At 43.3% G+C, this 144,179-nt stretch overlaps 1 protein-coding gene across 6 annotated transcripts; it reads left to right on the top strand.

Annotated features, from left to right (window-relative positions):
- The first annotated feature begins 24,043 nt into the window (after positions 1-24,043).
- WAPL (WAPL cohesin release factor) lies at positions 24,044-143,383 on the top strand. Of its 6 annotated transcripts, XM_056530797.1 has the most exons (23): positions 24,044-24,179; positions 24,286-24,402; positions 32,886-32,975; positions 54,063-54,589; positions 58,919-59,047; positions 61,235-62,281; positions 69,330-69,436; positions 77,141-77,236; positions 79,848-79,997; positions 80,655-80,791; positions 81,986-82,097; positions 82,370-82,594; positions 84,640-84,751; positions 94,404-94,501; positions 111,365-111,441; positions 111,566-111,741; positions 113,505-113,620; positions 114,793-114,951; positions 118,234-118,441; positions 129,372-129,460; positions 132,363-132,458; positions 136,369-136,434; positions 143,250-143,383. In XM_056530797.1, exons 4-22 carry the CDS (start codon positions 54,085-54,087, stop codon positions 136,432-136,434), a joined length of 3,705 nt encoding a protein of 1,234 aa, XP_056386772.1. In that variant the 5' UTR covers positions 24,044-24,179; positions 24,286-24,402; positions 32,886-32,975; positions 54,063-54,084; the 3' UTR covers positions 143,250-143,383. The 6 variants fall into 6 exon arrangements, with proteins under 6 accessions (XP_056386772.1, XP_056386768.1, XP_056386773.1 ...); XM_056530793.1 differs by lacking the exon at positions 32,886-32,975; XM_056530794.1 differs by lacking the exon at positions 24,044-24,179 and having other exon boundaries at positions 24,186-24,400.
- Positions 143,384-144,179: the final 796 nt, after the last annotated feature.

Here is a 144,179-nt window from a genome sequence, read left to right as displayed (position 1 = left end):
TGAGTATTACCTAAATTCACCCACATCTCTATCCTGTGTGATGAATATATGTAGAATCCATTTCTATCAGTAAAATCATTACAGGCTTTAATATCTAGAACAACAGAAAATTAAAATAAAATAAAAATAAGAGTGAGTTTGGCACTATCTCAGAAATACCGTATAGCCTTAAATTAGATCTCAGATAGTATTAGTCATTTTGGCGTTTCTATCACTCCTATAAGTGATATAGTTTTATACATGGCCCTTCTGTTTCATACTAATTGTATTTAATATTTGGGATTATCAAATTAGTTAGGCTTACAGCCATATCGGTATAAATTTAGGATAAAATTCGCACACAGGAGTAATGGCCAAATAGGATGGTGTGAATTAGCTCGTAGAGAGCCACCTCAGGTTTTCCTAAATAAGGTGTGATCCATGTATTATCCAGGTATCCAGTTTTTCCATGCAATTTTAATGTGATGATGCGGTAGGTCATGTGACCGGACCGCTCAGTATTTTAATCGTGTTTGTTATAAGATGTATTAGTCTACGATTAAGCCCTGCAAAGGGCGAAACGCGTCAGCCATCTTTATCTGTATGTATCCTGCAGTGGAATAAATAAAGACAAGCCTTTTTTACCTCATACCTTGGTGCCGGACGGAGTTCTTTCTAGATTTGTAAATTACTTCTATTTAAAATCTTTTAATCCTTTTAGTACTTATCAGCTGCTGTATACTACAGAGGAAGTTGAGTTGTTCTTTTCTGTCTTACCACATTGCTCTCTGCTGACACCTCTGTTCATATCAGGAACTGTCCAGAGCAGGAGAAAATCCCAATAGCAAACCTCTCCTGTTCTGTACAGTTCCTGGCATGGACAAAGGTGTCAGCAGAAAGCATTGTGGTCAGACAGAAAAGAACATCTCAACTTCCTCTGGAGCATACAGCAGCTGATAAGTACTGGAAGGATTAAGATTTTTTTATTAAAAGGAATTTACAAATCAGTTTAACTTTCTGGCACCAGTTAAAAAAATGTTTTCCACTGGAGTACCCCTTTAACCTGTTGGGGACCAAGGGCGTACAGGTACGCAGTTGTTCCCTGGTACTTAAGGAACAAGGGCGTACCTGTACGCCCTTGGTGTTTCCGATCACCGCCGCGCATGGACAATGATCAGAACGGGATGACTGCTGATAGCTGATAGCCCGCAGCGCTAGGACTGGCTTGGGCTGCTCCTGTAGCTTCACTGCAAAAAAAAAAAAAAGAAATTGTCCAGCGCAGGTGGATGTAGAACGGAGCTGTTTATTGCGGAATCAACTTCGGTACATGGACAAAGTAGGCAAAGGTGGCGCGTTACGGTCCTGCAGTCGGGCCTTAGTCATACCCAACTACTATAACTAGTGCGGAAACACTGAATTGGTCTGTTACCTAACTTAGCGTTTCCCAGCCAATGTGCCTCCAGCTGTTGCAAAACTACAACCCCCAGCATGCACTGAAAGCCGAAGGACATGTCGGGAGTTGTAGTTATGTAACAGCTGGAGGTTTGCGCAGGGTACGGGGTACATTCACACGGTCGGGTTTACAACAAGTTTACTCAAACTCCCAACGGAAAATACACTGCGAACCCCCGCCCGTGTGAATGTACCCTAAAACAGTACACTACACTAACACAAAATAAAGGTTAAAACCCTACATAAACACACACCCCTACACAGTCCCCCCCCCCCAAATAAATTTAAAATGGATTGTATGATACTGTTTCCAAAGCTGAGACTCCAGCTGTTGCAAAACAACAACTCTAAGTATTGCTGGACAGCCATTGACTGTAACAGCTGGAGGCACCCTGTTTAGGATACAATGCAGTAAGATATCTTTGGTGGAGGAGACAAGTGCCATGTTTGCATCCGGGACTGTCCCTATGCAAATCCCTAATTTAGGCCTCAAGTGCGCATGGCGCTCTCTCACACCAGAGCCCAGTCGTATTTCAAGGCAACAGTTTAGGGCCACATATGGGATATTTCCGTACTCAAGAGAAAGCTTTGGGGGCTTTTTCTCATTTTACCCCTTATGAAAAGGAGAAGTTGGGGGCTACAGGATGTTGGTGTAAAAAAAATTTAATTTTTAATTTATCATGCTGGTGTTGCCCCATACTTTTCATTTTCACAAGATGTAAAAGGAGAAAAAGACCCGAAAATTTGTAACACAATTTCTCCTGAGTACAGAAATACCCCACATGTGTCTCAGGAGTAAGAGCACACATGTATATTTGGGCCTAAATTGGGAATTTGCGCAGGGGTGGTTGATAGTTACAGCGGATCTGTAAATCTGTAGACTACACCCCTCACGGAACATAACAAGGGGTATAGGGAGCCTTAACACCCCACAGGTGTTCCACAATATATTGTTAAATTTGGACATCAAAATGAAAAATTTAATTTTTTTTTCACTAAAATGCTGGTGTTACACCAAATTTTTCATTTTCACAAAGGGTAATGGAAGCAAAATTTCCTCTAAAATGTGTAACAGTATTTCTTCTGAGGATGGAAATACCCCATATGTGGATGTAAAGTGCTCTGCGGGCACACTACAGGGCTCAGAAGATAAGGAGCTACATTTTTTTTTCCGAGAGAGAAATTGGCTGGAATTGAAGGCCATGTGCATTTACAAAGACCCCAGGGTGCCAGAACAGTGGACCCCCCCACATGTGACCCCATTTCGGAAACGAAACCTCTAGTCAAATTAAACAAATTTGTAAATGACTTCTATTAAAAAATCTTAATCCTTCCAATAATTATCAGTTGCTGAAGTTGAGTTGTTTTAATGTATGACAACAGTGCTCTCTGATGACAACACTGCTTGTCTCGGGAACTGCACATAGTAGAAGAGGTTTGCTATGGGGAATTGCTTCTACTCTGGACAGTTCCCGAGACACGTGTCATCAGAGAGCACTTAGACAGAATAGAACAATTCAACTTCAGCAGCTCATAAGTACTGAAAAGATTAAGATTTTTTAATAGAAGTAATTTAAAAATCTTATATAAGGAAAAAAAGGGGGGGTACCAAGTGCCTCTAGACTAATACCATAAAATGGTACATGATGATGGAATTACAGAAAAAATAAATAAATCGGACTGTGCTTCACTTTAAATGATGTACAAATTTAATATAAAAAATATTACAAATAAGACATAAAATAAATAATGCAAATCTAATGCATAAATGCCTCCTACCACAGGGCCCTTGTGGGGAGGTATGATATTTGAATACAAAGCATATATTAAAAATTTTTTAAATATAGCATGTGAATTACGTTCTACCGCTATCCCAATATATTGTAAACCGACATAGTGTACTTTTGTGCGGTACACTCCGTTCTCATGTGATTTAGAACAGTTCACAAAGTGATATAGTTACCAACTCCTAGGGGTAGTTTTGGCTGGACGTCCGAGAGATGGATATGTGAGGGCTGTGTCCAGCGCTAGCGTGCGCATACGGTGACGGGCCCGGATGCCACAGGCCAAAAAAGGTCACCGGTCACGGAGTAATTGCAGGCTCAATGGCAGATGTAGTGGAGGCTGTGTCCAGCGCTGGCATGCGCTTGCGGTGACGGGCCCGGTTGCCGCAGGCCGAAGAGAAGTCACCGGTCACGGAGTGGCTCCGGAGGTGGAGATGTACTCGGAGATAGATGGATCTTGCTCCGGAAACAAGGAAAGGAAAGCCTCGTGGAAGATCTCTCGGCGTCTGGTGGAATGGCGGATGAATTTCAGCCAGGTGTAAAATCAGCAGATGATGGAGTTGTGTCGGAGGTAAGTGATGGCGGTTTGTGGATTGCGGTGGTCATGCGGTAAATATTTATTTCTCTAGACGCGTTTCAGGGTACTTTATATATGACCCTTTCCTCAGTAGAGATATCTTTAACAGTGAAGCTCAAAGTCCTTTTATACATGTTACCTGTCTAATTGTTACAGGTGTGTTTCTGTTTAGATCTTCCGCAAATAGCGGAATGGAACGGGAAACATGGGGTTGTTTCATCTTGATAAAGCAGTGTTCACATTTAGAATCAGTATGTATGCGTTCTTATTTAAATATAGTATTATATATATTGTAAACATTGGAATGGTACATATAGCATACAGTAAGATGTACAGATAGAGTGTATAATACTGAGATAGAGATATTGACAAAAATAAAAATAAATAAAAATAATAATAATAATAAATATAAAAATAAAAAATAAATAAATAAATAAAAATATATATAGAAGAATAATAAATGTAAAAATAAGGATGATAATAATATAAAAAAATAAAATATAGAAGTAGAAATAAATGAAAATAAAAATAAGATTAGAAATAAAATAGAAAAATACAAAAAATGGGGTAATAAATAAAAGGATGTAAAATAAATATAAAATAGGTGCATAAGTAAAATAAAATGCTATAGATTTACATGAAAATAATTAGTGTACAGGAAGGTTGAAGGATGGCCAGTCACGCAGAACAAAGATAGAGTGGGTCCGACCCCTCCATGGGGGCCCCCAAGTAGAAAAGGGGGCCTCCATGGGGAGAGCGGGACACACTCCACAGAAATCCAAAAAGTTCAAAATTCGAGTTCAGGCCATTCGGCTCTAGAGAATTAAATTCATAGATCTTCATAGATCTTCATAGACCTTCTAGATCAGCCACATCAGAGAAAGTAACCACTTACAATATCAATACTCAGAACAGATATGCCCCTTTGACAGATAAAGAACATTTTTTGGGGGAAGAACACCCTCAGACCAATCTCAATTACACACAAAACCCATCTCCATACACCAGAAAGAAATATCCTCCTTATACCAACCATCACCAATCTCACTACACTTATCAAACACAACACTACTCCCCCAAGTGGAGAAAATACCCACAATCTCCATACAGACACAATCAGTACCAAACACACCGACCACAACCAACAGGACCAACACAGAGAACACAGACAGTAACAGTGGAGATGCATCCCATACCTGGGAAAAACCACATAGAACCAATTGCAACACCGAACCCCCCCCCCCAAAAAAGAGGACACGAAGAAAATTTAGAACTAGAAAATCTATCACAACCACCTCAGAAAATAGGAAAGACACATCCACACCAATAGACAATGTCATTATTAATTTAAGTAATCATACTCTAACACCTGCCCAGACTAAATTGTTGAATAAGGGCTTAAAATTTGCTCCATCTTATCCTTTAAAAAAATTCGACACATATGTCGGTCTTGAAAAATTTATTAGAACTATTTGTTTAAAAAAATACTTCATTAAACACCCTTTTCAATATGAATCCAAACCTACGGAATTTGTACACACGAATCTTAAACCACAATCTTGGTTCTATCCAAAAAATATGATGGGTCCAGATATTGTGACTTTTAAAAATCTAGTAGAAAAAGATATTAGACAACTAAAATACAGCCACAACAAAAATCTAATATCAATTTTGCAGAAAAGAAAGCAATTCAAGAACTACAGGCCAATAATGAAATCACAATACGTCCCGCCGACAAGGGGGGAGGTATTGTGATTTTAAATACAAAAGACTATATAAACGAATGTCAAAGACAGTTGAATGATGGTACGACATATAAAAAATTAACAAAGGATCCCACTGCAGAATACAGTGCCCAATTATTAAATATCTGTAAAAAAGCTTTAGAGGAAGATATCCTCAATGATAACGAATATAAATTTATCTTGAGCACTCATGAGAGACTTCCTGTTTTTTACTGTCTACCCAAGACACATAAGAGCTTAATTAGCCCTCCGGGTAGACCTATCATATCTGGGATTGGGTCTATGACTTCAAACCTGTCCCAATATGTAGACAAATTTTTACAAGATATAGTACAAAGTACCAAATCTTATATTAAACCACCCAAATTGTCAAAATTATTGAATCATTTAACTGGTCTGATAATCATATTTTAGCCACTCTGGATGTATCATCTCTCTATACAAACATACGTCACAATTTAGGTCTGGCAGCAACTCAGAAATTTTTACTCAAACACAATCACAAACCCCCACAGATTGAATTTATTCTCACAGCTATTAATTTCATTCTTACTCACAATTATTTCTACTTTAATGGTGATTATTTTTTACAGTTAATCGGTACCGCGATGGGCACCAGATTTGCGCCAAGTTATGCTAATTTGTTTATGGCATCTTGGGAAGAGGATACCATCACCCCCCACTTTGGCGCAAATCTGGTGCTCTGGAGACGTTATATCGATGATATTATTTTAATTTGGGATGGGTCCATCACAGATTTAGAATTATTTATTAATAATTTAAACACTAATAGTCACTTTCTCAACTTTACCTCACACATTAGCACACAATCTATCACCTTTCTTGACTTAGAGATCAAAGTGAGTCCGGATAAAACTAGATTAAATTGCAATACTTATAAGAAACCTACTACGAAAAACAGTTATATCGACTATACAAGTTGCCACCTGTCTAGTTGGCTTACAAATATCCCTAAAGGACAGTTTCGCCGTTTAAAACGTAACTGTACATCGAACAATACTTTTTTGGAAGAAGCAGAAGATATGACTTCTCTTTTCAAAGACAAACATTATCCGGACACACTTTTAACCCAGTCCCTTAATCATGTTAAACTTCTAGATAGAACCACATTTTTTACACCAAAAGATAATGACACTATATCCACTGAACATTCAATTAAATTAATTTTACCTTATAATTATGAATATAAAAAAATTGAACAAATCATCAATAAGCACTGGTATATGGTTAAACAAGATAAGGATATAGGAGGATTGCTGCCAGACCGAGCCCCCATTGTATATAAAAAGGCCCCCAATTTGGGGATAACGATTGCACCAAGTATAAAACCACCCATAAAAATTCATAATATGTCTGAGACGTGGCTAAACACAAAAGGCTTTTTTAGATGTGGAATATGCCCCAACTGTATGAAAGTGAAGGGCCCTAAAAAAACGACAGAAATTTCATCATGTACTACTGACTTTAAATGGATCATTAAAGAACACATTTCGTGCCACACAAGTGGAGTACTATATTTGATACAGTGTGGATGTATGAAACAATACATTGGGAGAACAAAAAGACCACTAAAGACTAGAATTGCTGAACACCTAACAAACATAAAAAATGGAAACCTAAAACACCCTTTATCAGCCCACTTTGCAAAATTTCATAATAAAGAAATTACTACCTTCTTCTACACAGGCTTACGAACTATTAAGAAAGATTGGAGAGGAGGCAGCTTCATTGTTAAAATGTCTAAGGCTGAAAGTCAGAAGATTTATGAATTTAATTCTCTAGAGCCGAATGGCCTGAACTCGAATTTTGAACTTTTTGGATTTCTGTAAAGTGTGTCCCGCTCTCCCCATGGAGGCCCCCTTTTCTACTTGGGGGCCCCCATGGAGAGGTCGGACCCACTCTATCTTTGTTCTGCGTGACTGGCCATCCTTCAACCTTCCTGTACACTAATTATTTTCATGTAAATCTATAACATTTTATTTTACTTATGCACCTATTTTATATTTATTTTACATCCTTTTATTTATTACCCCATTTTTTGTATTTTTCTATTTTATTTCTAATCTTATTTTTATTTTCATTTATCTCTACTTCTATATTTTATTTATTTTATATTATTATCATCCTTATTTTTACATTTATTATTCTTCTATATATATTTTTATTTATTTATTTATTTTTTATTTTTATATTTATTATTATTATTATTTTGATTTATTTTTATTTTTGTCAATATCTCTATCTCAGTATTATACACTCTATCTGTACATCTTACTGTATGCTATATGTACCATTCCAATGTTTACAATATATATAATACTATATTTAAATAAGAATGCATACATACTGATTCTAAATGTGAACACTGCTTTATCAAGATGAAACAACCCCATGTTTCCCGTTCCATTCCGCTATTTGCGGAAGATCTAAACAGAAACACACCTGTAACAATTAGACAGGTAACATGTATAAAAGGACTTTGAGCTTCACTGTTAAAGATATCTCTACTGAGGAAAGGGTCATATATAAAGTACCCTGAAACGCGTCTAGAGAAATAAATATTTACCGCATGACCACCGCAATCCACAAACCGCCATCACTTACCTCCGACACAACTCCATCATCTGCTGATTTTACACCTGGCTGTAATTCATCCGCCATTCCACCAGACGCCGAGAGATCTTCCACGAGGCTTTCCTTTCCTTGTTTCCGGAGCAAGATCCATCTATCTCCGAGTACATCTCCACCTCCGGAGCCACTCCGTGACCGGTGACTTCTCTTCGGCCTGCGGCAACCGGGCCCGTCACCGCAAGCGCATGCCAGCGCTGGACACAGCCTCCACTACATCTGCCATCGAGCCTGCAATTACTCCGTGACCGGTGACCTTTTTTGGCCTGTGGCATCCGGGCCCGTCACCGTATGCGCACGCTAGCGCTGGACACAGCCCTCACATATCCATCTCTCGGACGTCCAGCCAAAACTACCCCTAGGAGTTGGTAACTATATCACTTTGTGAACTGTTCTAAATCACATGAGAACGGAGTGTACCGCACAAAAGTACACTATGTCGGTTTACAATATATTGGGATAGCGGTAGAACGTAATTCACATGCTATATTTTAAAAATTTTTAATATATGCTTTGTATTCAAATATCATACCTCCCCACAAGGGCCCTGTGGTAGGAGGCATTTATGCATTAGATTTGCATTATTTATTTTATGTCTTATTTGTAATATTTTTTATATTAAATTTGTACATCATTTAAAGTGAAGCACAGTCCGATTTATTTATTTTTTCTGTAATTCCATCATCATGTACCATTTTATGGTATTAGTTTAGAGGCACTTGGTACCCCCCCCTTTTTTTCCTTATATATTATTTTGTACTAGTATTTTTTTGGTGTAAATACTTTCCATTTAGCCTCGATTAATTTATATTGTGAGCTGCACATACCCCAATTTTTTTTAATTTAAAAATCTGTTTAACTTTGTGGAGCCAGTTGATATATAAATAAAACATTTTTCCAGGATAACCCCTTTAATTTTACATTTGCACAGCCCACTGTTCAAAGATCTGTCAAATACCAGTGGGGTTTAAATGCTCACTGAAACCCTTATTACATTCTGGGAGGGGTGTAGTTTCCGATATTGGGTCACGTGCAGTTTCCGATATAGGGTCCACTGTTCTGGTAGTACGGGGGCTTTGTGAACGCACATGGCCCTCAACTTCCATTCCAAACAAATTCTCTCAGCAAAAGCAAAATGGTGCTCCTCTTTTGAGCCCTGTGGTGCGCCCGCGGAGCACTTTACATCCATATATGGGGTATTTCCATACAGAAGAAATGGTGTTACAATTTTTTTTCTCCTATTGCCCCTTGTAAAAAATTAAAAATTTGAGGTAACACCAGCATTTCAGTGAAAAAAATCTAATTTTTCATTTTCACGTCCCACTTCAACAAATGTTTGTATATCACTTGGAGAGTGTTAAGGCTCACTATACTCCTTGTTACGTTACTTGAGGGGTGTAGTTTCCCAAATAGTGTGCCATGTGTTTTTTTTCTGCTGTCAAGGCACCATGGGGGCTCCCTAAATGTGACATGCCCCCCAAGAACCATTTCAGCAAAATTTGCTTTCCAAAATCCCATTGTCGCTTCTTCCATTCTGAGCCCTATAGTGCACCCACAGAGCACTTTACCTCCACATATGAGGTATTTTCTTACTCAAGAAAAATGGAGTTACACATTTTGTTGGCTTTTTATCCTTTACCTCTTGTAAAAATACAAGAACATATTGTGTAAAAAATTAAGATTTAGAATTTTCTCCTCCACTTTGCTGCTATTCCTGTGAAACACCTAAAGGGTTAACAAACTTTCTGAATAACATTTTAAATACTTTGAGTGGTGCAGTTTTCATAATGGGGTCCATTATGGGGTATGTCTATCATAAACACCCTCAAATTCACTTCAAAACTGAACTGGTCCCTAAAACATTCTGATTTTGAAATTTTTGTGAAAAATTGGAAAATTGATGCTTAACTTTTAAGCCCTCTGATGTCTTCAAAAAGTTAAAACATGTCAACTTTATGATGCAGACATAAAGTAGACTCATAGTATATGTGAATCAATATATAATTTATATGGCATGTCCATTTTTTGTTACACGCAGAGAGCTTCAAAGCTAGAAAAATGCTACATTTTCAAATTTTTCATGACATTTTAGAATTTTTCACCAAGTAATGACGAAAGTATCAATAAAAATGTACCACTAACATAAAGTAGAATATGTCACGGGAAAACTGTCTCGGAATCAAATTAATAAGTTAAAGCATTCCAGCCCCCCCCCCTCCCCGGTCATGCCCGCTCCGCTGACTGACATTACCTTGTTCCTCTGCTGCAAGGTCCCGGTCTTCATTTCTTCTGCGACCCGCGCGGGACGCTGACGGTGACGTCACTCACAGCTGCCACCAGGGAGAAGGAGCAAGGCATGGGCCGGGAGGGTAAGTCTATGTGTATATGTATGTGTGTGTATGGGGGGGGGGGGGGGAGTCCTATACTTATGTGGGAGCCTCCAGCTGTTGCAATACTACAACTGCCATCATGCCCGGAGAGCCTTTGGCTGTCTGGGCATGCTGGGAGTTGTAGTTTTGCAACAGCTGGAGGCACCTGGGTTGGCAAGCACTGCCCTAGGAATGAAAAGTGAAAGCATCCCAGAGTTATTAAAGGGGTATTCCAGGGAAAAACTTTATATATATATATATATATATATATATATATATATATATCAACTGGCTCCGGAAAGTTAAACAGATTTGTAAATTACTTCTATTAAGAAATCTTAATCCTTCCAATAGTTATTAGCTTCTGAAGTTGAGTTGCTGTTTTCTGTCTAACTGCTTTCTGATGACTCACATCCCGGGAGCTGTCCAGCTCCTATGGGGATATTCTCCCATCATGCACAGCTCCCGTGAAGTGACATCATCATTGAGCACCAAAAAAGAGAAAAACCAACCTACTGTAAAAATTAAGTGGAAGTGCACTAGCTAAATAGGAACGCCGAAAACGTGTACCAAACAGTGCACACAAAAACATGAAATCATTATTAATCCATATACTTTATTAAATTCACAAAGTTTAAAACATACATAGAAAAGTGCAGAATGCATAAAAAAGGCACTGAATCACTATGGAAAGGCAGGTATAAGTCTATGTGAAATGTAATATAGCAGAGATATTGCATAAATAGATGGCAATAGGGGTTGTAAATGCAAGGGAACCTCAGTATAAGACTATGACGAACATAAGTCAATTGAAAGAAAACAAAGCCCAATGCCCAACCAGATGATCAAGAATGCCAGACCATACCTACCAACCCCAACGATCGTTTCGCTTCTAAAGTGCTTCCTCAGGGGGTGTGGCTATCCTATAAAACAGCCTACCTTATATCTAGCCAAACATCCACTCACATGCATCCATCCAAATTGACACGCTGTCCGACCAATGGCGATACCACAAAATAATATTCAAATAACGCCCACCAGATGGTTATGGCGCCAGTCTAAAAATGGGCTGGCCAGGAAGACCGAATGACCAACTTCCGGGACGCTAACTGCGTATTTCCGGACAGTTGGGTATCACATGATCGATTCCGATCATGTGATACTGTGCGACATAGCTGGTGCATGCGCGCTGCCAATCGGGGGACATTAAGGTGCGGGTCACGTGTGGGCCAAACTCGTGACCCAGACCGGTGTCGGCAGAGCGCAGGCGCAGCAGTGGTCTCAGCGCATAGTGGGACGCGGATTATAGAGACCAGACACGAGTCGAGTGGTGATGCGGTCACATGAACTGCGCGTCAGTGAGACGCGCGTCATGGAACGCAAACTCCGATCATGTGATACCATGGTCACATGATCGGAGGGAAGAAGAGCCTGCTATATTACATTTCACATAGACTTATACCTGCCTTTCCATAGTGATTCAGTGCCTTTTTTATGCATTCTGCACTTTTCTATGTATGTTTTAAACTTTGTGAATTTAATAAAGTATATGGATTAATAATGATTTCATGTTTTTGTGTGCATCATCATTGAGCAGTTAGACAGAAAACTTCAGAAGCTAATAACTATTGGAAGGATTAAGATTTTTTAATAGAAGTAATTTACAAATCTGCTTAACTTTCCGGAGCCAGTTGATATATAAAAAAGTTTTTGCCTGGAATACCCCTTTAATGCTTAAAGTGACAGTGGTCAACTGTGCATAAAATGGCCGGGTCCTACAGTGAAAGTTGGCTGGATCCTTAAGGGGTTAAGGACCAAGCTCATTTTCACCTTAAAGGGGTACTCCGGCGCTTAGACATCTCACGCCCCCTCCCATAGGTTTGCATTGAAGGCCGGAGCCGTGATGTCACACGGGGGCAGAGCCGTGACGTCACAACGCTCCTTCCCCGTGATCGACAGTAATCAGACCCCGAGCGAACACGCTTCGGGGACTGATTTTAATGGGGTGCGGCGTGCAAGATCACGGGGGTCCCCAGCGGCGGGACCCCCGCGATCAGGCATCTTATCTCCTATCCTTTGGATAGGGGATAAGATGTCTAAGTGCCGGAGTAGCCCTTTAAGGACCCGGGCATTTTTTGCACATCTGACCACTGTCACTTTAAGCGTTAATAACTCTGGGATGCTTATATTTTTCATTCTGATTCTGAGATTTGTGACATATTCTACTTTATGTTAGTGGTAAATTTTTGTCGATACTTGCATCATTTTTTGATAAAAAATTCAAAAATTTGATGAAAAATTTTAAAATGATGCATTTTTTTACTTTGAAGCTCTCTGCTTATAAGGAAAACAGACATCCCAAATATACAACATGTCTACTTTATGTTGGCATCATAAAGTTGACATGTTTTTACTTTTGGAAGACATCAGAGGGCTTCAAAGTTCAGCAGCAATTTTCCAAAATGTAAAAAATTTTGAAGTGGATTTTAAGGGCCTTCATATTAGAAATACCCAATAGATGACACCATTATAAAAACTGCACCCTGCAAAGTATTCAAAATGACATTCAGTAAGTGTGTTTACCCTTTACCCTCACAGGAATAGGAGCGAAATGAAGGAGAAAATTCACATTTGGCTTTTGGAAAGCAAATTTTTCTGAAATGGTTTTTGGGGAGCCGGTCCTGTTTAGGAACCCCCTACGGTGCCAGAACAGCAAAAAAAAAAAAACACATGACATACTATTTTGGAAACTACACCCCTCAAGGAAGGTAACAAGGGGTACAGTGAGCCTTAACACCCCACAGGTGTTTGATAACTTTTGTTAAAGTTGGATGTATAAATGAAAAAAAAAAAAATTTTCACTAAAACGCAGGTTTTTCCCCAAATTTTACATTTTTACAATAGGAGAAAATGCCCCCCAAAATGTGCTCTGCTGGTGCACTACAATACTCAGAAGAGAACGAGCGCCATTGAACTTTTGTAGAGAGAATTTGGTTGGAATACAAGCCGGGGGCCTTGCGCGTTTACAAAGCTCCCATGGTGCCAGAATAGTGGACCCCCCCACATGTGACCCCATTTTGGAAACTACAAAAAGGGGTGTGGTGAGCATTTACACCCCATTCGCATTTGGCAGATATTTGGAAGAGTGAACTGAGCAAATTAAACATTCCATTTTTCATTTTCTCTGACCATTGGCCACAAAATCTGTCAGAACCCTGTGGGGTGTAAATGCTCACTGTACCCCTTATTACATTACATGAGGGGTGTAGTTTCCAAAATGGGGTCATATGTGGGGGGGGTAGTCATTGTTCTGATACTATGGGGGCTTTGTAAATGCACATGGCCTTCAATTCCAGACACATTCTCTCTCCAAAAGCCCAATGACGCTCCCTCTCTTCTGAGCTTTGTAGTTCGCACGCAGAGCACTTTACATCCACATATGGGGTGTATACTTACTCAGAAGAAATAGGGTTACAAATTTTGGGGGGCTTTTTTTCCTATTTTCCCTTATGGAAATGAAAAATTTTGGATAACACCAGCATTTTTTTATTTTTTATTTACCCATCCAAATTTAATGAAAATTCGTCAAACACCTGTGGGGTGTTTAGGCTCACTATACCCCTTGTTACATTCCCTGAGAGGTGTAGTTTCCAAAATGGGGTCACATGTGGGTATATATTTTTTTGCGTTTATGTCAGAACCGCTGTAAATTAGCCAACTCAGTGAAAATCCCCACTTTAGGCCTCAAATATAAATATTGCGCTCTCACATTTGAGCGTTGTTGTGCACCCGCAGAGCATTTTACGCCCACATATGGGGTATTTCTGTACTCAGGAGAAATTGTGTTACAAATTTTTTTTTTTTTTTTTTTCCTTTTACCTCTTGTGAAAATAAAATATGGGGCAACACCAAATTTTTATATATTTTTTTACTAACAGGCTGGTGTAGACCCCCAACTTTTCCTTTTCATAAGGGGTAAAAGGAGAAAAAGACCCCCAAAATTTGTAACGCAATTGCTCCCGAGTACGGAAATACCCCATAAGTGGCCCTTAACTGTTTCCTTGAAATACGACAGGTCTCTGAATTGAGAGAGTGCCATGCGCATTTGAGGACTAAATTAGGGATTGCATAGGGGTGGACATAGGGGTATTCTATGCCAGTGATTCCCAAACAGGGTGCCTCCAGCTGTTGCTAAACTCCCAGCATGCCTGGACAGTCAGTGGCTGTCCGGAAATGCTGGGAGTTGTTGGAGGCTCCATTTTGTAAACACTGCTGTATGATACGTTTTTCATTTTCATTGGGGGGGGGGACAGTGTAAGGGGTGTATATGTAATGTTTTACCCTTTATTTTGTGTTAGTGTAGTGTAGTGTTTTTAGGGTACATTCACACTGGCGGATGTTTACGGTGAGTTTCCCGCTAGGAGTTTGCGCTGCGGCAGAAAATTTGCCGCAGCTCAAACTTGAAGCAGGAAACTCACTGTAAACCCGCCTGTGTGAATGTGCCCTGTACATTCACATAAGGGGACAAACCTCCAGCTGTTGCAAAACTACAACTCCCAGCATGCACTGACAGACCATGCATGCTGGGAGTTGACTTTTGCAACAGCTGGAGGCAGACTGGTTGGAAAACCTTCAGTTAGGTTCTGTTATCTAACTCAGTATTTTCCAGCCAGTGTGCCTCCAGCTGTTGCAAAACTAAAACTCCCAGTATGTACTGATCGCCGAAGGGCATGCTGGGAGATGTAGTTACACAACAGTTGGAGGTACGCAATACAACTCCTAGCATGGTGAGACAGCCGTTTGCTGTGTGGGCATGCTGGTATTTGTAGTTTTGCAAGATCTAGAGGACCACGGTTTAGAAACCACCTGACAGTGATTTCCAAGCTGCAGCCCTCCAGCTGTTGCAAAACTACAAATCCCAGCATGCCCAAATGGCAAACAGCTGTCTGGGCATGCTGGGAGTAGTAGTTTTGCAACATCTGGAGGGCTTCAGTTTAGAGACCACTGTATAGTGGTCTTCAAACTGTAGCCCTCCCGATGTTGCTTGGCAACAACTCAACGGCGTCCATAGTCGCAGGATTGCCGCATCGGGGAGAGGATTGCAGACCTCCACCGCCACTCCGGTCACAGGACAGTTCCCCCGTTCTTCCTGGAATACCTTGGGTGGGCAGAACTGGGTAAACGAACATAACCCCCTCCCCCGATCTGCTATTGGTTGGTCGCCCGTCAATCAAGCAGAGGGGGCGTCGCTGCCGGACGAAGAACCGGAGTAGGTGAGAGGAGCTCCCCGCCCAGGGGACTGCTTATGGCCACGGCGGTGACTAGTTTATAAGTTCATATCCTCATCCTCCCCGTAGGCAGGAGCGTCCCCAGGGATGGTGAGGATAAAGATTTTAGCCTATATAACGCTTTGCCAAGCATTATATAGGGAAGTATCTGATGATTGGTTCCCTTTAATGTTTTTCTCAGTGTGAACATACCTTTAGCAGGTAATAACCACTGCACACTGGAAACAGCCAACAAGACTTGCCATTTTGGTGATGCTCTGGCCCAGTCCTCTAGCTATCACAATTTGGTAATAACTAAATTCACTAACCTAAATGCAAATAAAAACCTTTAGTTTTTAAACTGGTAAGAATGTTGGTTAAAGGAATAGGGTGCAAAGATCTGTCATACTGGTGTTTGAGAGCTGAGTATGGAGCCATCTATTTCCCCCATAATGAATAATGCTTATTTACAGTAACATCAAAGGCGAATGACCAGGGAGTCAGGAGTTTGTCTGGCGCAGAGAGGAACCATCAGACAGCCAAGTAAAATCAATGGATTTATTAGATGCAACGCGTTTCGCTGCGCATGCGCAGCTTCATCAGGCATGACAAGGGGAGGCTGGTAACAGGTATATATACCTCCAGGAATTAACCATTAGAGTGCTTTTTGAAAAGAGTTGTTACATAGAATTACATATCCATATGACAATGTATGAAAAAAATATATATAAATAAATATAAACAGAAATCACAAAAATAGTAATAAGACAGCAATATGAAAGCACAATGCAATCCTATAAACATATGTATATAAATATATATAATATAATTTAATTATAATTATCGCATGTGATGTGAATGTAACACCACAAGCGACTCAAGAAGTCGCACCGCTAAATCGCCGGTGCGGCATTCAACAACACAAGTTGGATATTATTTCAAAAAATATATATGATATAAAGAGTTATGTCAATTGATTCAAGAGATAGAAAAATTATTATTTAATTGTATATCGCTACCTTATTAAAAAATAAAATAGAAAAAAATAAATGACAGTGCGATAAACCAAACCGCAACTGATCAAAAAGGAAATGTATGAACACTACTTAGAAAATAAGATGAACTCAATTAACTAATGCGGTATTGAATACAGCAACCGGCGAAAACGCAGGGTGTGAATATTCGTACAAGAATCCAGAAATGAAAAAATGTAAAATACAAAAAAGTTAATATGTAGAAAAGAAAGAAAAATAAACTAAACTTAAATAATAAAGGAATAAATAAATACACCGTGGGGCGCTCCAGGGTGAACAGTACAGAAGGAACGAAGAAAAAATCAAGGTACAATATTTTCGAAATTAATCCATATGGAAAGATGGGAAATTTTTAAATCCCAAATTATCAAATTATTTAACTGTATCGATACATTCATTAAAGCCTTGAGGGTGCAAAGTATGTAGTTTGTGAATCCAAAAGGATTCGTGATTGTTCAGTCTTTGTATTCTATTGGGTAGATGAATGGGGATAGTTTCTAAAATAATTAATTTTAAAGTTTCAGTGTTTTTTTGATGATAAAGAGTGAAGTGACGGGAAAAACTATGCAACAAAAAAACATGTTTTATGTTCCATCTGTGTTTGTTCATCCTGGAGCGCACCGTTTGTGTGGTACGGCCAACGTATTGGCGATCGCAACCACAGGTTAATAAATAAATAGCAAAAGTGGTGTCACAATTTAGTGAATCCTTAATTTTAAATGTTTGTTGTGTAAAAAAGGAAGAAAAAGTATCAGTTTGGATAATCCATTCACAACAGAGGCAGCAACTTTTTTTACAAGGAAAACAATATGGTTTAATAGAACAGGAATTCTGTGGTGTACGATATTCGGAAAATCTGCTGGGGGCTAATAAATTGCTGAGATTTTTGGAACGTCTGTAGGTGACATTAGGGACTGGGGGAATTAATTGGTTTAGAATTTTATCATTTTGAATAATGGGCCAATTTTTAGATAATATTTTTCTAATATTAGATGCCTCAATATTGAAATTCGTAACAAAATTGTATCTAAAGGGGTTATGAAGCTGATTAGAACTGGATTTTTTAGAAATAGATGTAACCAAATCAGATTGTTTTTTTATCTTTCACCTTCATATATGCCTTAGTAAGAAGCGATTTAGGATAGCCCTTTTGTATAAAGCGTTGTTTTAAAACCTCAGCTTGAGAGATAAAATCTGAATCAGAGGTGCAATTTCTACGAATTCGTAAATATTGGCCGAATGGCACCCCTCTTAGCCAGCTTGGATAATGTGCACTATCGAACTGTAAAAAACTGTTAATATCGACAGATTTGAAAAAAGTATTCGTAGAAATAGTGCCATCGACTGTTTTATGGATGTCAAGGTCTAAAAATTGGATGGAATTTTCTGCATAATGCATGGTAAATTTTATACCCCATGTGTTAGTGTTCAACTCATGTACAAAGAGGTCAGCTTCATGTTTGGTACCTACCCAGATCAAAAAAAGGTCGTCTATATAACGACGGAAGAAAAAAACGGACTTAACATACGGGGACTGTGCCATGACAAGGGACTCGAATCGCCCCATGAACAAATTAGCGTAACTAGGGGCGAATCGAGTCCCCATGGCACAGCCTCTGTTCTGACGATAAATAGTATGATTGAATTCAAAAACATTATTGAGAAGAATAAATCTAATAGACTCCAGTAAAAATTCTGACTGACTGGGGTTAAGTGAGGGGTCCTCTTGTAAAAAGTGTTTAATTGCAGGAACACCTAAATCAGTGGAGATGTTAGAATAAAGGGAGCACACATCCAGGGTAAGAAAACTATAATAAGGGGGTAGGGATAGAGCATGTAATTCAGAAATAAGTTGGGCTGAATCTCTCAGATAAGATGGTAATTGTAAAACAAGGGGTTGAAGAAATAAATCTATAAAGTGGGAAAGGTTTGCAGTAATCGAACCAATACCTGAAATAATGGGTCTACCAGGGGGATTGGTTAAACATTTATGTAATTTGGGTAGATAATAAAAAATAGGTAAATTATAATTTTTAATATTGAGAAATGTGTGCTCCCTTTTATCCAACAATTGTTTTTCTGTAGCTCCACCTATAAGCAAACAATACTGTGAAAAAATATGAGGGGAAGGGTCATAAGAAAGCGGAGTATAATATTCAAGGTCTGATAAAATTCTAAGGGCTTCATTTTTATAATCAGCCCTATTCAAAACAGCAACCCCCCCACCTTTATCTGCAGGGCGAACAATAATAGATTTGTTGTTCTGTATGGATTTAATTGCAATTCTCTCAGCAGAAGTTAGATTATCATTTTCCTTAAAAATAACCGATTTATCACATAAATTCTGCATGACCGTATGATAAAAAGTCTCAAGATGGCTGCCACGATTGTGTAGAGGGTAAAACGAAGATTTGGGTTTTACTGGTACATGACGAGCTGGGGTCATGTCAACTAGTGTGGTAACAGGAGTTGAAGTGTTATCAATATTAGAATTACAAACTCCCAAATTCGAAATTTGGGGGGTATTAGTAGTTTGATGGTCCGATCTGTTCTGGATAAAGAAGTGACGGCTCAATGTTAATCTACGAATAAAATCGTTTAGATCTAAAAATAACTGAAAATCGTTCGGACGTGCAGCAGGACAAAAAGACAGCCCTTTCGCAAGTAAATTAGTTTCATTTTCGGAAAGTATATAGCTAGATAAATTGAAAATGTTTATAATTTCTTTTTTTGTTATTAATTTTTCTGTCTTTGAGATAATTGTAGAGGTGGGTTGGCGTTTTCTCTGACCTCCTCTGCAACCTCTGGGTTTTCCTTTCTTTTTATAGATTGTGTTCGATTTGATGTCTTTATGAGGGGGTAATACTGGGTGATCGTGCTTAAGCGTACATCCAAATTGGCATTGCACGCTAGAGTGGCATCTGTAGTGAGAGGGCAATTGTAAAAAGAAGATGAGGAGGTGGAAGCAGGAGTAGAACTCCCTGGAGTGTCAAGCGTGTCATATTGTGAGCTATCAATAAGTGTGGAACTCATGTCAGACATAGAAACCTCGTGCACCGTGAGAAGGGAGGGATCAATGGAGCAGTCGAGAGAATTACAAGGCTGCCCAACATAGAGACCCCCCACTGCCCCGGAACCCGGGTCCAACCCATGACAAGGATCCAAAAAAAGTGAGAGGAGGAAGCAAAGGACAGACCATGTTAGGTGCTGGTCTGTCTAATGATGAGAGAGTATTAGTGGTAGTGTTGTTAAGCACATTAGTGTTAGAATTAGCAGGGGTAATACATGTACTGGTAATGATTTTTTGGTTACAACTTGCATTGGTATTAGCAGTAGGCATAAAAGATTTATTCGCTGATGATTTGGTTTCAGAAGTAATATGATTTTTCTTGTTATTAGAATTTTTTGAATTAAAGTGTTGGGAATTATTACGAGCTGAATTTACTATAGTTCTGCTGTGTTCAAATTTTCTGTCAGTCCCCAAGGGAGTGACAGACGATGTTTTAAGAACAGAATTAATTGGGTTTTCCTGTTTTTTAGAGGATAAAGTGTTATTAGACATTTGTTTCTGAGGATTATATCTTGGCCATTTATGTATTTGGCCACACATGTAATCCTGTTTGTCACGATTAAACTTATGTACTTTTTTATTTATGGTTTCTATCTCCAATTTTTGCAGTCTATTAGATAGAAGTCCTTCAAGTTTATGATATTCAGAATAACCCGAAAAGGTTGCCAGAGTATTTTTAATGGACCTAGCTTTGTCCCGATAATAGAGGACTAATGTATATCTTTTGTCCAGGAGACGAGTGACAAGTCCCCTTGAACAATTTTCCGTAAATTCATCCCACTCTTTAGTAAAAAGAGGATCCTCAGGAAAGGAGGATTCAAAGGGTAATCTCAGACCCCTCGGGGTGAAACTATCATTAAGATATCTTTGTAAAAATAAAACATCTAAATTATGCTGCAATTCAGACTTACAACAACTTTCATAATCATTAAAAAGAGCCGTCAATTTACTAAGATCGTCCTCTGTGAGGGCTCCCGGAACAAAGCCACCAGGTGGTGCAGGGTTAATTTTTACCGCACCTAAGAGTTGGCTGATCAGGGAGTTCCTAACATGGTCACGATCAGGTAAATACTCCATGTCCGAGCAAGGAGAGCAATAGAAAAAAATATAAAAAATAATAAATAAAAAATAAAAATATAATATAAATATTGCGCTCTCACACTTGAGTGTTGTTGTGCGCCCGCAGAGCATTTTACGCCCACATATGGGGTATTTCTGTACTCAGGAGAAATTGTGTTACAAATTTATTTATTTATTTTTTCCTTTTACCTCTTGTGAAAATAAAATATGGGGCAACACCAAATTTTTATATATTTTTTTACTAACAGGCTGGTGTAGACCCCAACTTTTCCTTTTCATAAGGGGTAAAAGGAGAAAAAGACCCCCAAAATTTGTAACGCAATTGCTCCCGAGTACGGAAATACCCCATAAGTGGCCCTTAACTGTTTCCTTGAAATACGACAGGTCTCTGAATTGAGAGAGTGCCATGCGCATTTGAGGACTAAATTAGGGATTGCATAGGGGTGGACATAGGGGTATTCTATGCCAGTGATTCCCAAACAGGGTGCCTCCAGCTGTTGCTAAACTCCCAGCATGCCTGGACAGTCAGTGGCTGTCCGGAAATGCTGGGAGTTGTTGGAGGCTCCATTTTGTAAACACTGCTGTATGATACGTTTTTCATTTTCATTGGGGGGGGGACAGTGTAAGGGGTGTATATGTAATGTTTTACCCTTTATTTTGTGTTAGTGTAGTGTAGTGTTTTTAGGGTACATTCACACTGGCGGATGTTTACGGTGAGTTTCCCGCTAGGAGTTTGCGCTGCGGCAGAAAATTTGCCGCAGCTCAAACTTGAAGCAGGAAACTCACTGTAAACCCGCCTGTGTGAATGTGCCCTGTACATTCACATAAGGGGACAAACCTCCAGCTGTTGCAAAACTACAACTCCCAGCATGCACTGACAGACCATGCATGCTGGGAGTTGACTTTTGCAACAGCTGGAGGCAGACTGGTTGGAAAACCTTCAGTTAGGTTCTGTTATCTAACTCAGTATTTTCCAGCCAGTGTGCCTCCAGCTGTTGCAAAACTAAAACTCCCAGTATGTACTGATCGCCGAAGGGCATGCTGAGAGATGTAGTTACACAACAGTTGGAGGTACGCAATACAACTCCTAGCATGGTGAGACAGCCGTTTGCTGTGTGGGCATGCTGGTATTTGTAGTTTTGCAAGATCTAGAGGACCACGGTTTAGAAACCACCTGACAGTGATTTCCAAGCTGCAGCCCTCCAGCTGTTGCAAAACTACAAATCCCAGCATGCCCAAATGGCAAACAGCTGTCTGGGCATGCTGGGAGTAGTAGTTTTGCAACATCTGGAGGGCTTCAGTTTAGAGACCACTGTATAGTGGTCTTCAAACTGTAGCCCTCCCGATGTTGCTTGGCAACAACTCAACGGCGTCCATAGTCGCAGGATTGCCGCATCGGGGAGAGGATTGCAGACCTCCACCGCCACTCCGGTCACAGGACAGTTCCCCCGTTCTTCCTGGAATACCTTGGGTGGGCAGAACTGGGTAAACGAACATAACCCCCTCCCCCGATCTGCTATTGGTTGGTCGCCCGTCAATCAAGCAGAGGGGGCGTCGCTGCCGGACGAAGAACCGGAGTAGGTGAGAGGAGCTCCCCGCCCAGGGGACTGCTTATGGCCACGGCGGTGACTAGTTTATAAGTTCATATCCTCATCCTCCCCGTAGGCAGGAGCGTCCCCAGGGATGGTGAGGATAAAGATTTTAGCCTATATAACGCTTTGCCAAGCATTATATAGGGAAGTATCTGATGATTGGTTCCCTTTAATGTTTTTCTCAGTGTGAACATACCTTTAGCAGGTAATAACCACTGCACACTGGAAACAGCCAACAAGACTTGCCATTTTGGTGATGCTCTGGCCCAGTCCTCTAGCTATCACAATTTGGTAATAACTAAATTCACTAACCTAAATGCAAATAAAAACCTTTAGTTTTTAAACTGGTAAGAATGTTGGTTAAAGGAATAGGGTGCAAAGATCTGTCATACTGGTGTTTGAGAGCTGAGTATGGAGCCATCTATTTCCCCCATAATGAATAATGCTTATTTACAGTAACAGGAATCCTCCGTTCTAATTTCTAGCTGTAGGATAGTGTTTACAAGCCGCGGCTCTACAGCTGTTGCAAAACTACAACTTCCATCATGCTCTGACAGATAATGGCATGCTTCTAGAACAGTTTTTTTTCCCCCAACCATTGTGCCTCAAGTTGTTGCAAAACAACAACTCCTGGCTTCCCTTTGGCTGTCCAGAATGCTGGGAGTTGTAGTTTTGCAACAGCTGGAGGCACACTGGTTTGGAAATACTGTTCTAGGTTGTCCAGGCATGCTAGGAGTTGTAGTTTTGCAATAGCTTGAGGCACACTGATTGTTAACACTTTTCTAGGCTGTCCGGGCTTGCTGGGAGTTGTAATTTTGTAACAGCTGGAGGCACACTGGCTGTTAACACTTTTCTAGGCTGTCCGGGCTTGCTGGGAGTTGTAATTTTGTAACAGCTGGAGGCACACTGGCTGTTAACACTTTTCTAGGCTGTCTGGGCATGCTGTGAGTTTTAGTTTTGCAACAACTGGTGGCACTCTGTTTGGGAAACACTTTTCTAAGACTGTCCAGGCATGCTGGGAGTTGTAGGTTTGCAAGACCTGGAGGCTCACTGGCTGCTAATAGTTTTCTAGGCTGTCCAGGCATGCTGGGAGTTGTAGTTTTGCAAAAGCTGGTGGCACACTGATTGAGAAACACTTTTCTAGGCTGTCCAGGCATGCTGGGAGTTGTAGTTTTGCAAAAGCTGGTGGCACACTGGTTGGGAAACACTGTTCTACAACTTTACAACTGTAGACAACCTGTGGATTGGACACTATAACAGAGGGGCACATCTTTCTACAACATAATAGACAATATACACACTATGGTCCCGTTCTCGTTAAAAAAAAATACAAACTAAAACAACTGAATAGACAAAAACAAGGATAAACAAACACAACAGGATAATCAGCAGAAAACAAAACTTGTTAGAAAACTACTAGTTCCAGAATGCCGTGCAACTTCCGCATCTGAGATCACCCTATTGGTTTCGTCTACGGTTATGCGTCACCAGCCTGTCCCCGCCCTTGCAGGCGCATGCGCAGTGCGTCCTGCTGGTTAATGGCTGAGTAAGGCGCTCGCTGATTGGTCGGCCGGGCGCTGGGTGAGCGTAGTGACGGAAGGGGGGCAAATGGCGGAGGGATGTTCCCGGGCCCTGTTTAAATAATAACAGTCGGTTATTTCCTCTCGGTTTTACCTCTCTTCTCTAGGCCGGGCCGGGCCTCGCCTGACTGTCGGGGAGCAGAGGAGGAGGCGTCGCCGAGGAGACCGGGCCGCTGCTGGAGTGTGAGACCGAGCTCTGAGTGGAGCCCAGGGGATTAGATCGTGTGAGTTTTCCTGGGGAGGGTTTGATGTGGGGAGGGGGAGCGCATGGATGAGGCCCGGGGCACACGGCTCCCCCGCCGCCCTGTCACTCTCGCCGGGTATGCGGCCTGGCGCCCGGGGCCTGTGTGTGGCCGAGTTTTGGGGAAGTTTCCTGTGACCTGCAGAGGGGAGCAGGAAACTTTCCGGCGGCCTTGGGATCAACTTCAGGGGCCTTGGGGAGTGTGGAGCCCCCGGGTGGACGGGCCCGGCTCCCTTACACTGCGGGCTGCTGTGCTATGGACGCCCGGATCACTTGACACATCTCTTCGGGCCGCGTTGTTTTTGCGGTTTGCAGGCCGGAGATAGGAAGTGCTGCTGTTCACACTAGGCTGGTTGTTCCTGCGATTGTTTATCGGCCGGAGATGGCATGTGTGATTGATGTCTACTGTAATATCTGGGCAGATCGCTGTCAGTAAATGTTTAGCCTCTCATGTGGACTGCTGTGACACTGACAGCTTCATGGTTGCGGTTATCCATAGATTACAATGTATTGGCTAGCCACAGTGAGTATCTGCAGGGACCCCCGATCATAAGTACAGGGGTCTTCTGACCAAGTGAAAGGTGCTGCAGTGTCAGGATGGGCAGTCACTGTACTTGTCTATATGACCCAGTCCCATAGCAAGTGAATAGTGGTCAGGTTTAATCTTGGCATAATCTTTTATAGTGTCAAATGTTTTGTCTTGTCCAGTTCTCAGTACTGCGACCCCCTATAATCTCTAGATACAGCTGGGAGAAGCGGACTGCAGCTTAAAGCTTTTAATATAATATATGTATATTTGTAATATAAATTTGTTTAAAACACGTGTATATATTTTGGGGAAAATGCTGTACTGTCCGTGGGGACAATCAGGGCCCTCGGTGCAGTGGGGACGGGCAGGGCCCTCGGTGCAGTGGGGACGGGCAGGGCCCTCGGTGCAGTGGGGACGGGCAGGGCCCTCGGTGCAGTGGGGACGGGCAGGGCCCTCGGTGCAGTGGGGACGGGCAGGGCCCTCGGTGCAGTGGGGACGGGCAGGGCCCTCGGTGCAGTGGGGACGGGCAGGGCCCTCTGTGACACGCTTCTGGCTCACACATCAGGAGGATTGACAGGCCAGGAGCCTGCATAGAGCCTTGCTTGTCCACCCTCACTTCCTGTATTTTGTCTCCGCATAGGGACACATAGGCAATGGCTGCAGGGACAGCATTTTTTCACACAAAAATTGACATTTATTTTTATTTTTTTTTACCAATTAATATTACCAATATACATATATTATCTGCATGATATAAAAAAGTTTTTGCAAACGCCAGATACACTTTAAAGGGGTACTTCACTGTATAACTTTGTGAAAAACATTATCCCCAGGCTGCTGGCATATAAAAAAAAAATTAAGACTTAGCTGCAGTGTGAAGTACTGCCTGCCTGGAGGTTGTACGGTGGAGTATTCTTAACTCCCTGACTCAATCCATCACATTGTAGGAGACGAGCTCCATTATAAGTCTATTGGGCACTACTCCTACTTTTTGTTTTTGTATTATTTAACCACAGTAACACTTAAAGGGGCACTGTCAGATACAAACACTATATGTCTTGTAAATCTTGGCAAAACATTAACCTTTCTAATATCCTTCATAAGAAAATTGTATTTCCTTTTTATAGAAATCATGGCTTATAAAATCATGGCTTTGTCCAAGTTGAAGCATAGGCATGGATAAAGTCCAGTAAGTGAGGGTGGGCAAGCACTCTTCTGTGTTGTCTCTTGTCTAATGGCACTCCTCTGTGCTCTCTCCTGTATGATAGCACTCCTCTGTGCTCTCTCCTGTCTGATAGCACTCCTCTGTGCTCTCTCTCCTGTCTGATAGCACTCCTCTGTGCTCTCTCTCCTGTCTGATAGCACTCCTCTGTGCTCTCTCTCCTGTCTGATAGCACTCCTCTGTGCTCTCTCTCCTGTCTGATAGCACTCCTCTGTGCTCTCTCTCCTGTCTGATAGCACTCCTCTGTGCTCTCTCTCCTGTCTGATAGCACTCCTCTGTGCTCTCTCTCCTGTCTGATAGCACTCCTCTGTGCTCTCTCTCCTGTCTGATAGCACTCCTCTGTGCTCTCTCTCCTGTCTGATAGCACTCCTCTGTGCTCTCTCTCCTGTCTGATAGCACTCCTCTGTGCTCTCTCTCCTGTCTGATAGCACTCCTCTGTGCTCTCTCTCCTGTCTGATAGCACTCCTCTGTGCTCTCTCTCCTGTCTGATAGCACTCCTCTGTGCTCTCTCTCCTGTCTGATAGCACTCCTCTGTGCTCTCTCTCCTGTCTGATAGCACTCCTCTGTGCTCTCTCTCCTGTCTGATAGCACTCCTCTGTGCTCTCTCTCCTGTCTGATAGCACTCCTCTGTGCTCTCTCTCCTGTCTGATAGCACTCCTCTGTGCTCTCTCTCCTGTCTGATAGCACTCCTCTGTGCTCTCTCTCCTGTCTGATAGCACTCCTCTGTGCTCTCTCTCCTGTCTGATAGCACTCCTCTGTGCTCTCTCTCCTGTCTGATAGCACTCCTCTGTGCTCTCTCTCCTGTCTGATAGCACTCCTCTGTGCTCTCTCTCCTGTCTGATAGCACTCTTCTGTGCTCTCTCTCCTGTCTGATAGCACTCTTCTGTGCTCTCTCTCCTGTCTGATAGCACTCCTCTGTGCTCTCTCTCCTGTCTGATAGCACTCCTCTGTGCTCGCTCTCCTGTCTGATAGCACTCCTCTGTGCTCGCTCTCCTGTCTGATAGCACTCCTCTGTGCTCGCTCTCCTGTCTGATAGCACTCCTCTGTGCTCGCTCTCCTGTCTGATAGCACTCCTCTGTGCTCGCTCTCCTGTCTGATAGCACTCCTCTGTGCTCGCTCTCCTGTCTGATAGCACTCCTCTGTGCTCGCTCTCCTGTCTGATAGCACTCCTCTGTGCTCGCTCTCCTGTCTGATAGCACTCCTCTGTGCTCGCTCTCCTGTCTGATAGCACTCCTCTGTGCTCGCTCTCCTGTCTGATAGCACTCCTCTGTGCTCGCTCTCCTGTCTGATAGCACTCCTCTGTGCTCGCTCTGCTGTCTGATAGCACTCCTCTGTGCTCGCTCTGCTGTCTGATAGCACTCCTCTGTGCTCGCTCTGCTGTCTGATAGCACTCCTCTGTGCTCGCTCTGCTGTCTGATAGCACTCCTCTGTGCTCGCTCTGCTGTCTGATAGCACTCCTCTGTGCTCGCTCTGCTGTCTGATAGCACTCCTCTGTGCTCGCTCTGCTGTCTGATAGCACTCCTCTGTGCTCGCTCTGCTGTCTGATAGCACTCCTCTGTGCTCGCTCTGCTGTCTGATAGCACTCCTCTGTGCTCGCTCTGCTGTCTGATAGCACTCCTCTGTGCTCGCTCTGCTGTCTGATAGCACTCCTCTGTGCTCGCTCTGCTGTCTGATAGCACTCCTCTGTGCGCTCTCTCTCGCTCCGCTGTCTGATAGCACTCCTCTGTGCTCGCTCTCTCTCTCTCTCCGCTGTCTGATAGCACTCCTCTGTGCTCGCTCTCTCTCTCTCTCCGCTGTCTGATAGCACTCCTCTGTGCTCGCTCTCTCTCTCTCTCCGCTGTCTGATAGCACTCCTCTGTGCTCGCTCTCTCTCTCTCTCCGCTGTCTGATAGCACTCCTCTGTGCTCTCTCTCTCTCTCCGCTGTCTGATAGCACTCCTCTGTGCTCTCTCTCTCTCTCCGCTGTCTGATAGCACTCCTCTGTGCTCTCTCTCTCTCTCTCTCTCTCCCCGCTGTCTGATAGCACTCCTCTGTGCTCGCTCTGCTGTCTGATAGCACTCCTCTGTGCTCTCTCTCCTGTCTGATAGCACTCCTCTGTGCTCTCTCTCCTGTCTGATAGCACTCCTCTGTGCTCTCTCTCCTGTCTGATAGCACTCCTCTGTGCTCTCTCTCCTGTCTGATAGCACTCCTCTGTGCTCTCTCTCCTGTCTGATAGCACTCCTCTGTGCTCTCTCTCCTGTCTGATAGCACTCCTCTGTGCTCTCTCTCCTGTCTGATAGCACTCCTCTGTGCTCTCTCTCCTGTCTGATAGCACTCCTCTGTGCTCTCTCTCCTGTCTGATAGCACTCCTCTGTGCTCTCTCTCCTGTCTGATAGCACTCCTCTGTGCTCTCTCTCCTGTCTGATAGCACTCCTCTGTGCTCTCTCTCCTGTCTGATAGCACTCCTCTGTGCTCTCTCTCCTGTCTGATAGCACTCCTCTGTGCTCTCTCTCCTGTCTGATAGCACTCCTCTGTGCTCTCTCTCCTGTCTGATAGCACTCCTCTGTGCTCTCTCTCCTGTCTGATAGCACTCCTCTGTGCTCTCTCTCCTGTCTGATAGCACTCCTCTGTGCTCTCTCTCCTGTCTGATAGCACTCCTCTGTGCTCTCTCTCCTGTCTGATAGCACTCCTCTGTGCTCTCTCTCCTGTCTGATAGCACTCCTCTGTGCTCTCTCTCCTGTCTGATAGCACTCCTCTGTGCTCTCTCTCCTGTCTGATAGCACTCTTCTGTGCTCTCTCTCCTGTCTGATAGCACTCTTCTGTGCTCTCTCTCCTGTCTGATAGCACTCCTCTGTGCTCTCTCTCCTGTCTGATAGCACTCCTCTGTGCTCGCTCTCCTGTCTGATAGCACTCCTCTGTGCTCGCTCTCCTGTCTGATAGCACTCCTCTGTGCTCGCTCTCCTGTCTGATAGCACTCCTCTGTGCTCGCTCTCCTGTCTGATAGCACTCCTCTGTGCTCGCTCTCCTGTCTGATAGCACTCCTCTGTGCTCGCTCTCCTGTCTGATAGCACTCCTCTGTGCTCGCTCTCCTGTCTGATAGCACTCCTCTGTGCTCGCTCTCCTGTCTGATAGCACTCCTCTGTGCTCGCTCTGCTGTCTGATAGCACTCCTCTGTGCTCGCTCTGCTGTCTGATAGCACTCCTCTGTGCTCGCTCTGCTGTCTGATAGCACTCCTCTGTGCTCGCTCTGCTGTCTGATAGCACTCCTCTGTGCTCGCTCTGCTGTCTGATAGCACTCCTCTGTGCTCGCTCTGCTGTCTGATAGCACTCCTCTGTGCTCGCTCTGCTGTCTGATAGCACTCCTCTGTGCTCGCTCTGCTGTCTGATAGCACTCCTCTGTGCGCTCTCTCTCGCTCCGCTGTCTGATAGCACTCCTCTGTGCTCGCTCTCTCTCTCTCTCCGCTGTCTGATAGCACTCCTCTGTGCTCGCTCTCTCTCTCTCTCCGCTGTCTGATAGCACTCCTCTGTGCTCGCTCTCTCTCTCTCTCCGCTGTCTGATAGCACTCCTCTGTGCTCGCTCTCTCTCTCTCTCCGCTGTCTGATAGCACTCCTCTGTGCTCGCTCTCTCTCTCCGCTGTCTGATAGCACTCCTCTGTGCTCTCTCTCTCTCTCTCTCTCTCTCTCCCCGCTGTCTGATAGCACTCCTCTGTGCTCGCTCTGCTGTCTGATAGCACTCCTCTGTGCTCGCTCTGCTGTCTGATAGCACTCCTCTGTGCTCGCTCTGCTGTCTGATAGCACTCCTCTGTGCTCGCTCTGCTGTCTGATAGCACTCCTCTGTGCTCGCTCTGCTGTCTGATAGCACTCCTCTGTGCTCGCTCTGCTGTCTGATAGCACTCCTCTGTGCTCGCTCTGCTGTCTGATAGCACTCCTCTGTGCTCTCTCTCTCTCTCCGCTGTCTGATAGCACTCCTCTGTGCTCTCTCTCTCTCTCTCCGCTGTCTGATAGCACTCCTCTGTGCTCGCTCTCTCTCTCCGCTGTCTGATAGCACTCCTCTGTGCTCTCTCTCTCTCTCCGCTGTCTGATAGCACTCCTCTGTGCTCTCTCTCTCTCTCCGCTGTCTGATAGCACTCCTCTGTGCTCTCTCTCTCTCTCCGCTGTCTGATAGCACTCCTCTGTGCTCTCTCTCTCTCTCCGCTGTCTGATAGCACTCCTCTGTGCTCTCCCTCTCTCCGCTGTCTGATAGCACTCCTCTGTGCTCTCTCTCTCTTTCTCTCTCTCCGCTGTCTGATAGCACTCCTCTGTGCTTTCTCTCTCTCTCTCTCTCTCTCTCTCCCTCCTCTGTCTGATAGCACTCCTCTGTGCTCTTTTCTGTCCTATGAGACGGGAGAGAGGGCACAGAGGAGTGCCATTAGGCGGGAGAGAGCGCACAGAGGAGTACTAGCCCACCCTCACTTACTGGACTTTGTCCATGCCTGTGCTTCAGCTTGGACAAAGCCATGATTTTAAAAGCCATGATTTCTATAAAAAAGGAAATAAAAATTTCTTATGATGTATATTAGTAGGGTTAATGTTTTTCCAAGATGTGTAACATATAAGTTTTTGAAGCTAACAGTGCCTATTTAAGAACTTCATAAGGGCTTATTCACATTGGGTTAGGTCACCTTAGTGATACAGTCAGAAAGTTATTCCAATGAATACTGGGGCAGATATAAAGTAGACTAAGCTTTTTGGAGTGACGGGAGCAGCCATGTGCTTGGCGCTCTTCATGGAAGCCTATGTGCATCAAATATCACTGTCATTTAAAAAAAATTTATTAGACATGTAGGAAATTTTAAAAGGTTAGTGCTGAGACCCCCACAAACCTCTAGAACAAGAGAAGTGCTCAGCTTAGTCCTCCCCCCCCCCCCCCAATCTCTTTCCTTGCTGTAGGAGATGGATTCTTAAGTAGATCTGTGGCTGTTTTTCCTAACCAGGGTGCATCCAGCTGTTGCAAAACATATCCCGAAAGCCTTTTGCTGTCTGGGCGTGGAGGCCCCCTGGTTGGGAAACATTGGTCTATGAAGACCTACAGCAAGGAAGGAGATTGAGACGAGCTGAGCACTACCCCCTGCTCTTTCTAGGGGGGTTTGAACTAGGGATCGACCGATTATCGGTATGGCTGATATTATAGGCCGATAATCACGATTTTGGGCATTATCGGTATCGGCAATTACCTTGCCGATAAACCGATAATGCCCCGCACCGCGAACGCCCCCGACCCACCGCACCGCGTCGCACCCCCCACCGTAGTGCTGGGCGGTATACCGGTATGAACCGGATACCGTTTTTTTTTTTCTCCCACGGTATGGATTTTTGCCCATAACGCTATACCGGTCGGGCCCCTCCCCCACCCTCCGAGTCAATAAAAAAAAATTAAACTTACCCGTAATGGGGGTGGTCCGGGCCATCCATCCTTCCTGTAGTGCCCGGCGGCATTCCGGGTGGAGGGTGAACCGGTCCGGGCTGTCCTTCTCTGGGGTCATCTTCTCCGCTCCGGCCTAGTACGCTGCATAGACGCCGCTACGCCGTGACGTCAGGGGCGTCACTGCGCAGCGGTGTCTGTGCTGCGTTACTAGGCTGGAGCCAGCCTGGAGTGGAGAAGATGACCCCCGGAGGAGAAGGACAGCCCGGACCGGTTCACCCTCCACCCGGAATGCCGCCGGACACTACAGGAAGGATGGATGGCCCGGACCACCCTGACAGGTAGGGGGAGAGAAGAGGCGGCGGCCTATGGCACCGCAAAAGCCATTGCAGTGCATTGATTTAAAGCGCCCGCTTTAAATCAATGATCTGCAGCGGTGTCACGGGGGGGATGAATAGCCGATAACTTATACCGGAATATCGGTATAAGTTATCGGCTATCAGCCCTAACCTCCACCGATTATCGGTATCGGCCCTAAAAAAAAACTATCGGTCATTCCCTAGTCTGAACAACCTGACCAAAACTTTTGACATTTCTCTAAAGTTTCCCTGTCATTTAAAGAATTTTGACATGTCATAGGGTTTATATTCCTTTAACAATATGATGACCTATCTTCACCAGCGCTTGCCCTTTCAAATGGGTTGTTTGGCAAAAACTTTCTTCATTATTAAGCCCTGGCTACCTGCTAAAAGTAAAAAAGTCTATATTTAACTCCCGCACTCCCTTGCAGTTTTCGCAATACTATGCTGCACTTCCTGGTGCTGTGCATCACATTGCCTCTCATCCAATCGCTGCCTGAGGCAAGGATCGGCTGTGGACAGTGATTGGCTAAACTGCAATGTGATGTATTGTTCACAATACCAGGACACTGCAATAACAGGCTTCAGGGTAGCATGATATAACAACAAGCTTTTTTACTTTTAGCCGGCAGCCTGAGCATATTTTTGAATAGTTTTTGCTGGACAAGCATTTTTGGCAACTGCTTTGTGGTGATGGAAGTTGGACCCTACCCGAACAGTTGTTTAAAGGTGCTAAGGGGAGCACTGCAGCTTCTTCAATGGGTAATCTGGGGATAATTTTTTTTTTTCTTTTGTAGTTAAGTGTTTGCTGTGGAAATAAAAAGCTATACCTAATATCCCCCCCGGGTGCTGTAGTTCCTTCTAACAATTGATTTGATTTCTTAGCGCATTGAAAGACCACCATCGGTCTTGTATAGATGGCATATCCTGAGACTAGACAATCATGTCACTTAAAAATAACCTTTTTATATGTTGCAGAGTCATGTCAAAAGTTCTGAGAGTTCAGACCACGCCTGAGTGCTAGAATTAGCTGGAAGAAGGGTGCACTAAGTGAGAGAAGCTTACAGTGTACGTCTACTGAATTGTCTTGGTCAACTGCACTTTTCTTCTTGCTTGCTTTAACAATTAGGCTATGAACACTCAGACCCAGTCAAAACTTTTGACATGCCTCTAGGACCTATCAGAAGTAAAAAACTTTTAAGCAACAGGTACACTTCAAGAAATGCGGTAGAAATCTTTTAAGTTCCCCTGTGCCAGGGCTGCAAAAACAAACAAAAAAATCTTTAACTCCCCTTCCTATGTTCCCCTTTTGCTCTACTATCGGTGCCCCGTTCCTCTGGCGATGCTCGGCTCCTTGCTTCTTAGGCTCAGAACATCACACTGCGGTCAGTGTACTGCCTCGGCCGGTGATAGGGTGAGCGCGCTGTAAGGAGCCAGCCTGATCTCCTTACATGACAGTGCGCTCAGCCTATCACCGGACGAGGCGGGAAGCAAGGAGCCAAGCACTGCTGGAGGAACGGGTCGCCGTTACCGGAGTTTTTTTTTTTTTTTTTTTTGCAGCCTGTGCACAGGGGAACTGAAAAGATTTCTGCTGCATTTCTCCTTTAAGAGCAGATTCCAGGAAATGAGTGTTCAGTGTGGGGCAGGCAGTACTTATTAGGCTTAAAGGGGTGCTCCGATGAAAACCTTTTTTCTTTTAAATCAACTGTTGACAGGAAGTTAAACATATTTGTAAACTACTTCTATTAAAAAATCTTAATCCTTCCAGTACTTATTAGCTGCTGAATGCTTACAGAGGAAATTCCTTTCTTTTTGGAACACTGATGACATCACGAGCACAATGCTCTCTGCTGACATCTCTGTCCATTTTAGCAACTGTGCATAGCAGATGTATGCTAAGGGCAGCATGGTGGCTCAGTGGTTAGCACTGCTACCTTGCAGTGCTGGGGACTTGGGTTCAAATCCCACTAAGAACAACAATAAATAAAGAGTTATTATTATGACATCAGCAAAGAGCACTGTGCTCGTGATGTCATCAGAGAGAATTCCAAAAAGAAAAGAATTTCCTCTGTAGTATTCAGCAGCTAATAAGTACAGGAAGGATTAAGATTTTTTAATAGAAGTAATTTACAAATCTGTTTAACTTTCTGGCACCAGTTGATTTAAAAGAAAAAAGGTTTTCACCGGAGTACCCCTTTAATTCACATTTTCCATGTACATTTAGCATGTATACTATAAAAAAAAGCCAACATTTTTATTTGGTCTACCTGTTTACTGTATCCATTGGGATTGGCCTAAGATATGCAGATATGCATGATATAGATTTACATATGTGAAATCTGTGCTCTACATCTGTATTATCATGGTGCAGGGTTGGTGATACTCTTTGACAGTGTGTCCAAATCTTTCTGAGAAACTGGTGCAAAGGTACCAATAAATATATCACAAGTTACCATGAGACAAAGGTCATTTATTACACATTTTGAAGATAGATGCATGCACATGCAAGTTCTGTAGTGGAAGGGGTTTCTTATGTTTGATCTCAACATTAACCCATCCAAAATTATCGAGAAAGTGAGGCCGGTAGAGATGGTTAAAAGTGTTTAAAGAGAACGCTGGTAAAAAATGTTATATTGCCTTTATGCCCAGTCTGCCACAGTTACAATAATAAACCTAACTTACCTTCCCATGCTCCCACAGTGCCGCTGGAATCACTCTCATCCAGCACCCATTGTTCCCCCAAGCACTTAATTTACATGTTTGGTTTTCACCCATAGCATAAACAAATCTCATCTATGTTCTGTAGCAATTGACACGTGGTGGAGATCTTTAACCCCTTAAGGACCCATTTTGGCTTTAAAAAGGTACTTCGCCCCACACAATTTATCCACATCTGGGGACCCCCACAATCTTCGGGCTGGCACCCCTGTCATTCAGGTCACGGAGTGAACTCTGCTCCGGGCCTGATGACTGGCGATGCAGGCCGCCACGCCACCTCCATTCAAGTCTATGGAAGGAGGTGATGTCTCTGTACAAGCTGTCTCCCATAGACATGAATGGAGGGGGCGTGGTAATCCCAAACGCAGAAGCTGCAAGCTTTCGTGTTCCGGACACCGCAGCTGCCGGCCCGGAGCTGCCGACCCCTGCGATCTCTCCTGCAGCCCCCCCCCCCCCTGTCATCTGGTGCACGGGGCAAACTTTGCTCCATGCTTGTTGGCTGGCGATGCAGGGGCAGGAGGCTTGTAATGTCAGGCCCCGCCCCCTCAGTGCAAGTCTATGGGAGGGGATGTGTTGGCTGTTACACCCCCTCCCATAGACTTGCATTAAGGGGCGTGGGCGTGACATCACGATCCTCTGGCCCATGCATTACCAGTCATCAATCATGGAACAAAGTTCTCTCCATGCACCAGGATGCTGCAGGAGAGATCGTGGGGGGTCCCAGTGGCAAGACCCCCGCGATAAGACATCTTATCCAAAGGATAGGGGATAAGATGTCTAAGGGCAGAGTACCCCTTTAAGGTGTTAAAGAGGACCTGTACTGGAGACTCTTTCCTAGGACTGTATCCACCTTTTCCAGCCCACCGGAGCACCGGAAAGCTGAACTAATTTATGCAGGAAAAGTCAGCAACCGCCGAGCAGAGAAGTTCGTGACAAATCAAATTTACTGTAAGTTCGCTCATCTCTACATACAAGTGCCAGGCGTTATTGCTGATGTCTACAAGATGGACCAACAATCTAGTGTGTGTGGTCTCAGCCTGACTGACGCATGTTAAGGGTGCGTTCCCACCTGGTGTATACACAGCGTATTTCACGCTGCGCAAAATTTACGACAGCAGGGTGAAATACGTTGCGTATTCCTTGCTCATTATACACACAGGGCTTTCCAGTGGTAGTCCTATGCGTGTGAGTTTTGGAGGCGGGGCCATGTGCCGGCGTGACTGTGACGCGCAGCTCCGCCTCCGAAACTCACTAATAATAATAATATAATAATAATAATTAATAATAAATTATTAATTTATTTATATAGCGCCTACAGATTCCGCAGTGCATACAATTATGGGGTACAAACTAGGGATCGACCGATTATCGGTATGGCCGATATTATCGGCCGATAATCACGATTTTGGGCATTATCGGTATCGGCAACTACCTTGCCGATAATTCACCGCCCGCACCGCCCCCCATAGTGCTGGGCGGTATACCGGTATGGATTTTTGCCCATACCGCTATAGCGGTCGGGCCCCTCCCCCACCCTCAGAGTCAATAAAAAAAAAATTAAACTTACCCGTAATGGGGTGGTCCGGGCCATCCATCCTGTAGTGTCCGGCGGCATTCCGGGTGGAGGGTGAACCGGTCCGGGCTGTCCTTCTTCTCCGGGGGTCCTCTTCTCCACTCCGAGCAGGCTCCGGCCTAGTACGCTGCATAGACGCCGCTACACCGTGACGTCAGGTGCGTCGCTGCGCACGGGCATCACTGCGCAGCGGCGTCTATGCAGCATACTGGGCCGGAGCCTGCCCGGAGTGGAGAAGAGGACCCCTGGAGAAGGACAGCCCGGACCGGTGCACCCTCCACCCTGAATGCCGCTGGACACTACAGGAAGGGAGGATGGATGGCCCGGACCACCCTGACAGGTAGGGGGGAGAGAAGCGGGTGGTGGTGGCGGCGGCCTATGGCACCGCAAAAGCCACTACAGTGCAGTGATTTAAAGTGCCTGCTTTAAATCAATGCTCTGCAGCGGTGTCGAGGGGGGGATAAATAGCCGATAACTTATACCGGAATATCGGTATAGGTTATCGGCTATCGGCCCTAACCTCCACCGATTATCGGTATCGGCCCTAAAAAAACGATATCTGTCGATCCCTAGTACAAACAAAGACAAGTATCAGACATAATATTACACAATAACTATTCAAACGAGGTGTGGGGATATGTTGAGGCCAATTAAAGAATGTTATAGGCCTGTCTGAAGAGATGTGTTTTCAGGCCACGTTTGAAACTATGGATGTTGTTGTTGAGTCTGAGGGATTGAGGGATAGCATTCCAGAGAATCGGTGCAGCACGAGTGAAGTCTTGGAGACGGGAGTGAGAAGTTCGGATTATAGAAGATGTTAGTGTGAGATCATTAGCAGATCGTAGAGAACGTGTAGGATTGTAGACCGAGATGAGAGAGGAGATGTAAGGAGGTGCAGCATTGTGGAGAGCTTTGTGTGTGAGACTGAGGATTTTGTACTGTATTCTGGACTGAATTGGTAACCAGTGTAGTGACTGGCACAGGGAGGAGGCGTTGGTGTAGCGGCTGGAGAGGAAGATGAGTCTGGCTGCGGCATTAAGGATGGACTGGAGAGGAGAAAGTTTGGAGAAAGGAAGGCCTATTAGTAAAGAGTTACAGTAGTCGAGGCGGGAGTGAATCAAAGCAATAATGAGAGTTTTAGCAGTTTCAGTAGTGAGAAACGGGCGGATTCTGTAAATGTTTTTGAGATGCAGGTGACAAGAACGTGAAAGGGACTGAATATGGGGAGTGAAAGACAGATCAGAGTCAAGTATAACTCAAAGACAGCGAGCCTGCTGCCCGGGAGTTATGGTAGTCCCACATACCGAGATGGAAATGTCAGGGTTAGGTACAGTATCAGTATATGGAGAAAAAACAAGAAGTTCTGTTTTAGCAAGATTTAGTCTCAGATATAAAGAGGACATGATGTCTGAGACTGCAGAGAGACAGTCACTGGTATTCTGTAGGAGTGCAGGGGTGATGTTGGAGGAAGAGGTATAGAGTTGGGTGTCATCAGCATAGAGGTGGTACTGGAAACCAAATCTACGGATTGTTTTTCCAATGGGGGATGTGTAGAGTGAAAAGAGTATAGGACCCAGGACCGATCCCTGGGGAACCCCGACAGCAAGGGGAAGAGGAGAAGTAGAGCCAGAAAACGAGACGCTTAAGGAGTGGCCAGAGAGATATGAGGAAAACCAGGCGAGAGCAGAGTCCTTGAGACCGATGGAGCGGAGACTACTGAGGAGGAGTTGGTGATCCACAGTGTCAAAAGCCGCAGAGAGGTCCAAGAGAAGCAGTAAAGAGAAATTGCCATTTGATTTGGCCGTCAGAAGATCGTTAGTGACTTTGGTTAGGGCCGTTTCTGTGGAGTGAAGGGAGCGGAAACCAGACTGTAAGGGGTCAAGGAGAGAGTTCTCGGAGAGAGAGCGCATAAGGCGGGAGTAGACCCAAGCGTTCCAGGAGTTTTGAGATAAAGTGGAGATTTGAGACGGGTCGATAGTTGGCTGCACAGGACGGGTCCAGAGATGGTCTTTTCAATAGTGGGGTTATGATAGTGTTTGAAGGAGGAGGGAAAGACCCCAGAAGAGAGGGAGAGGATAAAGATTTTAGTTAGGTGACAGCTGATAGCAGGAGAGAGAGACTGGATGAGGTGTGAAGGCATGGGGGTCACTAGAGCAGGTAGTGGGGCGGGCGGAGGAGAGGAGCCTGGAAACCTCATCCTCCGTTACAGGCTCAATAACTGAGAGTGATGAAGAGGAGACGTGGCTGGGAATTGGATCAGAATTTTAGGGGCCTGGGAGAGGATTTCATCACAAATGTCATAGATTTTAGTTATGAAGTATTTGGCCAGGTCTTCAGCACAGAGATCAGTGATTGGGATCTGTACTTTAGGCCGAAGGAGAGAGTTGAACGTGTCAAAAAGGCGTTTTGGGTTGTTAGACAGAGAGGAGATGAGGGAGGTAAAATATGTTTGTTTGGCGAGATGAAGAGCGGAGTAATAGGATTTAAGCATGAATTTATAGCGCAGATAGTCTGAATAAGTCTTAGTTTTCCTCCACAGAAGTTCAGCACACCTAGAGCATCGCCTGAGAAAGCGGGTTGTTAGCGTGTGCCAGGGTTGCTGCCGTCTGTGTCGGGAGGTTCGTGTTTTAGGGGCTGCTAGATTAGGGCAGGACAGGGAAGAGATTGGTGATAGTGAAGATTGTAGAATGTCTATAAATTGACTGGTGTTTATGGCACGCAGGTTTCTGTAAGTGTACAAGGTTGGAGTGTCTGGAAGAGGATAGGAGTTACTGATAGAGCAAGAGAGAAGGTTGTGGTCAGAGAGCTCAAAAGGAGAATTAGTGAATTTAGAGACAGAGCAAAGTCTAGAGAAGATCAAGTCCAGTGTATTCCCATCCTTGTGTGTGGGAGAGTCAGTAAGCTGTGAAAGGGCAAAGGAGGAGGTTAGAGACAGAAGCCGAGAGGCAGAAGAGGAGATTGGGGTATCAATGGGAGATTAAAATCACCCATGATGAGTGTAGGTGTTTCTGAGGAAAGAAAGTGAGGGAGCCAGGTGGCAAAATGATCCAGGAACATTTGGGGAGAACCAGGAGAACGATAGAGGACTGCCACTCTGAGACAATGGGCGGAAGAGCCTGAGGGTGTGGACCTCAAAAGAGGGAAATGTGAGTGAGGGTAATGGGGGGGATGACTTGAAAAGTGCATTGTGGTGCTAGAAGCACCCCAACTCCACCACAGGGATGTGGAAATCCTATCGCCCGACGCCCGGGACAAGTAGTTTTGGGCGCCGGGCAGGTGAATTGTTTATAGATTTAGCACTGTATTGGGCTAGCAGGGACAGACCAACTTCCCCCTTATTTTTCTTTAATGCCGGTGTGAGGCGCAGGAGTGGATGCAAGTCTGCACCTCACACCGGCGCTCAGAGTGTATGGAGGGGGCGGCGGCCCCCAGCTGACCGCAGAGCCCGAGGTCGCACGTTCGCATTACATAATTGAGCCACGCTCAAAGTGCGTATATATGTGAATATATGTGCGTATATATGTGAATAAGCCCCATTTCTATTAAGTTTCCAATTTTCTTTAAAATAAATAAATTATGTACAAAAATAAACATAAGTGGTATCGCTGCATGTGGAAATGTCCAGGCTATTAAAATATAATGTTAATTAAACCTTATGGTGAACGGTGTAAATGTAAAAGAATAGTCCAGAATTGTTCATTTTTGGTCACTTCATATTAGAATTTTTTTTATGGTGATCAAAAAGTTACCTCTAGACTTTTCTGGGCTTGCCTCGGGCGTAAAAGGAGCTACAACTCTCCCTCCGCTAATAGCCTGGCATGCTGCGATCACCGTGGCCGCTATTAAACCATTAGATCACCGCTGTCTAAGTTGACAGCAGTGTCTAAAAGGATCTTATATCCATCCCTGGTGGTCTAGTGGGGTGAATCGTACTATTTTGGTCGAAATTATTTTATCTACCAGGACAAGTGGATTTTCTTGAGGGACAAGTAGATTGTGTTCCGCTTTAGTCCCTTGGACAAGTGTTTTTTTTATTTTTTTATTTCCACACCCCTGCTCCACCATGTCTGGTGTCAGATCTAGGGGTATGGGAAAAGTTAAGGTCACCATAAGATAAAGCAGTGAGAGAAGCAGTGTCAGAAGGTTGTATCCATGTTTCTGTGAGAGCCAGCAGATTAAGAGAATTAGTGAGAAATAAATCATGAATCTGGGTGAGCTTATTGCACACAGAGCGAGAGTTTAGAAGAGCGCAGTTAAAGTTTGTAGTGGTTCTGCAAGAGGCAGGTAGTGTAGAGCAAATATTAGTGAAAGGTGGGCCAGGGTTAGGAGCAATGTCCCCAGCAGCTAAAAGCAGAAGAAGGAAGGAGAGCAGACGGCTGGGTGAAGTGATGGAGCGACTTCTGTGCTGTACCATAGAATTAGGTGACTTTGGGTGGTTTATGATGGTGAGCAGTGCATGCGAGCAATACATAGGTGAGGGAAGGAGGCATGGACAGATGTATATAGAGTCTACTGGAGAAATTGGTGGGGGATAGAAGAGAAAATGTATTGCAATGATGTAAGTAATAAGTGTGTGCATGTTTGGTATTTGTTGTTTTTCCTGAAAAAGAGTGACTTATTTTTGTAGTTATAATGTTGAGTTAGTTCCCTTTTGTTCCCTTCTGGTTCAATTCTGGTATAATTCTTGATATCACACTTAAGAAGCACTTTAGATGTCAACAGACCTATTGGCTCAAATATATAGTATTAGGCTGAACCAGCAAATTGCCAGAGGATTGCTATCAGGTGTGAAAAGGGGTGGGGGAGCAATAGCGTTTGGAGAATAAAGTTAAGAAAAAATAAACAGTTTGGGATCACTCAGGGGAAATGAGTTGTGATCAAACAAAATAGAAACACATACCAAATAACAGTAATAAGTATACATGACAATGCAATGATGCAATACTGCACACATAGGGCTGCCGCTGGAAAGCCCTGTGTGTATAGTGAGCAAGGAATACGCAGCGTATTTCACCCTGCTGCCGTAAATTTTGTGCAGCGTGAAATACGCTGCGTATTCGCCAGGTGGGAACGCACCCTAAAGCAAAGTCATGTTGGTTCGATTGAGCACACAGCCTGAGGTGTCAGGTGACAGCTACTCTCCCTATGGATATAAACACTTGTGCTTACCTGATTCATGTATGAATGTAAATAAGCCAGTCTGACAGATAGTGGTAGTGTCTTCTTCCCATAGAAACCACCTACTGTATATACTCGAGTATAAGCCGAGTTTTTCAGCACGATTTTTCGTGCTGAAAACACCCCCCTCGGCTTATACTCGAGTGAACTCTCCGCCCTCAGTGGTCTTCAACCTGCGGACCTCCAGAGGTTTCAAAACTACAACTCCCAGCAAGCCCGGAGGTCCGCAGGTTGAAGACCACTGCGGCCTTCGACATCATCCAGCCCCCCCCCCCTCACCCCCTTTAGTTCTGTACTCACCTCTGCTAGGGTGCGCTGGTCCGGTGCTGCAGGACTGTCCGGTGGGGAGGTCGTCCGGTGGGATAGTGGTTCCGGGCTGCCATCTTCACCGGGGGGGCCTCTTCTCCGCGCTTTGGGCCCGGCCCCGGAATAGTCATGTTGCCTTGACGACGACGCAGAGGTACATTCATTACCAACGTCCCTCTGCATCATCGTCAAGGCAACGCCTTTATTCCAGGCCCGAAGCGCGGAGAAGCGGCCCCCCAGTGAAGATGGCAGCCTGGAACCACTATCCCACCGGACGACCTCCCCACCGGACAGTCCTGCAGCACCGGACCAGCGCACCCTAACGTCCCGCCGAGCGGAGGGGAGTACAGAACTAAAGGGGGTGAGTGGGGTCTGGATGATGTCGAAGGCCGCAGTGGTCTTCAACCTGCGGACCTCCAGAGGTTTCAAAACTACAACTCCCAGCAAGCCCGGACAGGCTTGCTGGGAGTTGTAGTTTTGAAACATCTGGAGGTCCGCAGGTTTAAGACCACTGTATCAGACATTGACAAGTGGTGATGATAAGGGGATGATGAAGGGGGGGGGGGGGGGTGGGATTATGACAAGGGGATGATGAAGGGGGGGGGTGGGATGATGACAGGGTAGTGATGATGACAGGGGTCTGGATGATGACAGGGCGGATGATGTATTTCCCACCCTAGGCTTATACTCGAGTCAATAACGTTTCCTGGGATTTTGGGGTGAAATTAGGGGCCTCGGCTAATATTCGGGTCGGCTTATACTCTAGTATATACTGTATACAGATATACACATGTAGGGAGAGCCTAGAGATCTGTTTAATCCCTGCACCATCTACTCACCAGCATGTTGTAGTTTGTTGATAGTCGGATACTCTCTGATTGTGGCAAGATGTATTATGTCTCCTCTAATAATCCTGTGACTCTACTCCCTTCATGATCAGGTTATTGTTTTCTGAATTAGATTTTTGTTCTGTGTACGTTTCTAACGTTGCTGGATACACTGTACCCTAGAAATGGCTGCTGACCAACTGTTCTTTAGGCTGCCACCTTTAGGTTCCACCAGAAATATACATGCCAGTGGGCATAATAGAAACAAACCTTATCTCCAGGAGAACAAAGGACTGGTTATGTTCAAATCCAGCATGTCCCATTCTTTACCCTAACCTTAAGGATGCACCTTTTATATATGTTAGGTTAGTGACTCACTCTGCTACCGGTGCTTTTCTTTATCCTAATGTGCCTGGGCTGCAAAAAAATATATAAAAAAATAACTCCCCTTCCTCTGTTCCCCCGTTGCACTGCCATCAGTCTTAAGGTGAGTTAAGGCTGTGTTTTTGCAGCCCGTGCCCAATAGGATTAAAAAAAAAAAGCAACACTGGTATACTCCTTTAGGTTTGTAGCCTTCTGAAGATAGCATTGCCCACCCATGAAAAGACGTGGGCTACTAAGTCAAAGGGCAGAGGGTTAATGGTAGGGTCACACGAAAACACATATTCAGCGGGTTTCCCACAGCTGAAATTCTGCTGATTTTCAGCCGTGTCCTGCATGTGCCCATACCCTAAAACTATGTGCCATGTATTGGGACTTAATGACAGCCAGGGCAATATTTATATTTCTGCTGCATTCTCCATGATATAGCTCGATACCCTGTGTTCCTTTAAAATGGCAACATATATTTAAAGGGGTACAGCATTGCACAATTTTTCCCCTCTCCCCCTCAGTGCATCTCTATGGGAGCATCGGAGATATGAGAATACTGGCCACTTTATTGACCCATCTAGCAGGGCTTTGGTTCTTCTTTTTGCCTTCAGAACCACAGCATAAATTCCACTAGGTGATGAAATTGTTCTGCAGGAATACTGGCCCATACACTCAGGATAGCTTCTCACTGTTGCTGTAAATTACATGGTGGTACTGACAAACTGCCTGTTCTACACCATTCCAGCGATTCCTTCTACGGCTAAGATCTTGGTACTGTAAAGGTCTGGGAAGCAAAGAAAACTGTCAAGTTACTTAAACCATTGTAATGTCGACTCCCACTGAAACCTATACAGGATAATAGCACTTAAACTGTGGGAGAAAGTATTCTAACTTGAAAATTAAGAGATAAGCCAAAAAAATGGGGGAGAAGATCATTTGTAAATGGGTTAGGGAGGAAGTTAGTGAGTGATTTGTAAAGGGTGAAAGGGAGATAATGAGGGGATTCTGTGTGTCTTAAGGGAAGCACTTGTGGGGTAGATTAAGAGGCTAAGAGATCACATATATACCTAGTGATGATCGCTCTGTTAATGTGAACTTTTGGAATTTGGCTAACCAACTAACTTAAAAACCAAAGAATCGGTTATAATTCACAGCAATTTTCATAATCAATTAGTTATTGATTAGTTGTTTGAGCCCTAACAAAAATATATAATGGAAAAAAAAAAAAAAAAAGAAAATACCATTCCTCTTGTTGGGCTTCATCCACACTGCTGAATCTCCACCTGGAGCTATTCCATATAATCCTCTGTCCAGAGCGTTCTGGTTTGGTGACATGTAAAAAGCCCACGCAATTAGTCAGTGGCTAAGGTAGGACTCCGCCGTGGCTGCTGGTCTGATGAGAGGGTGTGTGGCATCACCTCCCCAAACCCAGAAGCGCAGGACAGCTGTTAAGCCAGTGTTTTATGTGTTTACTTACCCGCTTCCGGACCAGACGTTAAACAGAACGTAATGGTCTGATCATTTTCAAAGTACCAAAGAAGTATCATGTAGTCTGGTCTCACAATTTGCAATCATGATGTGGGTGAAACTGGTCTGGCATGTTGTTTTACGGCATATCACTGCACCAAGTGAAAGCAGCCTCACCCTTAAAGGAGAAAAATTGTAACCAGCTAGGGATGCAAAAATGGCAAAATGCATTTTACCTACATTGCCAATTCCAGCTCTGGCCTACCCTAGAACCTTCTTCCCCCCTAATGTGTTTTCCAAGAGAAAATTGGAAAGTGCATGTTAAAACTTAACCTTTACTATTTGCATATAAAATACACCACAATAGTGAGCCCAGTGAAAACGTGGCACTAGTTAGTGCCTCTTGCACTATACTAGTATTGTGTACCAATAACGTAAAAAAAACGCCCAACGCATTTCTACTGCATATAGCAGTTTCCTCAGGGGCTAAGAAGCGTCGGTACCTCAGTACAAGACAAAGTTTTATGTCTAAAGTTAAAATATCATGTAAACATGGGTCCCACTACACAGGCTATTAAATACAATAGTTATGCAGTTAGACACAGAGTGTAACCTGATGTACAAATTAGCTCATCACAAGACTCCCACATCATCAGAAGGCACCTGTAAATGAAGAAAAAGCAGAATACACTCCATCAGGATACCGTATTGGTTCATATATGCGCAATAGCAGGCACACAATCTGGACCTACCTAGCCTTCTCCTGCAATGCCTAGGAAGAAAGACACAAAGATATATCCAATATTAGGACATTTGTCCATTTGTATTGCCTGTGGAGAAAGCGATATAGCAATTGGCTAGCTACTCACGTTTATGGAGTCTTAATTGGACAAGCGGGGGACCGAGTGCACCTGCAGTGGCAGGGAGCCTAACTCGGGCTACTAGCGCTCTGTCCGCTGATCACCAGCGTCTGGATTATATCCGGAACGCCGGGGATCATGTGACCGCTTCTCCGGTCAGCTGATCAAACCGGAAGTGCGTCAGCGGCACTGCCGATAACCGGAAGTGCCCGTGGAACGCAAACGGGGACCGCGCTTGCGCAGTAAGCTCCCCCATGCGTTCCAATTTGAGTTTATATTCTCTGTGCAGGGCTGTGAAGTCGGAGTCGAGGAGTCGGACGAAATTTTGGGTACCTGGAGTCGGCAAACAGTGCACCGACTAAGACTCCTACTAAATTTAGATTGGAATAAAAAAAAAAAGCAAGTTTAAATGTCCAATTCACAAAAAGTTATAATTAATGAATTCTCTACTATAAGAATAAAGATCAATGCATGCAGTGCCTCATGGAACCGCAAAACGAACACGTTAAGTGACCGTGAAGAAGCATGCTTTTCATGTGCTTTACTATTTGGCACACAACGCACAATTAGGAGCGGCAATACTGATACTTTCCATAGTGTTGTTTTCTGCTGTTACAGGGAACCCATGGGTAACCTAGCCTCTCACTGATAAGGGATTAAGGAAATATGTTTTTTGCAGCACTAGAGACACTTGTATAAGTGAAGGGAATGGAGGGTCAATAGTTCAAGACTGAAGCTGTAAACCATTGGAAAAACTGCTGCCATTCAGCTAAGGCTATAAAAACTTGTACACTTACTTGATTGTTAGCTTAACCCCTTAAGAACGCAGGACGTAAATGTACGTCCTGGCGCGGTGGTACTTAATGCACCAGGACGTACATTTACGTCCTGTACATAACCGCGGGCATCGGAGCGATGCCCATGTAATGCGCGGCTAATCCCGGCTGCTAATCGCAGCCAGGGACCCGCCGGCAATGGCCGACACCTACGATCTCGCGGGCGTCCGCCATTAACCCCTCAGATGTCGGGATCAATACAGATCCCGGCATCTGTGGCAGTACACGATTTCAATGAATGATCTGATCGCCCGCAGCGCTGCTGCGGGGATCCGATCATTCAGAACGCCGCACGGAGGTCCCCTCACCTGCCTCTGTCCGGCTCCCGGCGTCTTCTGGTCTGAGATCGAGCAGAGCAGAAGATAACCGATAAAACTGATCTGTTCTATGTCCTATACATAGAACAGATCAGTATTAGCAATCATGGTATTGCTATGAATAGTCCCCTATGGGGACTATTCAAGTGTAAAAATTTAAAGTAAAAAAAATTGTGAAAAATCCCCTCCCCCAATAAAAAAGTAAAACGTCCGTTTTTTCCTATTTTACCCCCAAAAAGCATAAAAAATAAATTTAATAGACATATTTGGTATTGCCGCGTGCGTAAATGTCCAAATTTTAAAATAAAATGTTAATGATCCCGTACAGTGAACGTAAAAAAAAGTCCAAAATTGCTACTTATAAAAAATGTATTCAGTTTTTTTATATGCAAATGTGGTATCAAGAAAATGTACAGATCATGGCGCAAAAAATGAGCCCTCATACCGCCGTTTATACGGAAAAATGAAAAAGTTATAGGTCATCAAAATAAAGGGATTATAAACGTACTAATTTGGTTAAAAAGTTTGTGATTTTATTTTTAAGTGCAACAATAATAGAAAAGTATGTAATAATGGGTATCATTTTAATCGTATTGACCCTCAGAATAAAGAACACATGTCATTTTTACCATAAATTGTACGGCGTGAAAACGAAACCTTCCAAAATTAGCAAAATTGTGTTTTTCTTTTTAATTTCCCCACAAAATAAGTGTTTTTTGGCTGCGCCATACATTTTATGATATATTGAGTGATGTCATTACAAAGGACAACTGGTCGCGCAAAAAATAAACCCTCATACTAGTCTGTGGATGAAAATATAAAAGAGTTATGATTTTTAGAAGGCGAGGAGGAAAAAAATAAAAGGAAAAATTTAATTGTCTGAGTCCTTAAGGCCAAAATGGGCTGAGTCCTTAAGGGGTTAAAGGGGTACGCCGCCCCTAGACATCACGAGGGGCGGAGCCGTGATGTTGTGATGCTCCGACCGCTGTATCGCCCGTCATTACGCACAAAGAGAACTGACATCTTATCCCCTATCCTTTAGAAAGGGGATAAGATGTTAGATCGCCTGGGTCCTGCTGCTGGGGACCCCCGGGATTGCCGCTGCGGCACCGCACACTCATTACTGCACAGAGCGAGCGAGTAATGACGGGTGATACAGGGGCCGGAGCATCGTTACATCATATATAAATAAATATTTTCTTCTCTGCGCCATTTACCTTGTGGTTGAGGTAACATGTTAGTTTTATACTTTAGGCCGCCTGATTACAGCGATACCAGATTTGTATCATTTACGTCATGTTTTACTAATTCTGAACTTTTTCAAATTTTTTTTAATTGCCATTTTTTTAACCCCTCTAGCTTTATTTTTTTTCCGCATACCAGGCTGTATGAGGGCTCATTTTTTGCGCCATAATCAGTTTTTTGTATCTGTACCATTTTGGTATTGAGCTGACTTTTTAATCACCTTTAACTTTTTTTTCTGGGATATTATAAAAATTGCAAATCTGTGGTTTGGTGGTATTTTACATTTACCGTATGGGATACTTAATGTTATATTTTAATAGGTTGTACAATTACGCACTAAGCGATACCAAATATGTTTATTTTTATTATGTTTACATGTTTTTATATAGGAAAAGGGGGTGATTTGAACTTTTAACATGGAAGGGGTTAATGCAGCGGTCTTCAAACTGGCCCTCCAGATGTTGAAAAACTACAACTCCCAGCAAGCCCGGACAGCCAACGGCTATCCTGGCATGCTGGGAATTGTAGTTTTGTAACATCTGGAGGGGCACAGTTTGAAGACCACTGGGTTAATGTGTCTTTCAAACTTTTATTAAAACTTTTATTTATAATTTTTTTTTTTTTTTTTACACTTTATTAGACTTATGAGGAATCATTAGATTCCTCAGACAGATGAATAGATTCTATTGAACTCTATTAATCTGTGTGCTCTGTGATCCATTGATAGAGCCTGGTCCAGCCAGGATCTATCAATGACACAGCCGGGACAGGAGGAAGCAGAGGAAAGTCCTCTGGCTACCTGCATAGTGATCTAGCCCACCATGGAGCATTCACATGTCCCTTTAGACGCTGCTGTCAGCTTTGACGGCGGCGATCTAAAGGGTTAATAGCCAGCCGCGGCGATCGCCGCATGCTGGCTATTAGCAGCGCCCCCCGGCTACTGAGAACAGCCGGGGGCTGCAGAGTACGGAGCGGGCAGCAATCCCGAGCCCGCTCCATACTCCCCTGTGAGTGCCGCATACAGTCTCCCCGTGCAGACGTGCGGGGAGCGAAGGCAGAGGACGCAGGTCTGCACGGAGAGAAATAAGCCACGCCCCCTCATCCAATACACAGCTGCTCATCTCCCCTGCTCTGCTTCGGAGGACACAGGCTGCAGAGTATGGAGCGGGCAGGAGTCGGGAGCCCGCTCCATACAGACTGCAGATCGCCTCCGTACTTGTCAGGTCCGGCCCTGCTTGCCCGAAGCCGGGCTAAGGGCCGGACAAATTAACCTGCCAGGCGCCCAACTGCTAGTCCCGGGCGTCGGGTGATAGGAATTCCACATCCCTGATCACGGCCCGCCCCCTGAATACAAGTCTATGGGAAGGGGCGTGGGGGTCATCACACCCCCTGCCATAGACTTGCATTAAGGGGGCGGGCCGTGATATCACGAGGGGTGTAGCCATGAAGTCACGCAGCTCCATCCCCTGTATAGTCCATCATTACGCACAGAGCGAACTCTCTGTGTAGTAATGAAAGTGCGGGGCCGCAGTGGCGATCCCGGGGGTCCCCAGCAGCAGGACCCCGGGGATCTGACATCTTATCCCCTATTCTTTGGATAGGGGATAAGATGTCTAGGGGCGGAGTACCCATTTTAAACTTGACTGTGGGATTCTACTAGTGAAATCATGTTTTATAATAAATGCACCTTCCTGGATCCTCCCACTGCCCTATCTTCAGCAGCAGATCAGCACACAAACTGTTCAATACAGTAGACTGTTGGCTTCCCAGCCAGTAGTCCTGTGGTAATGACGTGTATGTTGCCTTTCTTTCCTTCAAGGAATGTATAAAATACATTCACATATTAATACAGAGGAGTCGGAAGCACAGAAAACTCCGGAGTCTGAGTTGGAATCGGAGTCGGAACATTTATCTACCGACTCCACAGCCCTGTTGATGTGTACCTGAGTGTCTGGGTTAACCCCACCCACCAGAGGTGATTGGTTAAACTCTGATAATGCTCGTAACTAAGCATAAAGAAAGAATAATGAATGTGATTCCGGCTGGTAAGTAAAAACAAAGTAACTGGCATACTATAATAGGAACAAATAGGCACACTCAGGTACACATCAGAGAATATAAACTCAAATTGGAACGCATGGGGGAGCATATTGCGCAAGAGCGGTCCCCCTGTTTGTGTTCCACGGGCACTTCCGGTTATTGGCAGTGCCGCTGACGTACTTCCGGTTTGATCAGCTGACCGGAGAAGCGGTCACATGATCCCCGGCGTTCCGGATATAATCCGGACGCCGGCGATCAGCGGACAGAGCGCTAGTAGCCTGAGTTAGGCTCCCTGCCACTGCAGGTGCGCTCGGTCCCCCGCTTGTCCAATTAAGACTCCATAAACGTGAGTAGCTAGCCGATGGCTAAATCGCTTTCTCCACAGGCAATACAAATGGACAAATGTCCTAATATTGGATATATCTTTATGAACCAATACGGTATCCTGATGGAGTGTATTCTGCTTTTTCTTCATTTACAGGTGCCTTCTGATGATGTGGGAGTCTTTTGATGAGCTAATTTGTACATCAGCTTACACTCTGTGTCTAATTGCATAACTATTGTATTTAACCCCTTAAGGACTTAGCCCTTTTTCACCTTAAGGACTCGGACGTTTTTTGCAATTCTGACCACTGTCACTTTAAACATTAATAACTCTGGAATGCTTTTAGTTATCATTCTGATTCCGAGATTGTTTTTTCGTGACATATTCTACTTTAGCATAGTGGTAAAATTTTGTGGTAACTTGCATCCTTTCTTGGTGAAAAATCCCAAAATTTGATGAAAAATTTGAAAATTTAGCATTTTTCTAACTTTGAAGCCCTCTGCTTGTAAGGAAAATGGATATTCCAAATATATATATATTTTTTTTATTCACATTTCCAATATGTCTACTTTATGTTTGCATCATAAAATTGACATGTTTTTACTTTTGGAAGACACCAGAGGGCTTCAAAGTTCAGCAGCAATTTTCCAATTTTTCACAAAATTTTGAAGGGACCACTTCAGGTTTGAAGTGGATTTGAAGGGTCTTCATATTAGAAATACCCCACAAATTACCCCATTATAAAAACTACACCCTCCAAAGTATTCAAAATGACATTCCGTCAGCGTTTTTACCCTTTAGGTGTTTCACAGGAATAGCAGCAAAGTGAAGGAGAAAATTCACAATCTTCATTTTTTACACTCTCATATTCTTGTAGACCCAATTTTTGAATTTTTACAAGGGGTAAAAGAAGAAAATGTATACTTAAATTTGTAGCCCAATTTCTCTTGAGTAAGGACATACTTCATATGTCTATGTAAAGTGATCGGCGGGCGCAGTAGAGTGCTCAGAAGCAAAGGAGCGACAAGGGGATTTTGGAGAGTACGTTTTTCTGAAATGGTTTTTGAGGGGCATGTTGCAATTAAGAAGCCCCTATGGTGCCAGAACAGCAAAAAAAAACACATGACATACCATTTTGTAAACTAGACCCCTTGAGGAACGTAACAAGGAATAAAGTGAGCCTTGATACCCCACAGGTGTTTCACGACTTTTGCATACGTAAAAAAATAAATAAAAAAATTTCACTAAAATGTTTCCCCCCAAATTTCACACTTTTGCAAGGGTTAATAGCAGAAAATACCCCCAAAATTTGTAACCCCATCTCTTCTAAGTATTGGCCTGAAGTGCACTAAGGGCGAACTACAATGCTCAGAAGAGGAGTCATATTTGGCTTTTTGAGACCAAATTTGCTCGGGGGGCATGTCACATTTAGGAAGCCCCTATGGTGCCAGGACAGCAAAAAAAGAACACATGGCCTCCCATTTTGGAAACTAGACCCCTCGGTGAACGTAACAAGGGTTTAAGTGAACCTTTATACCCCACAGGTGTTTCACAACTTTTGCATATGTAAAAAAACAATTTTTTTTTTTTTTACTAAAATGCTTGTTTTCCCAAAAATGTTACATTTTTAAAAAGGGTAAAAGCAGAAAATACCCCCCAAAATTTGTAAAACAATTTCTCCCGAGTACGGCGATACCCCGTATGTGACCCTAAACTGTTGCCTTGAAATGAGACAGGGCTCCAAAGTGAGAGCGCCATGCGCATTTGAGGCCTAAATTAGGGATTGCATAGGGGTGGACATAGGGGTATTCTACGCCGGTGATTGTCAAACAGGGTGCCTCCTGCTGTTGTAAAACTCCCAGCATGCTTGGACAGTCAACGGCTGTCCGGCAATACTGGGAGTAGTTGTTTTGCAACAGCTGGAGGCTCCGTTTTGGAAACAGTGGCGTACCAGACGTTTTTCATTTTTATTGGGGAGGGGGGCTGTGTAGGGATATGTGTATATGTAGTATTTTTTACTTTTTATTTTATTGTGTGTTAGTGTAGTGTAGTGTTTTTAGGGTACAGTCGCACGGGCGTGGGTTCACAGAAGTTTCTCGCTGGCAGTTTGAGCAGAAAATTTGCCGCAGCTCAAACTTGCAGCCGGATACTTACTGTAAACCTCCGCCCATGTGAGTGTACCCTGTACGTTCACATTGGGGCGGGGGGACATCCAGCTGTTGCAAAACAACAACTCCCAGCATGCGCTGACAGACTGTACATGCTGAGAGTTTGTTTTGCAACAGCTGTAGGCACACTGGTTATGTATCACTGAGTTTGTGAACTTACTCAGTGTTTCACAACCAGTGTGCCTCCAGCTGTTGCAAAACTACAACTCCCAGCATATACGGTGCATGCTGGGAGTTGTAGTTTGCAACAGCTGGAGGCACACCGGTTGTGAAACAGAGTTAGATTAAAAAAAAAAAAACTGAGTTTCACAACCAGTGTGCCTTCAGCTGTTGCAAAACTACAACTCTCAGCAGTCACCGACAGCCAATGGGCATGCTGGGAGTTGTAGTTATGCAACCAGCAGCTGCACCACTACAACTCCCAGCATGCACTTTAGCTGGTTTTGCAAGCTGGGAGTTGTAGTTATACAACAGCTGAAGGTACACTTTTCCATGGAAAAAATGTGTCTCCAGCTGTTGCAAAACTATAAGTCCCAGCTCTCCCATAAGGGAATGCTGGGAGTTGTGGTGGTCTGCCTCCTGCTGTTGCATAACTACAGCTCCCAGCATGCCCTTTTTGCATGCTGGGAGCTGTTGCTAAGCAACAGCAGGAGGCTGTCACTCACCTCCCGCTGCTGCTCCGCTGCAGGTCAGTCCCTCGCCGCGGCAGTCGCTCCTGGGGCCCCGATCCCAACAGGGACACCGGGGATCGGGGTCCCCAGCACCCGGTGTCGTCTTCCCGCTCACGTCCTCCGGAAGAGGGGCGGAGCGGGTTGCGGGAGTGACACCCGCAGCACGCGCCCTGATTAGTCGGCCGGTAAACCGGCCGACGAATCATGGCGATCGTGAGGTGGCACCAGTGCCACCTCACCCCTGCTGGCTCTGGCTGTTCGGGGCCGTCAGAGACGGCCCCGATCAGCCAGTGTTTCCGGGTCACTGGAGACCCGATTGACCCGGAATCGCCGCAGATCGCTGGACTGGACATTGGGCATAATGACCCCCCCCCTGGGCGATATGCCGGGATGCCTGCTGAACGATTTCGGCAGGCATCCGGCTCCGGTCCCCAACCGGCTAGTGGTGGGGACCGGAATTCCCATGGGCGTATGGATACGCCCTGCGTCCTTAAGGACTCGGAATGCAGGGCGTATCCATAAGAGGTTAATAGCCTGTGTACTGGGACCCATGTTTACATGATATTTTAACTTTAGACATAAAACTTTGTCTTGTACTGATGTACCGACGCTTCTTAGCCCCTGAGGAAACTGCTATACGCAGTAGAAACGCGTTCGGCGTTTTTTGATGTTATTGGTACACAATACTAGTATAGTGCAAGAGGCACTAACTAGTGTCACATTTTCACTGGGTTCACTATTGTGGTGTATTTTATATGCAAATAGTAAAGGTTACGTTTTAACATGCACTTCCCAATTTTCTTTTGGTAATAATAATTGCTGGGAACCTTGTATGATCCAGTTCCCTCTGTGTGGTCTTATATTACACAGTTTAGTTGTCTGTGTTTTCCCTTCTCTTCTGGTGACCTTTTGAACACACTGCAGTTTGAATGATCAGCAGCAATGTGTTCAGAACATCATCAGAAGTCTGAGTACGTCACACCAATGTTCATTCATGGCTGTGAACTTACAAAGAGAAGACTTTCCTTCCTTCAGTTACCGTACTTTTGAGAGAAAAGCCTTGATTCTAGGCTCATGATTGATAGATATTGGGATTATGTATTCACTACTGGTCTTAAAAAATATACATGCGTCTAGTATTTATGCAGCTTGTCTACATGATGTGGCCAATATAGCTTTGCATAATCTTCATTTATTTTTCTTATTCTAAGTTTTAACGTTGATATTTATATATGTTTTTTTTTTATCACAGAGAATATGAAACAGGCTTCAACATGACATCCAGATTTGGGAAAACGTACAGCCGCAAGGGTGGGAATGGAAGCTCTAAGTTCGATGAAGTGTTCTCCAATAAACGAACCACTCTTAGTACAAAATGGGGAGAGACCACATTTGTGGCCAAAGTAGGACAGAAGAGACAGAATCACAAATCAGATGTTGCAGACCTCCCAAAGCGAACCAAAGTTGACGATGATGATGACATGGCGGAGGATCCATTTGGATTTGATAGTGATGAAGAGTCAAAGCCAGTGTCATCGAAAAATATCTCTCAGCCCAAGAGCGTCACTCAACAATCCTCAGAACGCTTGGGTGCAACAGGCTCAGAGAATGTCACCCCTGTGTTAGATGCTAATAACAGAACAGATCATCCTTCAGAATCCACAGTGTCATACAAACATCTTTCATTTGACAGTACATTACATGGACTGAAAGAGAAAAATTCTAACAAAATCACTGAAGATAATAAACATCTTAGTTCACCTAAGAAAACGGTCACAGGTACAAGTATTGGACAGTTTTTTTTAAGTCTTTGTTAAAATATATGTAAAAACTTTCCAAATAGGAGTCCTATAGAATTGCCTTGTTGCTTAAAGGGGTTGTTAAAAAAGCCTTACAGCTTATGAATCAACAGAAGCATTACATGATGCTTTATCTTTGGCACCCGTAAAAAAACGTTAAAATACCTTGGCTTTGTTGATTTTTAATCCTAGAAGGCACAGGGCGTACATTTATACCCTGTGCCTGCTATGAAGTGAACTCGAGAGCTGAGCTCACTTCAAAGCTGGTGAGTAATGGCAGTCCGGACTCGCCACTAATGCTCGGAATTAACGATCACGCCAATGCCCGGAATTAACCCTCAGTCGATCGCTGGATCCAAAATTGGTAAAATACAGTTTCCTGTCAGTTGTGATCACCTGAATTGTACGTAATAGTTCCCTATAGGGACAAAAAATAGTGAATAAAATGTATTAAAAAAATAAATTGAAAAAGCCCTTCCTCTAAAAGGTTGAAATCACCCCCTTTTTTTTCCCCATTTTTCAAATAAAATATTGTAAACAAAAAATTAACATAAACATATTTGCTATCGCCATGTGCGAAAATTTCGGCATATGAAAATAAAACTTTAAACCGCATGGTGAGCAGCGTAACTAAAAATAAAAGCGTGTTATGGGTCAATTTTAATAAAAAAAAAACACTCTAAAGTGGTGCACATCTTTTCATGAAAATACAGTTACATTTATTGCACCTGATGCAACATACAAGGAAACTCTCTAAAACCAATTTAATAAATAAAAACTCCACATGGGATGGGACCTTGAACCCATTCTAGGGGCACTCTAACCTCAATATTGTGTGTTCAACTACCCCCAATAAAACTGGCTACAAATGTGAATCCATATAAGACTGGGTTCACACTACGTTTTTGCCATACTGTTTTCAATCCGTTTTTCTAAAGAAAACCGTATGGCATAAAAACGGATGGAACAGTATGGAAAAAAGTAAACCGTATGCGTTTTTAAACAGTATACTGTTTTTAAAAGTGCATACAGTTCCGTCAGTTTTTATAGAAAAACAACCCATAAGTTTTTAAAAATTTTGTCCAATTTTAATGGGAGGGGTCTTGGGTGTGGACTTTAGGATTCAAATGTGCATGTGCAACGTAAAAACGTATACGTTTTTCCTGTATGGAACCGTATACATGTGCGTTTCCCATTGACGTCCATGTTAAAAAAAAAAAAACTTATGCGGTTGCAGTACGGTTTTTAAACCGGAGACAAAATTGTGGTCAACCACTGTTTTGACTCCGGTTTAAAAACCGTAACTGCAGCCGCATACTTTTTTTTTTAACATGGACATCAATGACAAACGCACATGTATACTGTTCCCTATGGGAAAAACGTATACGTTTTTACTCTGCACATGCGCATTTGAATCCTAAAGTCCCCACCCAAGACCCCTCCCATTAAAAATGGACAAAATTTTCAAAAACGTATGTTTTTTTGTTTTTTTTTTATAGAAACTGACAGAACTGTATGCACTTTTAAAAACAGTATACTCTTTTGTAAAAACGCATACGGTTTACTTTTTTCCATACTGTTCCATCCGTTTTTTTGCCATACAAAAATCCATTCTTTACAAAAACGGATTGAAAACAGTATGGCAAAAACGTAGTGTGAACCCAGCCTAACAAATTTCCTGATCAGTGTTACTAAGTCTCATTAGCATACAGGGCTTTGGAGTCGGTAGCTAAATGTTCCGACTCCGCAGTTTTTTGTACTTCCGACTCCTCTGTATTAATATGCAAATGTATTTTATACATTCCTTGAAAGAGGTAGTTGGGCAGAAGCTGCTGCCTTCTCCTTTTTGTGTTCTGATCTTCTGCTGAAGATAGGGCAGTGGGAGGATCCAGGAAGGGGCATTTATTATAAAACATGATTTCCCTAGTAGAATTCCATAGTCATGTTTCAAGTTTAAGCTAACAATCAAGTTTACTAGTTTTTATAGCCTTAGCTGAATGACAGCAGTTTTTCCAATGGTTTACAGCTTCAGTCTTGAACTATTGACCCTCCATTCCCTTCACATATACAAGTGTCTCTAGTCCTGCAAAAAAACATTATCAGTGAGAGGCTAGGTTACCCATGGGTTCTCTTAACAGCAGAACACAACACTATGGAAAGTATAAGTATTGCCGCTCCTAATTGTGCATTGCATGTTATACAGTGAAGCACATGAAAAGCATGCTTCTTCACGGTCACTTAACGTGTTCGTTTTGCTGTTGCGTGAGGCACTGCATGCATCGGTCTTTATTCTTACAGTAGAGAAGTCATCAATTATAACTTTTTTGTGAATTGGGACATTTAAACTTGCTTTTTTAAAATTCCAATCTAAATTTAATAGGAGTCTGAACTGGTGCATTGTACCCAAAATTTTGTCAAACTCTGACTCCATAGCACTGTTAGCATATAGCCTACAACCTCAGATACAGTGTATCTAAAGTCATAGACATCAAATCAGATGGGGGAGCTCAAGGAATGTGCAGAGGGGTGACTGCCAGACTGTGAAACTATATGCGTTCCGTTGCCTTGAGACTATTTTTATTAGACTTTTTGATCTCTTTATTTTTTTCTGCTATATAAAGTGACCAGAAATCAGCAGTTCTGGACTTGGTATTTACGTTTATGCAATTTACTTTTTTACTCTACTTCAACGTGCGTGCGTGTGTGTGTGTGTATATAATATAATATTTATATATCTCTCATAAATACACATACAGCAGAATCTCCCAATAGCGGACACTCACGGGGAATAAAAGTGTCTGCTATTAAGAGATGTCCTCTATTGCAGCATCTAAGGCACTGTCGGGTAAAAAAAAACTTTTATGTTGTATATTTTGGCAAAACAACTGTTTTTCTAAACTAGTTTACTTTAAAAATGTTTACATTTTATTAAACTGCCTTTGAAAATACTACCACTAGGGGTCCCCATACCTCCTGGGACACCGAGTCCTACAGCAGCTTGAGCGTGTCTAAGGGTCATGGACACGAGATGGCTGACAAGGCTGCAGGAAGAACACAGCTTAAATCAACACTGCTATAACAGAGTTTTACCAAACATGTGCCTCCAGCTGTTGCAAAACTACAATGCCAAGCATTCCTGGACAGTCATAGGATGTCTGGGCATGCAGGAAGTTGTAGTTTTGCAAAAGCTGTAGGCACACAGCTTAAAGGACAACTGCAGCGGAATTACACTTATCCCCTATCTACAGGATAAGGGATAAGTGTTTGATCGCGGGTGGTCCGACCGCTGGGACCCCCCTCGATCTCCCTAACGGGGCGCAATAGCGCCCATGGTGACGTAGCGTCAACCTAGAGGTCGATGGTGACGCCCAGTCTCCTCCCCGTCCCCATACAGTTCTATGGGGGATGCGGGGAGGCACAAATGCTGCCTCCCCGCCCCTCTCCCATAGAGATGTATGGAGGAGGCGTGCCGGCCGCAACATCATGCTGCAGCTGACACGCCCCCTGCACGGGAGAGCCGCGGCCCCGTACAGGAGATCGCTGGGGGCCCCAGCGTTCGGAACCCCCGCGATCAAACATTTATCCCCTATCTTGAGGATAGGGGATAAGTGTTTGTACCGCTGCAGATGTCCTTTAAGGCAGCACTGCTGTAAAAAAAAAGCTATCCAAACATTGTGCCAGCATTACAGGACTCCAGGATGTAACACATGACTAACAGGAAGATATAAGTTATACACTCACCATATTGTCTTTGGTGGTAGAGTACAGGCAATCTCCAATAATCATTGTATGTGTGTGTACAGCATAAAACCAGAGAGGAAAGGGTTACAGAAAGGGGCTGACAGGCTCACTCAGAGCATTGAGTCAGCAGGCGGAGGAGTCATCACAGTGCAGACAAGAGGACACAACCGCTCCATATTACAAGATGGAAAATATGTTGTGCAGCTGTAATATGCTATTTTATTAGTGAAAAAGGGTGATAGAGACATAAAAATAACATATACATTTTCAGGACGAGGTACAGAGTAACATATAACAATTTATTTTTTTGGATCTGACAGGTACGCCTGATAGCAGCTGGGACCAACCCAGTATGAATTACGCCCAACACCTGAGCGCATTTCATATGCTTTGAGCATTTTGACATTTTGTCTTCTAGAGGTTAAAGAGTAGCTCTCATAAAAAATGTTATGTTTCTCAGTAATTTCTGTGTGTCTAGCGCGTATATTTCTCTCATATACCTTTTTATCTGTTGGTCACTTGAATTTTCATCTTGTAATTTTCTGTCACCCCTCCTCTATGTTTTCAGACAGGAGTCTAATAGGACTAGCCCCACCCTCTCTTGCTGGACTTTGCCCAAGCCTTTGCTACAGCTTGGACAAAGATGATGCTGCAGCCATACCGGTTTATATTCTGGATGGTATGGTGACCCCTAGTGGTGTGTTTTTATTTATTTATTTTTTTTTTTAAAGCCATGATTTCTATAAAAAGAAGAAATTTATAAAGTTATATTTGAAAAATTTGTGTTGCCAAGATGTACAACATATAAAATATTTTTTTTTATCTGACAGTGTCATAAAGTGTCTAAAGCTGTAAGATAAACTGCAGCACTCTCACCTCGCCCTGTCCACAGTAGATGCTCTGGTCCCCCCCCCCCCAAGTTGTGCCCCTCTTATACTTTATAATAAGAAACATGCTTTCCCTGCTATTGCCACACTTGTTAGAGCAATCCCCAGTTAACAGGACGCACTCCACTAATTTGTATGGGAGCACCAAAGATGATATAGTACATAACTCGGGCATCGCTGACGCACCCATACAAATAAATAGAGCCTTTTCCAACTACAGTATGCACGTGCTCTCAGAACTGAGGCCCGGTCTATCCATGTTAAGATCATTTTCACTCGACAACGCCTTAAGGACCCGGGGATTTTCCGTTTTTGCATTTTCATTTTTTCCTCCTTACCTTTAAAAAATCATAACTCTTTCAATTTTGCACCTAAAAATCCATATGATGGATTATTTTTTGCTCCGCCAATTCTACTTTGTAATGACGTCATTTTACCTAAAAATCTACGGCGAAACGGAAAAAAAAATCATTGTTAGACAAAATGGAAAAAAAAACGTCATTTTGTAAATTTGGGGGCTTCCGTTTCTACACAGTATATTAGTCAGTAAAAATGACACCTTATCTTTCTGTACGTCCATACGGTTAAAATTATACCCTACTTACATATGATTTTTTCCAGAAGTACGACAAAATTAAACCTAACTACATGCAGGAAAATGTATAAGTTTAAAATTGTCATCTTCTGACCCCAATAACTTTTTTATTTTTCTGCGTATGGGCCGGTATGAGGGCTCATTTTTTGCACTGTGATCTGAAGTTTTTATCGGTACCATTTTTGTATTCATAGGACTTATTGATCGCTTTTTAATAATTTTTTTCATGATATAAAAAGTGACCAAAAATACTCTATTTTGGACATTGGAATTTTTTTTGACCGTGGGGTTTAATTAACTATATATTTTTATAATGCGGAAATTTCCGCACACAGGGATACCACATATGTTTATTTTTAGTTACACAGTATTTTATATCTTTTTTTAATTGGAAAAGGGGGGTGATTCTAACTTTTATTAGGGAAAGGGTTAAATGATCTCCAACTTTTTTTTTCACTTATATATTTTTTTGCAATGTTATAGCTCCCATAGGGGACGATAACACTGCACACACTGATCTTTTACCGCTTGAATGCTGATGCCTTGATCTCAGGCACTAAGCAGTCATTCGGCGATCGGACACCAGAAGGCAAGGTAAGGGACCCTCCTGCTGTCCTACAGCTGTTCGTGATGCCGCGATTTCACCGCGGCAATCCCGAACAGCCCGCTGAGCTAGCCGGGGGTAGTTTACTTTCACTTTAGACACGGCGTTCAAAAGGGTTAATAGCGCGGCACCGCGATCCGTGCCGTGCGCTACTAGCCATGGGTCCCGGCCGAGCCCGACCCGCTACGGCATGGCCCCGCATTATAGAACGGGAGCGGACTCCGGACGTACAGGTATGCCCTGGGTCCTTAAGAGGTTAAAGGCTATGGGCACTTTTTGTTATGCATTTTATTATTGCATTGTACTTGATTTAAACAATAGGTCACTTTCTGATAACACATTCCCTTTAAGCGTAAAGCATGAAGTGACTGACTAGTAGATAGTACATCTTTGGAAGCAGGAAGGATTTTTGTACCAGTCTTTTAGAACCATTCTCCAGTATTAGCGGGACCTGGCGGTTGTTTTCCATACTGTGACTGTCCATTATAATATTTACAGCAATAAAAGTCTATTGTTGGGAGGTTTCATACTTTGAATTCTATAAAGTAATTATTATCCTCAATTTGCTAAGTTCTAAACGTTAGAAGAAGCATGACAGGTCCTAGGATTACCTGTAACTAGGGTGACTCATAATGCCTCAGCAGGTATTTGTTGGCAGAACTCATCTGATGGTTTCCTGCTCAGTTATAATCATTCCCATGTCATGAAATAGTACATAAGTGATAGTAACCTTAACTCTGGGTGTATAAAGCCAATTGTATTAAATGCATGTTTTTTTGTTTTGTTCTATCTTATTAGGTAATGCACAGAGCTTCCTAGAAGACAAAAATAGCTATACTGCTCAAAAGAAGAGTGACTTTGACAGCAAAATGTCTTTTGATACATTACATTTTGGAGTTTCCACAAAACCATGTAATAGTAACACAAAGCCTGTGGAATCAGTTCTTTCTAGTTTTGCCACTGACACAGATGACTGGGTCTTGGAACCTGTAAAGAGACCAGATTCCCCTGTACTGAAAGAACAGGCTCAAGAGACACAGAGGTTTGGACTGTTTGACTGGGAAGATCTGACTGATGAAAACTCAGAAACTCCAGACTTTGAGTTTTCTTTGAGTGCAAGTAGTCCTAAAGTTGAAGAAGACGGCATCCAACCTAAAGAACAACCAACAGACCCTGAGGAGCAAATAGGTGAAGATTCTCTCCAGGGTGGTGTGAAACTTGGTAACTGCAGGACATACTGTAGGTCTAGCAAAGCAAAATCTACGCAAGGTTCATCAAACTTCGATAAATTGTTAGATGGTGCCAGTTATAACACAGACAAGACCAATTCTGTGAATAAAAGCAGTGGTAATAGACCCACTGGTCGGACTAGAGATTACACCGTTCTCCACCCATCATGTTTGTCTGTATGTAATGTTACCATACAGGATAGCATGGAACGGAGTATGGATGAGTTAACTGCAAGCCCTTCTACAGATTTAGGGGAAGCAGGGCGTCTTAGAAAAAAAGCTGATATTGCAACAGCAAAAACAACCACAAGGTTTCGCCCTGGTAATACGAAATCCAAGAAGGATGCCAAGTTGGAGTTTTTTGGGTTTGATGACCAAGATGATGGAGGTGGTGGCGATGGTGCATCTAAAACTTTTGGACAGTCAAGCTATAGAATAAAATATTTTGGATTTGATGACTTGAGTGAGAGTGATGATGAGGATGAAGATGAATGGCAACAAAAAGAGAGAAAATCAAAAAAGATGGCAAAGAGTGCAGTGATGGAGGCAGAGTGCAGTGAATCCATCTTTGGAGTCGGTACAAATCTGCAGAGTATGCAGTCAGCAAATAATATTGGTAAGTAGTATTGGGAAGCAATTCATGAATGTTTGATGCACATTTGCCCAAAACTTTGTGTAAATTTAATAAGAGAAAAAAAATGCACGTTTTGCACCACATTTTACAGAAAAGCCACTCACCCCTCAAACCAGCAGCAGTAGTAGTCCACTCCCAAGCAAAAACAAAGGTAAGTGACATAAATAGCTATACACATCCGTAAATAGGTGGTGGGCTCCAGCTATTTGTACTATCTACAGAAGTTTCCTTTCGTCACTTACTTTAAAGGGTGAACGGGTCACATAATCTTCCATTACATGTACGATGAGTTTCATATTTAAGCACAAATGGGAATTCTTGGTAACGGTGCAAAGTATTGTAGATTTCTCCAGATATTCAGAAACTGCTGTATGTTCATGGTAGAATGAATGCCCTCTAAAAGGAATGGCTGTACGGGTGATGTAGTTATCTATCTATTTTTTACTTAAGTTATGAAATAAAATATGATTAGAAACTTGTATGGTTTCCTGACTGGATCCATGCCATCACATTAAATAGTTTGCTTTTACAATGAGCAGCTAATTTAGTCTATTTACCCCTTAAAGGAGTAGTCCAGTGGTGAACCAAGTGGTGAACAACTTATCCCCTATCCTAAGGATAGGGGATAAGTTTGAGATCGCGGGGGCTCCGCGATCTCCTGTACGGAGCCCCGACAGCCCGCGGGAATGGGGCGTGTCGACCTCCGCACGAAGCGGCGGCCGACACACCCCCTCAATACAACTCTATGACAGAGCCGGAGCGCTGCCTTCGGCAATCTCCGGCTCTGCCATAGAGATGTATTGAGGGGGCGTGTCGGCCGCCGCTTCGTGCGGAGGTCGACACCCGCTATCTGGCCGGAGAGCCTGGCCCCCGTACAGAGAGATCGCAGGGGGCCCCAGCGGTCGGACCCCCCGTGATCTCAAACTTATCCCCTATCCTTAGGATAGGGGATAAGTTTTTCTCCACTGGACTACCCCTTTGAAGACACCGCCTGTTTTTTTATTAATGACCAAGACCAATTTTTCAAATTTGGCATGTGTCTCTTCGGGGGTTTTAACTTTGACATGCTTTTACTTAGCGATGTGATTTGAGATTGTGTTTTTTTTTTTTTTTTTTTTTGTGACATACTGTACTTTGTTAGTGGTTTATTTTTATGTTTATATGTTTTTTATATGGGAAAAGGAGGTGATTTGAACTTTTAATATGGAAGGGGTTAATGTGTCTTTTTAAACTTTTTTGTTTACACTTAATAAGTTCCTTAGGGGACTTTTAGGAAGAATCATTAGATTCCTCATACAGATCAATAGAGTTCTTTTGAACTCTCTGTGATCCATTGATAGAGCCTAGTCCAGCCAGGCTCTATCAATGACAGAGCCACGGACACCAGGGAAGCAGAGGTAAGCCCTCCGGCTACCTCTATAGCGAGCCGCATGCTGGCTATTAGTGGCGGCCTCCAGCTACTGAAAACAGCCGGGTCTGCAGAGTATGGAGCGGGCACGAGTCTGAAGCTCGCTCCATACACACCTCTAAGTGCTGCCATGCTTGTCGGGGGTTTTCAGGTCTGGCCCTGCTTGCCTGAAGTAGGGCTAAGGGCCTGAAAAATTCACCTGCCTGGTGCTTGGAACTGCATGGACGTCGGGCGATAGAAATTCCACATCCCCATACTAGGCTGACAGGAGGCCATCAGCTGGATCTCCTGATCGCATCGAGGGGGATTGCTGTTCCCCCTGTCAACCCCATAGATTCCGTGATCAGGACTGATCACAACATCTATGGGGTTAATGCTGCCAAGACCGGCGCAATTCTGGCCTGATCGGCTGCGAGAAGACCGCGGCTTTGACAGCCGGGTCCTGCCTGCGATCTCCTGCAGAACGTCACACGGAGCAGAATATCGCCAGGATGTATGCATACGTCCTAGGGCGGGAAGGGGTTAATAATAGAAATGAGCAAGTTCAGGTTGGATAGCTTTGTAGGCATAAGTACATTTGGGCCATACGTGACATAGTTATTCATCTTAGAGTCACACCTTTAATTGTTACTCCTCACATAGGCACTTGATTTTTCTGCTACACATAGAAAGGCCTCTCTCTTCAGACTTTCGGTGAACATTTAGGGCAATATGGCCATTTCAGGGCACCATACTGACATTTTCATTTAGGGGTCTGGCCTAATGAAAAAAGTTCTTTCCAAACTGTATATAACTAACATACTCATCAGAAATCAACAACGACTGGACAATATAACGCAAGTCTAGGAACAAAAACTGCTTTAGTTTCATCGAGTCAGGTCTTTTGTGGCTCATAGAGAAAAGCAGAGGTACTAAATGTGCAAGATCAGTCGACTGGAGTCTAAGGAGAAGCTTTACTTTGTAGCAACGGCCTCTAACAACGTCCGGGACCCGTGGCTAATAGCGCGTGTTGATTGTGGTGCCGCACGCTATTAACCCTTTAGACGCGGTGTTCAAAGTTGAACGCCGCGTCTAAAGTGAAAGCATGCTGGTTAGCTCAGGGAGCTGTTCGGGATAGCTGTGGCGAAATCACGGCATCCCGAACAGCTTAGAAGACAGCCAGAGGATCCCTACCTGCCTCCATGCTGTCCGATCGCCGAATGACTGCTCAGTGCCTGAGATCCAGGCATGAGCAGTCAAGCGGCAGAATCAGCGATCAGTGGTTTCTTATAAGAAACCACTGATCAATGTAAAAGATCAGTGTGTGCAGTGTTATAGCCCCCTAAGGGAGCTATAACATTGCAAAAAAAAAAAAGTGAATAAAGATCATTTAACACCTTCCCTAATAAAAGTTTGAATTGCCCCCCTTTTCCCATAAAAAAATGCTGTAAAAAAAATAAACATGTGGTATCTCCGCGTGCGGAAATGTCCGAATTATAAAAATATATTGTTAATTAAACCGCACGGTCAATGGCGTACGCGCAAAAAAATTCCAAACTCCAAAATGGTGCATTTTTGGTCACTTTTTATATCATGAAAAAATGATCAATAAGTCCTATCAATGCAAAAATGGTACCACTAAAAACTTCAGATCATGGTGCAAAAAATGAGTCCTCATACCGCCCCATACGCGGAAAAATAAAGTTATAGGGGTCAGAAGATGACTATCTTAAACGTATAAATTTTCTGCATGTAGTTATGATTTTTTCCAGAAGTACGACAAAATCAAACCTATATAAGTAGGGCATCATTTTAATCGTATGGACCTACAGAATAAAGAAAAGGTGTCATTTATACCGAAAAATGTACTACGTAGAAACGGAAGCCCCCAAAATTTACAATTTTGTCTCATAATGATTTTTCCGTTTTGCCGTAGATTTTTGGGTAAAATGACTGACGTCATTACAAAGTAGAATAAGTGCCACAAAAAATAAGACATCATATGGATTTTTAGGTGCAAAATTGAGAGTTATGATTTTTTTAAAGGCAAGGAGGAGAAAAAGAAGATGCAAAAAAACTGAAAAACCCTGGGTCCTTAAGGGGTTAACAATGCGCTGCCGCGGCGATCCAATCATCCAGCATGGCAGCCGGAGGTCCCCTCACCTACCTCTGCTGCCTTCCACGGGTCTTCTGCTCTGGTCTGCGATCGAGCAGACCAGAGCAGAAGATGACCGATAATACTGATCAGTGCATGTCCTATGCATAGCACTGAACAGTATTAGCAATCGAATAATTGCTATAAATAGTCCCCTATGGGGACTATTAAAGTGTAAAAATAAAAGTAAAAAAATAAATTTAAAAAAAGTAAAAAAAATTAGAAAAACCCCTCCCCCAATAAAAACGTAAATTGTCCCATTTTCCCTATTTCACCCCCCAAAAGTGTAAAAAAAAAAAAAAAAAAAAAAATATATATATATATATATATATATATATATACATACATATACATATACATATTAGGTATCGCCGCGTGCGTAAATATCCCAACTATTAAAATAAAATGTTAATGATACCGTACGGTGAAGGTAAAAAAAAAAAAGTCCAAAATAGTTGCTTTTTTATAACATTTTATTCCAAAAAAATTTATAAAGTATTAAGTTTTATATAAGCAAATATGATATCAATAAAAAGTACAGATCATGGCACAAAAAAATGAGCCCTCATACCACCGCTTATACGGAAAAATGAAAAAGTTATAGGTCTTATAGGGGGATTTTAAACGTACTAATTTGGTTAAACAGTTTGCGTTTTCTCTTTTTTTTTAAGCGCAACAGTAATAGAAAAGTATGTTTTCATGGGTATCCTTTTAATTGTATTGACCCAAAGAATAAAGAACACATGTCATTTTTACAGTAAATTGTACGGCGTGAAAACAAAACCTTCCAAAATTTGCAAAGTTGAGGTTTTCTTTTAAATTTCCCCACACAAATAGTAGTTTTTTGGTTGCGCCATACATTTTATGGTAAAGTGAGTGATGGGTTTACAATGGACAACTGGTCGCGCAAAAAAACAAGCCCTCATACTAGTCTGTGGATGAAAATATAAGAGTTATGATTTTTAAGTTCTTAAGGGGGTTAAGCTTTTTTTTTGACACTTAGACTTTTAGGGTGCGTTCCCACCTGGCGTATATGCAGCGTATTTCGCGCTGCGTATTCCTCGCTCACTATACACACAGGGCTTTCTGGCGGCAGTCCCTATATGTGTAGTGAGTTTTGGAAACTGGGCCGTGTGCCGACGCGACTGATGCGCGGCTCCGCCTCCAAAACTCACTGCACACATACGGCTGCTGCCCGAAAGCCCTGTGTGTATAGTGAGCGAGGAATACGCAGCGTATTTCCCGCTGCTTATACACCAGGTGGGAATGCACCCTTAGGAGGAATCACTAGATTGATTGATTAGTTTGACCTGTGTGCTCTGCGCTTCATTGATGATCCCTGGTCCAGCCAGGCTCTATCAATGACGCGGAAAAAGAGGCAAGCCCTCTGGCTATCTCCACAGTAACCCACCAGGCAGGGAGCATTTACATGTCCCTTTAGCGGCGATCTAAAGGGTTAATAGGCAGCAACGACGATGGCCGCATGCTGGCTATTAGCGCCCCCCCCAGCTAGTGATATCAGCTGAAGGCCGCCGGGTATGAAATGGGAAAGAGTCAGGAGCCCACGCCACTGTACTTGTCGAGGTCTTTCAGGTCTGGCCTGCTTGCCAGAAGCAGGGCTAGAGCCCTGAAAAATTCACCTGCCCAGAACTGCATGTCCCGGGCTAGGGGCGATAAGATTTCTACATCCCTGAATGCTAGATCTGCATATGGCTGCTTTCCAGAGATCCCAATAGTTAGAAAAATGTTTTATCTGAATGAGATTGTTTTGGCAGCAAACATTTCTACAAGATGCATTCAGATGAATGGGGCTGCCACAGAAATGTTTACAACAGATCTGCTTAATGTATTCGCCATGCTGCTTTTCCTGCGGGATCCACTACTGGCTTTAACTAAAAGAAAAAAAATTAAAAAAATCTGTATGACACCAGCCTTAGCATGTTTCCGACAAGGAACACATTTTCAAATCAGTACTATGACTGTAAGGCCCCTTCTGGCCATGGGTCTTCAAATGACCTGTACGCTTCACAGACTTCTCTGACGCTTTCAGTACAGGTGCTAGGGCTCAGGCTGGGACATAGGACTAGAAGTGAATGTGAATTACGCTCATCTGGACCTGTCCTAACGCTGGGCTATATGTAAGGCTGGGTTCACACTACGTTTTCTCCCATACGGGAGCGCATACGGCAGGGGGGAGCTAAAAGCTCGCGCTCCCGTATGTCACCGTATGCGCTCCCGTATGTCATTCATTTCAATGAGCCGACCGGAGTGAAACGTTCGGTCCGGTCGGCTCATTTTTGCGCCGTATGCGCTTTTACAACCGGACCTAAAACTGTGGTCAACCACGGTTTTAGGTCCGGTTGTAAAAGCGCATACGGCGCAAAAATGAGCCGACCAAACGTTTCACTCCGGTCGGCTCATTGAAATGAATGACATACGGGAGCGCATACGGTGACATACGGGAGCGCGAGCTTTTAGCTCCCCCCTGCCGTATGCGCTCCCGTATGGGAGAAAACCTAGTGTGAACCCAGCCTTAGAACTACAACGTAGCTGAAAGTCAGATTCAGTGTTTGATATTGACCGAAGCTACAAGCAGCTTCCCTGATAATGTTCTGCTGCATCACAGCCGCCACACAGCTCTGTTATGGCCTCAGTGGTTTAACCTGGCTTTGACGTGTGGCAAGCATAACACTGATGCATTTTTCTAAGTCTATATTATGCTCATCTGATACTGACCTCAGTTTGTAAATCTGCTTTTTTCTTTTGGAACTGGATAAGCATAACGGAAATAGATGGACACAGTTCGTAGATAGCTAGCACGGCACTGCTTCTCTTTGAGTATAGAACAATGATGAAATGGCAGCGTGGTGGAGGTGGTGCTCTGATTAACAATAGTGCAAGAAGACGTTTCAAAAGAGCAGAAAAAAATCGGCAACTCACCGCAACCAGCTGAATGAAATCTTCTTCTTTTATTTCATACTCACAAATATGTTACATGGGAAGAGGGTAGTGGGAGGGACACAGGATGGCGACCAAGCTCCGTTTTGCACGGTGATCGTGCTTCCTCCGGCCGGAGGAAGCACGATCACCGTGCGAAACGGAGCTTGGTCGCCATCCTGTGTCCCTCCCTCTACCCTCTTCCCATGTAACATATTTGTGAGTATGAAATAAAAGATTTCATTCAGCTGGTTGCGGTGAGTTGCCGATTTTTTTCCTGCTCTTTTGAAAAATAACGGAAATAGAACAGAGGTGTAAATGTGTTTTAATCCATGTCAAAAATAAGGAAAACTAAAGCAAGGAGATGGGGCTTGAATGTGTTTTTTATTTTTTATTTTTCTTCCCAAGAGAATTGTTTATTAAAAAGTAATACTTTTATTGATGTTTAAATTTAGTTTTTCTTCTTGATCTTTGGTCTGCAATATCTCTCCATGAATTTTTCTGACTATACATTATAAGAAATCTTTTCTATATATATATTATAATTTTAGATTCTGTAGACGATCCTTATGCTGAACCTGTCTTTAAAAAACCTGCCAGCAGACAAGGAGATAAAAATAAGGATAACGCCAGGAAAATATTCAGTGGACCAAAACGGGTAAATATATATAATTTTTTAAAAATTCTTTTAATGATTACTTTGGAATATTGTGCAGCTAAATATTCAACCACTTGAAAAGAAGAGTGCTTTTTCCTAGAAACAATGTGACTTTTTCTCATGGGCTATCCTGGTATTGCACCTTTGCCCCATTTACTTGAATTTCATAGTATTGAATGTAAAAGTAAATGTCAACTCAGGGCTATACCACATAGCAATATGTAAATCTGAAAAATAGTGAAAGACCCCAGGGGGAATAGCTCAGGGATCATCGGGAACGTCCCAACTTCGTACAGGGCACATTTTTACCAGCAGTCAACATGCCAGAGCAGCTTCATGCAAGGTCTGGCTCCTCGCCAGGTTTATTTCATTTGCGGTTGCGGGTACAACAAAATAAATAAAATAATGAACAAAATAAACACACGGCTCTTGGGCCACTACCTACATATGCCAACATGCTCTGACTATACCACTGCTGGACTAGCTCCCTTCCACATTCCATCTGCAACTTCTTATGCTATAGTTCACATTTAGCTTATCTTGTGTTCCTCAGCCAGCTCATCTGACAGTCCCTCTGGGAAAGAACACTCCTCTCGTTTTCCACGATAATGCCACAGTCCACACTGGTGCCGCTTGGTGTGTCCACCACAGCCATTTGCTGTGTGCCCATCTAGCAAAGGGACATGGTACCTCCCCCCCTTGCATCAATCTGTGATCTAGGGGAGAGCTCTGTCAGTCCACATTGTCTGACTTACTTATAACAAACTTTCCTTGCCTCATTAACTAGGCCTCCGGTTTCTCCCTGATCAGGTAGGGGAATACACCCTTTTCCTGTCTTACTTTCACAATGTGTGTGTAATAATCACTAGGGATGAGCAAATGGAATCTGACAAATCCGAATTTGTTACGAATTTCAGGAAAAAATTGCTTCGCAACAAATCCGAATATGGCCGCGATTTAGTAACATAGAAACATCTAATTAAAGGAGTACTCCAGAGAAATTTTTTTTTCATAACATGGGAAACCTATTGTGAAAGTATATAACATTGTAATTCACCTGCATTACCAAATCTGCCGCAATCCCCGACTTCTCAGAAACCAGAAGTTCGGCCAGTCATTCTGCGCTATGAATTTCGTACCCCATACCTTCTTTGTGTCAGCGCATCATCTTGGTAACGAAACGTCACCGCTTCTGCAACCCTCCCCGCTGTCTGCCCCTGCCTCCTGTGGCCGCCCCTGCCTCCTGTGGGTCACTCCCACACTTTGAATATTCATACCGTCTTCGTTTGCACATCCCTGATTCGCTGGGCTGTACAAACTAGTTTGTAAGCCCCCAGCCTATCAGTGGCGTCCGTCCGCGCCTGCGCACTGATCTTTGTGCCGGGACCGGACACGTGCTCAGCCAATCATCTCCCTGTTAGTTACGTTGCCGTAACTAACAGGGAGATTCACAAAGCAATTTAGTAAGTTTTTTTTGTGCAACACAGGGAAAGGTGTTTTACAGTATGTAAAACGCCTTTCCCTATGTACAGACCCTTATTGTAATGCAAATGGAGTTTGGGGGAAGGGGAACTTTTATTTACCATTATGGGAGTTCAGGCTGCTTCCTCCTGCTGCACGAGTAGATTTAGCTGTGTGTACTCGCATAGCAAGAGCTCCGTGCAGCCACAGGACACCATGATTGGTGCAGGGTTTGGAGGGGCAGGATATGATAATTTTAGGGGCGGATGGCAGGGGAGGCAGGGAGGGGTGTGTTTATTGAAATGAATGGGGAGGGGAGATACAAGGATAGGGGAGGGGAGAGACTTGGGTAGGGGAGGGGGGGGATGAGGAGAGAGGCACTGAGAGACCGGAAAGACGAGCCAGGGAGCTTGGGGGATGATGATTTTTACATCCTCCTCTAGGGCTCCATAACCAGGAAGTGGCAGAAATTCAGGAAGAGGTAGCAGAGGAATGGCTGGGCCGATTTAGGAAAGAAAGACATCCACTTAAAGGTAAAGCCAAGGGGAACATTATAATGTAAATAAAAAATGCATTATAGAACTCCTTTAAGGGTAAAAAAATACCAGAGTCCATCAAGTTCAACCTATATCCCTAATGAATCCCTACTGAGTTGATCCAGGGGAAGGCAAAAAAAACACTCATACTAGAGGTACAAATTCCTTCCCGACTCCAAATATAGCAGTTAGAATAAATCCCTGGATCAACGTTCTGTCCCTATAAATCTAGTATACATAACCATCAATGTTATTCTCCAAAAATGCATCCATACCCCTTTTGAATTCTTTTACAGAGTTCAGTCTCACTGCTCTTACAGTAAAGAACCCCCGTCTGTGCTGGTGTAGAAACCTTCTTTCCTCAAGACGTAGAGGATGCCCCCTTGTTATAGATTCTGTCCTGGGTATAAATAGATCATGGGAGAGATTTCTCTATATCTATACATAGTTATTAGGTCTCCCCTAAGCCTTCTATTTTTCTAAACTAAATAACCCTAATTCTGATAATCTTTCTGGTTACTGTAGTCCTCCCCATTCCCCGTATTACTCTGGTTGCCCTTCTTTGAACCCTCTCCAGCTCCACTATATCTTTCTTGTACACTGGTGCCCAGTACTGTACACAGTATTCCATGTGTGGTCTGACTAGTGAATTGTACAGCAGTAGAATTATTTCCTTTTCGTCGGCATCTATGCCCCTATAGAACATCTATGCCCCTATAGAACACGAGGGTGAATGCCATCTGGACCTGGTGATTTGTATCTTTAGATTTTTTTTTTGTAGTCGGCACTGTACTTCTTCCTGGGTTAGACAGGTGACCTGTACTGGGGAGTTAACCTTATCTCGCTGTATTTCACCTGGCATTTCACCTGGAGAAGAATTTGTATAATATCTTTTGCTTTTTCCTGATCCTCGTTTATAATTTCTTTGCTTTTAAAGGGCCAACACTTTCATTTTTAACCTTTTTGCTATTTATATAGTTAAAGAACATTTTGGGGTTCGTTTTACTCTTTGGCAATGAGTCTTTCTGTCTCTATTTTTGCGGCTTTTATCTGTTTTTACATATTCTAAATTTTTCTCTATAGCTTTTTTAATTGCACAAATCACTTAATTAATCTCCATTTAGTGCGGTCCAGGCTCCAGGGTATCTAAAATGGCAGATCCACATGTGAGGACATGGGGCAAGGAACTCTGGGTAGGCAGGAAGACCCTGAATCACATGCAGCAGGCAGCTACCCCTGTGATGTCACAGCCCTATATAATCGGCGGCCAGTGACTTAAAGGGGTACTCCAGTGGAAGACATTTCTTTTTTAAATAAACTGGTGCCAGAAAGTTAAACAGATTTGTAAATGAATTCTATTAAAAAATCTTTATCCTTCCAGTACTTTTTAGCAGCTGTATGCTACAGAGGAAATTCTTTTCTCTTTGAATTTCTTTTCTGTCTTGTCCACAGTGCTCTCTGCTGACACCTGATGTCTGTATCAGGAACTGTCCAGAGCAGGAGAAAATCCCCATTGCAAACCTATGCTGCTCTGGACCGTTCCAAATCTGTGACTAATAATACTGTACTGGGCTCTACTACACAGCGATTCTGTGTTGCTGCAGTTGGTTGTACAACAACTGTAAAGCTAACGGACCAGTTAGTGAGCACGAAAAGCCATAGTCACCTGATTACAGTGCCTAATACAAGTTGTGTAGCAGAGCGTATTGTCTTCTCATACGTGTAACCTGTGCATACTTGGGCTGTGTAGGTGTTTTTTTTTTATTTAATTTTTCTCCCTGAAAAACTAATTTTGGCCTAGTTACTGTGAAAGGCCAGCCAAAGCTACACCTTTGTTTCTGTAGCCGTATACAGTTTGTAGTGGAGCGCCTAGTCCTCCTCTCATAAGTGTAAACTGTATGTACACCTACATGTCCTTTTATATATTTTCCTGTTAAACTAATTTGGGCCTAGTTACTGTGAAAGACCAGACAAAGCTACACACTTGTTTCTGTAGTCTAATTCAGTTTTAAGCGTTGTGGAGCACATTGTCTTCCTCTCAAATGTGTAACATACGCACTCAGCTAGTGTATAAGTATGTCAGGCAGAGAAGAGCCAAGACATGCACAGAGGAATTTAGGCCTCTGCCACTCATCAGGCGCAGGCAGAGGTCGCAGCAGACTAGGGGCAGCAGGAGTCACAGCAAGAGGTCTGAGCTCCGGGTGTCGGCTAGCAGTCATGTCTCGACCAGCAACCCAGCAGCTGTGATTGATTGGTTCACTCGGTCATCCACTTCATCCCAAGTGACATCCAACACCCCCAGTCAACAATCGGTGGGTTCCGCAGACTCAACCCTCAGTTGGCATGGCCCTCATGCTGCTGCCAGCTCCAGGCTCTGTCGTTGTGCTGCCATATGGTCCCCTCATGCTGATGCTGGCACCTCCAGGCTCTCTCATTGTGCTGCCATGGATACTGCAAAACATAATGAAGGTGCTGGTCCTCAGTAATAGAAATTCCTCCGCATTAGACCACAAGTAAGTATTGAGGATATGCATTAGCTAAAACGTAACTTTTCTTGCACTAGGATCGCGCAGACTACATTGCCGCTCCCATAGATGGTAATGGATTTCTGAGCAGATCTCCCAAATGATCCACCCTGAAATGCATTGCAGTCCATGGGGGCAGCAATGCAGTCTGCTCGGTCCTAGCGCTGCCAGCTCGATCTCCGGCAGAAATTCTGCCCAGAAATTTTGCAGTGTGAAACTAGCCTAAAAGGTGGAAGGGAACCACGTATGGTCCTTTGTAACAGGTGGGGGTAAAAACTTCCCCTGTAAGGCAATACTCTCGCACTATTAATTTCCTTCTTGGCAAGTGTTACTCATCCTAAAAAGGGCAGCCCCACCCAGGAACCTCTCCCTATTTCCAACAAAAAAAAAACTGGGAAATGGCAGTGTGTTCAGGTGGCAATAGGGAGAGGTTCCTGTGTGGGGCTGCTCTTTTTAGAACGAATAACACTTGCCAGTAAGGGAATTAATAGTGTGAGCGTAGGGCCTTACAGGGGAAGTTTTTACCCTCACCGGTTAAAATGGACCATACGTTGTTCCCTTCCACCTTTTAGAGGTCTTTGCATCACATCAATACTTGGTGGTGTAGGTGGCACATGGTGTTTTTTTTGCACACCTTTCCTTAAATAAATAAAAAAAATTTGGTAAATCTATTTTATCCTAAGCATATTAAGTTTACGTAATGCATATCCTCAATACTTACTTGTGCGCACTAACACTTTTACAAAAGAGACTGTTTTCTTCTGCCTACCTACCTCAGCTACTATGCTGATCCTGCTACCTGCCTGATGCCACACATCTGATGCCAAGTTCTCCTTTCACCGACCTTTGTTACCGGGTACTGGTATTGCCACCCACCGCTCCATTCGGTCACCAGGTCACTTTCTGGACTCCTGATTCCACCTCCAGGCTGTCTCATTCTGCCACCATATGTTCTCATGCTTCCGCTACCTCCAGGCTGTGTCATTCAGCTACCATATGGTCTCTTCATGCTGCCACCACCTCCAGTCTGTGTCATTGTGCCACCATATGTTCTCCTCATACTTCCGTGACCTCCAGGCTGTGTCATTCAGTCACCATATGGTCTCTTCATTCTGCCGCCACCTCCAGGCTTTGTCATTGTGCCACTATATGGTCTCCTCTTGCTGCCGCCAACTCCAGGCTGTGTCATTCTGGTCTTCTCATGATGCTGCCACCTACAGGCTGTCACTGTGCCGCCATGTGGTCTCCTTATGCCGCTGGCACATTTAAATAAAAATTTTTAGGTTCATCTATTTGAAATCTTCAATTTAAATGTTTAAAAAGTATATTTTCAATTGTTGGGCCCTTTGGTCTCATCAGGCTGTTGCTGCCTCCAGGATGGGTCATTCAGCCACTATATGGTCTCCTCATGCTTCAGCCACCCCCAGGCTGTGTCATTCTGCCGCCATATGGACTCCTCATACTGATGCTACCTCCAGGCTCTGTCATTGTGCCACTCTGCGACAGTGATTCTAATAGCGCTGCCTATAATCTGTATGTCATACTGAATAATATTATTTCACTAACACAGCACACTCCATATGAGTGTAACGACAAGGCAAATTGTGCTACACCCCTATTGAGGCTCTCTGTAGCCCATAAATAGCAGTTTTTAATAGCGATTCGCCGCAAATTCAGACCGAAGCAAATGTTTTTGGAAAATTCGGCGAATCGGCCGAATCTAATTTTTCTAAAATTCGCTCATCTCTAATAATCACTGCACAGCACTTTGGTTGCAGAGCAATGTATTAGAAGGGATCTCTGTGGCTGTGCTTGTCATCTCTCTATAAGCAACAGTAAGGTAAAATCGTTTACATTAACCACAAAGGTAACTCACAGAAGCACAGGATTATTTTAATTTATTAAATTTTTCGGGCAAAAAAAATGTTTTTAGTTGAATTCTGAGCCTGGTGCACAATCTGTTTATTAGTCAACTATATGTGCCAGCCCCAGTTAAGTGCATGCTATTTGACCTTATGAGGGGGACTCTTTCTTGCCACTTATCTTATAAGACAGTCAGATTGAACCAGTAAAAATGCAGCCTGTCCTGATGGCGGGCTATTGGGAGTTTCTGAAAGGCTTAGTAGTCTGATGGGTTTGGGAGTTCACCCATGATTTTCATCTCTTCATGAGGACAGACGCCTTCATCTTACAGCGTCTTTTTGATGTGCAAACATTTTAAAAAAAAAATAAAGTCGACTGAATAGCAGAGATACAAAGTGACTGTATCTAAGGTGCCTTTTTTTGGGTCCTAGTGGTTGTACTTCAATTTGGGTGGACATCCTGCAAGCTCAGATGAGATTTCATGTTTAGGGCCTCAGTGTGAAAAAAATCCCAGTAGCTTGCTTCAGTATTGTTAAAGTTAAGCCCTATACTATCTATAGGTAAATGGTAAAACTACCTAGGGACATTGCAGGTAAAAGCTTTGGTGTGCGCTATTTTTCTTTAGCAATAAGCGGAAGCTCCATATATAATGTCACATATATAAATTGGTATTAAAGTAGTCTCATGCCTGAAATTACAGAAAAACGTATCCCCTATCCTCACCCCTGGAGAACCCCCTCCTCCATATATCTCTGAGAGCAGTTCTGCAATCTTCGGCTCTCCCATACAGATATATGGAGGAGGCGTGGCGGCCCCTGCTTGATGTGCCGCTCAGGGGGAGAGTCGGGGCTCTGTACAGGAGATCATGGGGGCCCAAGAAGTCAGACCTCTCCTGCGGATAGGGGATACAGTTTTCTGTGATTTCTCTAAAGGAAGTGGTTGAAAAAGCAGCAAATCTTTCATGCAAGTGCGTAGAGTATAAATAAGGTAAATGCTACACAATCTCGCACCAACTCAAAACTCTTCTTGTAACAAACACGTGTCCATTATGGCAAGGGTGTACGAGAGAAGACTGACAAAGCCACCACTGGTGAACAAGCTTTTCCACATCCTCATAAGGCATTAGAACTTCTGCACTGTCACCATTGAAACAATTAGAATGAAGGGGCTGCTACACACTAAACATTGTTCTCACAATTTGTGCAGCAAAAGTCCAGCCCATTTATCTGAATAGCCACTGTGAAAACACGTTCTGATGCAGAAATATCTTTCTAAGGTTGATATGTATATTCCTTTACTTAAATAATGTTTCTTCCTAGTCTCCAACTAAAGCAGTCTATAATGCAAGACACTGGAACCAACCTGAAGCAGAGGAGCTTCCTTCCTTACCTGCGGCCAAAGCTCAGTCTGTACCAGTAAGTAAAAGTGCAATGTATGGGGAACGGTTTCATTACTAACCATTATTTTCTTCTGGTCATAGAAGAATTTTGGCAACCTGCCACAAGTCAGAAAAATACGCAGTTTTATACTGTGGATTAAGTGTGTTTTCCGTTCACTGGGCATGTATCCAAACATGTGAAATTTCCAGATCTGCATGCATTACGCCCTCCTAGCATTTGATATCTCAAGGCATGTTTCGTCAGACTGCTTTGCTCTTTTCCGTTCAGCACCCCTCGATGATAAAAGGCTTGCAAGTCATAAACCACTTGGCAGGTTCTCAGCTTATCAGAATTGAGAGCAGGACACTTGACCAGTGAGGCAGTTCCCTCATCCACCCTTCTGATTAGTTCCTAAGAATGCAGATATTTGGCCAGACCTTTTCTGTGTTTTGGTCACTACATAAAAATGTTTCAGTTCTCCTATTGTAAAAGTTACTAATTACAATCTTTTACTATTTATTACAATACATAACATTGAGGATACCTAAGGGTGCATTCACACCATGTTTTGGGTATACGGCATCCGGATCCAGCTAGAGAATTTTAAAGGGGTACTCCGGTGGAAAACAATTTATTTTAAATCAGCTGGTGCCAGAAAGTTATACGGATTTCTACATTTTCGTACTTCTACTAAAAAATCTTAATCCTTCCAGTACTACAGTTGCTGTATACTACAGAGAAAGTTGTTTTCTTTTTTAATTTTTCTGTCTGTCCAGTGCTCTCTGCTGACACATCTGTCCATGTCAGGAACTGTACAGAGTGCAAGAAAATCCCCATAGCAAACCTATCCTGCTCTGGACAGTCAGCAGAGAGGACTGTGGTCAGACAGACAAGAAATTAAAAAATAAAAGAACTTTCTCTGTAGTATACAGCAGCTAAGTACTGAAGGGATTAAGATTTTTAACAGAAGTCATTTTCAAATCTGTTTAACTTTCTGGCACCAGTTGTTTTAAAATAAATAGTTTTCCACTGGAGTACCCCTTTAAAAACCGGCCTCTGCCGTATCTCTGCCTGACCAGCGCCCTGCCCCATTCATTTCAATGAGCCGGATAGAGTCAGCTAGTGACTACGGTTGACTCATTATTTTTATTTTTTTGTTTTAAACAATTTTCATTTTGTTGCTGGACTGAAAACTGGCAGACGGATACAGTTTAAAAATAAGCCGACCGGAGTTGCTAGCTGACTTCATCCAGCTCATTGAAGGGAATGGGGTAGGCGCAGGGATTCTTGTGCCCTTTCCTGTGTGCTATTGGGTCATTCATAGTGGTAACATATGATGTGTCTTTTCAAAAGTGACATCACCACAGTGACAGATGGGAGGACTCCATAGCATACAACAAGGCAGTACACCAGCAGCGGTGCAGTCTGCTAAAACATAAGATCCCATTCACATGCATCAGACTTGAAAGAAATAGGAGTGCTAGCGGATCCTCAAAAAGGAATCTGATTAATTGCAGCTCATATGAACATACCCTAGGGCAGTGTTTTTCAACCAGAGTGCCTCCAGCTGTTGCAAAACTACACCTCTCAGCTTTATGGCCGATACCGATAATCTGTGGAGGTTAGGGCCAATAGCTTAGCCGATAATTTATACCGGAATATCGGTATATCCATCCCCCCCCCCCCCCGGCGACACCTCTGCAGATCATTGATTTAAAGCGCCCCACTGCCACCCGCTTCTCTACCCCTGCCTTTCCTGGGGTCCTCCTGAGTCCTACCACCACCGCACCGCCCTGGCCAGAGACCGCTGCCGCCCCATTGCCTCCCCCATTTCCGGTTTTATAATTACCTGTTCCCGGGTCCGCACTACTTCTGGCTCCGGTGGCGTCCTCCTGAGCTGTCACTGTGCGCACTGACGTTGACGTCGTGTTGAGGACGTCCCTCGTCATTGCGCAGCGTAAGACAGAACGCCGCAGGAGCCAGAAGTAGCGCGGGCCCGGGAACAGGTAATTAAAAAAACGGGGATAGGGGAGGCAATGGGGCAGCGGCGGTCTCTGGGCGGTGCGGTGGGGGGGATTCGTTGCGGGGGGCAGGTCATTATCGGCATGGTAATTACCGATACCGGTAACTTCCAAAACTGTTAATATCGGCCGATATCGGCCAAACAGATAATCGGTCGATCCCTAATGCACATCTCCTCTGCCCATTTACTTTAAGGTTTTTTTCTGCTGTCCTGTTCACACTGCTAGCAGAATTCTGACGCTAAATTTCTTTCCGCTTGAAGAGAGAACATGTTCATTCTTCAAGCGGAATCTGCGAGCAGAATCCAATAGAAGTAAATGGTAAAAAAAAAATTCTACCCGAGATCGTTTTCGAGCGGAATTCAAAAAAGTAGATTAAATAGCCGCCTCCTTCATTCCTCTTCATTTCCGCATGGAAATTCCGCTTGAATTCCACTCAAATCCTGCTTGATGGATAAAATGACAGAAGGCAACAATTTCCTGACTGAAATGATTCCTCGTGAATTCCTCTTTCATTCCTCAGTGTGAACGCTCCCTAAAAGTGCTATGTTCTTTTTGACTGGTTTTTTTTTTCACCTTTTGCTGTACATTATTTTTTTTGTAATATGATTATTCCTTGACAACAGGTGAAGCCATCAGAGTCTTCAGCTCCAAAAGATGATGGTGTTTTCAAAGCACCAGCTCCTCCTCCTAAAGTTATCAAAACTGTGACCATCCCGACACAGCCGTATCAAGACATAGTAACTGCACTGAAATGCCGGAAGGAGCACAAAGAGGTGAGTCCCTTTCTACAGTGGTCCCTTCCTGATTGTTTGCATTCTATTGACTTGGGAACAAGGTTGTTTTCCACATTTTTAACAAATAAAGCTTGTGAAAGACTCTGTGATGCAATATTGCATTTGATGGCCGCAGTGCTTTTTTAACAGATTCGCCACCGGTTACTCTAGATTTGCACCAGTGTGTGTGTGTGTGTGTGTGTGTGTGTGTGTGTTCTGCCTTTTTTCTTATCAATTAAAATTGACCCTTTAAAAAAAAAATAAAAATAAATCTGCATGCCAAGGAAAGTCACGCATTATTGTGGTGTGTGTTGAATTTTTAAGGCACAGTTTATCCTAATAATTTAACTGGTTAAATACTGATGAGGTCAACAACTACCAATCACTCCACTAATAAGCAAGAGAGCCAGAGCAAAGGAAACTCTCCACAGCTTGTCAGTAGTCAGAAACTGTTCTGTGCCAGTCTGTTTGCTCGGGCTCTCTGAACTGGCAGGAAGATTCACTTTTTCATAATAAATAAGATTAATATGATTAATCTGCTGCTGTCTTCCTGTTAGGCGAGTTGCAGTGAATATAACTTAAGACTAATGCCTTTCATTGAACGCTGCTTTAGGCCTGAAATGTTGTAAATGAAGAATGTATACTTGTGCTTTTCAGCTGTACACCGTGGTTCAACACGTGAAGCACTTCAATGATGTGGTAGAGTTTGGTGAAAATCAGGAGTTTACAGATGATATTGAGTACCTGCTGAGTGGATTGAAGAGTAGTCAGCCCATAAACACAAGATGCCTTAGGTGAGTACTGAAGTACATCTTTGGTTAAATGGCCAAAAAATCACCCCCCCCCCCCCCCCCCCCCCTGATACCGCAGCCTATGCAGGCATGTATACATAGATCAGTGGGGCAACCATTGTTTTCAGTAAAAAAAAGAGGTGCAAGTCCCAAAACTGCCCTGATATATATGGCTCTATAAAATAGAAGTTATATTTATACTAACTAATCGCAGTTAAGGTGGGTTCACACCACGATTTTGCTATACATTCGGAATTCGGTTTCATAAAAAAAAAAGGATGCAACCGTACAGAAAACCGTGCCCATAGACTCCCCATTCAAAACCGTATGCACCATAACGTCTGTCTGTTTTTCACACCATACGGTTTTTTACTTTTGTTTAACCTTCAAAGAAAACCCCACTCCACTAGTAAATCACCACAATTGTTTCAGAATAGGATGACCAACAAGCTCATATTGATGTTCAGTTGTCCGCATGCGTTAATGGGTAGCAAAATGTGCTTCGGAATATCGCCAGCAAAATATGCACATGTGAACTAACTCTAAGGGTCAGTGCACACATGCATATTTTCTGCTGCAGATTTGCCATAGAGGATTTAGCTACCTATTGAAGTAATTAGGCAGCAAAAATAAGAATATGTGAACTGACCATAAGGCTTGATTTCCACTTGGCAGATTTTTGCCACTGCTTTTTTTAAGCCAAAACCAAAAAAAATTGATTTGAAAGGAATGTCAAATATAAAGAGAGGATTTATACTACTTTTCTCATAGAACCACTTCTGACTTTGGCTCATAAACTAGTGGGAGTCTTACAAAAAAAAACTGCAAAGTGGGACCCCAGCCTTAATCAGATGTTACTGAGCTGGCTTTTAGCTGAGTACTTCCATGGAAGTTATGTATTATGTGGCATCTTCTAAAATGAATAATGCTATCCAATTATCTCTGTAGATAAACAGGTTGCAGATTGTCTGTGATCTTTATACAGTCTACACTAGGCATCCCCCTTTAATCTAGGGCAGTGGCAATATAACGTTTTGAGGTGCTTTAAACTGAAATCTAAATGATCTTTTTATTACATTATGAGATACATTCTTTGTGTAATCTTTTCCAGTTTTGATTATATTGTGTTCTCGCATATACTTTACACAGGACTAGAAATGTGGTTTAATTTTAATTAACCTATTTTCTTTTTCACAGTGTTATCAGCTTGGCAACAAAGTGTGCAATGCCAAGTTTCCGAATGCACCTGCGAGCACATGGAATGGTAGCAATGGTCTTTAAAACACTGGATGATAGTCAGCATCACCCGGTATATCCATCTTTATTTCCATTTATTGAAAATGGCATAACTGCTGTGTGTTGGTAGTTACAGTTGTGATCATCATCATGGCACTGCTTGAATTCAGCCTAATACCAAGAGTACTCTATACTCCACTGTTAACATATCAGCTTTTTTGGTCCTTGCACATTTTTGTTTATTTGACTTGGTTTGTACTTTTGTATGATTTTAAGTGATTTTACAGGTTACTGCATTATTGCCTTGATAAAAGTATATAAATTTGCATTGTTCTCTCTTGTTAGAATCTTGCACTTTGTGTTGCTGCGCTCATGTACATACTAAGTAGAGACCGCTTAAACATGGACCTTGACAGAGCAAGTCTAGACCTTATGATCAGACTTCTAGAAATGGAGCAAGATACCACTTCCAGGTATATGAATGAGAAAGATATGAACAAAATTAAAGAGAAAATTCGCAAGCTCTGTGAAACAGTACACAACAAACATTTAGACTTGGAAAATATTACGGTAAGTACGCTGTCTGAACTTGTATATAGAGCAAGGGTTGGGCTTATGCATCACTCCTCTGTACAAACTTAATATGAAAACTCCTTAGGCCTCTCTCGCTCGCGCTCTCGCTCTCTCGTAGTTGTTAAGCAAATCAAACTAAGCTAAATTTATCAGTACCTAACATAAAGAGTACTCTGGAGGAAACAGTGTTTTCAAATCAACTAGTGCTACAAAGTTATCCAAATTTGTGAATTACTTCTGTTTAACCTGTTAAGGACATCAGTTTTTTTTTTTTTTTTTTGCATTTTTATTTCCCCCTCACCTTCTAATAGCCATAACTAATAATTTTATCACCTGCAGACCCATACGCGGACTTGATTTTTGCACCACCAATTGTACTTTGTAGTGACATTTTACCATAAAATCTATGGTGAAACAAAATAAAATGTGTGGGGCAAAATTAAAGTGTACCTGTCAACAAATTTTTTTTATATAATGTCGATAATACCATTATATGTATATTTGTAATATACATTGGTTAAAAATTGTGTATATTTTTTGGGTGAAAAAGGCTGTCCCTGCAGCTATTGCATGTGTGTCTCTGAGGAGTCCAAATACAGGAAGTGAGGGTGGGACAGGCGGGTCTCTGTGCAGGCTCCTGGCTTGTCAATCGCCCTGATGTATGAGCCAGGAACATGTTATAGAGCCTCAGTGCACACTGTCCTGCTTTTTCTTAGTGCCCTGCTGGTCCACCCACACTTCCTGTATTTGGTCTTCTCCTACAAACACACAGGCAATAGCTGTGGGGCCGCGGCCGGGTCCGAGACTTAGCTCCGCCCCCTCCCTGTATTCGGGCGTGCTTGAGAGGCTTCTGCCCTCCTCCTTCTACCGGCCTGTAGTGTTCTTGTTACTGATGCGCCTATCAGCTGGGTGCATGCACTTTGGGGGGGTCATCTGCTGTACTCCTCCCCCTTCTCCTCCTATGGGGTCCATCCAGGTGTGGAGGTCACTTCCTGGATCTGCGGCTCACACCTCCCCTTCCATCCTCTGCTCTGCGGACCATCTGACTTCAGCTGCTGCTTGCCTCTTCCTCGGCTCACAACAGTTACAGCCTGTTTCTCACCTTCATCTGTGGGACACAGGACCTGGGTGAGATTGCTTTATTTTATTTGCTGTCTCCCGGTTTACGGTCTCCTATGTCTGACCCCAGACCCAAACCTACTCCCAGACAGGCGGCTGCAGCCCTAATCACCTACTACTCTTGTGTGGGCTGCAAGACCAAAATGCTTGGTGGTTCCACTGAATCCGCCTGCTCCAACACGCGCACCATTCCTTCTGTACCTGCTTCTCAGGATGCCCCCCTGGAACGTGCGTTATCTGCGCTGGCTAGGGTCTCCAGGACTATGGTATCTGCCTTGGAGCAGTCTTCTCTGCGCTCTTCCCCCAGGGAGTCCTGCTCAGTTTCTCCTGACCCCCACTTTTTTTAAACACATGATAAATCAGAAAAAATTATTTAAAAAAATCAAAGTCCCATCAAAACCAAAGTGGTACCAATAAATACAGATCACAGGACAAAAAAATAATCCTTGTGTGCAGAAAATTAAAAAAGTTAAAGGGGTCAGAAAAGGACACGTTTATTCATACCAATTTTGTTTAAAAACTGGCAGGAACTGTCCAGAGCAGGAGCAAATCCTCATAGCAAACCTCTCCTGCTCTGGTCAGTTCCTGAGACAGAGGTGGCAGCAGAGAGCACTGGTTAGATTGAATAGAACAACTCAACTTCCTCTGTAGTATACAGCAGCTGATAAGTACTGGAAGGATTAATATTTTTTTTTTTTATATAGAAGTAATTTACAACTATGTTAAACTTTTCTGGCACCAGTTGATTTGAAAGAAAAAAAAGTTTTCCACTGGAGTTCCCCTTTTTAAACCTGCATAAAATGCATAACATTATGTTGTGACCTCTATATATGGCATATTACATCTTTTTGCTGTATTCCAGCTGCGTGTGTGTGTATATAATGTGTATGTATGTATTTTTAAAATTTATATTTTTCTCCTAGTCTGGCCATTTAGCTATGGAAACTTTGTTATCGTTGACTTCCAAGCGTGCAGGAGATTGGTTTAAAGAGGAACTTAGACTGTTAGGTGGGCTGGACCATATTGTCGATAAAGGTATGTTTAATAAAATTATCAGGTAAAAGAATATGCATGCCATGATTAAAAAATTGTAGTTGTATTACTTTTATGATATTTGTATTATAAATTCTTCTAGCTCACGTTCACAACTCCTGTAATAAGTAATCTAATATACTAGATTGTGGCAGGGACAGGGCTTGCAAGCCAGACAGGCACATTCACCCAGAGATGCATAGCTTGTGGGGAGTGGTGGGGCTGAGCTGTAATGAAGAGATTGTAGTTAATGGACCTGTGATGTGGGTGTACAGTGGGGATCAAACGTTTGGGCACCCCAGGTAAAAATTCCTATTAATGTGCATAAAGAAGCCAAGGAAAGATGGAAAAATGTCCAAAAGGCATCAAATTACAGATTAGACATTCTTATAATATGTCAACAAAAGTTAAATTTTATTTCCATTATTTACACTTTCAAAATAACAGAACACAAAAAAATGGCATCTGCAAAAGTTTGGGCACCCTGAAGAGTTAATATCTTGTACTGCCCTCTTTGGCAAGTATCACAGCTTGTAAACGCTTTTTGTAGCCAGCCAAGAGTCTTTCAATTCTTGTTTTGAGGTATCTTTGCCCATTCTTCCTTACTTACCTGGTCTTCCAGTTCTTTGAGATTTCTGGGCTGTCTGTCACGCACTGCTATTTTAAGGTCTATCCATAGATTTTCAATTACGCTGAGGTCAGGAGATTGTGAAGGCCATGGCAAAACCTTCAGTTTACACCTCTTGATGTAATCCCCCGTGGATTTCGAGGTGTGTTTAGGATCATTATCCATTTGTAGAAGCCATCCTCTCTTTAACTTCAGCTTTTTCACAGATGTCATTAAGTTAGCATCCAAAATTTGCTGAAATTTTATTGAATCCATTTTTCCTTCTACTCGTAAGATGTTCCCTGTGCCACTGGCTGCTATACAACCCCAAAGCATGATTGATCCACCCCCATGCTTAACAGTTGGACAGAGGTTCTTTTCATTAAATTCTGTTCCCCTTCTTCTTTGAACATAACTTTGCTCATTCCGGCTAAAAAGTTAAATTTTAACCTCATCTGTCCACAGAACTTGTTTCCAAAATGCATCAGGCTTGTCTATATGTTTGCAAAGGTCAAACGCTGATTCTTGTGGTGAGGACGTAGATGAGGTTTTCTTCTGATGACTCTTCCATGAAGACCATATTTGTACAAGTATCTCTTTATAGCGGAATATTGTACCACAATTCCAGTGTCTGCCAGATCTTTCTGGAGGGATTGTGCAGTCAAACGTGGGTTTTGAATTGTTTTTCTCACAATCCTGTGAGCTGTTCTGTCTGATATTTTTCTTGGTCTTCCAGATCTTGCTTTAACTTCCACTGTTCATGATGACTGCCATTTCTTAATTACATTCCGAACAGGATATTGACATCTGAAAATGTTTTGCTATCTTCTCATAGCCTTCTCCAGCTTTGTGAGCGTCAACTATTTTCAGTTTCAGATTTCTAGACAACTGCTTAGAAGAACCCATGGTGCTGATTGTTGGGGCAAGGTCAGATGAGTCTGGGCATTTAAAACCTTTGAGATTGGAATCACCTGGTCTTCCCAGATTATTGAGAACAAACCATGACACTGGCAGGTCTCAGCTTTGCAAAGGGGCAGTGCATGCTATAAATTCTGCAGGATGCCCAAACTTTTCCAGACGCAATTTTTTTGTTTTCTGTTATTCTGAAAGTGTAAATAATGGAAATGAAATCTAACTTTTGTTGACATATTATAAGAATGTCAAATCTGTAATTTGATGCCTTTTGGAGATTTTTCCATCTTTCCTTGGCTTCTTTATGCACATTAATACAAATTTTTACCTGGGGTGCCCAAACCTTTGATCCCCACTGTATTGGACCTCATACCCCAAAAAATAGTGCCAAAAATAGGTGTGGCTTGCAAGCTGGACTGTCAAACTCTGGAAGTCCCATAGACTTGCATGTGACTTAAAGGGGTACTCCCGCAATTAGGCATCTTATCCCCTATCCATTGGATAGGGGATAAGATGTCTAAGCACCGGAGTACCCCTTTTAAGATAAAAACCCAGACCTTTGCAAATGTGGGTGGGTTAGGATTAAAATAACTATACCCATCACTATCCTATAACTATCCCCATAACCTGCACTAAGTTTCATTGCAATAATCTCCAGTCATTTGGAAGTGATGCTGGAAAATGCGCGTGCACACACACTTAATGGGGCATTTAGCAAAAGAGAACTTTGTTTTGGTTCACTTTATAACCAAAAAAGTTGTGGGAAAGTGGCGTCTGTGTGCCAAATTTATCAAATGGTGTGCGGATGTTAATAAATACCCACAGAGCAGTGGCAGGCCCTGTGACAAGTGTATTAAGTCGCACAGACTTTAATACAATTGTTGCGTGGAGTGACATGGAGGGCACGGTTTAAATACCCTGTGATTTCTTCTATATCTGGTCTGTGCAACTTTTCTGCGACTTTTCGCAGAAATATCACACATAAGTTAGTGACAACTGCACAAAGTGATCTAAAACGGGTAACTTTGTGGTCATAAAAATTAAACAGTGTAAATAAAATTTTGCAGGAAAAGTCACACGGGACCAGCCTGCGACAAATTAAGATGAAAAAAGCAGTTTAAATTATTTGATAAAGTCCCCTGATTGAGTTTTTTTTTTAGATAGGCAGATGTAGGTAGATATTGATAGATTATAAAGTAATAAGGGCCTTTTATTATAGTTGAAGGGGGTTATCCAGGCAAAACAAATTTCTATTGGGGAACACCGAGACCGTGGGTATATGCTGCTGACACTAGGCAACAAAAGAAGTCTGCCCCTCCTGGCAGGATATACCCAGCCTACAGGCTCTGAGCGATCAGTTTTAGCTTTAATGTGTCCGTAGGAGGCAGACACCGGTCTGGACCTTTCCAGACCTGGTCTTTTTATTTTCTTATTTTTTAGTTTAGGGACATGTATAGATTTTTTTTTCTCCCTTTTTTCTTTCTCTTTTTTCCTTTGCAAAGAAGGGGCACTGGCATAGTTACGCGCTGTCAACCCCTTCTCGCCACTGGTCAGCGCTTGGGGTTGCACGTTTGGGTCCAGGTCCCCCTATCTACCCTGCTCGTCTCGCTTTCTCAGCCCGACATGATGCAGGCGTATAATAGCTGGCCAAAGACTTAAGTAGGTAAGTTTCCTGGGTCAAGGTGGGTATTTCCTTCTCCTGTCCCTTTTCTTTCCCAGGAGTCTATCTTTTATTCAGGATTCTCAACCTCTGTAGCCCCCCTGTTTTGGGCCCACTCCTTTTATTTTTTCTAGGGGCCGTTCCTGCTCGGCCATTGTGACAACTGGGGACAGAAGCAGTGGTGCCTAGGACAGTGGTTGCTTTTATTTTCACTGGGACAGTTTTACAACCCTACTTTTGCCGGTGGCTGCGCTGCACGCGCTTGGCCGGCATTCACTTTTGCTTCGTGACCAGAGCGCAGGGTGTTTATCTTTTCTGCCGGCCGCACTGCATGCACACGGCCGGCAGCTTTTTCTCTGTTCCGGACACACTCCAGGTGAAGCGTCCGGAGCACAGGGGATATTAATTGAGGCTGCGGCCTATTTGCGGCAATTAGCGGCTCTCTCCCTGCCGCCGGGATCCGGCCCCTTTTGCACCTGTCCTATGGGTTTTCAGCGCGCGAACTGGGATCTTCCTATCAGTGCGGTGAGTAGTGCGCTGCAGGGGTCATTTCTGTCCTATGAGGGCCAGGCTTGCCCCCCCCTCCCCCTGCTCTTTAGATGTAGCCCCCCCCCCTCCTTCCTCCTCCTCTCATCTCCATTTTCTTTTTGCAGTCTTCCTTTATGTTACACCTACAGTACAGACCAAAAGTTTGGACCCACCTTCTCACTCAGAGTTTACTTTATTTTCATCACTATGAAAATTGTAGATTCATACTGAAGGAATTATAGACATAACAAAAAAGTGTGAAACAACTGAAAATATGTCATATTCTAGGTCGAAAGTGTCCCCAAGTGCAGTCACAAAAACCATAAAGAGCTACAAAGAACCTGGCTCACATGTGGACCGCCCCAGGAAAGGAAGACCAAGAGTCACCTCTGCTGTGGAGAATACGTTCATCCGAGTCACCAGTCTCAGAAATTGCAGGTTAACAGCAGCTCAGATTAGAGACCAGGTCAATGCCACACAGAGTTCTAGCAGTAGACACATCTCTAGAACTGTTAAGAGGAGACTGTGTGAATCAGGCCTTCATGGTAGAATATCTGCTAGGAAACCACTGCTAAGGACAGGCAACAAGCAGAAGAAACTTATTTGGGCTAAAGAACACAAGGAATGGACACTAGACCAGTGGAAATCTGTGCTTTGGTCTGATGAGTCCAAACTTGAGATCTTAGGGTCCAACCAACGTGTCTTTGTGTGATGCAGAAAAGGTGAATGTATGCACTCTACATGCCTGGTTCCCACCGTGAAGCATGGGGGTGTGATGGTGTGGGGGTGCTTTGCTGGTGACACTGTTGGGGATTTATTCAAAATTGAAGGCATACTGAACCAGCATGGCTACCACAGCATCTTGCAGCGGCATGCTATTCCATCCGGTTTGGGTTTAGTTGGACCATCATTTATTTTTCAACAGGACAATGACCCCAAACACACCTCCAGGCTGTGTAAGGGCTATTTGACCAAGGAGGAGAGTGATGGGGTGCTGCGCCAGATGACCTGGCCTCCACAGTCACCAGACCTGAACCCAGGGAAGGCAAAAGGGCCAACAAGTGCTAAGCATCTCTGGGAACTCCTTCAAGACTGTTGGAAGACCATTTCAGGTGACTACCTCTTGAAGCTCATCAAGAGAATGAGTGTGCAAAGCAGTCATCAAAGCAAAAGGTGGCTGCTTTGAATAACCTAGAATATGACATATTTTCAGTTGTTTCACACTTTTTTGTTATAGCTATAATTTCACATGTGTTAATTCATAGTTTTGATGCCTTCAGTGTGAATCTACAATTTTCATAGTCATGAAAATAAAGAAAACTCTTTCAATGAGAAGGTGTGTCCAAACTTTTGGTCTGTACTGTATGTCCGAACCCAGACCCGACAAAACTAAAATGACTGGTGGTTCTGTTGAACTCAGCTGTCCTGCCTGCACCACTGCGCGCCCCAGCCCTCCTTGTCCTTCATCCCAGGACGTTCCGTCGGTACATGTGGGCTCTGCTGAGGCTACTGGAGGTAAGAGCTCCTTATTGCTGCAGAATAAGTCTCGCCATACTGATTCCTGCAGGAAGTCTACCTCCTTTCAGGCTTTTTCGGTATTTTGGTTCAGGTCGGGCGACCAGACCGGAGCCCTCACAGGATAAGAAGGCGCTTTCCTTCAAAGACCATCCTTCCTGGAAGTCGGATAATCGTTCTATCCCTTTTGCGGCCAAGTTGGGCACCCCTAAGCCTCCCTCCACCTGAATGGACGCCCCCACCCAAACATTCTTTTCGGGTGGGAGGGTGTTTGTCCCTGTTCCGTGACGCTTGGTCTGCCCACATACAGGACTCTTGGGTCCGCGATGTCGTTTCCGACGCCTATCGGATAGTGTGTGTGCTTCCCTTCCAGGGGATGGCTTTATTCGATCCCTTCACCCAGTTTCATTGTCAACCTCTTCAAATTCCTCTTCAGTCCCAGAGGGGCAAGTCTCTACTATCCCTAGATCGCAGAATTATTCTTCCTCCCAGGACTTGCCAGTCCCTCCTGTGGTGGCTTTGGTCTCCTTCGGCATAGACGATCCTTTCTGCCCCCCCCCCCCCCCACCCCCCCCCCCCCCCCCCCCCCACCGCCAGGTCATCACGACAGATGCCAGTCTCAGCTGTTGGGGGCGGGGGAGTTTTCAGGGATCGGATGGTCCAGGGCTGTTGGTGCTCCCCAGGAAGCTCTCCTCCCCATCTACATCCATGAACTTCGGGCAATTTAACTTTGCCTCCTCCACTGGTAGCGCCTTCTCCAGGACTGTCCTGTTTGTGTCCAGTTGGATAACTCCATGGCTGTGGCAAATATCATTCACCAGGGTGGCACTCGCAGTCCCGCAGCAATGGCCGAGGTCTCCAGGATCTTTCTCTGGGTGGAACTCAGAGTTCCCTCCATCTCGGCGATTCACATTCTGGGAGTGGAAAATTGGGAGTCGGACTTCCTCAGTTGCTCCTCTGCCGATCCTGAAGAGTGGTCTCTTCATCCAGAGGTGTCTGCAGAGATCTGCGACCTCTGGGGCATTCCGGACGTGGACGTCTTTGCGTCCCGCCTCAAAAAGAAAGTTATTCGCGTCGTCACGGAGTCCAGAAATCCTCTGGCCCTAGCCGTAGACACCCTAGTGATCCTCTGGTCACACTTTGTCCTCCCCTTTCTCTTCCCTCCTCTTCCTCTCCTTCCCAGGGTCCTGAGGAAGCTCAAAGCGGAGGGCATCCCTGCCATTCTCATGGCTTCGCACTTGCCCAGGCTAGCGTGGTACTGGCAGTCGTGGTTCGACTAGTAGACGATGTACTACTGTGCCTCCCAGTTCGTCCTGACCTGCTCTCTCAGGGTCCCCTTTGCCACCCCTTGGCGGTCCTATTTTCGGTGGTGTAAATTTAGCTCTTTTTCCCCAGTTGTGTTCTCCCTCCCACGCCTTCTTTCCTTTTTTACAGTCTTGACTGGAACAACACTTGGCTCTCAGTTCCCTTAAAGGTCCGGTGTCTGCTCTCTCCATTCTCTTTCAGCGTCCGATCCTCTCATCCGCACCTTTCTGTGTTGCTCATGCTGTTCCACCATACAAATCCCCTACTCCCGTGAGACCTGAATCTGGTCACTGAATCTCAGTTCCTTGCAGGGTACTCCCTTCGAACCTCTCCGGGACCTTTCTCTTCATATCCTGTCCTGGAAGCTGGCCTTCCTCATTGCGGTCACCTCCATTAGGAGAGTTTCAGAATTGACTGCTTTCTCCTACTGTTCCCCCTACCTGGTTTTACACCAGGACAAAGTTGTTTTCCGTCCGGTCCTGTCCTTTTTGCCTAAGGTGGTCTCCGGTTTTCTCCTGAATGAGGATATCGTCCTTCCATCTTTTTGTCCAGCTCCATCCCTTCCCAGGGAACGTTTGCTTCATGGTCTTGATGTGGTACGGGCCGCTCGGATTTACATTTCGGTCACTTTTTCTTTTTCGCCAGTGTGACTCTTTCTTTGTGCTTACGGAGGGTCGTTGTAAAGGACTTTCTGCTTCGAAAGCCACCATTTCCAGTGGATCCGTTCTGCCATCTCGGAAGCTTACTGCTGCAAGGTGAAGACTCCTCCTTTCCGGGTCTCAGCTCATTCAGCTTGTTCCGTCGGGGCCTCCTGGGCTCTCCACAACAGGGCTTCTGCCTTGCAAATCTGTAAGGTGGCCACCTGGTCATCCTTGCACACATTTACTAAATTTTACCAGGTACATACCTTTGCATCTTCTGATGCTGGTTTGGTTCGCAAAGTGTTGCAGGCGGCTGTGGCCCGGGCTTCCACCTGAATTATTTGAGTTTTTCCTATCTCGGGGACTGCTTTGGTATGTCCCACGGTCTCTGTGTCCCACAATGGAGCCGAATGAGAAAAGTAGATTTTTATGCTTACCGTAAAATCTTTCTCGGAGGATCCATTGGGGGGGGGGGGGGGGGGGGGACAGCACCCACCCTTTGTTCTTGTGTCCTTGGTTCGGTTGCCTGTCCGAGGGTTGGTTGTATTTTTATTTTTTTTCTTCCCACTTTCCCTTGTCAGTCCTCTCCTACTGCTTTGGGACTTAACTCATAGCTCAGAGCCTGTAGTCGGGGTATATCCTGCTGCGACAGGCAGACTTCTTTTGTTGCCTAGTGTCAGCCTCCTAGTGGCAGCAGCATATACTCACTGGCTGTGCCCCCCCCCCCAATGGATCCTCCAAGAAAGACCTTTAACAGTAAGCCTTACTGCCTCCTGTCCCCTCTGGTTTCCACTGTTTCCTGGTCACTGGCTGGAAAGGCTTTTTCTGTTGGGTTGCAAAGGCACAAATCCAGAAGGCTAGCAGGAGACTGGAGGAGGAGAGTATAGTATGTTTATCATTTTTACACTTCCCCAGCCTTGGAACAAAATTTTGTATTTCCTGGATAACCTCTTTAATTATACTTTATTAGGAGGCTTGCTTACAGTGAGCCTTGTATGTTTAATATAATTTCTGTTTAGACATGGAGTCTAGGAAAAGGTCTTGAATGGTTTTGTGAGCTAACCTTCTTGAGTAAAGTCCCTGGCCGTGCAACAGCCTACATGAATGCCACAAAAATTAGGGATAATGTGGTATTTTAAAAAATAAAAATATTTAGAGATGTCAAAAGTTGGCTTTAGTACATGAACTAATTATAACCCTCTTTCATTTAGGTAGCGCCAAAGGCTTGTAAGCACCAATTTAGATATAGTCCCACATGGTACAAATCTTTGTAAGTGTCCCATTTATCTGAATGGAGCTTTGCAGAGGTCCCTGTGCATTCTACAGAAACGACCTCATTAGGGTGGAGGCACTCACCACCCCATAGTGTACAAAACAAAAAAGCATCATAAAAAAATAATGCAGTACATCTACCAGCATCCTAGGAGCACTTACATATTAACATTTATGGAATAAATTGATTTTAAAGTGTATTACTTCTCTATTTACTATATTTAGAAATGTGAGGTTCCTAATACACATTTTGATCAAATTATGTGACTTAATCTGCTCTAAAACTGCTTTAATACAAGGGAAGCCTATTACCTCTCTCCGGCTTAGTCCTCCATCATAAAGTCAGGGTAGCTAGGAGCCAGCTCCAGTCTGCAGTGGAGTCCATGACCATAGTAAAGTATTGACAGAATGGGGATGCCTGAAGACCCTTCTCTAGCTCATTCTGAAACACTGTTTTCTCGGCAAGGGTGCATTCACACACCACGTTTTTGCAATACAGTTCCCGTATACGTTTTCAATGGGAAAACCGTACAGAACTGTGTTGAAAACCGCATGCCAAACGATGCATCCGTTTTGCGTCTTGTACGGTTTTGTCAGTTTTTTTTCCCTTACCCAAAACCGTATCCTATTACGGTTTTTGGTCCAGGTAAAAAAAACGTATTAAACTGTGTACTTTTTTTTAACATGGAAGTCAATGGGAACTGTACAGTACCGTATGTGCGTACGGTTCCATCCGGTTTGCACCGTACGTTTTTTTTACTTTGAAATTCCAAGAAAAAAAACTCTGCAATCAAACAAGTGAAACTTTATTCATAATCAACTGAAAATTTAAAAACGTATACGTTTTTTTTTTCTTAAAAAACGGATTCCACCGGACATTTTTCACACCGTATACAGGTTAAAATTTGTACACACATTTTGATAGTTTAGTCCGGTTTTGAGGAATCCGTTTTTCATCAAAAACCTGATACGGGAACTGTATTGCAAAAATGTGGTGTGAATGCAGCCTTATACTGCAGCATTTTACTTTAATAAGTTTCCTTGTAATGGAGGAGCCAGTCACTATTTTGTGACATCTGTGATTTGGACAGCATGAATGAAACTGATGACATTTAAAGGGAGCCTCTGCCCGCTCTGGAAGATATATTTTATCATTAATAATAGATATTATCCTTTATATAAATGACTTGAAAACTGAAATTTTCCTTTCTACAGTGAAAGAATGTGCAAATCATCTTGACAATAATGAAGATGAGGAAAAATTAGTTGCATTTTTGTGGGGAGCTGAAAGATGCTTAAGAGTTCTGGAGAGTGTGAGTAACTTGATTTTGGTGTTTTTATTTTCTTAACCACTTAAGGACTTTTTTTATTTTTTTTTATCTCGCCTTCTAGAAATCATAACGCTTATAATTTTCCACCTACAGACCTATATGAGGGCTTGTCTTTTGCACCACCAATTGTACTTTGTAATGACTTCAATCATTTCACCACAAAATCTATGGCGAAACAAAAAAAAAAAACATTATTTGTGGAGCAAAATAATAAAAAAAAAAAAAAACTATTTTGTAATTTGTGGGGGCTTCCGTTTCTACGCAGTGCACTTTTTGGTAAAAATGACACCCTATCTTTATTTTGTAGGTCCATGCAATTAAAATGATACCAAACATATAGGTTTTATTTTGTTTTACGACTTATAAATAAATTATAAATTTTTGCACAAGAATTTGTACGTTTAACCCCTTTACTCAGCCTGTTTTGACCTTAATGACCAAGGCAAATTTTCTAAATCTGACATGCAACCACTTATTTGGTAATAACTTTGGAACGCTTTTACTTATGAAAGCGATTCTGAGATTGTTTTTTCGTGACGTAGTGCCCTTTGCATTATAAATTTTGATTGATATACAGTCATTGGCACCACTGAATTTTTTTTTCAGTAACACATGTTTTGCTATACGCATGTTTATTCCCTTTGTGTGTATTGGAACTAAACCAAAAAAGGGAGGAAAAAAAGCAAATTGGACATAATGTCACTCCAAACTCCAAAATGGTCTGGACAAAATTATTGGCACCCATAACTTAATATTTGGTCTCTCTTATTGGAAGGGTGCCTTTTCCAAACAACAATTTTAAGATCTCTCCACAGGTGTTCAATGGGATTTAGAACTGGACACTTCAGATCTCTCCAACGCTTTGTTGCCATCCATTTCTGGGTGCTTTTTAACATATGTTTGGGGTCATGGTCCTGCTGGAAGACCCAAGATCTTGGATGCAAATCCAGCTTTCTGACACTGGGCTGTACAGTGCAACCCAAAATCCCTTGGTAATCCTCAGATTTCATGATGCCTTGCACACATTAAAGGCCCCCAGTGCCAGAGGCAGCAAAACAACCCCAAAACATCATTGAACCTCCACCATATTTCACTGTAGGTACTGTGTTCTTTTCTTTGTAGGCCTCATTCCATTCTCTGTAAACAGTAGAATGATGTGCTTTACAAAAAAGCTCTATTTTGGTCTCATCAGTCTACAAAATGTTTTCCCAGAAGGCTTTTGGCTTACTCAAGTTCAGTTTGGCAAAATGTAGTCTTGCTTTTTTTTTTTTATATATCTTTGTCAGCAGTGGGGTCCTCCTGGGTCTCCTGCCATAGCGTTTCATTTCAATGTCGACGGATAGTTTGTGCTGACACTGATGCTCCCTGAGCCTGCAAGGACAGCTGGAATATCTTTTGAACTTGTTTGGGGCTGCTTATCCGCCATCCGGACTATCCTGCGTTGACACCTTTCATTCAATTTTCTCTTCTGTCCATGCCCAGGGACATTAGCTACAGTGCCATGGTTTACAAACTTCTTGATAATATTGCGCACTGTGGACAAAAGCAAATCTAGATCTCTGGAGATGGACTTGTAACCTTGAGATTTGTTGATATTTTTTAGAAATCGACCAATATGGATTTTATTTTTATTTTTTATTTTTTTTTAAGCTCCGATACCGATAATCTGTGGAGGTTAAGGCAGATAGCAGATAACTTATACTGATATTCCGGTATAAGTTATCGGCTATTTCTCTCCCCCATCCCCCCCTGCGACACCGCTGCTGCAGATCATTGATTTAAAGCGGGCGCTTTAAATCAATGAACTGCAGCGGCTTTTGCAGGGCAACTTCTCTCCCCCTGCCTTTCCTGGGGTCCTCCTGAGTCCTACCGCTGCCCCCCCCACCTGTCCTCTGCCCAGAGACCGCCGCCATCACCCACTTCTCTCCCCCTGCCTGTCCTGGGGTCCTCCTGAGTCCTGCCGCTGTCCCCCCTATCCTCTGCCCAGAGATTGCCCCCGCCCGCTTCTCTCCCCTGCCGGTCCTTAGTCCAACCACCGCTGCGGCCCCATTGCCTCCCTTATTCCTGGTTTTATAATTACCTGTTCCCGGGGTCCACGCTACTTCTGGCTTCGGCGGCGTCCTGAGCTGTCACTGTGCATACTGACTGTTATAATGTCACGTTGAGGACGTCACTCGTCATTGCGCAGCGCACAGCGTAACGCGGGATGCCGCAGGAGCCAGAAGTAGCGCGGACTCCGTGCCCCGGGAACAGGTAATTATAAAACCGGGAATGGGGGAGGCAATGGGGCAGCGGCGGCGGTCTCTGGCCGGGGCAGTGCAGTGGGGGGGGGGCGGGGCATTATCGGATTATCAGCAAGGTAATTGCCAATAACGTCCAAAATCGACAATATCGGCCAAACCGATAATTGGTTGATCCCTAATATTTTTCCACAATTTTGGTTCTCAAGTCCTCTTCTCCTCTTTCTGTTGTCCATGCTTAATGTGGCACACACAGACACACAATGCAAAGACTAAGTGAACTTCTCTCCTTATCTGCTTTCAAGTTTGATTTTTATATCGTCCACACCTGTTACTTGGCTAAGGTGAGTTTAAAGTAGCATCACATGCTTGAAACAATCTTGTTTTTCCACAATTTTGCAAGGGTGCCAATAATTTTGTCCAGCCCATTTTTGGAGCTTGATGTGACTGTGCAAAGGAAGAGTGGTCCAACATTCCAGCTGAGAGGTGTAAGAAGCTTATTAATGGTTATAGGAAGCAACTGATTTCAGTTATTTTTTCCAAAGGGTGTGCAACCAAATATTAAGTTAAGGGTGCCAATAATTTTGTCCAGCCCATTTTTGGAGTTTGGTGTGACATTATGTCCAATTTGCTTTTTTCCCTCCCTTTTTTGGTTTAGTTCCAATACACACAAAGGGAAGAAACACGTGTATAGCAAAACATGTGTTAGTGCAATCCTTTACTGTGAGAAATACTTCATTTTCTTGAAAAATTTCAGGAGTGACAACATTTATGGCCATGACTATATCTAGCGGTTTTTGTAATAAAAAAAGAAAATCCCAAATTCTGCAAAAAAAGGAAAATTTGCATTGTTCTAGACTTTACATTTTCTGCTCTTAGTCATACTGCACCAAATTAATGATTAATTCACATCTACAATATGTCTACTTCATGTTCCCATCATTTGATAAACATTATTTAACTTTTTTAGAATACTAGAAGGTTTATAAGCTTAGCAGCAACTTTACAGATTTTCAAGAAAATGTCAAAATCTTCCTTTTTTTTTTTTTTTTTTAGGGACCAGTTCAGTTCTGAAGTGAAATTGAGGGGCCTGTATGTTAGACCCCCTGCCCCCAAATAAATCACCCCATTGGATAAACTGCACCCCTTAAAGTAGTCAAAATGAAATTAAACAAGTTTTATTAACCCTTTAGGCGTTTCGCAGAAATGAAAGCAAAGTGGAGGTTGAATTAAAAAAAAAAATTTTTTTTGCAGATTTTTTTTTTTTTCATTTTAATCCATTTTTTTCTTTAAGACAGTAGATGTTGACAAATAAATACAAGATTTATTCCCTGAATTATGACTTATTTAGAAATATCCCATATGTGGCCTTTATGTGCTACTTGTCTCTCACACAGGCCTCAGACATGAAGGGGTGCTGTGTGGATTTTGGGGCATCCTTTTAGTTTAGGATATTCTGTTGGCATCATATAAAGTCGCAGCGACCTTGGGGTGCAAAAATATTTTTGGGAGACAAGTTGACTCTTTCATTGAGGTCGGCACAGCAGTTTAAGGCTACGAAGTTGTAAAATGGGGTACATGTGACATTCTGATGGTATTTTATTTTTTGAGGTGGTATACATAAAAAAATCTAGTCTGCTGTTGTTGTTTTTGGGTCGTTCAACATGCGGTACAAATGACATGTTTAAGGGGTACTCCAATGGAAAACTTTTTTTTTTTTTTTTTTTTATTAACTGGTGCCAGACAGTTAAACAGATTTGTAAATTCTATTAACAAATCTTAATCCTTCCAGTACTTTTTAGCAGCTGTATGCTACAGAGGAAATTCTTACTTTTTGAATTTCTCATTTGTCTTGTCCACAGTGCTCTCTGCTGACACCTGATGCCCATATCAGGAACTGTCCAGAGCAGGAGAAAATCCCCATAGCAAACCTATGCTACTCTGGACAGTTCCTCACACTGACAGAGGTGTCAGCAGAGAGCACTGTGGACAACACAAAAGAGAAATTCAAAAAGTAAGAATTTCCTCTAGCATACAGCTGCTAAATAGTACTAAAAGGATTAAGATTTTTTTTTTTTTTTTTTTTTTTTTTATAGAAGTAATTCACAAATTTGTTTAACTTTCTGGCACCAGTTCATTTAAAAAGAAAAGTTTTCTACCGGAGTATCCCTTCACGCTGCAGGTTGATATGGTTATGGTGGTACCAAACTTTTATACTATATAAATATATACACACACAGTGATCCCTCAACATACAATAGTTTCAACATACAATGGTCTTTTCTGGACCATTGTAACTTGAAACCAGACTCAACATACAATGCTATGGAAACGTGTCAATGGCTGGAAGAGCCGACCAATCAGAATGGTTATTTCACCCCTGTATTCCTAAAGTGGGTGCCTCCAGTTGTTGCAACAGCTGGAGGCACCCTGGTTGAGAAGCACTGAAATACAGCTCCCAACAGATCTTTCTTACTTTTTATATGTAAGGACTTGCTTTATCTATATTAGTTATCTACTTATTTATCTTTAATCCTCACTTTTTCCTATTTTTGTAGAACATTTTGGGGCTTCAGAACCAATTACCAGGTTTCCATAGAGTTATGGTCTCAACATACAATGGTTTCAACATACAATGGTCGTCCTGGAACCAATTAATATTGTAACTAGAGGGACCACTGTGTGTGTCTGTGTGTGTGTATATACAAAAAATAAAAATAACAAATTCACATTTGTAAGTCGCTGTATTCTGTGAGCCATAACTTTTTTATTTTTTCACTGATGCAATTGTGTGAGGACTACCTTGGATAAAGACTGATCTGTTGCCATGACAACAGAGGCTACTGTCAGTCTTTCCATAGCAACCATCGGCCCTCTGCTTTCACTTTGCAGAGCGCCGATCGGTGACAGATGGAGCTCCTTCCCTCTGATACCCTAATAGACTCTGCGGTCACAATGACTGCAGCATCTATAGGGTTAATTCAGGATCGAGTGCTGCGGGTGGCCTCCTCCGACTGGGCCCCTCTCACCACCGATCACTTCACTTCAGGGGGAAGGAGGAGACCCTCGCCAGATCCCTGCTATCGGTCCATTGTACTGACGAACCAATAACAGCGATCGCTAGCCGGGGACCGCTGTGATTGTTACCTGCCCGGCTTCAGGGAGGCCCGACTGTGCAGCACAGCCGAGATCAATAATCTGTCACAGCGCCCAGCAGCGCTGTGGCAGCTTATTTCCATCCGGTACATGTACCTGCTTTTGCATCAAGGGGTTTTAACATGTTAAGGACCCAATCTGTATCGGTACGCCATGACGCCCTGGCACTTAAGGACCCATGACATACTGGTACACGTGTGGGAATTTTGGTCCCCGCCGCACGCTGGGTGGGGACTGGACGGCGGTGATTGCTGATATCTGCCCACACACGATTTGCGGCAATTCTGGGTCATACGGGTCTCCGGTGACCCAGAAAATAAGGGGGATCGGGGTGGTCCAAGACAAGGGTGCCACCCCTCCTATCCCTGCCATTAGTCATCTAGAAGCGGCGACCAATAGCAGATCGGGGGGTGTTTAACTTTTGGTTTCTCCGTTCTGCCCACCCACAATAGGCCGGGCAGAACGGGGAAACCGGCGAGGACCGGCGCCCGAGGTCCACTTAGCCATCGGCGGCAGCGAGCAGCTAAAGAGGACGGCGATGCGGCTCCCTGGATCCTACGGAAGCCTGTGAGTTGCCTAGCAACATCTGAATGGCTACAGTTTGAGACCACTATACAGTGGTCTCTAAACTGTAGCCCTCCAGATGTTGCAAAACTACAACTCCAAACATGCCCAGACAGCTTTTTGCTGTGTGGGCATGCTGGGATTTGCAGTTTTGCAACAGCTGGAGGGCTACAGTTTGGCGATCACTGTGCAGTGGTCTCTAAACTGTAGCCCTCCAGATGTTGCAAAACTGCAAATCCCAGCATGCCCAAAAAGCTGTCTCTGCATGCTGGGAGTTGTAGTTGCATACTTCCATCTGTTGTATAACTACATCTCCCAGCATGTCCTTCGGCGATCAGTACATGCTGGGAGTTGTAGTTTTGCAACAGCTGGAGGCACACTGGTTGGAAAATACGGAGTTAGGTAACAGAAGCTAACTGAAGGTTTTCCAACCAGTGTGCCTCCAGCTGTTGCAAAAGTACAACTCCCAGATGCACTGTCTGTCAGTACATGCTGGGAGTTGTAGTTTTGAAACAGCTGGAGGTTTGAAGAGAAAATTTGTCCTGAATTGAAGGCCACGAGTGTTTACAAAGCCCCATAGTGCCACAACAATGGACCCCCCCACATGTGAACTACATTTTGGAAACTACACCCCTCACGTAATGTAATGTAATGTAAGGGCTATTGTGAGCATTTCCACCCCACAGGGGTGTCTGACAGATTTTTGGAACAGTGGTCCGTGAAAATGAAAAATTTTATTTTTCATTTGCACAGCCCACTGTTCCAAAGATTTGTCAAACGCCAGTGGGGTGTAAATATTCACTGCACCCCTTATTAAATTCTGTGAGGGGTGTAGATTCCAAAATGGTATCACATGTGGGGGGTCCACTGTTCTGGCACCATGGGGGGCTTTGTAAACGCACATGGCCCCTGACTTCCATTCCAAACAAATTCTTTCCAAAAGCTTAATGGCGCTCCTCCTCTTCTGAGCATTGTAGTGTGCCAGCAGAGCACTTGACGTCCATACATGGGGTATTTCCATACTTGTCGTGAAATACCTGTTAGGTGTTAAGGCTCACTGTACCCCTTATTACATTCCTTGAGGGGTGTAGTTTCCAAAATAGTATGCCATGTGTATGCCAAATGTGACTCCTTCTGTTCAGAGCATTGTAGTGCGCCAGCAAAGTACTTTATGTCCACACATGGGGTATTTCCATACTCAGAAGAGATGGGGTTACAAATGTTGGGGGGCATTTTCTCCTATTACCCCTTGTAAAAATTTTATATTTGGGGGAAAACTAGCATTTTAGTGAAAATAAAAAATCATTTCTCAAGCACTTCATTGGGGACACAAGACCATGGGTTATACGCTGCTGCCGCTAGGAGGCTGACACTAGGCAAAATAAAAAAGTCGGCTCCTCCCAGCAGGGTATATAACCCGCCTCTGGACACAGCATACCTCAGTTTTTAGCTTAGTGTCAAGGAGGCAGACACAGGTCTGGTTGTCCAGACCTGGTCTTTTTTGTTTTTGTTTTTTAGTTAGGGCAAAGTTAGATCTTCTTGCCCTTTTTTATTTTCTCTAGCGTGGGGGGACTGGACCATTGTGCTACCTGATCCCCCCCCCCCCCCACTTGCGAGCTAGGGGCACTGGCATTTCTGAATGACCCGTTAACCCCTCCTCGCCAGCGGCAGGTGTATACCCTGGGTCTGGGTTCCCCAAGACCCCTGTTCACCCCTCGGGGCTAAAGGTAGGGGTCCTATGCTGGCGAAGTCAGAACCCCCCTCCCTCCATTGAGGTAAGTACCCTAGGTGAGAATGTTCCCCCTCTCACCTCCCCCCGTGGGCTTAGCTAAAGGGGTTAACAGGGGTTAAATAGGGGATTTTATTTCTATTTTTATTGTTCCATTATTCTGTAAAAGCTTCTAGGCTGAGGTAGAGGAACCTCAGCCTGACCGGCAGCTGCCGGCTTGCACTGTCTCCTCTGCAGCAAGGGAGTGAGCATCGTTCGGGAGTGAGCGGAGCTCCACTCACTCCCGGTTCCCCGGCGCCTCCGTAGCACGATGCTGTGCTACAGATCGCAGCGCTGCTTGGGAACCTTATTCCAAGCCGCAGGGCTTAAAATTGAGCCCGCGGCTTGGGCCTTAGAACGGAGCATAGCCCCGCCCTCGCTCGCGGCAGCGACCGCAACTAGTTAGTAGCCAGGAGGTAGGGCCGGTCCCTCCCCCTCCTCCCGGCCGGCACAGCCGATATGTATTACTTGATAGGGGCGGGGTTGGTTAGGGGGAAGGCCAGGAAGCCTGCAGCGCGCGCAAACATCTATAAAGCGCACGCTTCAGGCTCAGTAGCTGTCAGAAGCTGACAGCAGATACAGCTCTGCTACGCTACTCTCCGGCTGCGCTGTTCTCCGGGGACACAGAACCTGTAAGTTTTCCGTGTCCACTAGGTTGCTATTAGCGCAATGTCTGACCCCAGACCTGACCTCCCTCCCTCCAGGCAGGTGACCATTCCTTCGGTCACTTACTATACCTGTGCTACCTGTCTAATTAAACTCCCATGCGGTTCGGATAATCCTATCTGCCTGTCCTGTACGTCTTTGCGTGCCACCCCCTCCCTGACTGCCGCTCAGGACGGGCCCTCTACTGACGGACGGTCTGATCCACCGCCAGAATGGGTCGCCTCTCTTACCCAATCCATCTCTAACTTGGCCAAGTTTTCTCAGGATATGGTCTCTGTCATGGGGCGGTCTTCCATCCCCTCGGCCCCCAGGGAGTCCACATCAGATTCTCCCTCTCGCCCTACCCTACGGCCCTCTCGGGACCGTCCAGGGCGCCTCTCCTCTGCTTCCTCTCTTGAGCCAGTCCAGGCGAGATCTTCCCGCCATAGTTCCTCTAGAGATCTCCGGACGCCTTCTCCCAGGGAGCGCTCTCGATCCCCACTTCCCTGCTCCCAGGCTTCCTCCCGGCCCAGGACCCCTTCGGGGCGTTCCCGGTCTTCGGGTGAATTAGAGTATTCAGACGCAGAACTCCCTGCTAACTCGGAAGAAGTTTCTCGTATGTCAGACATGGTGGAAACTCTGGTGTTAGCAGTCAGAGACACCTTCAGGACCCTAACGCCTCCGAGGCTACTCCCGAAGTCTTTTTCCGCCCAGGGCTACCCCTCTTTTTAGCCCTCATACTGAATTTGAGGAGCTTTTAGAGGTGGCATGGAAGCATCCACATAGACGGTTCAACGGAACCAAAAAGATGAGGACTTTGTTTCCCTTCCCTCCGGATCATGTGTCCAAGTGGTCTTCACCTCCTCAAGTGGACCCTCCCGCATCACGGCTCTCCAAGACCACTACTCTACCACTCGCTGATGCGGCTTCCTTCAAGGACCTGTCAGATAAACGTATTGAGAATTTGGCGAAATTCGCCTTGATGAAGCAGCGGGATCCGGCTTTTGCTTCTACCTGGGTTGCCAGAGCCCTCTCGGCCTGGGTCAATCAATTACGCCAAGGAATCTTGGCAGGCGCTCCCGCTAGTGACTTGATGGCTTTAGCTCAGCAAGTCTCTCTAGCTGGGGACTATCTTTGTATGGCCTCTTTGGATTCCGCTCGCTGCATGGCCTCTGCCACGGGTAACCTTGTGGCCCTGCGGCATTCCATGTGGCTTAAGGCTTGGAACGCTGATCCTGCTTTGAAGCGTTCCCTCACAGAGCTTCCTTTTACAGGTTCTCGGCTCTTTGGTAAACGCTTGGATGATATCATCTCCGATGCCACAGGAGGCAAAAGTTCCCTTTTGCCCCAAAATCATCCACGCCGTTCTGACTCACGGCATAAAGCTCCTCCCTTTCTCTCCTTTCGCTATTCAGGGCGTACGGATAAACCGGCAGCTCCCCAGGAAAGGAGGGTCCCTTCCTTCAAGACTCGCACCTGGAAGTTGGGTCCCTCTAACCGCCTGGCTTCTTCCAAGCTCTGACCTCGTAAGCCCCCTTCTGCCTGAAGGGGCGCCCCCATCCGAGGCATTGCCTCGGGTTGGGGGACGCCTGTCCATTTTTCGTGACGTCTGGCTGGCGCAGGTTCAGGACGCCTGGGTTCGGGAGGTCATCTCCCAAGGCTATCGCATAGAGTTCACTTCTATTCCCCAGAATCTTTTTTTCCGGTCCTGTCCTCCACGGTCCCCCGAGAGTGCAGCAGCCTTTCAGGAGGCCCTTCTTTCTTCTGTCCCAGGGAGTGATCATGCCTGTTCCTCCTCAGGAACGTTTTTTGGGTTTTTACTCAAACCTTTTTGTGGTCCCCAAGAAGGATGGAGCGGTCCGCCCGATTCTCGATCTCAAACTCTTGAACTGCCATGTCAGTCTGCGACGGTTTCGGATGGAATCCCTACGGTCCGTGGTGGCTTCCATGGATTAAGGGGAGTTCCTTTCCTCTGTGGACATTCGGGATTCGTATCTACACATCCCAATCTTTCCAGCCCACCAACGTTTTCTCAGGTTTGCGGTTCCTGCGGGTCATTTTCAATTTACGGCACTTCCCTTCGGTCTGTCGACGGCACCCCGGGTATTCACCAAGGTACTAGCCGTGGTGGTGGCTCTTCTCCACTCCCGGGGTGTCTTAATTATTCCCTATCTGGACGACCTGCTTATCAAGGCACCCTCTCGGGAGCAGAACCAGGTCAGTCTAGATATCACCCTGGACACACTGACCAGGTTCGGGTGTATTATCAATCGCGCAAAGTTAAACCTGTCCCCATCCCAGTCCCTGGTATTTCTGGGAATTCGCTTTGACACAGCATCAGCTCGTCTCTCCCTTCCGGAGAACAAACTACAGGAGCTCCTCTCCAAAATTAGTTTTCTCCAGCAACCAGGGCAGGTAACTATCCACACCTGCATGTCGATCCTGGGCAAGATTGTCACCGCTATATAGGCGATTACTTTTGCACAGTTTCGATACCGCCCATTCTCTCTCAGTGGGACAAATCTCCTCAGTCCCTCCACCAGAACATCCGACTCTCTCCTCGGGTTCGCCTGTCCCTTCTTTGGTGGCTTCACTCCCCCCCCCTCATCCAGGGGGGTCACTCCTTCCTGCCTCTCAATTGTCATGTCTTAACAACAGACGCAAGCCTGCTGGGGTGGGGAGGCATATTTCAGGACCAGACGGTCCAGGGTCGCTGGGCTCTGTGCCCCGTGCTTCCCGGCGTGGCTGTTGAAACCGCGGTTTTGAAGGCACGGGGGTTTTCCCCTCAAGTTATTCGCTCTAAGCTACGTGCTCGGAAACCTTCCTCTGCCATGATTTATCACCATACTTTGCGGGCGTACTTCCGCTGGTGTGAGGCTCGCTCTCTCTCTCCCACCATTTTCTTCTTGCCAAATCTCTTGTCCTTCTTACAGTCTGGGCTGGAGACACGTCTCGCCCTCAGTTCCCTTAAAGGGCAGGTTTCGGCTCTTTCCGTTCTCTTCCAACGCCCTCTTGCAACAGATCGTCATGTTCGCACTTTTATTCAGGGTGTTGCTCACGAGATTCCTCCGTTTCGGTCCCCTACAGCTCCTTGGGACCTTAACCTTGTGCTGGACGCCCTGCAGGGTGATTCCTTTGAACCTTTGAGTCAAGTCTCACTCAGTTTCCTTTCCTGGAAGGTGGCCTTCCTCGTGGCGATCGCCTCTATTTGCCGCGTCTCTGAATTAGCAGCTCTTTCTTGCCGTTCTCCTTTCCTGATTATTCACCAGGGCAAAGTGGTACTTCGCCCTGTACCTTCCTTTCAGCCCAAGGTGGTGACTTCCTTTCATCTGAATGAGGACATCATCTTGCCTGCCTTCTGTCCTTCCCCCTACTCATCCGAGGGAGCACAAACTTCACAAGCTGGACTTGCTTCGAGCGATTCTGACCTATTTGTCAGTCACTTCTTCCTTTCGGCAGTGTGACTCTCTGTTCGTGCTCCCTGACGGTCGGCGGAAGGGACTTCCGGCCTCCAAGGCAACCATCTCCCAATGGATTTGTTCCGCCATTTCGGAGGTGTATCACGGCTAGGGTCAGGTGCCTCCCTTTCTGGTTACGGCTCATTCTACCCGTGCAGTGGAGGCCTCCTGGGCAGTCAGCCATGGGGCTTCGACTCTTCAGGTTTGCAAGGTGGCCACCTGGTCGTCTCTTCACACGTTTGCTAAGTTTTATCGTGTGCACACTTTTGCGTCCTCTGATGCCAGTTTCGGCCGCAAGGTCTTCCAGGCTGCAGTTCAGTCGTCCACCTGAGTTGTTTTTTCCTTTGGGTTGAGTTTTTTCCCTCCCCAGGGACCGCTTTTGGACGTCCCATGGTACTGTTACCCCCAATGAAGCGCTCGAGAAAAGTAGATTTTTTACTTACCGTAAAATCTCTTTCTCGGAGCTTCTATTGGCAGCCTCCTAGTGGCAGCAGGGTATAACCCATGGTCCTGTGTCCCCCAATAGAAGCTCCGAGAGAGATTTTACGGTAAGTAAAAAATCTACTTTTACACATCCGACTTTAACAAAAAGTCGTCAAACACCTGTGGGATGTTATCTCTCACTGTACCCCTTGTTACGTTCCTTGAGGGGTGTAGTTTCCAAAACAATGTCATGTATGGAGTACTTCTAATATGAAATCCCTTCAAATCCACTTCAAAACTGAACTGGTCCCTAAAAAAGTTCGATTTTGAAAATTTTGTGAAAAATTGGAAAATTGCTGCAATACTTTTGAAGCCCTCTGATGTCTTCCAAAAGTAAAAACATGTCAACTTTAAGCTGCAAACATAAAGTAGACATATTGTGTATATGTGAATCAATATATAATTTTTTTGGAATATTAATTTTCCCTTATAAGCAGAGAGTTTCAAAGTTAAAAAAAAAAATGCTAAATTTTTAATTTTTTCTTAAAATTTTGGATTTTTTCATTAAGAAATGATGCAAGTATCAACAAAATTTTACCACTAACATAAAGTAGAATATGTCATGAAAAAACAATCTCTGAATCAGAATGAAAAGTAAAAGCATCCCAGAGTTATTAATGCTTAAAGTGACAGTGGTCAGATGTGCAAAAGGCCGGGTCCTACACTGAAAATTTGCTGGGTCCTTAAGGGGTTAAAAATGTCCTCTTCCGACCCCTGTAACTTTTTTATTTTTCCAGTGTAACAAAAAAACACACTCCAGCACTGCGGAGTGCAATCACTGGGTTGTTATAGGGCAAACACAGGTGGGTGCATGAAAAGCCTGACATTCTAAAGGTGCTCAGTAGAAATTAGCGAAGTTACAATAATTCAATTCGTCACAAACTTCTCGGCTCGGCAGTTGCGGACTTTAGCCTGCATAAAGTAGTTCAGCTTTCAGGTGCTCCAGTGGGCTGGAAAAGGTGTATACAGTCCTTGGACACTCTCCTAGTACTTGATCCACCTTATCCAGCCCACCAGAGCACCTGTAAGCTGAGCTAATTTATGCAGGCTAAAGTCAGCAACTGTCGAGCCGCGAGGTTCGTCAAGAATCGAATTACTGTAACCTGTAACTTCGCTCATCTGTAGTGCTCAGCCTTCCAGACGACATAAACAGTCCATAATCACACACGGAGAGATAATGGATAGGTAGCACTCACCAGAAAGATGGCTTCATATCTTTTTTTTTTGTACAAACTAGGATCGACCGATATCGATTTATTTATTTATTTATTTTTTAAAAGGTGGATACCGATAATCTGTGGCCTTTCAGGCCGATAGCTGATACCGATATTCCGGTATAAGTTATCGACTATTTCTACACTCCTCCTGCCAACCCACCCCCGGCCCCGAAGAAGCGGCTGCAGATTATTGATTTAAAGCGGGTGCTTTAAATCAATGAACTTCATCGGCTTTTGCTGGGCCAGAGACCGCGCCGCCACCCGCTTCTCTCCCCCTGCCTGTCCTGGGGTCCTCCTGAGTCCAACCCGGGGGCGGTGCGGGGCATTATCAGATTATCGGCAATGTAATTGCCGATAACGTCCAAAATCGTGAATATCGGCCAAACCGATAATCGGTCGATCCCTAGTACAAACCTAAAGTGCAGTGTCAGGTGAACATGGCGAGCAGAGACACTGGGAATCCCAGCGAGGTGGTTTTTTTATTTTTCTGTATACGGGGGATGTGAGGGCTCACTTTTTGCGCTGTTATCTGAAGTTTTTATTGGTACAATTTTTGTTTTGATGAGACTAATTTTAAAGCTTTTTTATAAAATTTCTTTTTTTTTTTTATATATAATATATACTAAGTGACCAAAAATATGCAATTTTGGATTTAAGAATTTTTTTTAAAAATGTTTTATTTTGTGCATGCCATTGACCGTTCAGTTTAATCAACATTACATTTTTTCTAGTTCGGACATTTACGCTTTGTTTACATATAGGTAGATAGATATAGGTAGATATAATTTTTTTTTTTTTTCTTATGGGAAAAGGGGGTGATTCAAATATTTAATTGATTTATTTTTTACAAATTTTTTAGTCTCCTTAGGGGACTATAACATGCAATCATTAAAATGCATACACTGTGCAATGCTATGCCATAGCATTAATCAGTGTTATCAGTGCTCTATTGCTCCAGCTTGCTGAGGCTGACTGGAGCCTTGGAGACTCAATCAGATGGCAAGGAGGCAGGTAAGGGCCCTCCCGCCGTCCTCTCAGCTGATTGGGACATTGCGGTTTCCTCGCGATGTTCCCAATCAGCCCTGCTGAGTCGCCGGGAGTGTATATTTGATCGTGGCGTCTAAAGGGTTAATACTGGGATCGCTGGTGTCCAGCATAAGCTGCGGGTCCTGGTTGCTGATGGCAGCCGGAGCCGAAAGGATATGAATCAAGCTCAGCTCCTGAGCTTGCTTCATAGACCTGCCGCACGGCTGCGCCATATATGTATACAGCTCAGGTCGTTAAGGGGTTAATGTATGCATTTTGAATACTTGCTAAATTTTTAATGTTTCTCAAGTTTTATAAAACATCTGTTATATTGACATGTCCGAGGCTTCATTTAGTGGGGATGCGGGGGTGGTGAGACACCCATCATTGACCGATTGAAACAAAGGGCAGACGCGCCCATCTAAATGCTGTGATAGACTTTAACCCTTTTAGGACCAAGCCTTTTTAAGGTTTTGTTTTTTCCTCCTCGCCTTCTAATAGACATAACTATTTTATTTTTCCTTTTATAAGACCAGTATGAGGGCTTGTTTTTTGCATTCCCTATTGTACGTTGTAATGACATCACTCATTTTACTTCCGAATGTACAGTGAAACAAACAAATTATTTGGAGGGCAAAATTGAAAGACAAACCCACCCATTTTTCAGCTTTTGGGGGCTCCTGTTTCTACCCAGTGCACCTTTCAGTAACAATGACACATTGGGGGAGATTTATCAAAACCTGTGTAGAGGAAGTGTGGTGCAGTTGCCCATGACAACATTGTTCACAGGTCTCTTTAAAAATTAAAGAAGCAATCTGGTTGGTTGCCATAGGCAACTGCACCACTCTTCCACTTGTTTGATAAATCTCCCCAATTATCTTTATTTTGTAGGTCCATACAATTAAAATGATACTCAATTTATATAGGCTTTGTTTTTATTTTACTATTTTTAAAATATTCTATCTTCGTACGAAAATTAGCATGCTTAAAATCTTTCACTTCTGACTCCTATAACACTTTTCGGCATATAGGGATGTATGCTGGCTCATTTTTTGCGCCTTGATTTGTAGTTTTTATCGGGACTATTTTTTATTTTGATTCCTTTTTTGATTGAGTTTTTTATTCTTTATTTTTTTTTAAATGTGAAAGGACCAAAAATACGCATTTCTGGACTTTGGAATTTTTTACGCTTGTGCCTTTTGACCGTGTGGTTTATTTATGGTTATTTTTTAATAGTTTGGATGTTTACGCACGTGGCAATACAACACTTTTTTATTTTTAATTTATATATTTTTTAGTTTTTATTTGAAAAATGGGAAAAGGGGGGTGATTTTAAACTTATAGTAGGGAAGGGGATAATACATATTTATTTTTTATTAATTTATATTTTACTTTTAGTCCCTATGGGGGACTATAACATGCAATCTTTAGATTGCATACACTGATCATTGTTGCCATAGAAAAGCATTGATCAGTGTGTTTTTTTTTTTTTTTTTTTTTTTTTTTTTTTTTTTTTTTTTGTGTGCACTATTTCTCCAGCCTGCCATGGCTGACTGGAGCTTTAAAGCATCAATTGGATGGTGAGGAGGAAAGTAAGAGACCTCCTGCTGTCCTCTCAGCTGATCGGGATGACACGATTTTCGCCACAGCAGTCCCGATCAGCCCACTTTGCTAGCCGGGAACAGAATTTACTACATTTAGATGCTGCGATCAACTTTCTTCAGATCGCATAGAAGTGCGGTCTCCCAGCCTCGACTGGACCTTCCAGCAATCCTTGGCCTTTCAGGATGTTGTCGCAAAAAGATTTGCACTTTTGAGGCTGTCAGATGTGCACAAGCTGTGGTTTAGTTCAACTTACTGCAGTACATGGGGCTTTTTGTAATATCTTTACTCGAGGATTCCAACAGAAGATTGAACATTATCAGTCTTCCTGCAAAAACCAATTACACTTCGGAAGTTACTCTGTGGGACTTCATTAGTTTAGACTGAGCAGCAGACTCCAGGATCATTCGGAATCTGCTGAAAGTGGAATTTCCTCATTGGAAATTCAGTAGTGTGAATGGCCCCAAGTTTTCTCATGTGAATCTTATTATCCTCATCCCCTGGCTCTTTCTTCCTTTAGAATGTAGAACTTCCACCAAACACACAGCACTTTTTTTTTTTTTTTTTTTTTATATACTCTACAGTATATAACCTTTTTAGATATTTACAGTATACAAAGCAGAGTCTTTTTAAATTTTATTATATATTGTATTATTTTCTATTGTCATATATTATTTTATTTCCAGGTCACTGTGCACAATCCAGAAAACCAGAGCTATTTGATTGCATACAAAGATTCCCAGCTTATTGTTTCTTCAGCAAAGTAAGTGAACTTATTATATCTTTAAAATTTGACATGTGCACTGTTGAAGAGTATTGTGGACATGGAGGCTTATGTTGTGTGAGTTAAGTTCTTGCATTAAGATTTAATTTTTGTTTTTAAACAGAGCTCTCAGACACTGCGAGGAGTACATTCAGAGATATAACCGAGCTGAAGAAAGCATCTGCATTCCCCATAATAAGCCACTTGTACACCACAGTGCAGGCAGTCATGTTGGTAAAGCTGTGGAGGACTGCATGAGAGCCATCATTGGTGTTCTGCTCAATTTAACAAATGACAATGGTAAACTTTATGTACATTAATTTTCTAATACCTCTAAGTACACCTCTAAGTGGAAATGTCCAAATTGCATCCAGAATGTCATTATTTTGTGTGGCCACCGTTCTTTTCCAGCATTGCCTTAAGCCCCTTGGCCATGGAGTTTACCAGAGCTTCACAGGTTGCCACTGGAGTCCTTCTCCATGACGACATCATGGACCTGGTCGATGAGACTAGAGATGAGCAAAATTACAGTAATTTGATTTGTTACGAACCTCGCGGCTTGGCGGTTGCTGACTTTAGCCTGCATAAATTAGCTCAGCTTTTAGGTGCTCCGGTGGGCTGGAAAAAGGTGGATACAGTCTCTCCTAGGACTGTATCCACCTTTTCCAGCCCACTGGAGCACCTGAAAGCTGAACTAATTTATCCAGGCTAAAGTCAGCAACCGCCGTGCCGTGAGATTGGTGACGAATCGAATTACTGTAACTTCACTCATCTCTATTGGAGACCTTCTGTTTGAGGATGCCCCACACATATTCAATAGGGTTTAGGTCTGGAGACATGCTTAGCTAGTCCATGACCTTTACCCACATCTTCTTTAGGAAAGCAATGTCCATCTTGGTGTGGTTGAGGGCATTATCATGTTTGAATACTGCAGTGGAGTCCAGTCTCTGAAGGGAGGAAATAATGTTCTGCTTCAGTATGTCACAGTACATGTTGGCATTCATGGTTCCCTCATTGAACTGTAGCTTATCAATGCCAGCATCACTCATGCAGCCCCAGACATGACACTCCAACTACAATGTTTAACAGTAGGCAAGACACACTGAACTTTGTACTCCTCATCTGGTTGCTACCATACACACTTACACCATCTAAACCAAACAAGTTTATCTTGGGGCCATAGGACATGATTTCAGTAATCCGTGTCCTTAGTCTCCTTGTCTTCAGCAAACTCTTTGTGGGCTTTCTTCTGGGATGACAGTGATACAGTGTCTGGTATATGGGCTAGGCACTGATAGGCTGTATTGCCCCAACCACCTTTTCAGCACTGCTTGCAGCACTCATACGTCTGTTTCCCAAAGACAACCTCTGGATATGACGCTGAGCATGTGCGCTCAACTCCTTTGGTTGACCACGGCGACGCCTGTTCAGTCGAATGTGTCCTGTAAAACTGCAGAATGCTCTTGCGGTTCAGTTTCAGGGTCTTTGCAATCTTCACAAAGCCTAGGCCGTCTTTATATAGAGCAACAGTTCTTTTTTTCAGCTCCTCTGAGAATTCTTTGCCCTGAGGTGTCATGTTGACTTTCAGTGATCAGTATTAGAGTGTGATAAAACCAATAAAACCAATATTACACACCTACTTCTCATTCTCGAGATGTGTCAAAAGTTGTTGATTGCATCAGGTGTTACTCCTGTGATCCGCTGTGATCAACACCTTTTCACATGTTTGATGTCAAAAAAATGTTTTTATTGACAGTAAATCAGTAACTGTGTGCACCTCAGGTTATATGGTGAAATTTATCAAGACCTGTGGAGAGGAAAAGTTGACCAGTTGCCCAGAGCAACACCTTAGATTGCTTCTTTTGTTTATAAAAAAAAGCACCTTTAAAAATGAAAAATAAGCAATCTCGTTAGTTGCTATAGGCAACTGCACCACTCTTCCTCTAAACAGACTTTGATAAATCTCCCCCCATAGTGGTGGTAGTGCCTGTGTACTTATTGGTATGATTTTGAGAGAAATGGCTGATCCTGTAGTGATAACATAAATATGTTTTGTTCTGCAGAATGGGGCAGTACAAAGACTGGTGAGCAGGACAATCTGATAGGCACTGCAATGAACTGTGTTCTACTAGTTCCAAAGTACCTACCTCAAGAACAGAGATTTGATATTCGAGTTTTGGTAAGTTGTTTTTTGTTTGTCATCTGTACAAAACTACTGTTGTTCATGTATTTCTCCTGAATGGAAGGGAAGCTGTTTCACACATCACTTGTCCTGGGAACAACTAACTCAGACAATCTGATATATATACAGTTCTGCATAAAGGTCCTACTGAAAAGGTCTTACTATTGGTTCCAGGACTAGATTTTGCTAAACTGCCTATATAAAAGGAAGTGTGCTTTTCTTTACAGCTCCTTCAATAACCCATGGGTTTTTACTGTTCAGAGCTTTAAAGGGTAGCTCCCACCATCCTATTTTTTTTTTGCGCTCGCTCCTGCGTGACTGGCATGAAGCGAGTGCAGCCTAACTGAAAAAGGACTGATTGCCACTCCAAAATCAGTCCTTTTTCAGTAGCCGGTTTTTAAATGTAAAATAAACCTTTTTAATAAAAAAAAAATAATAATAAAAGTATATTAGAGATATGTTGTAGTACATAAGTACTACAACATATCAAAAAATAAAGTTGATGACAGTGCCCATTTAATCTAAAGCACAGTGGGGGAGATTTATCAAAACTTGTCCAGAGGAAAAGTTGCTGTGTTGCCCATAGCAACCAATCAGATCACTTCTTTCATTTTGTAGAGGCCTTTTAAAAAAATGATAGAAGCGATCTGGTTGCTGTGGGCAACTCAGCATTTTTTCCAATGCACAACTTTTGAAAAATCTCGCCCAATGTTTTCATGGAGCTTCTGTTTATTAATAATAAAAATTAAAATGTATTAATAGGTGCCTAGTATATTGTGAAAGCTCCTGTTGCTTACTAGATCCACAACAGATCTTTCTCCCTTTAGACATATACACTTTAATGATGGTTTTAACCAATGCTCTCAATTGTTTATCAGTAGTGAAGGTTATTCTGGAAGGCAAGTCATGTAGTTTAAATGTCTTTTTATTATGTTTAAAATATGTGCAAATAATGTAACATCTTTATAATGTGCCTCTTGAATAAAAAAAAAATTAATGAGACAAAAAAACTGTAATTTAATATACTATATTCAGTTAAACTTTCTGTTTTATATTAAAAAAAGCATTTCAATGACAGATGTAACTTCACTAGAATATGAAGATAAGTTGCATTTTATGTTTTTTTTTGTTAAAATTTTAACTTGTCTTTGTTTCCTTTCAATTTTCAGGGATTGGGTTTGTTGATCAATTTAGTTGAGTATAGTGCTAGGAATCGGCACTGTCTTGTAAACATGCAAACATTACAATCATATGATTCTTTTAGTGGGGAAGAAGAAGCGCTATTCGTGGAAACTAGGCAAATAAATGCAGTACATGCGTTGGTGCAGGTAAGATGCTCATTTCTTCAAGTCCACATTTAACCAAATTATCACTTTCTGCAAATCAACGTAGTATTTATGCCCCTGGAAGTTGCCTTTTTTTATTTTATTTTTTGTGTTTTCTTTACTTTTTAACTCCTTAAAGACAATGGACGTATATTTACGTCCATTTCCTGCTCAGGAACTGAGCGCTCTTCATACCTGGTGGGTCCCGGTTGCTATGAGCAACCAGGAACCGACATAGCAAATCGGGCTGATGTCAGGTATTAACCCGTAAGACACCACAATCAAAGTTGATTGCATTGTCTAAAACGGGAGAAAAGTCTGTTTGGGACCGCTGTGGTGAAATTGCGGCATCCCGAACAGCTGAGGACACGGCAGGAGGGCCCTTACCTTCCTCCTCGCCATCCCATCTGTCCCTCTATACTCCAGTCAGGCATGCCAGGCTGAAGCAGTGGAGCACCGATAACAATGATCAATGCTATGATGTGGCATAGCATTGTTCAGTGTATGCAATCTAAGTATTGCATGTAATAGTTCCCTATTGGGACAAAAAAATTGTGTAATAAAAAAATAAATAAAAAAAAGTTAGTGATTTAACCCCTTCCCTAATAAAAGTTTGCATACCCCCCTTTTCTCATGAAAAAAAAAAAGTAAACAAACCTAAACATATGTGGTATCGCCGCGTTTGTAGTTGTCACATATATATAACGTTAATTAAACCACACGGTCAATGGCGTACAGTAGAGATGAGCGAACTTACAGTAAATTCGATTAGTCACGAACTTCTCGGCTCGGCAGTTGATGACTTTTCCTGCATAAATGTGTTCAGCTTTCAGGTGCTCCGATGGGCTGGAAAAGGTGGATACAGTCCTAGGAGACTCTTTCCTAGGAATGTATCCACCTTTTCCAGCCCACCGGAGCACCTGAAGGCTGAACTAATTTACGCAGGATAAGTCATCAACTGCCGAGCCGAGAAGTTCGTGATGAATCGAATTTACTGTAAGTTTGCTCATCTCTAGCGTACACATAAAAAAAAATTACAAAGTCCAAAACTGCATATTCCATAAGTCCAGAATTTGCATACTCTAAAAAAAATTTATAAAAAGCGATCAAAAAGTCCCATCGGAACAAAATGGTACTGATAAAAACTTTAGATCACGGCACAAAAAAAATTGCCCTCATATAACCCTGTATACGGAAAAATAAGTTATAGAGGTCAAAAGTGGACATTTTTAAACATGCTAATTTTCGTACAAATAGTTATCATTTTTTAAAAGTAAAACTAAATTAAACCTTTATCATTTAAATCGTATGGACCTGCAGCACAAAGATAAGGTGTCATTTTTACCGAAAAGTGCACTTACAGAATGGCATTTTTCTCTTTTTTTTTTTTTTTTTTTTTTTGTTTCACCATATATTTTGTGGTGAAATGATTGACGTAATTACAAATTACAATTGGTGGCGCAAAAAAAGACCACATATGGGTCTGTTGGTGAAAAATTGAGAGTTATGATTTTTAGAAGGTGAGGTGAAAAATACGAAAGTGAAAAAATGAGAAAACCTGATGTCCTTAAGGGTTTAAAGGGGCTGTCCAGTAAAATGTAGTATTTTCTGATTGCCCCCAGCCTACAAAAATAAAAATCACTTAAACTAGCTCAGATACTTTCACTTTAACTGGATAAGGACGCAGGGCGTACCTGTACACCCTTCTCCCGCGATATAACGTAGGGTCACCGTTTGCGGTGATGTCCGATATTAACCCCTGAGACGCGGCGCTTAAAGCTGATCGCTGCGTCAAAAGTGTAAAAAGAAAAAAAAAATTTTAAATGCTTCCCGGCAGCTCAGTCGGGCTGACTGTGCCGATCAGCTGAGTATACATGAGGAGGGTCCCTACTTTTCTTCTCTGCGTCCGATCGGTGATTGATTGCTCCATGCCTGAGATCCAGGCTCGAGCAATGGAGCGCCAATAACACTGATCAATGCTCTGCTATGGCATAGCATTGTTCAGTGTCTGCAATCAAGGTATTGCATGTCCCCAGCAGGGGCTATAACTGTTAAAAAGAAAGTGTAAAAAGTTAATAAATGTGATTTAACCCCTTCCCTAATAAAAGTTTGCATCACCCCCCCCCCCTTTTCCCACTTAAAAAGTAAAACTATGTAAATAAAAATAGAAACCTGTGTCGCCACGTGTGTAAATGTCCAAACTATAAAATACATAGTTAATTAAACCACACGGCCAATGGCGTACACGTAAAAAAAAATTCTAAAGTCCAAAATAGCGTATTTTTGGTCACTTTTTATACCATAAATAAATGTATAAACTGCTATCAAAAGGTCCCATCAAAAAAAAAAAAAATGGTACAGATTCAAAACTTCAGATCACGGCGCAAAAATTTTGCCCTCATACTGCCCCGTATGCGGACAAATAAAGTTATAGGGGTCAGAAGATGACATTTTTAAACGTATTCATTTTCGTGCATGTAGTTATGATTTTTACCAGAAGTAAAATAAAGTCAAACCTATATAAGTAGGGTATCATTTTAATCGTATGGGCCTACAGAATTGAGGTGTAATTTTTACCGAAAAATGCACTGCGTAGAAACTGAAGCCCCCAGAAGTTTCAAAATGGCTTTTTTTTTAATTTATTTATTTTTTTGTCCCACAAATATATATATTTTTTTTAGCCTTAGATTTTTTGGTAATATAACTGATGTCATTACAAATAACAATTGGTGGAGCAAAAAACAAGGAATCATATGGGTATGTAGGTGCAAAATTAGAAAGGTTATGATTATTAAAATGGTAAGGAGGAAAAAACGGAAAAGCGCTCAATTCTTAAGGGTTTATAACACTATGCATGGTTGCTTGCTTACAGCAATCACTAGGGGCACCATTAGTGTATTTGTCTTTATGTTCAAGGTACAAATTCAGTATACAGTAAGTTCCTTAGCGCCTGCTATTGGCACCTAAAGGCAATTTTATCTTTTAAACCTTTGGCTACTTTGGTAACTTTCAAGTTGCATATAATAAAAGTGGAGCTCAGACTGCTATAAAGTTATATTATTCATACAGGATTTTGCACCTAAAAAAATGTTTCTTGTAAGGGTGAAACAAACGAAGACAGTTTTGGTTCCAGTACTACAGTATATTCAGAGGAATAATGCTATTAAAGTCTGTGAATAATATGTTTGGAATATAGATCTAGAGGGGTCAGTGTTGAAAGCTTTACATCAGGTGTGACAAGACTTTTAAAACCTATGCTAAAGTAAATAAATGTATTCCCTTAAGCTTTTTTTGGAGCGCGAGAAAGCTGCCCTGTTAGCTGAAAGTCAAACGGATGAGCTGATCAAAGAAGTCCCTACAGCACAGCATGACAAGAGTGGTGAGTGGAAGGAAACCGGGGGAGAGATCCAGTGGGTCTCAGCGGAAAAGGGCCCAAACACAGAAGAACCTCCAAAGAAGGAAGAAGAAGAAGAAGAACTTGACCTTAATAAAGGTAATTTCTTCCACTATTATGTGGTACGTAGTGATATAATACACAATAAATCGTCAGAAAGGATATATCCATTGATATTCAGAAGAAAGCAGATGTGTGTGTAATGTGAATACATTCTGAGGATATGAAAGACTCTCTCAAATGCCTAAAGGACACAGCATATCTTGGCATTTTGTATATCCTTTTTTTTAAACAAAAGTATATTTAAAATTGCCCTATTCTAACCCCCCCCCCCCCCCCCCCCCCCCTCTAACTTTTTTTTTTTTTGCATACAAGCTTGTATGAGGGCTAATTTCTTGCGCCATGATCTGTAGTTTTTATTAGTACACTTTTCTCATTCAGCTCCATTGGGGGACACAGGAACCGTGGGTATATCTTGCTGCCACTAGGCAAACAAAAAAGAAGTCGGCCCCTCCCAGCAGGGTATACCCCACCTACTGCCTTAGAGACAATCAGTTTTAGCTTAGTGTCATAGGAGGCAACACGGGCCTGGATTGCTCCAGGCCTGGTCTTTTATAATTTTTTAGTGTTAGTGTTTAGACTTTTTCTTCTTTTTTATTTTTTCTAGGTAGGGGCGACAGGAGCATGGTGCTACCCGTTTCCCCACATGCGACTGAAGGGCACGGTTCCATAGTGTATGGTCCGTTAACCCTTCCTCGCCACTGGCCAGCACCAGGTTCTACCTTGGGTCTGGGTCACCTATTTCCTCTGCTCGCCCCGCTTAAAGAAGCCTGGCATGATGCAGCAGGCTTAGTCTGGTGAAGACTTCTAGGGATATAACTTCTAAGGAGGTAAGTATACCTTCATGTTCAGGTGAGTTTCCCTACACCCCTTCCCCCCCCTCTCCATCTCTAGGGCTCCTCAAGGGGGGACAGGTCTTTATTTAGTTTGGGGGCTCCCTTAGGATTGTGGGGTAGGGGTATTGGGGGAATCTGTGATTGGGATCACTGACTGTATACTGTGGGCTGCAGCCCCTCACACACCGTGAGTTAGCTGCCGGCCCCCCCGGACGGCATTGCGGCTGTCCAGTCTAGCTATCACCGGCAGCCGTTCCCACAGTGGAGGCGGCTGCCGGCCCTTCTGTGTCTGTGCGGCGTGTTTGGCCGGGAACCAGGCCGCTAATTTAGCCCGCGGCTTCGGCCTGGTCCCGGTCGAGTGTAGCTCCGCCCCGCGGGCAGTCTCAGCTAGTTCCTGCAGCCGTCCCCACAAGGGAGGCGGCTGTGGGCTTCTGTCAGGGGGCATGTTGTAGCCGAGAGCCAGGCCGCTGCTTTATCTGCAACTTGGCCTGGTCCCGGCCGAGTGTGGCTCCGCCACGTGGGCGGTCTCGTCTGTTCTCCGGCAGCCGTTCCCGCAGAAGGAGACGACTGCCGACATCACTTAGGACTGTTCGGCCGGGAACCAGGCCGATACTTTAGGCCGCGGCTTCGGCCTGGTCCCGGACGAATGTAGCTCCACCCCTTTCCACGCTCTGAGCGCCAAATCTTAGCGCCGGCATGGGGAGGACTGTCTCAGCCTATCAGGGCCAGGCTGTCTCAGCCTCTCCCGTGCTAGCGCGCGCACAGTAACTCCTCCCCTCAGGTCATGTGACTCAGAGAGCCCGAGTAGCTCTCCTGTTCCAACGCAGTTCTTCAGACGCTGCTGCACGCTGCTCCTGTGGGTCTCCCATCCCTGTTTCCAGCCCGCTGTCCTGTATTCCGAGGGTGTGGGGACGTCAGCCAGGAACCTGGGTGAGCTAATTCCAGTTCTTCTGTCACTAATTGGCTGTGCTTGGCAATGTCTACCCCCAGCATTGAACCTTACCTCAGACAGGCGGCCCCTGCTTTGGTCACTTACTATGCTTGTACAGTGTGTAGGGTTAAATTATGGGGGGTTCGGCTGCACCCACTTGTTCTGCCTACTCTTCCACCCGGTTCCCACAGACGCCCATGGGTTTTTTCTCCTGACTCCTCTCCTGAAAACAGGCGTTCCCCGAACCGCCATTCTAGATCCCGGTCATCCAGATCAGGAGCCTCCACTAACCGTTCCCGATCTCCGGGTGAATTGGCGGACTCAGAACCTCATTCGGATTCTGAAGAGCTGTCCTCCATGTCTGACTTGGTGGATGGCCTGGTGTCTGCAGTCGGGGACACTTTCCATCTACAGGACCCTGGACCTTCGGACCCTGCTCCTGAGGTTCCCTTTGCCCAAACTCCTCGTTCTCCTAAGTTTTTCCATCCTCATAAGGAGTTTGATATGCTTCTGGAGACCGCCTGGAAGTTTCCAGAGAAGCGCTTCCAGGGCACTAAAAGGTTAAAGACTTTGTGTCCATTCCCTCAGGACCTTATTTCTAAATGGACTGTTCCACCATCTGTGGACCCCCCAGTCTCCCGTTTATCCAAATCCCACCACTCTACCGTTGGCGGATGCAGCTTCCTTTAAGGATCCCGCGGACAAGCGGGTCGAGAATTTGGCCAAATATGCATTTGAAGCGGTGGGATCCTCCCTGCTTTCCGGCCTTCTCTTCCACCTGGGTTGTGAAGGCCTTAGCGTTGTGGGCTTCTCAGCTTCGTCAAGGTCTTTTGTCCGGGGCCTCCCCGGAAGATCTGGCTGAGATTGCTCGTCAGTTGTCAGACGCAGGCGAATATTTATGCCCGGTTTCGCTGGAGTCTGCTCGCTGTGCGGCTGTCACGTCTGGCAACCTAGTCGCCATTCGTCGCTCCATGTGGCTCAAAGCTTGGAACGCTGATTCGGCTTCCAAGAAAACTCTTACGGCAATAGCCTTTACTGGCGGTCGCCTTTTTGGGAAACGGCTGGACGACATCATCTCTGAGGCTACGGGAGGTAAAAGTTCTTTGCTTCCCCAGAACAAGACTCGTCGCACTGCGGCTCGTGGGGGTTTTCTTAAGTCAGCCTCATTTCGGTCCTTTCGCCCCCTGGGTCAGGGGCGCCAGGGAAAATAGAGCCCCTCGCAGGGTAGCCAGGGCCCGTCCTTCAAACTTCGCTCCTCTTGGAAGCTGGATAATCATTCCAACCGATTTCCCGCTAAATCAGGAACCCGCAAACCTGCCTCGACCTGAAGGTGCGCCCCCACCTGGGGCTCAGTCTCGGGTGGGCGGTCGCTTACTACTTTTTCGGAACGTCCAGGACTCTTGGGTTCGGGACGTAATCTCCGACGGTTACCGAATAGAGTTCGCTTCTTTTCCCCGGGATCTTTTTTTTTTTTTCGATCCCGGCCTCCTCGTTCACCTTCTCTGGCCGCAGGTTTTCATTCTGCCATTTGTACTCTGCTGCAACAGGGTGTTATTGTGCCCGTTCCACCTCAGGACCGTTTCAGGGGTTTCTATTCAAACCTCTTCGTTGTGCCCAAGAAGAAGGATTCAGTCCATCCGATTTTGGACCTGAAACTCCTCAACCAGCATCTTCGCCACTTCCGTATGGATTCACTGCGGTTGATCGTGGCATCTATGGATCAGGGCGAATTCCTGTCTTCAGTGGACATTCGGGATGCGTATCTACACATCCCTATTTTTCCTCCTCATCAACGTTTCCTCCGCTTTGCCGTGCCGCAGGGTCACTTTCAATTTGTGGCTCTGCCCTTCGGCTTGGCTACTGCCCCCCGGGTTTTTACCAAGCTCCTGGCGGCTGTCATGGCCATTCTCAGGTCCCGGGGGTATCTGTCCTTCCTTACCTGGACGACCTGCTTATGAAGGCCCTGTCCCGGATCCAAAATGAGGAGACTCTCCGCATCACCCTGCTGACTCTGACCAGCTTCGGGTGGCTGATCAACGAGGAGAAATCCAACCTTTCTCCCTCCCGGTCTCTGGTCTTTCTGGGCCTACAGTTCGATACCGGGAGTGCCCGAATCTTCCTCCCTCTGGACAAGCGGAGTGCTCTGCTGTCAGGCATTCCTTACTTGAGACGCCCGCATCCAGTGTCCATTCGTGCTTGCTTGGCAGTGCTGGGCAGAATGGTGGTGGCCATAACGGCAGTTCCGTTTGCACAGTTCCGTTGCCGTCCGCTTCAGTGGGCTATTCTGTCTCTGTGGGACGGATCCCCCCTGTCCTTGGATTATCGGATTTGTCTGCCCACCTCGGCTCGCCAGTCTCTTCTTTGGTGGCTACACTCTCCCCTCCTTCAGAGCGGCTGCTCGTTTCTACCGTTTGAACTGGCTGGTTCTTACGACTGATGCGAGCCTTCTCGGTTGGGGGGCGTTCTCCTGGGCCAGTGGTCACATCGGGAAGCCAGGCTTCCTATCAATGTCCTGGAGATCCGGGCGATATTCCTTTGTCTCCGACACTGGGAGTCTCTTCTTCGGGGTCATCCGGTTCGCATTCAGTCGGACAACGCCACGGCCGTGGCGTATATCAACCGCCAAGGGGGCACTCGCAGCAGTGCAGCCATGACCGAGGTGTCCAAGATTTTGACCTGGGCGGAACGCATGTTTCCCTCCATATCAGCGATCCACATTCCGGGGGTAGAAAATTGGGAGGCGGACTTTCTAAGTCGCTCCCCTCCTGATCCCGGGGAGTGGTCCCTTCACCCGGAGTGTTCGAGTCCATTTGCCATCGTTGGGGAATTCTGGACGTGGACCTCTTTGCGTCCCACTTAAACCGGCAGGTTCCAAGCTTCGTGGCAAAGTCCAGAGATCCTCTGGCACTGGCCGCGGAAGCCCTAGTCATTCCCTGGTCTCGGTTCACTCTCCTGTACCTGTTTGTGCCAATTCCCCTCCTTCCCCGAGTGCTCAGGAAACTCAAGGCGGAAGGCGTACTGAGGTGGTTCGGCTCGTGGCGGACGTTCCCTTCCAACTGCCAGATTGCCTCGATCTTCTGTCTCAGGGTCCTCTTTGCCACCCCAATTCACAGCCGCTGCGTTTGACGGCGTGGTGGCGCTGCGTTTGACGGCGTGGCGGTGTTCGCACTATGCTCAAGGCGCGTAAGCCGTCCTCGGCTAGGATCTACCATAGGACTTGGCGGGCTTATTTTCGTGGTGTGAGGCCCGATCTCTTTCCCCGGGTTCAGTTTCTCTGCCGAACCTTCTGGCGTTTCTGCAGTCGGGTCTTGAGAAGCGCCTGGCTCTTAGTTCCCTCAAGAGTCAAGTGTCAGCGCTGTCTATTCTTTTTCAGCGGCCTCTGGCTTCTGACTCATCGGTTCACACCTTCCTCCAAGGAGTAGCTCACGAGATTCCTCCATACAGGTCTCCTACTCCCCCTTGGGACTTAAATTTGGTCCTGAGTGCCTTGCAATCCGTTCCGTTCGAGCCTATCCGCGATATTTCTCTGTTTCCTTTCCTGGAAGGTCGCCTTTTTGGTAGCTGTGACCTCGATCCGTCGGGTGTTGGAATTGGCAGCTCTTTCTGGTCATCCTCCCTTCCTGATTCTTCATCAAGACAAGGCAGTACTTCGGCCGGTTCCTACTTTTCAACCAAAGGTGGTTTCGTCCTTTCATCTGAACGAGGATATCTTTCTTCCTTCCTTCTGCCCTGCTCCGTCTCATCCTAAGGAGCGTTCTCTCCACAATCTGGATGTGGTCCGAGCCTTGCGAGTTTACCTCAAGGCCACCTCTTCTTTCCGACGGTCGAAGTCGCTATTTGTCCTTCAGGAGGGCCGACGCAAAGGTTTGCCGGCTTCTAAGGCCACCATCTCCAGATGGATCCGGTCCGCCATTTCTGAAGTATACCGTTCCAAGGGGAAGGATCCTCCCTTCCGGGTAACGGCTCACTCCACTCGCTCTGTGGGGGCCTCTTGGGCGGTCTTTAACAGGGCTTCGGCCCTACAGGTGTGTAAGGCGGCTACTTGGTCTTCGGTGCACACGTTCACCAAGTTTTACCAAGTGCACACTTCTGCATCCGCCGACGCCTCTTTAGGGCGTAAGGTTTTGCAGGCAGCGGTGGCTCTGCCATCCGCTTGATTATGGGTTACTTGGTTTTCCCACCCCCTTGGACTGCTTTGGTATGTCCCACGGTTGCTGTGTCCCCCAATGGAGCTGAATGAGGAAAGGAGATTTTTTACACTTACCGCAAAATCTTTTTCTCAGAGGCTCCATTGGGGGACACAGCTCCCACCCTGTGTTGTTAGTTGTGATCTGAGAGTTGGTCGCCTGTCAGTCTGTTGGTTCGTTGTTTTGACTGGGAGCCCTCTGGATTATGTGTTGTTTTATTTCTTTTTTTTTTTTTTTTTTCCCGGTTCCTCCTATTGCTTTGGGACTAAAACGGAGTGTCTCTAAGGCAGTAGGTGGGGTATACCCTGCTGGGAGGGGCCGACTTCTTTTTTGTATTCCTAGTGTCAGCAATGGTTCCTGTGTCCCCCAATGGTGCCTCTGAGAAAAAGATTTTACAGTAAGTGTAAAAAAAATCTCCTTTTTGCGTATATGTGGGTGTTTGATTACTTATTATTATTTAATTAATAATTATGAATCTTAATAATTATATATCCAAAATGTCCAAAGAACAGCACATCTGCCCTTGTGTTCAAAGTAATCAGGTGCACGTCATCATATGGTTCCTGGTCAGGGAATCCAACATCAATCCAAAAGGAATTTTCAATAAAGTGCAGTGTTTATTCCATCCTCAGATAACAAGTTCGACGTTTCTGCGGCCTCACACCTCTTTTTTCAAGCATTACCAGTGAGTCAAACATGGAGAATTACATAGTACCGATTACAATACATAATTAATCAATCAATAAAGTGCATATAATTTTCCTATTGTACAATATAGTGATAAAAACAAAACCTCATTTACTTCAAAGTATTCAAAATAAAGTGCATATATATGAAGAGGACCAAAACCGATCCATAAGGAGTGCAGTGCTACGTAAAAACATTTGTTAATTAATGCTAGAATTAATAATACAATAGGGTGGACACTCACCACTGTACTCGGCACGCACCTGTATAACAAGAAAACCACTTTGGCGTGGGTAAAAAATCATTGCGCAGGCGTAGGGCATAAGGCAAGGAAGTCAGGTTGTGTTAACCAATAAGAAAGGAGCATCTTGTAGCCATGGCAACGAAATATGTGAAGCAAGCATGCGCTGTTGTTTTTAGCGTTCAGCATTCTCCATTTCTAAAACAAGCAAAGGCATATAGTCTGAGAATCCACAGGTAGTTTGACTTATTTGTTACTGCAGTGTCTCCAAAAGTCCATCTCAGGTAGGTATCCATTCAATGGCTTCCACCTGTTGGTCATCTATAGAAGCCATTGAATGGATACCTACCTGAGATGGACTTTTGGAGACGCTGCAGTAACAAATAAGGAAAACTACCTGTGGATACCCAAACTATATGCCTTCGCCAGTTTTAGAAATGGAGAATGCTGAATGCTAAAAACAGCGCATGCACGCTTCACATATGTTAGTCATTGCCATGGCTACAAGATGCTCCTTTCTTATTGGTTAACACAATCAGACTTCCTCCTGACGCAGACGTGGGTCTTATGCCCTAAGCCTGCGCAATGATTTTTTACCCACGCCAACTTGGTTTTCTTGTTATAAAAGTGCGTGCCGAGTACAGTGGCGAGTGTCAGCCCTATTATATTCTAGCATTAATTAACGAATGTTTTTAAATAGCACTGCACTCCTTATGGATCGGTTTTGGTCCTCTTCATATATATGCACTTTATTTTGAATACTTTGCACTAAAAGAGATTTTTTTTTTATCACTATATTGTATAATATGAAAAATTATTATATGCACTATATTGATTGATTATGTATTGTATTCGGTACTATTTAAGTACCCATGTTTGACTCACTGGTTATCCTTGGAAAAAAGCGATGTGAGGCCGCAGAAACGTCGCACTTGTTATCTGAGGATGGAATAAACACTGCACTTTATTGAAAACTCCTTCTGTGTGCTGCGATCCTTTCCTGTGTGTGTGTATATGTATTCTTTGGTTATTTATATATATATATATATATATATATATATATATATATATATATATATATATATATATATATATATATATATATATATATATATATATATAATATTTTTATAAAATATAACATAATATTTTTTTATATATATATATATATATATATATATATATATATATATATATATATATATATATATATATTATAATTATATATATATATATATATATATATATATATATATATATATATATATAATTAATATAATATAATATAAAGAAAGAAAGAAATGGAGTTGTCCAGAGCAGGATGTCAAGCAATACGATTTTAATTCAGCGGTGTTTTGTATGACTAAGGCTGCTGAGTGCGGCTGAAATGCGTCACCTTGTCATCACCCACGGTTACCGCTGAATAAAAATCGTATTGCTTGACATCCTGCTCTGGACAACTCCTTTTCTTTCTATTGTTATATGGACTGAGGTCCGGTCCGTGAGCGGGAGGGGCGATCGAGTGAGCTGTGCCGCACCTGTTGTGTACACACACACACACATAATTATATATATATATATATATATATATATATATATATATATATATATATATATATATATATATATATATATATATATAATTATTAAAATATAATGTTATTAATTCCGTATGGTGTAAATGTAAAAAAAATCCAAAGTCCAAAATTGCCGATTTTCGGTCACATACCAGAAAACAAAATACTAAAAATTATGAGATATAAAGATATATATATATATATATATATATATATATATATATATATATATCTTTATATCTCATAATTTTTAGTATTTTTTTTCTGGTATGTGACCGAAAATCGGCAATTTTGGACTTTGGATTTTTTTTTACATTTACACCATACGGAATTAATAACATTATATTTTAATAGAACGAACGCTTCCACATGAAGCGATACTAAGTAATTTTTTTCACCTTTTATTTTTTACTTAAACTTTTTAGTCACCACAGACATAGCACTGGTCAGTGTTATCTGCGGTTTACTTCTCTGGTCTGACCAAGGGCAGACCAGAGAAGACCCCATGATGACGGCAGGAGGCAGGGGATGAGAGCTCAGTCCGCCATCTTGGATGATCTGATCCTCACGGCCGTCTTCCGATTTCTTACATGACAGTGGGCTCAGCCTATCACTAGCCGGGGCGGGGCATCGCTCTGGCCGGTGATAGGCTGACAGCTGTCCTCCCTCGTCCCCAGCGTGCGGCCGAGGTGGGTGAGTTAAAAGTTTATTTTCTGTATCTTTTGCAGTGCGGGCCTAGGGATACAGAGTACAGCAGTGGTCTCAAACCTGCGGACCTCCGGAAATTGCAAAAATAAATCTCCCAGCATGCCCGTACCCCGCTGGGCTGATCATTAATTGGGGGGCAGAACAGCGCTGGCGGGTAACATGGGGTTAGTTCCCCGATGGGGACAGCGCTGCGCTAGGCTGATAATACATTCCCAAGGGGGAGGGGCCCAACCGGTATTGCGGTATGGGGGAAAATTCATATCGTGCAGCCCAAAAAATTCGGTATTCGGTATGAACCGGTATACCGCCCAGCCCTACATCATAGTGATCGCAGAGCAGCCAGGACCTGCGGTCTCTGATGCGAGCAATGGGCTCCTGCCGTATATTCTGGGTCCAAAGTAAACTTTGATAACTAATTAATCCTTTAAGGAGTTTGACAGAGGGAGCTCCTTCTGTCTCTTTCTATCAACACTCTGCAATGTGATCGCTATGTGCTTATCCTTACCATGGCAGCCGGGGCATAACAAAAGCCACCAGGTCTGCCTTTAGCTCCTGTCCATTTGGATGTGCTAGAGGCACATCCTAAACTGCTGTAGGTCAGTGTACCACTATGTATTCCAATGCTTTTAATTAGTATAGAATTCATCTTTTACAGTAAATAAGTGGCATTTAATAAATAATAAAAATACATTGGTATTTTCTAAATCCCTCGTTCAAACTGGGTTTCTGCCATATGTTAAAGCTATCTGTCTGTGTCATGTCAGAAATGAAAAATGGATGCAGATGTGTACTTTAGTTGCCCCATTCATTTCCATAGATAACAGTCCCCAAGGGCCTCCATCTTCTTTCTTGAACGCCCAATGATAAATATACTTGTCACAAGTGGGTGCTTATTCCTGCAGCATGACTGATATATCTTGAATGAACTGCGACTGTCACAGACAGCTGTGCATCACTGCTAGCTGACCAAGGAGCAAAGAGATCAGTTTCTGGTCCAACTAATACATATCTTTCTGAGATAAAAACTTTGCAGACCACATGGGGTCACTTCTGAGGGTACGGTATTGTTTAGCCAGCTCCAATCCTTTGCTGATGTGGGGTGGGGCCTAAAATTCATATGATATCCTGAAAGCCATAGGGTGCTCCTTTTCTTAGGGGTCCCACCATGTTGACAAGCAGCAAAATATGGCCTAAACCATAAGCTCTAACCTAATAGAAGTTTTTATGGGATCTGTTGGTATTGCATAAAGACAGTTAACCTATAGGAAAATAAATTGTTTAAAGCGTACCTGTCAGATCCCTATACAAAAAAGAAATATTAATGTTACTCGGTACCTAATCCTGACCATGTATATCTAATTTTTTATTCTTCTGTTGCCTATATATTTTTTTTTTTATAAAAATATCTCTCTTCTTTAGCGCACAGTGTTAAAAATCCTCTCAGGGGAAGGGGCGTGTCCCTCCTTGTGGTGGTGGGAGGTGATTGGTGTGTCTGCTCATGCAGCCTTGTCTGTGAGTAATTTCTCTCATGGATAAGTTAATGCTGCTGCAGGACAAGTTAGTGTCCCATTAGGTATGAGGACCCCTAGTGGTGAGATTTTCAGGAGCCATTTTGCTTTATTAAATATATTTAAAAAAAATGTAAACAACCCAATTACAACAGGTCTTTAATTTCCAGTAGTAACAACAACACACACCATTTTTTGATCTGACAGTGCCCATTTTAACCACTTTGTTGTAGGAGCAGCCCAGTCAATATAAAGTTTTAAAACTGAATGTAATACTTTTTGATTTATTTGCAGCTCTCCAGCATGCGGGCAAGCACATGGAAGACTGTATTGTTGCCTCGTACACAGCTTTGCTTTTGGGCTGCCTCTGTCAGGAAAGTCCGGTTAGTGTCTACATATACTTTTTATTCAATGGTAAATTTTGTTCTTCAGAAATGTTTTCCAATTGCTGCCTTCATGTGCAGTCAGCCCTTAAAGGGGTATTCCCATCTCGTAAATTCATTTTCCCAGTCCCCTCTGGACTGTTTGTGGCCAGTAAAAGCAGCTGAAGTGGGGAAGTAACTCCCATTGACTTTTAATGGGAGTTTGCAGAAATGACTTAGCCCTGCAAGCTACATTGTTTTTACAACTCTGTGAGTTATGTGAACAGGTTGCATGTGGAGCAAAATTTCAAGATGGAAAGACCCTTTCAAAGAATATCATACAGCCTACATTTAGGCCTAAATGTCTTGCTTCATCACTTTACCTACACTTTACCTAAAAATATTTGTTTTTTCTCTCCATCATTCTTCACTCCATACTCCATAATGAGGAATGTGGAAATGAAATTTAAATTTTTTTTTGCACATTTATTAGAAATGTAACACTAAATTTTTTCATGGACATAAATATTCAGACCCTTTGTTATGGCATTTATTTTAGCTCTGGGGGCTTCCCAATTCTCTTGATCGTCTCTGAGATGTTTCTACACCTTCATTGGAGTCACCTGTGGCAAAGTCATTTGATTGGACATGATATGGAAAGACTCATCCAAGGTCTCACAGCTGACAATACATATCAGAGCAAAACCAAGCCATGAGAAAGAAAGAACTGCCTGTAGAGCTCAGGCAGGATTGTGTGGAGGCACAAAGCTGGAGATGGGTACAAAAGAAAATGTTTGCTGCACTGAAAGTGTTCAAGAACACACTAGCCTTCATAATTCTTAAATGGAACACATTTAGAACAACCAGGGCTCTTACTAGAGCTGTCAGCCTAACCAAAAGGAGGGTCTTGGCAAGAGGTGACAAAGAACCTAATAATAGGTTGTAAGGACTGGACCTATGGGTGGGGGGTTAATTTCCACAAATATTATTTACAATTGATCACTGAGTGATCACTGAAACCCTGGTTTACCACCCACTAATACCCGGAGTACCTAAAACATAAATTTTATTCTTCCAACAAAAAAAGTTAAAATATAATGGACATATCTCCAGCCAGTACTGATCTTTTCTGCTGCACGTCACTGCATGCTTATATTATCTTGTTGTGGCTGCAGTCCACAACAATGTACTGGAGTGTCCACTAGTGATTAAAACCTAACACACACCACCCTCCCTGACGTTTCACCACAAGCTGTGGCTTTATCAAGGACTAAAGGGTAAAGTGACCATATATATAGAGATAGATAGAGATAGAGAGAGAGAGAGAGAGAGATAGATAGATATAGATATAGAGAGATAGATATAGAGAGATAGATATAGAGAGATAGATATAGAGAGATAGATATAGAGAGATAGATATAGAGAGATAGATAGAGAGATAGATAGATAGAGATAGATAGATAGAGATAGATAGATAGAGATAGATAGAGAGAGAGAGATAGAGAGAGAGAGAGAGAGAGAGAGAGAGAGAGAGAGAGAGAGATAGAGAGAGAGAGAGATAGAGAGAGAGAGATAGAGAGAGATAGAGAGAGATAGAGAGAGAGATAGATAGAGAGAGATAGATAGAGAGAGATAGATAGAGAGAGATAGATAGAGAGAGATAGATAGAGAGAGATAGATATAGAGAGATAGATAGAGAGATAGATAGATAGATAGATATAGCTTTAAGGTGATCAACCATCACTGCAGCAATCCACCAATCTGGGCTTTAGAGCAGAGTGGCCAGAAGTTAGTCTCACTTTAGTAAAAAGGACTGGAGTTTGCCAAAAATCACCTAAAGGACTGACTGACTAACAATTTTCTCTGATCCGATGAAACCAAGATGTACGTTTTTGTCCTTTTAATTATAAGCATCATGTCTTAAAGGGGTACTCCGTCCCAAGACATCTTACCCCCCTATCCAAAGCATAGGAGATAAGATGTCTAATTGCGGGGGTCCTGCCGCTGGGAACCCCCACAATCTTTCCTGCAGCACCCCGTATTATCTGCCGCCACGAGGGGGTGGGGCTGTGACGTCACAATCCTCCGGCGCCTGCATCGCCAGTCATCAGGCATGGGAGGGGCCGGAGGATCGTGATAAGATGTCTAGTGGCGGAGTACCCCTTTAAGGAAACTAGACACTGCTGATCACTGACCCAATACCATGGTGGTGGCAGCATAATACTTTGTAGGTGTTTTTCAGTGGTTAGGACCGGTAGACTGGTCAAAGTTGAGGGAAAGCTTGAATAGAGCAAAGTACAGAGATATTCTTAATGAAGACCTGATCTAGAGTGCTCTGGACCCTAGACTGGGCCCAAGCTTTACCTTCCAAAAAGACCATTATCCAATGCACAAATCCAAGAAAACACACGAGTGGCTTAGAGATAACTCTATGAATGTCCTTGAGTGGCCCATCCAGAGCCCTGATTCAAACCCAGTAGAACATCTTTGGGGAGACCTGATACCGGCTGTCTAGACGATCCCTTTCCAACCTTACAGAGCTTGAGAATCTGCAGAGAAGAATGGATGAAAATCTCCAAATTCAAGGGTACAAACCTTGTGGCATTGGACCCAGGAAGACTGGAAACTGTAATCACTGCTGAAGGGGCCTCAACGAAGTCCTGAGGAAATTGTCTGACTGCTCATTTATAGAAAAAGAAAAACTTAAATATTACAAAGATTTTATATCTTCGGTTTTCACTTTTGTCTTTATGGGGTATTGAGTGCAGCATCATGACAGAAAATTAGATTTTCTTTTTTTTTTTTTTTTTCTTTTTAGCACAATTCTGCAATAAAAAAAGGTCTGAAAACTTTCTAAATGCACTCTACATTTAATATTCAGCTCAGTAAAGAAATGGTTTGTAATATACTTAATGTTTTTCAGATGAATGTGACTACTGTACGAAGTCATTTACCCGATGGAGACTTTTCAATAATGACTGAAATGCTGAAAAAGTTTCTCAGTTTCATGAATCTTACAGTAAGTAACCAATTACTCAATTGACCAGATCAACCTGATAAATCATCTGTTGGGAATTAATAAATTCAGGAAAACCCCTTCATATCAGGCAGCTGTTGGTTGTTTTCTGCAGGTTATTTAGGCAAATCTGGTGTTGAAGTTATAGCTCTTGGAAGGAAAAAATCAAAAAGCCAAAGCAAAATTTGAGTGGGTCATTTACTGGTAGAATAATGGTTTCATTTTCTATAAATGTCGAATGTCTTTATAAAAAAAAAAAGTTTTGCTCACCTTATTTTGACAGTATAGCAAACATCTTTACTAAAATAAAACAGGCCTCAAATTTTAATTGGTATCTCTTATATTACGGATATGGAAGTATTAGTGCTTGAACTCCTGACCCTTATGTAAATGCATTTGTAAGCATGTGTAGAATGTTGGTGCAAATCTTCCAGTCTAGTGAACATATAACAGAAGTGCATCAGAAGGACATGGTCTGTGTGGTTCCGAGGAGGAACCATTAACATTGATCCGTCACTAAGGCATTATCCAGCATGAAACCCATCACCACCTTTTGCATTTAAGTGGCTGAACTATAGATGCCATGCTTACTGCAACAGGCTCCTTGGTATGTATATCATCAGTAAGCATGGCTCCTTATATCTCACCCAAACCTGTTACTGACTCTCCTCATCAATCTTGTCTTAACCCCTTAAGGACCAAACCCTTTTTCACCTTAAGACAAGATTGTTGAGGAGAGTCAGTAACAGGTTTGGGTGAGATATAAGGAGCCATGCTTACTGATGATATACATAAGCAATAATAACTCTGGAATGTTTTTACTTTTCATTCTGATTAAGAGTGTTTTTTCGTGACATATTCAGCTTTTGTGTTAGTGGTAAATTTTTGTCGATACTTACATAATTTCTTGGTGGAAAATTTGATATAAAATGTGAAAATGTTGCATTTTTTTTAATCTTTGAAACTCCCTGCTTATAAGGAAAATGGACATCCCAAATTATATATTGATTCCCATGTACAATATGTCTACTTTGTTTGCATCATAAAGTTGACATGTTTTTACTTTTGGAAGACATCAGAGGGCTTCAAAGTTCAGCAGCAATTTTTACATTTTTCACAATTTTTCAAATTTTTCTAAATCTTAATTTTTCAGGGACCAGTTCAGTTTTGAAGTGGATTTGAAGGGCCTTCATATTAGAAGTACCCCATTATAAAATTTGCACCCCTCAAAGTAGTCAAAATAGCATTCAGAAAGTTTAACCCTTTAGGTGTTTCACAGGAATAGCAGCAAAGTGAAGGAGAAAATTCAAAATCTTCATTTTTTACACTCGCATGTTCTTGTAAACCCAGTTTATTTTTTTATTTTTACAAAGGTAAAATGAAAAAAAGCCCCCTAAAATTTGTAACCCATTTTCTATTGAGTTAGAAAATACCTCATGTGGATGTTAAGTGCTCAGTGGGTGCACTAAAAGGGCTCAGAACAAAATGAGCGACAATGGGATTTTGAAGAGTGAATTATGTTGAAATGGTTTATGGGGGGGCATGTCTCTTTTAGGAAGCCCTTATGGTGCCAGAACAGCAAAAAAAAAAACATGGCGTACTATTTGGGAAAGTACACCCCTCAAGGAAAGTAACAAGGGGAGTACAGTGAGCCTTAACACCCTACAGGTGTTTGACGACTTTTTGGTAAAGTCGGATGTGTAAATGACTTAATTTTTTTACTAAAATGCTGTTTTTTTCCCCCAAATTTACCATTTTTACAAGAATAGGAGAAATTTCCCCTGAAAATTTGATACCCCATTTCTTCTCAGTATGGAAATACTCCATGTGGACGTAAAGTGCTCTGCAAGCGGACTACAATGCTCAGAGAAGAAGCACCATTAAGCTTTTTAAAAGCAAATTTTGCTGAAATGTTTTTTGGGGGGCATGTCTCATTTAGGAAGCCCTTATGGTGCCAGAACAGCAAAAAAAAAAAAAAAACACATGGCACACTATTTTGTAAACTACATCCCTCAAGGAACGTAACAGGGGTACAGTGAGCCTTTACCCCCCACAGGTGTTTGACAAATGTTCGCTAAAGTTGGACGGGAAAATGAAAAATTTTACTTTTTTCACTAAAATGCTGGGTTTACCCCAAATTTTTCATTTTCACAAGGGGTAATTGGAAAAAAGTTTCCCAAAATTTGTAACCCCATTTCTTCTTAGTATGGAAATACCCCATATGTTGATGTAAAGTGCTCTCTGGGCGCACTACAGGGCTCAGAAGAGAAGGAGCGCCATTGAGCTTTTGGAGAGAGATTTTGGTTGGAATAGAAGTCGGGGGCCATGTGTGTTTACAAAGCCCCCCACGTGACCCCATTTTGGAAAATGCATCCCTCACAGAATGTAATAAGGGGTGCAATGAGCATTTTCACCCCACTTTTGACAGATTTTTGGAACAGTGGTCCATGAAAATGAAAAATTAAATTTTTCATTTGCACAGCCTACTGTTCCAAATGGAGAAATTGCATTACAAATTTTGGGGGTCTTCTTTTTTTTTTTTTTTTTTTTTTTTTTACCTTATTTTTTTCCTTTTACCGCTTGTGAAAATTAAAAGTATGGGGCAAAACCAGCATGTTAGTGTAAAAAATAAAAAAAATGGATACTAACATGCTGGTGTAGACCCCAACTTTACCTTTTCATAAGGAGTAAAAGCCCCCCAAAACTTGTAACGCAATTTTTCCTGAGTAAGGAAATACCCCGTATGTGGCCCTAAACTGTTGCCTTGAAATACGACAGGGCTCCAAAGCAAGAGTCATGCGCATTTGAGGCCTAAATTAGGGATTTGCATCCGCCACCAGAATACCCTACGGTACTGTTTTCCCCCAGCTGTTGCAAAACTCCCAGCATGCCCTGACAGTCAGTGGCTGTCTGACAATACTCGGAGTTGTTGTGTTTCAACATATGGAGGCTCTGTTTTGGAAACCGTGTCGTACAAGACGTTTTTTTATTGGTGGTGGTGGGGGGGTGGATGGTGTAAGGGTGTATGTATATGTAGGGTTTTACTTTTTATTTTGTGTAGTGTAGTGTTTTTAGGATACATTCACGTGGACGGGGGTTTACATTGAGTTTCTCACTGGGAGTTTGAGCTGCGGCGGAAAATTTGCTGCATCTCAAACTTGCATCAGACCCGACTGTGTTATTCTACCCTGTACATTCACAGCTGTTGCAAAACTACAACTCCCAGCATGCACTGACAGACCATACATGCTGGGAGTTGTAGATATACAACAGCTGGAGGCACATTGGTTGTGAAACACTGATGATTTGTTACTTAGTGTTTCGCAACCAGTGTGCCTCCAGCTGTTGCAAAATTAGAAGTGCGAGCTTGTACGGTCTCGGTGCATGCTGGGAGTTGTATTTTTGCAACAGCTGAAGGCTTACTGGCTGTGAAACAGAGTTTGTGTCCTTACTCTGTTTCGCAACCAGTGTGCCTCCAGCTGTTGCAAAACTAGAACTCCTATCATGTACAGTCTCTTGGTGCATGCTGGGAGTTGTATTTTTGCAACATCTGGAGGCACACTGGTTGCGTAACACTGAGTAAGGACACAAACTCTGTTTCACAGCCAGTGTGTCTTCAGCTGTTGAAAAACTGCAACACTCAGCATGCATTGACAGCCGAAGGGCATACTGAGAGTTGTGTGCCTCCAGCTGTTGCAAAACTACAACTCCTCAGCCCTTTGGCTGTGCATGCTGAGAGTTGTTGTTGCCAAGCAACAGCAGGAGGCGAACAGGCCATAAATTCAGAAAAAGTGCACACGTACAGCAAAATTCATGTTCTAAATTCAATGTACTCTAGTTTTGAGTAACTTGTGCAAATATATTAATGTCTGGCCAATAATTTAAGTTTTTCTTTTTCTTTTGTGTTTTCTAGTGTGCCGTGGGAACAACAGGGCAAAAGTCAATTTCCAGAGTCATTGAGTATTTGGAACACTGCTAGGTATCTATATTGACAGACTTATTAATGCTGGATAAACTCCTTATATAAAAGGAACAAGTCATGTATAAGAGTCCATGAAGATGCACTGAGCGCAATTTTCTGTGCGACTTACATTGAAAATGCAAACGGGACTCCCTTTTAGCCGTTTTGTTGAGCTTGAATTTGCCACTTCAACCAGGTTACAGCTGAACTCGCATTGGATTTAAACATACGGACCAGAGGTTCTGTAGATGAATAAGACCCAGCTGTTTTAATCATCGCAGTATTTGAGTTCTGCGCAAAATGACATTTTTCTATTTATTTCCTCTGGATATGTTTGGTTATGGCCAGTTAAGAGAGAAATGTAAACTTGCAAAGAATTATTTGCTGCTGATCATGCAACTGCTGTTTCACTGTTGAAGTACTGCATTACATGCCAGCCAGGTACAATGACATCTCAACTGGTGTGAGTCCAAACAACGCTGGAGCTCTTTATTTCTGGACAAAAGGCTGCTTTTTCCTTTTGTTTGTTTTTCCCTTTAGTTTTTTTTTTTTTTTTTTTGCTTTGTAATAGTCTTTCAATGCTTCCAAAATGTTAGTTATGTAAAACTTTTCAGGATACTGTTAACAGATTTTGTTTATTGGCTATTTTGCTTACTCTTTTGTACTAGATGCTTCCAATCATAACACTTTGTCCCAGAAATATATTTTCTGTATATATACACTTTGACCCCCCTACCCACCCCATTTATTCTTAATTTAAGACTTATGGATACCTTTTAAAGCAGTTCTGTTGTCAAATTTGTGAAGCTGTGCAGCACCAAATGTTACACAAGGCATGGGTTGGCTCAGTGGAGTATGCCAGAGTGCTAGATAGGATGTGCTTTGTCAGTAGCTCAGTTGTACAAAATGAACTCAGTAGGATCTATTTTTCTATTTACAGGTGGTCCATCTCAGGTGTCATCTTGGACTAATATAAATGAGAAGGCGTGTGCCCTTACTTTACTTTCAGGGAGTGTTTTTTCCTTGTTCCTTTGTATTGGCCACAATAACCTGCAAAGCTTTGCGTGGCAAGGAAAAAATGCCTTCAGCTGCGCTATTGGGTCCTTGATGCATTTTCAGACTCTTAAACGTTCCGCTGAAATGCACAAGTTTTTTGCACCTTTCAATTATGTCTTGGGTTTTTTCTTTTTTTAGTATGATAAAACAGCAGCATTCTTAACATGAAACTCGATCCTAAGTGTCGGACATATTCATGCCACCGCTTGGAAAGGCCACTTCAAGCTCAAAGCAAGGAATTGAGCACTTAGATAACCTACTTAAGAGGAGCGAGGATTATATGTGTTAGGTTGAACATTTTGAGAAGAGCTTAGATAAATGTTCTGCTGATGATCTGTATACAGAATATATCACACACTCTCTCTGCCTGGATACAGCTGATCATAACAGATTGACTGTCTGTAACACAGAGACCCTACTTAAGCCATATAGTTAACAGCCAAACTGCATCTCTGCCTTTTTGTCTAAAAGAAAAAAAGCGAAAAAAAATAAAAAAAAGGTAGAGGAGCAATGTAGTTAGTTTAAGGTTTGTGTATACAATTCATATTAGTTGAGTTTTTAGCAATATTTATGTGAAAATGTTAATAAGATATATTGATTTTGAGACTATTTCTAGAATCAACTAATATTGCACTCTTGCCCAAAATTTTACTCTTTACAAAAGAAGAGTAAGTGAAGGTTGTATATGTTTCTCATTCTTTAAGGGATGCAAGAAGGCAAGTCTAACTTTCCAAAGAGTGGCTTTATATATGTGTTTTACATTTTTTCCCCTATTTTATTTACAAATTATCCAAACCGGTCCAGATTGTGAGTAGTCCGTTGTCCTTAGCTTTCTGAAAAATGTCTTGAGATTCTTACTTTAAGGATTTACTTGCAGGGTTGAAACAATATAAAGGCTTTTAAAACTTATTTCTTCATGATCGAATGTGGTTGACAAAAATTAACTCAGACTTCACTCGGGTTTTCCAACTAAACAGTCTTACTTTCTGATAGCAGTAGTAGAGCAAATGTTGCATATTTGCTGTTCACCAGTGGATAGATATTAATAAGACTGGTGAAGTAAATAGAGAATATCTGCATGCCCACTAAGCTCACCATAGATGGCGTTTTTTCAGCTCATCTTTTACTATTACTTGGACTTTTGCCTCCCCCACCTTGTTAATTTTAAGGAAAAAAAGAGAAGTGAATACCAGACAGGTAACTGTGTATCTCCTAAGTAAATAACATACAAACAGTAAATACATCCAGTTTCCATGCATTACAGACATTTATAGTGGGCCTTAATGTGGATTTCAAGTTGATGGCTTGTCCTTGGGATAGACCTCCAGTGTATCCTCTGTATAGGCCTAGATTCCCCCCTCTGAACGGCAAAACACAACAACACCTTCATTATTCATCAGGCAGGTTAACTGCAGCTCAGCCCTATTCATTTGAAACAGGCTATAAAAGAAAAAAAACAAAATGAGTGAATGTAAATGGTTCCAATGTTTTTGTTTGGTTTCTTTACTTGAAAAACCTAACAGGTGTGGACACTTGTTGATGCTTGACCTTCTCATAAGGATGTGGTTACATATATTTTAGGGCCGAACATTGTTTACCCTTTGCAGAGATACAGGCTCCCATCTTTCTCCCCACTGTCATTTTGAATGCTTGGCGGTGTAAGCCAGGCTTGGCCTGTCTGTCAATGGGTGGGGATCTATAGTATAGGCGGGGAGGCAGAGAAGACCCTAGACCACGCCTCTCTGACACTACTTTGGGCCATAGGAATGCATTACCTGCAAGAAAAAAAAAACTACAGGATTAATAGGTATCATCTGTATCCTTTGTTAAAGAGTATGTTACAATGTTACTGGTTCCATATGCATTTTTTTTATCAGACTTGCTTTAAATGTTTTATAGCATTATATGAGATTGCCTGACTGTTCTCCTTTTATTTATTTGGCGTACCCTGTGACACATGAGTAAGGGACAGGCAAACTATTTAACATTATGAGTCCCATATAGCAAAACTGGCCATGTAGTACATAGAAACAAATCACATTTTGACATTCGTTTTTCTAAAATAGTTTACAAATTAAAGTTGATCTGGTTGCTATTGGCAATAAAGACAGTTTCAACTCAATGCTAAAAAGTCCTATATATCTTTCAGTATCCCAATCTGCTGAACCATTACAAGCATGAGCCTGTATATGAGAAGTTATGTTTTGCTTTATTTTCACTGCTCAGCATGGCTTCCTATATGAAAATGTTATTTATGCCTAACAAAGGATTAGATCCAGTTATAGAAAAACCTGTGTGTGTGTATAATATATATATATATATATATATATATATATATATATATATATATATATATATATATATATATATATATTCCAAAGAAGGAAGCGGCACTACAAGTTGCAAAAAGCAGTGTGTTTATTCACCTATCAAGTCAATGTGACGTTTCAGCCTCACAATGAGGCCTTTCTCAAGCCTTGAGAAAGGCCTCATAAGTGCCACTTCCTTCTTTGGAATTTACGTTGAAAGGTTTGGAGTTTGAACCTTTTGAAGCTGAGCACCCACCTGGGACTTGAAGTCCATTGATACAGTGCCGGTTCCCTACCGTTTTTTGACATATATATATATATATATATATATATATATATATATATATATATATATATATATATATAATGTCAAAAAACGGTAGGGAACCGGCACTGCTTTTTATATATATATTCTACACATACTCACACATACATATTCCCCAAAACCCAAATGACTTGTGGGCAATGTTTCTCCATTCTGTGGCGTGGTTTTCTTTTGTTCTTACAAGCTGAGTTTTTCAAAGTGTCTGCAGCAGAAATCTGAGGTTATTATTGATATTGCTTTCCTTTTTAAAGGGGTACTCCACCACTAGACATCTTATCCCCTATGCAAAGGACCCCCACGATCTCCAGGCAGGCACTCCAGCTTTCTAAACATTATGTTCAGAACGCTGGCTTCGGGTGGTCCTGATATCACCCCAATCCCCCCCATTCTTGTCTATGGGAGGGGGCGTGACGGCACGACCACAGTTGCTTGGAACCAGCGTTCTAAACATAAGAACACCTGGGTGCCGGCCTGGAGATAATGGTGGTCCCCAGAGGCTGGACTCCCCACGATCAGACATCTTCTCCCCTGTCCTTTTGGAGAGGGCATAATATGTCTAGGGGCAGAGTGTCCCTTTAAATTTAGTCTGTTGCCTGTAACTTAAAGGAGTAGTGGAGGGGGCGTGTCGGCCGTCACTCCATGCTGGGGCCGTCACTCCTTTTTCCAGCAGTCTGCCTGGGTCACGTTCACTACAGAACTCCTTTATGATCTGTGTTTTAGGAGTAAACATGAATAGTTCTTTGACCATATACAAAGCACTTTATCTTTATGAAAAGCGTGAAGAAGTGAATAAAAATATCGGGCCTCTTGCATAAACTGGTATTATGGCCCATGCATGGAAAAGCTGTTATCATAGTCTCTATAGAGGTACCATTTGAATGGGGCTGAGCTGCATCTGTGGATGAAAGTACTGTTTTTTTTTTTTTTTTTTTTGTGGTCTTTTATATTTTTTTTTTTAGATGTTCATCTTTGCAATAGTGTGAGAATGTTATTTTCATTCTGTAAGATGCCCATATTAGGTAAACTACAAGTTCTAAATACTATTGCAGAGTTATGTCTGTATTTATGCTAGTGCTGTGTGTATTCAGCCTTCCTTAGAGGACTTGTTTAGTCTGTGCAGATAGGTTGTGGGGGGGGGGGGGTGACTTTTCACATAATTTATAATGTGAACAGGTAGCTCCCTCCGTTCTTAAAGGACATCTGCAGTGATAACACTTATCCCCTATCCACAGGGGATAAGTGTTTGATCGCGGGGGGGGGGTTCAAATGCAGGGTTCCCCCTCACGACCTCCTGCACGGGGCCACTGCTCTGCTACAGCTCTCCCGTGCAGGATGTGTGCCGGCTGCAGCATGACTCTGCAGCCGATACACCTCCTCCATGTAGTTCAATGGGAGAGGTAGAGATGCAGCATTCGTGCCTGTCCCATAGAGCTGTATGTGGAGGGGGCGTACTTTCGACCTCAGTGAGGACAACACTACGGGCATTAGATGCTCAGAGCAGCAATGCTGGGGCCTGTTTGGAAGATTGTGGGGGGGGGGTCCTGGTCCTGTGGATAGGGGAGAAGTGTTATATCACTGCAGATGTCCTTTAAGGTAAGTGTTTTTTTTTCTTTTTTTTTTCCCCATTTGACGGTCTGAATCAGATTGATGGGCACTTCATTACAATATGTGGTGTGTAACCGTGCAGGCAATGATGGGGGGGGGGGGGTGCCACCCTTCCGTTCATTGACCCTTACTTACTGCATTAACTCCTCCTCTATCATACCAGATGACATCCTGGGCACAGTTGTTCTCCATTGTCTTTTTGGTCTCTACAGTGCTGTGCATGGCTCGTTCCTCTTCTGCTTCCGCATACGCATAAGCAGAGCAGAAGAGTAAAAAATACAGCACAGCACTGTGGAGAAAACCCGGGGACCTCATAGCACTGGCAACGGATAACTGCACCCAGGAAGTCATATGGTATGAGGGAGTGGGGGGGTTAATAAAGTAAGTATGGGTTCATGAGAGTGTGGCAATAAAAACCCTGATAGTCTGGGGCTGATAGTCGGGGGGGGGGGGGGGGGGGGGAGGGTGCTGATCAATATACCGTCAGCCACTCCCTAACCTATCTGCGCATACTAAAGAACGGCTATTTCTGATTCAACCACAGGTCCTCTTTAACTTACTTGCAGACAACTATACAGAATGGAGGATTTGTTTTTAATGCCACATCCTGTCAAGTTTATTCCTTCGTATACTTTAGATAGCTGTGGCACAATATCTGACACCTGAGAAATATTTTACCACTGTAGGTAAAAAAAAATTGTTTGCCCAGATTTTTCCTAGTTTTTTTTTTTTTCTTTTTCATATTATGCAAATAAGTTTTTTTTCCTTTTTCATCTCATTTAAAAAAAATGTTTCTTTTTTTCTATTGAATATCACATCAGAGGTGCATTGTCTTAACACTGGGCATGGTTTTTATTTATAATTTTTAGGACATGTAGGGAGTTTTTTTTTTTGTTTTTTTTTTTTTTTAAAGCACGTTCTAATTCAGACCAAACAGTTTCTATTTCAGATCTTTCGTGTAGTGTTCACCTGACATGACTTTTATCAGGCAGAGAGCTCCTTTGAATTAAAGGGATTTTCTAGTAACAGTGCAATACGTGTCAGGTTGTGTGTGGTCTTGCAGCCCAACCTTATTTCCTTTTTAATGATGCTAAATTGCAGTACTAGGTACAACCCCTGGACAGGTGTGGCACTGTTTTTGGAAAAAAAAAATAACACCATGTTTTGTTTTAATCTTGGGCAACCCTTTTAATTATGCATATAAGGTTGAGCTTGTCTTTCTCAAAGCAAGCCAGAATTGTATCTGTTCACTTCATGCCTGCTCAGTTCTGTGATCCTTAGGATGTGCTCTGGCATTTTAGCCACTGAGGTTATTCACAGTTTCTTACTTGTAGGTTTGAGCTGGGACCCGTTTTGTTGATCACAGTACATTGGTTTGCTAAAACTCCCATCATCCTAATTTCTACTAAAAATAAAATAAAAAAATGAACCTTTTTTTTTTTTTTTTTCCTATGTATATATTTCTGTAAATACAAGCCATTGGAGACTAGAATGGTAGAGTACTTTTCTGAATCCAATCCTATTTTTATTTTATACAGTATTTCTCAGCTGTGATCTTTGGAGCTAAAGCCAACGGCAGGAAAATAAAATCGTTTGTACCAGTTTCATGAAGTATGTCTTTGGGTTTTTTTGTAAATAATTTTAACTCAAATAAAAATTGCTACTTTCAGTACTTAAGTTGTTGTGATTATTTTAGACTTCTTTGCTGAAAATTCGTGTCAGCCCTCTTCTCTTAGATGACCACCCCTCTAGAACAGTGCTTCCCAACTCTCATATCTGGTTATGATTTGACTATATCTTAAGTACTTGGGCAATTCCTGATGCAAAGACAATTTTATCACCTGCATACTACTAAGGAAATCCAACAAACATTCCCAATTTAGTTTACTGATGGACAGGAGTGGAAAAGCACTACTGGATCGTTTTACTATACAGTCATGGCTGTAAATGTTGGCACCCCTGAAATTTATGAAGAAAATATATTTTTTTTTAAATTCTCACAGAAAAAGATTGCAGTAACACATGTTTTGCTATACACATGTTTATTCCCTTTTTGTGTATTGGAACTAAACCAAAAATGGGAGGAAAAAAAGCAAACTGGACCTAATGTCACACCAAACTCCAAAAATAGGCTGGACAAAATTATTGGCACCCTTAATATTTGGTTGCACACCCTTTGGAAAAAAATTACTGAAATCAGTTGCTTTCTATAACCATCAATAAGCTTCTTACACCTCTCAGCCGGAATGTTGGACCACTCTTCCATTCAAACTGCTCCAGGTCTCTCTTATTGGAGCAATTTAATGATCTCTCCACAGGTGTTCAATGGGATTTAGATCTGGACTCATTGCTGGCCACTTCAGAACTCTCCAGCGCTTTGTTGCATTCCATTTCTTGGTGCTTTTTGACATATGTTTAGGGTTGTTGTCCTGCTGGAAGACCCAAGATCTCAGATGCAGAGCCAGCTT

This window comes from Hyla sarda, chromosome 7 (assembly GCF_029499605.1).
Source record: "Hyla sarda isolate aHylSar1 chromosome 7, aHylSar1.hap1, whole genome shotgun sequence".
NCBI lineage: Eukaryota > Metazoa > Chordata > Amphibia > Anura > Hylidae > Hyla > Hyla sarda.
Note: the sequence above shows the minus strand (reverse complement) of the source record. Positions and strands in the feature narration are given on the sequence as shown.

Bases quoted from the DNA above. Each gene is read 5' to 3' on its own strand.
- WAPL (XM_056530793.1), top strand. From the start codon at position 54,085: ATGACATCCAGATTTGGGAAAACGTACAGCCGCAAGGGTGGGAATGGA. The intron at 77,237-79,847 runs GTAAGTAAAAGT...CCTTGACAACAG, and splicing joins CCAAAGCTCAGTCTGTACCA to GTGAAGCCATCAGAGTCTTC. The intron at 82,595-84,639 runs GTAAGTACGCTG...TTTTTCTCCTAG, and splicing joins TAGACTTGGAAAATATTACG to TCTGGCCATTTAGCTATGGA.